Below are 117,996 nucleotides of genomic sequence, written 5' to 3'. Positions count from 1 at the left end.
CTAGGATTCCCGCCCCGTTCATGTCCCTCTAACCATGTAAGTCCCACGTCATGTCCAGGTGCACGTGGGTGGTACTGACTGCTCAGCGGGATAGGGGCTGACCACTGTACTGTCCCTGATTCCTGTCATTCTCAGGCAGATTTTATATTTTTTTAAAGTCTATTTTAATGATTGGATACGAGCACTGGGAAGGGGACACTAACGCCCCTTGATAAAGTCTCAGTTCCATGGAGGACTTGAGTGGCCCCAAAGGCTGCCACTGCGCCCTCACGCCAGCCCACGTGCTCCCATAAGGGCTGGTTCCCAGAAGCAGGGGTTGCGGGGCACTCCCCCCCACGGCACTGTTCCCTTGGTGGTGGTGGGACGTGGAACCCGACCCTGAGCTCCTGATAAAGCTGAAGTCCATCATTTGGCATCTTTTATGACTGTTCAGTAAATTGGAGAGAAAATTTGCTTCTGTTTTCATCCTAGAGGCATATTGAACTGATGGCTTCTGCCTCCACGAGCCGTTGGCATGATGTTATGTGTGCCTAAAAAAACAAAATTCAAAATACCAGCAACATTATGCACAAAGGGGTAAACAAGCTTAATTTATTAATTTTCCAGGCTCAGCAAGATCCCGTTTTCAGTTCAGCCCTTGTGGAAGACATCAGCCATCAGTTAAATGAGGTTAGGCCTCCCCTCCTAATGTACTGATTGTCAGTGCATGTTAGCCAGGTGGTGCACTTTAGCTACCTTGGACAATGCTATCAAGTGTGCTGGGAAGGGAGGAAGGCCTCCCGCATGTGGAAGAGCCCATGCTCTGGACTCCCCTCCTTCCGACATTGCAACAACGACAGTAACAACCAGACCACCTTGACATGTGGGCGGAGTCAGTCAGGTAATGCTGTGCGCGAAGTAAACTACCTCAAGGTATGAAGTTACCTCAGCAATTACTTTCCTTTTTGTTCCCCCCACCTCTTTTTTTTAATCTTTTTTTCTTTGCGGCTTGCTGATATTTTATATAAAAAAGAAAAGCAAAGCAAAAGAGAAGCTGATAGTCTTGAATATTTTATTTTTTTAATGAAAAGAAAAAAACGAGAAAGTTATGTTTCATAATTTCTTACAACATGAGCCAGTGTAACCCTTTAGGAACTCTCTATGGAGAACAGGCCCTGTGGGAAAGGCAGCTGGAGCTGCCCCTTGGATGGAGGCTGGGCCGAGTGGGAAGGCCCACGGGTGAGAGAGCCCAGGGCCAGGCTCTGATCTCTAAGCCACCAGCCTCTCCCAGGAAAATCCTGCCTGATGAGATTAACAGGCCCAGCAGAGCTGTGGCCCCAAGGGCGAAACAACAGCCTCCAACAGCCGGCCTGTGGTCTCCCCTCCCCGCTTTGGTTAAAGGGCACCCCAGTCGGTTTTTCCCACCAGTGGTGCTGTTGAGATATTTAAAAATATTGCCTCCGTTTTATCGAGGAGAGAAATAATAACTAAAAAGATACCCTTTAAAAAATCTATACTTCTCTGTCTAAAAATATGGGAGCCAAGATTCCATTAGTGGAAGAGACAAAGCCATCCTCTCACCCTCAGAGAGGTCCACCTGGTTTGTCGTTGCAGTGCTTTTCACTTTTTGTTCTTATTTCATTTCAATCCCGTCTTGCTATTCTTGGTCTTTATCAGTAGACCAAGGGGCAAACAGATAACTGCCCCCTCTGTCTCCCCGTCTTCTTTCAATTGATCTGATGGACTCTTAACTGTGGACCCAAACTTAACCAAATTCTTGATTTAGGGTGGTGGGGAGGGGATTCGGGAATGTGACTGGGGACAGGTTCCTGCCTCATTTGTGTCTTGTCACTTTCTCCCCATGACATTCCTTTATAGCCCCCAGAACTGTCTACCCCAAAGAGGAGGAAGCAGGAAAGCATTTAGGGATGATATCAGGCCAGTATAATTAAGCTTCCCACCTGTCCAAACCACAAAAAAGGGTCTCCCAACTTCTCTTTCTGGCTCTATATGCTTTATTCCAAAATGAAGCAGATAACGTTCAGACATCGGCCATTTAGTGATGTAAGGTGAATTTCCAGCAGCAAGCATGCTTTGATATCCGGTTCAAACTACCATCAGAATAAAATCCCCACAGTACCTGAAATGTGATTGTTGCAGTGTTCAGTTTCCTTGGGATCCTGCTCCCTTCACACCTTAAGCCCACTTCCTTTCCCTTTGGCTGATTCAGCTCCCAGAAGAGACCAGGAGTGTGGCAAGGGACTGTCAAACTTGACTTGGATTAGGCACGGCTGATACTCGCCCAGCAGGAAAATTGTGGAAGTTAACGCTACCAGAAAGCAAAGGAATATGGTTTGGTGGTTAAGGTTTAGCAGGATAAAAGGCCTGTCTTTGTGGGTCTGCTTTTGACCTATAGACGAGGGCTTTGGGCACCTCATGCCCCCCTGCACATCACCTCCATTTCCCCATCCTTGGTGAGATAACAACCTGAAACGCACTTGGGAGGTTTGGTTGATTTGAGAAAAACGACTTTTAAAAAACAGCTTCTGTGCTCTGATATGTGTGTGAGCTACATATATATTTTAAAGAAAGGACCATCACTTTGGGATATATTGTTTAATTCTGTGGAACACGTAAAAAACCAAAATGGTTTGATTCCCTGACTTTGAAGCTGCATCTGACAGTGACACCCAATGGCTTGAATCCCCTCGAGGGTCTGCTTGCCTTTTGCAGTTTGGGTTGTGGACGTGGCTCTTAGGAGGGGTCTGGGAAGGAGAGAGCTGTTTTTAGGGACAGGGAGTTTCATCACCTTCTCTTTCCTCCCCTTCTCCTGGTCCTTCTCAGTCTTTTTCCCTTTACCCTGAGCTCTCCACTTCTGGGGGCGGTTGGGGGCTGTTAAGTTATGCCTCGCGATTGGCAGAAAAGACCCTGTGTAAAACCCAGAGAACACTGGAGGGGAACACTCCGGTTGGTTCTGTGTGTCCGTTTTCCTCTGTGCCAAAGACAGACAGACAGAGGCTGAGAGACGCCATTTCTGAATCAAAGCAATAGCCATCTTTTGACATAGACCTGGGCTGTCTGAGAGGGGGAGGGCTCCCGGAAACAGCGTGGGCTTAAAGACCCGTCCCTTCCCTTCTGAGGCTCCTGGGGGACTGGGGGCAGTACGTGCCAAGGGGCGGGGAGCTGAGAAGGGGGTCCGATGGCTCCTGGTTGCACTTTGGAGAAGGAGGGGAAGTTTGGGGCTCCTCCGAGTGGGGCTGTGCTCTGTCCCCTGACCCCACTGCAGAGGCAGCACTGCGAGTTCTCTTCAGGCCTGGCAGACTGGCAACGAGGAGGGGCCTCAGTTAGCTCTCAAGGGTGCCTTCCCCTCCTCCCACCCCAGACATACCCTCTGCCAAACTGGGAACAGCAGTACTACATAACTACCTCACAGAGCCCCAGAGGGACTGCCCGAGCTTCTGCCTCAGTCCACGCTTCCCTCCTCCTCCTCGCTCAGGGGTGGGGAGTCCCCTTTCCCCCTGAAGTGTTGGTGGCGAGATCCTAGTGGCTTTGACGTTCAAACCTATTTGTTGAAAACTGGTAGGAGGAAAACAGCACAGCCTGCCACCGTAACTGCAGGAAGATAGAAGAATCCTCAATGCCAGGGGACATAAAGCCATTTCCTTTCCAAACTCTTGGTGATTTAGATGCAGGACTTTTCTCTTGTATTCAGACTTAGAGCAACACCAGCTAAAAACTTCAGTTTCTTTCCTTTGGATACATAAGGCTTCTCTATCGGGGTACAGGACAGGGAGGAGGCCTCATGACCGAAGGTGGATTTGGAGGGTGAGGGCCGGAGCCCCAACCCTGACCCTCGGCCCTGTGCAACTCCTTGGGGGCACAGTCTGATGGCACCATTACTGGTGCCTTAGTCTGGTTGAATCTGGATGGACAAGACAAAAGAAAGAATTTTTTTTCTGAAATGAAATAGCAGGAAGCTCCTCGGGGCATGTGTTTTGAGTAACCACAGGTGATGGATGCTAGGAGTATAAATGGATTAACTACCTCAATCCTCACAGTGAGATTAGAACCAAGGGCTGGGACTGGTGAGGAAGGGTTTGGATCCCAGTCAGTAGGAGTGAGCTGAGGCTTGTGCCACAAAAGGTTTGTCCTTGAGGAACAGGCATGCCTGCTAGATACTCATCGGTTGGGTTGGGAGGACTGGCCATTAGGCCCCCCTTTCTGCCTTCCTTGCCCCGGGGTCCTATGCTTCACCTTTTTCCCCTTCAGCCTGTCCCTCCCTCACCTGCTGTATCTTATTGGACCAGAGGGTGAGGAGAGGACTTGCCTCCTCTTTTCCTACAGAGGGGGCTCCCTGGAGGTGAGATGTGGGGCTCAGCCTGGAACCCGCTACTCAGCCCCAAAGCCAGGAAGCCTGGGGAAGCCGGAGCTAAGACCTCTTCAACAGGGTTTCTTTAGATGTTCCACCTCCTCTGTACCCCTTCCCAGTCTTCACGGGGACGGTTGGCTCTAGAAGAAGAGGTGGAGCAGGATCCCTTACCCTGAGAGTCCGAGGGCCTGGTCCTCTGGTCACTCAGGAGTCTTTGTAGTCGGGGAGTTCCACTGGGCGATCCCAGCCCCTCCCCACCCTCTAATGGACCTCCTCATAGAAGCCCCATTTCACTTTTGTTTTATCTACCTCTTAGCAAGACAATAGAGATAAATTAGGTAGTGGCAACTCCACTTGCTTAGATTAGGGGGGGAAAAAGATTTCTTTTTCCAAAGGAAAAAAAAAAAATATTACCTTAAAAATACTTTCCAAAAAATTAAAAAAAAAAAAAAACCAAAAAAAAAAAATTTTAAGAGGGAGACATTTTCCAGTGACTGCTGGATTGTTTTAATTCCCCAAACTTTTCTCTTTTTTTCCCCCGCAAATAAGTTTCACTCTTTGGCGATTTTCTCCACTTGTTTAAGATGATGTGCTCTTCTAACAGGTTCAGCTTTCACAATCTGCCCCCTGGCTTGCCCCACCCCAGACCCCATTCCTGCCAGTGAGTTCCTACCTGTGCTCTCCCTGTTGCTTCTCAGCCAGGTGACTTCACTCACCCCCACCAAGAACAAAGGCTTTGTGTATATTGGGGTGGTGAAGTCTGGTCTTGCCATTTCAACCTTTGGGGGTTGGGGGGGCACTTGTAACACTTCCATGTAAAATTTCTATAACCTACTGCAGTGTAAAGGTGTTCAAGATGAATTTCAGCCGATAATGAGTTAGCAGGAGGAATAAAAGTCCTCTTGCCACCGTTTGAGGTCTCCCCTTTCTCCAGCATCTTGATCCTGGTCCCAGAAACCAGAATAAAAGAGCCCCCTCCCCGGAGGCAAAGTGAATTGGTGTCTGGTCCTGAGACATCACTCACGTGGGAGAGTGAAAAATGTATTTTTATAAATGCAAAACATGGGTGGGGGCTGGAGGGGGGACTCATGCCTGTGATTGTGTAACCGTATCCTGTAACTGCGGCCACTTTGAAAATTGTACTTGGCTGGGAATCTGCCGGCCCGTCACCACCCGGTTTTGATTGTACCCTTCCTTCCACCCTTTAATCTGCTCTGTGCTTGGTCTGGGGAGGTGGGGCGGCTGGCTCAGACTTTTGGAGTTTGTTCTTTTGCTGGATGAGCGCTCCGGTTTTCTTTCCTGTGAAGGTTGTTTCAGCTACAAATCACTTCATTCCGCTGTTTCAATTTCAAAATAAAAGGAAACATATTGAAAGCTGTGAATTGTGTCTATGTCTCAGGGAGGGTTTTGGGGATCTGGTAGCTGAGATGCTCAGACTTCTGGGGGTCGAGCCCTGGTCTCCAGGGACCAGAGCCACTCAAATGCAAAGTAGGCGTTTTTGTTATATTTACAGGATAGCAAGAGAGGAGTGGCTTTTAAATGGCCTTGCTCCTAATTTACTTTGCATATTGGAATAAGGCCTCCACCGTTAAAGAAGATGTTGGATAACGTCTGCACTGGAGTTGCAGTTGCTTTTCCTGACACCTGCCCTAAGAAAAATGGTGCCGATGGCTTTTTTGGGGGGTTTCCTGGAAGGGAGCTTGGTCATCATCTACTGTGACCCTGCACTCCCTTATTTTTTTTTCCTTTTCTGAAGCCCAGATTGGTTGAGGGACAGCCTTGTGTGACACAACTTGGACCCGAACTTGGCTCTCCTGATTCTCGGTCCAGCCTTTTTCACTCTATCACCCATCCTTAAAAGATGACATGATGGTACTGGGCAACGCCATGCTTAAAAGAAACATTCCAGGTTATCTTTTGAGTGAATAGATGTGGCTACCCCCAGAAGTCTGGTGTAGAAGGAGCACACTAAGAACTGTCCCTCCCACTTAGGTTTTTGTTTTTTTTTTTTAAATTTATTTATTTATTTTTGGCTGTGTTGGGTCTTCGTTTCTGTGTGAGGACTTTCTGTAGTTGCGGCAAGCGGGGGCCACTCTTCATCGCGGTGCGCGGGCCTCTCACTGTCTCGGCCTCTCCCGTTGCGGAGCACAGGCTCCAGACGCGCAGGCTCAGTAGTTGTGGCTCACGGGCTTAGTTGCTCCGCGGCATGTGGGATCTTCCCAGACCAGGCCTCGAACCCGTGTCCCCTGCATTGTCAGGCAGATTCTTAACCACTGCGCCACCAAGGAAGCCCCCCCACTTAGGTTTTTTAGCAGCCCTGGATATTGAGCAGATCAGTGAAAACTTGACTTCCACAGGGGACAGTGAGGGATATTTGCTAAGTATGGTGATACCATACTTAACCCTCTTCCTATGCAGAGTGACTGGATGGGATAAGGTCATTGGGCTAGATTTAGTGTTGCTGTTATAGTGCCTTCCCAAATAATTGGATAAATGTTGGGACATGATTTTCAAGTCTTAGTGGAAGCTTTATATAAGAGATTAATATTTATTGGTTCCCTGACTTTTTTTGGGAATAATTAAGGTGGGGAAAAAAAGCAGCTTAGGGAATTCCCTGGTGGTCCAGTGCTTTCACTGCCGGGGCCCAGGTTCAATCCCTGGTTGGGGAACTAAGATCCTGCAAGCCACTTGAGGTGCAGCCAAAAAAAAAAAGAAAGAAAACAGGAATAATTAAGGTGGTTAAACATGGGAACGAAACCCTGTGGATACTTTCCTAATGGTGGCCAGTGTTTGTTGAGATAAATATTGTGCTTGTTACACATTTAAGGCATTAAGGACTTTACGTGACGGATTATTTATTTAACCCTCACAACAATTCTAAAGTGAATGTTATTCCCATTTTATAGATGAAGCAACTGAAGTTCAGAGTGGTTGTTACTAAAGTCACACAGACATTTGATTCTAGAAACTACCTTTCACAACAAGGCTAACCAGCATCTCTGCGAGAGAAATCGTCATTGGTGCATGTGAGACAAGATGAAAGGTTTACTGGAAAACCTGTTTCTTCTTTTCACCGTGCATGTAAGTAATAAACTGGAAATCTCTTTGTATCTTTGCTGGTCAAATCCGTTAGACCTTGACCTTGGCCCTGCCTTGTCACGTGTATATGAGTTTGACAAATTTGGTGCCCAGTGTGGAGCTCATAAAGTTAAAATGCCCTTAAAAGAAGACTGGAGGCTGCGTGGGCCAGGCTAGGGAATAATATACTTGCCCCCGGACCTGGTAACTCAGTGGTTGGCAAGAGGGCAGGGGTCCTATCTCTTCAGGGGCTGTGTGCCTTGTGGGTCGCATTAGGGGACAGGACTTCCAGGGATCTGATAGCTAATGCCACTTGATAAATGTTGGAGGTCAAGTGGCTAGAGGTAGGATTGGTGCTTTCAGGTGTTAGAAGTGAGTTTGAGGCTGAATTAATGACCACCTAAAACCCAAAGTAAGTGCAAAGCTGCTTATTGGTGCAAGTTGCTGCCTCAGCTTTCAGCTACTGCAGTGCCTGTGTTAAAACTCCTTGGTCTCTGTTTCTGTGAAAAAGCACCTAATAGAGTTTGGGCAAAAAACTTGCAGTGAAGAGAGGAAAAAAAACGGTTAAAGTAACTTTGCAAGCCAAGGGTCCAGCCCATTCATTGTATGAACTATTGTATAAACGTGCAATTGGTATTGAAATGTGTCACCTGTTTGAATTGTGACTGTGCATGAAGTATTAGAAAATTCCGGCAGCCCCTGCGAGCAGCGGCGGGACCTGCGGCCACGCTGACGCTTCGCAGCGCGGCCCCGGGGCCCGGAGCGGCCGGAGCAGCCCGCATCCTGACCCCGGCCCGGCTCCCGCTCCGGGCTCAGCCGGCGGGCGGGCGAGCGCGGCGCGGCCCGGGCCGGGGGGATGTCTCGGCGGACACGTGGGTGAGAGGAGCCGGGAGGCTAAGGGCCCCTCCCCCCTCCCCGACCTCCCCCCAACCCCGACCCCTGCCCCCACCCTCGCCGTGGCCCTTCTGGGCCGGGCGGGGGTGGGGTCCTCAGGAAACGCAGTGTCCTGTGTCGCCCGACGCGGGGAGACGCGGGGGGTGCGCGCGAAGCCGGGGGGCTCTCGGGGGCCCCTCGCTCGGCTCCCTGGGCCTTGGAACTGGGGCGGGCGGGTCTCCTGGGACCCGGGCCAAGCCCTGCATGATGTCATTTTGTCTCCCGCCTAATTGCGGCGGGGTGGGGGTGGGACGGCAGCGGTGTCAGCTAGAAGGGGCTTTACCGGGGAGGGAGGCGACCCCTGGAGAAGGAAAGTGATTTTCCAAGTCACGGCGAGCTGGCGGCCAAAGCCTGGGAGGCTCTTGTCGTTCAAGCCTTTTGGGGTTCAGATTTGCCGGTGGGCATTTCTTAACATTTGGGGAAACACAGAACCCCAAGCTCCCTCCCCCGACCTAGGAAGGATGCAGGGGCGGGGGGGGGTGTGTGACTTTTTGGTCCCCCACCACCTGGGTTGCGGACCCCAGCTCGTTTTCGTTTCGGAGACCTGTCTTCCTGTTCCACATGAGGGGTTTGGGGGCAGCTGAGGTTGAAGGCGAGGGGAAGAGAGACTGATGTGTATCGAGACCGCTCTGTGCCAGCAGCCCCTGGGGTGGAAGCAGGAACTGCGGTCTCCATCTTACTTAACTCGCCAGAGAATGAGTAGCAGAGTCAAGCCAGGAACCAGGTCTGTGGGCTCCAGGTCCCTGTCTTAGACCTGTGCACCCGGTGCCTGAGCTCTGGCCTTTTCAACCAGTCTGGGAGTCACGGAGGACAATGGGATTCTGCCCTGTTGCCTCCCTGGATTCATGCAGCCCAGATAACTTCAAACCCCACTTCAGATGGTGTTTGCCTTCTCAGGCCCAGCATATAGACCTGAGAAGCAATCGTTGCTGGCTTTCCCTAGGATTCCTTTCAGCAAGGAAGCATCTGATCCCTGGGCAGTGGTCAGGCTCAGGGTGTGTCTTCCTCAGGCCACAATTTCTCAGGGCAGCTCCAATTCCCAAGGGTTGTTCTGGGCAGGCACTTGTCAGGCCCTGAATTTCTGGTTCAGGAAGTGTTAACTCCAGGCAACAACCAAGGCCCCAGACAACTCCCAGGTCCTCTGCTACTTCTCCCCTGGGGCTCAGTGGAGGACCCCCGTCCCCCCAGGTGAGGGATGAGTTCTGTACCCTGGACCAGCATTCAGTTTGATTCTTGGCCACTCACTGTAACTCTCCTCTGCACCAGTGCCCTACTTCCTGCTCAGCTTCTGACTCACCCTACCTGGAGCAGAGCCCAGCACATGAAAGGGCATAGAAAGGGTGTGTTGGACCTCCATGTGGTTGCCACTACTGACTTAGCCTCTGCTTTTCCAGCTGGGATTACGAGATGAGGACTGGAAGGTGCCAGTCGGAGCCTGGCTTAGTGGAATTGGCAGGTGGCATAACCCCTGTGAGCCTCAATGTTCACATCTATTAAATGGGGATAATGATAATGCATGTGAAGTAGACAGTCATCATCGTGTTGGTGATAGAAGTATATTACCTCACAGAATTCTCCCAGCCGTCTGAGCTGCTCTCCCCATTAGAGTATTTTGGAGCACCAGAGAGTGTTCACACAGAAACAGTTTCTTCCTCGAAGGAACATTTGCTGAGCTTCTGTCAGAAGCTGGGTGCTGGAGAACCAAAGATAGTTTCTGTCAAAACAGAGTCTGGGGGCAGTTGATGTTAAAGCCAGCTTCCTTCTGTTATTAGCATCTTGTAGAGTTTTTTTGCCTCCTACTTTGCGATAGTGGAGGACCCCATGAATTGGGTTGGGAATGACAAGACAAGGCTGAATTCCAGCTCCTCCTGTGACTGGTGTATTGCTGGGTTTAGAAATCCGTCTGTCCCTTCCTTTCCTAATTCTAAAAAGTTTACTTATATTAGCATTTCTTATCGACTAAGAGGCAGCAGTTTTGCATGTTTATTCATTCCTATATCCAGCCATTCCCAGAGCAAACATTTCTTAAGGCATTTTGGTGCTACCCCCACAAAGGCCCTACAGATGTGAGGTGGAGCTGACCTCTGTCCAGGTTGTCAAGGAGACAGGCACTTGCAGCCTAAGGGCTTATGTTATGAGACGGGAGGATTTCCAATGTGCTCTGGGGAGTGTGAGTATGGTTAGGAAGATGCTGAGAAGGGGAAAGGAGCGTGGCCACAGAAGGAAGTCCTCTTCCTCTTTTAGAGAGGCCTGTGCTTGCCTTGCTTGTTTGGAGACGTGTAGGCTTTTCCCACTTAAAAATGCCTGACATCGGAATGTCCCTGACAGAGGTGACTAATGGAGTTGGGAGGGTGCTCTTGTAAGCCCCGGACATGCCTGGGGGTGGATAGCATGATCTCCATTTTTGTAACTATTAAACCTGATAAACAGGAAGATTTTGGAGTAACTTGGAAAATTACCTGTTAGAAAATAAAAGCATCCAGAATTCAAAAAAAAAAAAAACAAAAAAAACCCCAGAAAATTCCTCTGGTGTCCAAAATTTCCACTCTATGCTGGTATCTTGTTTGGCGAGTTTAGAGGTCTCGTTCTTAGTGGCCTTGGATGCCTGCCAGTGGCAGCGACCACAACCCATGGGCCTCAGCGAGACTCAGGCCTGCTTGCCAAGTCAAGTGTCTTGAAGTAATGATTTTCTCTGACAGTCAAGGAAAAGCTGCTTTTTTTTTTTTTTTTTTTTTAAACAAGAAACTCTATGTCCTAATTGAAAACTTGTAACTCTTGGCAAAAGTTGGTCAAAGTTGGCCTATTCATCTTGCTGTAAAAGAGGCCATATTAGTTTCCTTGGGCTGCTGTAACAAATTACCCCAAAACAACAAGTCAGATCAAGGTGTCAACAGATCTGTTCCTTCTGGAGGCCCTTAGGGACATCTATCTCATGCCTGTCCTCCACCTTTTGGTAGTTAATAGCAATCATTGGCCCTCCGTGGCTTGAAGACAGATCACTCCAATCTCTGCCAACACGGTCTTCTCTGTGGCTCTGTCTCTGTTTTTCTGTCTCCTATAAAGACAGTCCTCACTGGATTTAGGGTCCACCCTCATCCAGGATGATCTCATCTCGAGATCCTTGCACATATCTGCAAAGATCCTTATTTCTATTAAGGTCACATTCTAAGGTCTGGGGTGGGCATATCTTTTGGGGGGACACCATGCAACTTACTACAGAAGACATACTACTTGGGCCTACCTGACAGGCTGGCTACATGGGTTTTTTTTTTTTTTTTTTAATTTATTTTTGGCAGCGTTGGGTCTTCGTTGTTGCGCACCAGCTTTCTCTAGTTGTGGCGAGCGGGGGCTACTCTTCGTTGTGGTGCGCAGGGCTTCTCATTACGGTGGCTTCTCTTGTTGCAGAGCATGGGCTCTAGGCGCGAGGGCTTCAGTAGTTGTGGCTCGCGGGCTCTAGCATGCAGGCTCAGTAGTTGTGGCTCACGGGCTTAGTTGCTCCACGGCACGTGGGATCTTCCCGGACCAGGGCTTGAACCCGTGTCCCCTGCATTAGCCGGTGGATTCTTAACTACTACACCACCAGGGAAGTCCTGCATGGGATTTTTAATCCTCCTTCTCCTGGAGGTTGATAAGACCACAGTGCCCTTTTGGAAAAAGACAGGTGAGACCCTACCAGCTATGGATCAGGATACTTGGATGGTAGCACCCTGGTTAGTGAAACATTTGGTGATAAGGGGACAAGTGGCACTTGACTGTTGCCCCAAGAACCTTCATGGTTTGTGTTCCATGAGTTAGAGGACCCCATAACACTAAGAAAAACATAGCATGGTCATTGTTCACCCTTCTGCACCACTGGGAAAGCAAAACTGCTTCCCTCCCACCTGTGGGGGTAACCCGAGATAAAATACTCCCTGGTGGTCAAGTGCAGTCAGTTATGCAGGACTGTCCTGTGGTCTGCTCTTACAGTGAGTGGGAAAGGAGGAACATTAGGTTTGGACAAAAGCCCAGCGTCTTAGCTGGGGCTGCTATAACAGAGCACCATAGATTGCGTGCCTTATAAACCACGGACATTTTCTTCTTACTATTCTGGAGGCTGGGAAGTCCAAGATCAAGTTGCCCACAGATTTTGTGTCTGGTGAGGACCTGCTTTCTGGTTCATAGACAATTGTCTTCTAGCTGTGTCCTCTTGTGGCAGGAGGGATGAGGGCTGCGCTGGGTCTTCGTTGCTGCGCTCGGGCTTTCTCTAGTTGTGGAGAGCGGGGACTACTCTTAGTTGTGGTGCATGGCCTTCTTGTTGCCGTGGCTTCTCTTGTTGCAGAGCACGGGCTTCAGTAGTTGCAGCACGCAGGCTCAGTAGTTGTGGTTCATGGACTCTAGAGCGCAGGCTCAGTAGTTGTAGCACACAGGCTTATTTGCTCCACAGCATGTGGGATCTTCCTGGACCAGGGATTGAACCTGTTTCCCCTGCCTTGGCAAGCAGATTCTTAACCACTGCACCACCAGGGAAGCCCAGTTAGTGGGTCTTTACCTCCACAATGAAACAGTGGCCTACCCTACAGCAGCTTCCCTTGTCTGATAAGTATCCATGGATGATAGAAGGAGAACCTGTAAATTTCCTTAGGGTCACTGGAACCCCAGCCTGGAATTTCAGTGGAAACCATGAGTGCCGAGGTGATGAGATAGTTACTTAGGGTCAGACTGATTGGCTTGGTCAATTGGCACCAATCGTCAGGGACAATTAAGTCCAGAAAACTATTTAGCTACTGGGTAACCAACTCCCCAGGTCAGAGACCTGACACAGGTCGAGGTAAATGCCCTTCAGACTAAAGAGGAGAGAAACAGATTGAAGATCCAGGCTGTAGGACAATGTGGACCTAGCATTTACGTCAGGGAGTTCCCAAACAGGAGATTGATGACTTGCCCATGAAGGAAATTCTCACTCTTGGGCCATTAGAGGGCCACAGATTTTAAAGATCTGGGCTGTAGCAGGTGAAGATGCCTGGCCAGCTGTGACATTTACTGTGGACAAATAGGAGGACCAGGAGGGCTGAGAGGTCCTGCTGAGGTCTGCACTCTTTACACTTGTGTTGGTCCGATGCCTTCACTTCGCCTGTCTAACCAGATGTCACCCTTTCAAGAACAAACAGGACTATGGCAGAAGCCAAGGTCCCCTCTTCCCTAAGGAGGGCTGGAAGCTGTATGCACTAGTCAAGATGTGCTGGGGACCTGATGGCAACCAAGGTTGCCAAACCTTTTCAGTCCTTTTGGACAGTGAGGTACAAACAAGTCTGTGGTGCCAGGAAACACCCAGGGACATGGCTGGAAAACTACTGCCACTGGATTTGGGACTAACTCTCAGTTTGGACAGTGGACAACTGTAACTCAATGAGTGGGCCCTTTAGGCCAATACACACTCGAGTGGTTGTCACTGATACTGCTTTTGACTACAAAGAATGTTCCCAATGGGGAAATGCCACCATTAGAACAGTGGTAGTGGGACAAGTCCATAGTCAGGAACCCAACAGGCTTCCCTGGACTACTCTTATGACTGTGAACCAACACAGGATGCTATGGTTCACAGTCATATGCTAAGAAATGTTATCGCGGCTTCTCTGGTGGCGCAGTGGTTGAGAATCCGCCTGCCAATGCAGCGGACATGGGTTCGAGCCCTGGTCCGGGAAGATCCCACATGCCCCGGAGCAACTAAGCCCGTGCGCCACAACTACTGAGCCTGCGCTCTAGAGCCTGCGTGCCACAACTACTGAAGCCTGCGCGCCTAGAGCCCATGCTCCGCAGCAAGAGAAGCCACCGCAATGAGAAGCCCGCGCACCGCAACGAAGAGTAGCCCCCGCTCGCCACAACTAGAGAAAGCACGTGTGCAGCAACGAAGACCCAATGCAGCCAAAAATCAATCAATCAATTAATTAATTAAAAAACCCCGAAGTATTATCACCTTATAATAACCCTATGTGGTAAGTGAAAAAGCCATTGGCACCTGGCATCTTCCTGTGGACCCCTACAAGCTCAATGTGGCCTAGTGCCCTGTTGTGCAGACTGGAGCAGCCTCATACACTGTGGGGGAGCATTGCTAACGCCGACTCCAGATCCCACTGCATCCAGATGATCAGAGCCGATTTGCCTTCACGTGGCTTAGGTTACAATGTTGTCACTGGGCTGCTGCAAAGCAGGCTAATCTCTACCACAACTTGTCACCAGTGGATAGATCGAGACCTAAAAAGGCTAACAGCTCACCAGCAGGGTCCAGTACCATTACATGGAGACACTATTCTGACTGGAAGGGCTAAGGACAGCATACTGACTGCCTTAGATAAGATGGTTCAGTTTCTGAGTGAACAGGGCTGGAAGATTAACCCCATCATGAATCTGGGACCAGTAACCCAACCAAAGTTCTTGGAAACTGTTACGGTCTGAATTGTGTCCCCTTAAAATTCATGTGTCAAAGCCATAACCCCCAGAATTCCCAGGCAGGGGGGCAGGGGTTCGATCCCTGTTCGGGGAACTAAGATCCTGCAAGCCACGTGGCACAGCCAAACAAAACCCTTAACCCCCAGTACCTCAGAATTGGATTGCATTTGGAGAGAGGGGCTTTAAAAAGGTGATTAAGTTAAAATGAGGGTGTTAGAGCGGGTCCTAATCCAGTCTGCCTGGTGTCCTTATAAAACGAGGAAATTTGGACACACAGAGGCACCCGGGATGTGCAACCCAGAGGAAAGGCCATATGGAGACACGGTGAGAAGGTGGCCGTGTGCAAGCCAAGGACAGAGGCCTCAGAAGAAACCAAACTCGCTGACACCTTGATCTTGGACTTTTAGCCTCTAGAACTGTGGGAAAATAAATTTCTGTTGTTTAAGCCACCCAGTGTGTGGTATTTTGTTGTGGCAGCCCTAGAAAATGGTTTCAGACTGCATGGGCAAAGGAATTCTGCTCAGTAGGCAGAGTGCAGACTTCGGTGCTTATTTTGAAAACACCCCCCAAAATGTACCTTGTGATCTATTTATTAACTCATGGGACTGGCAGTGTGGTCTGGTGCCTGGCCGGAGTTGACCGGATCATCAAGTCTCAGGCCCTCTGGGGACGAACACCATGGCAGCAGATTGCACAAGACCCACACCCCCTGTTCATGACCTGTGGGGGAAAGAGACCCTTCAAGGATGAACATCGGTGGAATCGACAAGCTGGTCTGCACTGCCCAGGTGAGGACCAAGACTTTGTGGACACACTGTCACACAGGGTGTGGTCATCCATGTACAATTCAGAACTGGGCCCTAAAACAAGGCCTAGTGATTCCAGCCCAGGAGGCTAAGGAGGCCTGGAAAATGTGCCTGGACTGCCAGCTACATAGTTGAGTAGCAGAGGGGACTTCAGAGTGTACAGTTAGGGGTACCAGACAGGGCTGGCCCTGGCAAGTAGACTGCCTAGACCCCTGCTCTTTCTTGAGGGCACTGCTGGGCACTGGCTGCAGGAGACTTGTGTTCTTTCCCTATTGCTGCTGTAACAAATTGCCACATGTTTAGAGGCTTAAGTCAACATCCAGTTATTATCTTACAGTTCTGTAGTTCAGAAATACAAAATGGGTCTCACTGGGCTAACATCAAGATGTTGGCAGGACTGCACTCCTTCCTGGAAGCTCCGAGGGAGAACCCTTTTCCCTGTCTTTTCCAGTTTCTAGAGGCTGCTCACACCCTTGACTCCTGGCTTCTTCCATCTTCAAAGCTAGCAATGGCCGATCCAGTCTTTCTCACGTGCATCATTCTGACGCTGACCCTCCAGCCTCCCTCTTTCACTTATAAGGATCCTTGTGATTGCATTGGGCCCACTCAGAAAATCCAGGATAATCTCCTCACCTCAAACTCAGCAACCTTAATTCCGTCTGTAACTCTAATTCCCCTTCCCAGGTAACATGTTCACAGGTTCCAGGGATTAGGATGTGGATACCTTTGGGGGTCCATGGATATCTTCTTGGGGTGGCACAACCATCTCTGTCTGCACAAGAGATGGGTGCCATACTGTTCAAGGACTCTTAGATGGACTGAGTAATGTTTTTGGATTCCCTGAACACATACAATCAGACAATGGCATTGCCTTTGCAGCAAGAAGTACAGCAGCAGTGGGCAGCAGCTGGAATATTCGCTGGATCTTTCATGCCCCATATCATCCCCAGGCTGCAGGTGCCATTGATGCCTAGTATGGACTCTTTTTTTTTTTTTTTTTTAATAAATTTATTTATTTTATTTATTTATTTTTGGCTGCATTGGGTCTTCGTTGCTCTGTGCGGGCTTTTTCTCTAGTTGAGGTGAGCGGGGGCTAGTCTTCGTTGTAGTGTGCAGGCTTCTTATTGTGGTGGCTTCACGTTGTGGAGCACGGGCTCTAGGCACAGGATTCAGTAGTTGTGGCTCATGGGTTCTAGAGCGCAGGCTCAGTAGTTGTGGCGCACGGGCTTAGTTGCTCCGCGGCATGTGGGATCTTCCCGGACCAGGGCTCGAACCCATGTCTCCTGCATTGGCAGGCGGATTCTTAACCACTGCGCCACCAGGGAAGCCCCCCTAGTATGGACTCTTAAAGGAAAAACTGGAAAAGACAACTAACCAGACAACCGAGGTTCAGTTTCCAGCAAAGCACACTTAAGAAAGGCAGTTTGGTCTCTGAATGTGGCAATTTTCTAGAAAGTACCTCCCATTTAAATAAATTGCTTAATTACGAGGTTGGGGAGGAGGGGAAGAGACCCAAAATGGCTGTAAGAGACCCAAACCACATAATGAACCCTTCTCACTTCACATTTTTCCTTTGCACATCTACCCCTGGGGGACTGGACCGCTGGAATTTGAGAGTAACAGAGAAGATCAGGCATCGCCAACCCGGTGATTCTTCTGCCCCCACCCCCCACCCCCTGCCCATGCTTGCTGGATTTGGACAATTAAGGACACTGAAGATAATGATCAAGAATACAAGTGACAACTCCTAAGCTGGTCCTGGCATAGATCACAGAGTGGTGGAGCCCACACAGTGGGTAAGGTACAAGGTGAGATGGTCTAGGATGGTACAAGTTATATAAGAAAGAAATTGCTGAGCCACCTAGGGATGAGGCTGAGTGTGCGATGCAGGCAAGACATGGGGAGGACTGGGTAAAGGGTGGAATGGTCCCTGCAGAGACTGGTCATATAATCATGTGGCTGTGGAAAGAAGGGAAGAACTTGGGTCGGTGGGAGAGACAATCTTAGACCTCGAGAGGCTAGCCAGTGAGGCTCAGTCAGGCAGTGTGACAAGGCAGAGTGGGGCAGAGGTCTGTGGGGCTGTGCAGGCCTCCCTATTATTTCTAATCCCACCAAGTGGGTCTCGCCACTCTCTCGGCAAGGAGAGGGAAGGTACCTAAGTGTGCAGATTCTACCTCCCATCTTTCTACCTGATAGCCTGACCCGTGCAGATATGTGATTCCAGGTGCTGCATCATTCATTCCAATCAGCTGAACTGTTGTGTCTTTCCTTTCCTGACCGAAGCGGAGAGCCCTACCTCTGCCCCACTCCGGAGGGAGAATGCAGGGTGAGGAGAGCCCAGGGCAGAGTCCTGACGGTTCAGTAGGGGAAGGGGTAGATGAGGCAGGGAGCTTTGAGCAGACGCTCCTGCAGGAGGCTGGGAAGAACAAGGAAGTGGCAACATTCCCAGCAGCAGTGGTTTCCAGGGCAGAGACAAATCTACCCATGTCACTGAGTGCAAACTGAGCCTCAGGAAGGGAAAATAAGGTGATACAGCAGATCTGGGGGGAGTTGGGGTGGGCGACAAAACAGGCTAAGAAACTGATAAAGGCTGGAAACCTAATCCAGAGAAGGGAGGAAAAGAGGGAACTCAGGATGGGTTTACATATTATTTTCACTCTCCAGGATTAAGGGTCTTGCTCAGAGGGTCCTTGGTTTCTGGACATGATGTGGAGGCGAAACCGTACATTTAGATGCAAACACCTAACTCGTTTGCCTTCTCTCCTCCTTGCCGAGATGGCTTTTATAGGTTTACTAATTGTTTGAAGCCAAAATTCTAAGCCAGTCTCAAGGCATGGCTTGGAAGGCGGGTCCAGAAACTGTCCAAACAGCTGTCTACTAGGCCCCGCTCTCCTGTGAGAGCATTTGCAATCTTCTCCTGGGACAGAACCAGTCCTGCCGAAAGGGAAGAGCCCCTGCACCAGGAGGAGAGAAGAAGCCTTCTTTCTGGCTGTAGTGTTCCGACAGAAGAGTGAAACCTTCCCAGGGAGAGTCAGAGCTGGTATGCGACCCTGACCCCAACCCCAGGGGAAGAACTAAGATGCCCTGACACTGCGGGTTGGGGGCGGAGCCCATAGTGTTTACTCAGTGGAGGAGTCGGCACCTGGACTGGGGCCTGAGGAGACTACTGAGTTTAGGATGATTACCTCTGCCACCAGCCCCATTTTTTTCATGTCCCAAAGCTAGGAACTATCTTCTTGACCAGCCTAGAAGAAATCAGCACCTGTTTAATTCTCCTCCACCTGGACTCCCAGGGTCAAAATCAGCTCTACTTTCCCTATGGGCTCAGCCTTGACTTTGGCTCCTTCAGACCACAGCCTCCTTCCTGCCGTGCACTAACCCTGGGTTTGCAATCACTCAAACTCTTAGGCAGAGTGCGGGAGCCATGTAGACCTAACCTCAAATCCAGGACTGTTCACTCATCTGCAAGATAGGGCTATTAATACTTAAGTTCCAGGATTGCTTTGATAATTAAGAAAACAAACTACCATATTTAAGCAATGCCAAAATGACATCAGTTGTGAGATGCAGCATTAATCACCATGAAAGGAAAGTCCGCTCATTGCTTCTTTTTTTTTGTTTTTTGGTAACCATATAGTTCCATATACCCATATAATTCCATAACATAAAATTCACCCATTTAAGTATACAATTCCGTGGTGTTTGTATATTCATAGAGATTCATATTCATCTATTACCACAATCTAACTTTAGAACATTTTTGTCCCTCCCTCCAAAGAAACCCCATTAGAGGTCACATCCTCTAGCCCCTGTCAACCACTGACTTACTTCCTGTCTCTATAGATTTGCCTGTTCTGGATATTTCATATAAATGGAGTCATGCAATATGTGGTCTTTATGACTGGCTTCTTTCACTTAACATAATAATGTTTTCAAGGTTCATTCATGTTGTAGATAAGTTAGTTTTTCATTTCTTTTTATTACCAAGTAATATTGCACTGTATGGATATACCACATTTTGTTTATTCATAAGTTGATGGATGTTTGGGTTGTTTCTACTTTTTGGCTATTATGAATAATGCTGCTGTAAACATTCCTGTGCAAGTTTTTGTGTGGACATATATACTTTTTTCTCTGGGCATATACCTATGAATGGACTTGCTGGGTTATATGGTAATTCTATGTTTAACTTTTTGAGGAAGTGCCAAACTGTTTTCCAAAGTAGCTGCATCATTTTATTTTCCTACTAGCAACATATGAGGGTTCCAATTTTTTCACATCCTCACCAGTACTTGTTATTTTTGTCTGTCTTTTTGCTTATAGCCACCCTAGTGGATGTGAAGTGGTATCTCAGTGTGGTTTTGGTTTACATTTCTGAGATGGCTGATGATGTTGAGCATCTTGTCATTGCTTCCTTTCACTTAGAAATTTTATTTTATTAAAAGAGTCTTTTAAGACTTATTTAGACATTTAAAAAATCATATTACTATTATGCACACGTAAGAGTGAAAATATGCAGCTTTTCACCTAATGTTTTTAGCAGCTGCTTACAATCACTGCCTAGTTTCATTATTTCATTAGCCATTTTCTAATTCTATCATTCCTTCTTTATTTATTAACTGGAATGTTTCTATCATAAAAACTTTTCCCTCATCAACTATTTGGTTGCCCTGAGGAACAGTTCATACAGAAAAGACAGGATAAATGCTTAAAATTTCACCTTTATTTACCTGTTTTCTGAATAACAATTTGGTTTCTAAGCATTCTCCAAAGCCAAAGATTTTTTTTTTTAATTAATTAATTTATTTATTTTTGGCTGTGTTGGGTCTTCGTTTCTGTGGGAGGGCTTTCTCTAGTTGCGGCGAGCGGGGGCCACTCTTCGTCGCGGTGCGCGGGCCTCTCACTGTCGCGGCCTCTCTTGTTGTGGAGCACAGGCTCCAGACACGCGGGCTCAGTAGTTGTGGCTCACGGGCCTAGTTGCTCCGCGGCATGTGGGATCTTCCCAGACCAGGGCTTGAACCCGTGTCCACTGCATTGGCAGGCAGATTCTCAACCACTGCGCCACCAGGGAAGCCCCAAAGATTTTTTTTTAAAAGTATTATTATGAGTTCATGAATTTTGACATATTGATGTGTTTCAACTCACTGCTGTTGTTATTCTTTTTGCTGCTGGTCCAGTGAGGAGACAGAAATCTTATCAGTTATTTGAAAAGACAGAACTTAATATAATTGTTATTAAGAATTGTTATCATGCACCCCTATGTTCATTACAGCATTATATACAATAGCCAAGATATGGAAACAACCTAAGTGCCCATCAATGGATGAACGGATAAAGAAAATGTGAGATACACACACACACACACACACACGCACACAACGTAATATTATTCAGCCGTAAAAAAGAAAGAAATCTTGGGGACTTCCCTGGTGGCGCAGTGGTTAAGAATCCACCTGCCAATGCAGGGGACACGGGTTCGAGCCCTGGTCCAGGAGGCTTCCACATGCCACGGAGCAACTAAGCCCGTGCACCATAACTACTGAGCCTGCACTCTAGAGCCTGCGAGCCACAACTACTGAGCCCGCGTGCCACAACTACTGAAGCTCGCATGCCTAGAGCCCATGCTCTGCAACAAGAGAAGCCACTGCAATGAGAAGCCCGCACACTGCAACGAAGAGTAGCCCCCACTCACTGCAACTAGAGAAAGCCTGTGTGCAACAATGAAGACCCAACGCAGCCAAAAATAAATAAATAAATTAATTAAAAAAGAAAGAAAGAAATCTTGCCATTTGTGACAAGGATGGACCTTGAGGGCATTATGCTAAGTGAAATAAGTCAGACAGAGAAAGACAAATACCATATAATCTCACTTATATGTAGAATCTTTAAAAACCTGAAAAACAAAGAACCAAAAAAACATATTCATAGATTCAGAGAACAGATTGGTGATTGCCAGAGGTGGGGGATGGATGGTGGTCAAAATAGGTGAAGGGAGTCAAAAGGTACAAACTTCCAATTATAAGCAATGTATAGCATGGTGACTATAGCTAATAATATCATATTGCATACTTGAAAGTTGCTAAGAGGATAAATCTTAAAGGTTCTCATCACAAGAAAAAAAATGTTGTGACCGTGGATGGTGACAGCTGTTAACTAGACTTACTGTGGTGATCATTTTGCAATATATATAAATACTGAATCATTGTGTTGCACATCTGAAACTAATATGTCAATTATACCTCATCATGTTATATGTCAATTATACCTCAACAATGGGAAAAAGAATTGTTAACTAGGTGAAGCTAGGTATAAAGTGGTAAAAGAGGTAACTCAAAGTGTAAAAAGAGAACTCTAGGGTATCATGGAGTGAGGAATTGTCTGAAGTAGCTACAAATAAAATGAAGAAGCTGCTTCTATTGACTTTTAGCTACAGGTTATGAGTTATTTTTTCCTTCTCATGTCCAGTAATTCTTTTTTTTCTTTTTACAAAATTTTTTAAAAAATTTATTTCATTTATTTATTTTTTGGCTGTGTTGGGTCTTCGTTGCTGCGCAGGCTTTCTCTAGTTGCGCGGAGCAGGGGCTACTCTTCATTGCAGTGTGCGGGCGTCTCATCGTGGAGGCTTCTCCTGTTGCAGAGCACAGGCTCTAGGCGCACGGCTTTAGTAGTTGTGGTGCATGGGCTCAGTAGTTGTGGCTCACGGGCTCTGGAGCGCAGGCTCAGTATTTGTGGCACACGGGCTTAGTTGCTCCGCGACATGTGGGATCTTCCCGGACCAGGGCTGAAACCTGTGTCCACTGCATTGGCAGGTGGATTCTTAACCACTGCGCCACCAGGGAAGCCCCCATGTCCAGTAATTTTTATTGTGTATTGGACATTGTGATAATATGTTGTAGAGGTTCTGGATTATTTTATCTTCCCATAAAGAATATTACATTTGGTTTTGGCAGGCAGTTAAATTGCTAATAGGTAACCCTGTCTTAGGTTTTGTTAGAGTGAGTCTATTTAATTTTTTACTTTATTCCTAGAGTGTGTGTAGCCTTATTTCTAGGACATGGTCTGTCTGGGATCTCAGATTGTTCTCAGAACAGCTCAGATTGTTTGCCAAGCTCTTTTCATTCTGGATGGGGAAATTTGGGCTGACCACAAGAAACCATATCTAAGAAGCATGAGAATAAAATTAGATTTTATGGGAAATTTGCTGCCTTCAGCTGGCCCTTCTAGAGAGAAATTTTATTTTCCAATTATATATTTCACTTTTCATTTCTCAGGATTGGGTTTTCTTCCTCAAACTTTGAACAAGAGTAGAAACAGCAGACAGAACAGAACAGGCATAGTTTGGGAGTTGAGGGTGTTAAAAATTCTGGAAGAAACAGGGAACAGAATGTAGTCTTCAGTAGAAGTTTTGAACTGTTTATATTAGAAAAAGCAGAAGTTATGAGAGTAGAGGAAGAGATAAAACAAGTAGAATTTTTTTTTTTTAATCTTTATTTTTTTTACACACTCACACACTGTATTTTATTTTTACAGGAGATAAATAGACTGACACCAAGCATTGTACATGGATGACCACAACAAAAGCAACAATGATTGCAATTACCAAACATGAAACACACTCATACTATGTCATAATATTGACATTCAGTCCAGTAATCCTCCACTGTAACAGCTCCTTTAAACAAGTAGAATTTGATAGAAGAACGAAAGCTGTTTTCCCCTTTACTTCTTCTTTTTTAATAAAAAATTGGGTTAGTTAGTAAATTGCTTTAGGCTAGGCATTAGGAGTCCTGAGATCTATTCTCACTGTTTGCACTATCATTAGGGACATTTATTTCAGCCAAGTCTCTTAGTTATTTATGTTATTAGGGAAGACCTATGCATAATAAGAATTTTAAACGTTCACCCTAAGCAATATCTTTACGTGCCTTCTCTTTCTTTTAAACCCTTTATCAGAAGCACTCACATAGGGAAAACCATGATTTGCAAGATCATGATTTGGAAATCCTCTCTCTCGTCCTCTTCCTGTTTTGTGGTGGAGATGCTGTGAGAAAGCAGTGGACTGGTTAAGTCATAAGCAGAGAGCATCACACTCTTGAATCCCTGAGAACCAGCTGCATCTCTTACTCTCAGGGGCTCAGTTTTCCATCTGGCTTCTCTGGGGGCTTCAAGCAGGCCATCAAAGGACCTTGGAAGAGCACTAGTCAGTGGTGGGGGTCCTGGAACCCACAGGTCTCCTCCCCTAGGGAGGTGGTCAATCGAGTAGATACCTTCTGGTGCCCGTGGGCTGTTTTCTACCTGAGGGTGCCAGAATGAGGTATAGGAGCACTTTGGGCAGCCGAGGATTCTGGGGTGTGAACTCAGTTTGGGCACAGATGTGGAGGTGGAAGGGCGTTCTGGCCTCACATTGTCTCCAGCTGCTAGAGCCATTCGTGGCCTCTTCCTCCAGCAGCCGTGGGGGCCCTGCAGCAGCTCTGTCTAAGCCATTACTCTGCCTCATCTCGTGCTCACTCTCTCCCCTTAGACACATCTGACCTTTGGGAAGGAGTTCACAGAAGCGGTGGAAGCCAAACAGGTGGCTCAGTAGGAAGAGGATGCAGCAGTTACACACGACCAGATGATTGAAAGGACTCATGAGACTTAGCAAAGTGTACTTGTTACGACAAAGGGTACAATACAGTAGAAGAAAGAGAGCCCAAGCAAACATCAAAGAGGTCCAAGACATTCAGGTCCTATCTCAGTCACCTAGGACATGCTTTTGGGGGACATCACAAACCACCAAGATAATGTGTAAGAGATCTAGGTCTCGCAGAAAAATAAGATAACAAAAAACTGCAGTGCTGTGGAAGAATTGTGTCCTCTCCAAATTCATGCACTGAAGCCCTAACCCCCAGAGTAATGGTATTTGAAGATGGGGCCTTTGGGAGGTAATTAGTTTTAGATGAGTTCATGAGGATGGGACCCTAAAGAATGAATTAGTGCCTTTAAAAGAAGATACACAAGACTTCCCTGGCGGTCCAGTGGTTAAGAATCCGCACTTCACTGCAGGGGGCTCAGGTTTGATCCCTGGTAGGGGAACTAAGATTCCGCATGGTGTGCCCCCACCCCCCCCCCAAAAAAAAAAAAAAAGATATACAAGAGAACTTCTAGTCTCTCTCTCCACCATTTGAGCACACAGTGAGAAGGTGGCTGTCTGCAGGCCAGGAAGAGCGCTCTCACTAGAACCTGGCCATGCTGGCACCCTGCTCCCAGACTTCCAGCCTCCAGAACTGTGAGAAAAGAACTTTCTTTTGGTTAAGTCACCCAGTTTATGGTATTTTGTGATGGCAGCCCCAGCTGACTAACATATACAACCATGTTTTTCCAGAATGAGGGAATGCAGGACAAACTAGCTCAGCCTTAAGCTGAGTGAGAATAGCTCATCTAATTTTATTCCCAGACCTTTTGCTATGTGTCTCTTCATTTAGCAGGTCCTGATTTGTATCCTTTATAAGAAAACTGTAATAGTAAGTACAGAGTTTCCTGAGTTCTGTGAGTCATTCCAGCAAATTATTGATCTGAGGGGGTGTGGCGACCCCTGAATTTGTAGCCAGTTGGTCAGAAGTGCGGGTGGTCTGGACACCCCTGCACTTGGCATATGAAGTAAGAGCAGTTTGGGAAATTGTGCCCTTAAACCTGTGGTGTCTGTGCTAACTCTGGGTGGTTAGTGTCAGAACTAGAGATACAGATTTGATAGTCATTGGCATGGAGATGGTATTTAATGCCATGGTCTGGATGAAATTTCCTAGGGGTACTGTATAGTTGGAGAAAGGACTCTCAGGAATGACCTTGGATTACGTTTTGAGTTTGAGCAGAGAACAGAGCCAGTAAAGAAGACTGGAAAGCAGCTGCCAGGGTGTAGGAGGGAAACCTGAAAGATGTGGTGGAGTAGAAACCAAAAGAAGAATGGGTTCCTAGAAAGAGGGAGCAGTCAACTGTGCTAAAAGCTTCTAAGAAGACAAATAGCATGAGTGTAGAGAAGGGACTATTGCATTTGGCATCGTGACCTTCTCAGTGGAGTGTTTACCACCTGGGCGTCCTTCCTGTCAGACCTAGCTCGGTATTCACAAGATCCTTCCTTTCTCATTCTCCTTGGTCACTTTGGAAGAAGGCATTGAAAATATGCCCTTTGTGTTGGCGGAGAAGCTTTGTTAGCCTTCTTGTCTTCGGTGTCAATGAAAATAATAATAATAATAATGCAGGAGCTGCAAATAAGAAAAGAATTTACTTATTTATTTAATTGGGGTCTTGAGAATTGCGATTTGAGGGCTTCCCTGGTGGCACAGTGGTTAAGAATCCGCCTGCCAATGCAGGGGACACGGGTTCAAGCCCTGGTCCGGGAAGATCCCACATGCCGCAGAGCAACTAAGCCCGTGTGCCACAACTGCTGAGCCTGCGCTCTAGAGCCTGCGAGCCACAACTACTGAAGCCCGCGCACCTAGAGACTGTGCTCCGCAACAAGAGAGGCCACCGCAATGAGAAGCCCACGCACCGCAACGAAGAGTAGCCCCCGCTCGCCGCTATTAGAGAAAGCCCGTGCGTAGCAACAAAGACCCAATGCAGCCAAAAATAAATAAAGTAAATAAATTAAAAAAAAAAAAAAAGAATTGCAATTTGAGAGGCACAGATTTGGGTAATACTGAAAGAGTGTTCCAAGGAAGAGAGAGTCAGGGGTTTATAAATACAAAAAGCCACTAAGTTGTTAAACGTTGCCTGGTGAGAATTGTGATTGACTTTGACGAAAATCAGAAAATATTTGTCCTCAAGGAATCCCAAGTTGTTTTAGGGTAGGTGTCTGATAAGTAGATAGATTATCACAAGTTATTCTAGTGTAAGGGTCCAATACATATCTTGAGTTTCTGGCAGGTGTTCTGTGTGACTTCATCAGGTCAAAAGGTCGGATTCCATCCAGGCTGAGAAGTGCATACATCACACTTCCCTAGTGACCTGCTGGCTCCATTGTGGAGCGTGCTCTTAGCAATGCAGACTCTATTTTGATTTTCCTTTTACAGTAGAAACTTGGGGGCATCGAAGTTCTTTTACATCTCCTGTCTCTTTCAGTCCAAGTTGGGGCCACTTTGTCAACATAACTGCCAGAAATGAATATTTCTTATGTATTTGATTTCAGACAACTTCATGGGCCAGAAGCCATGCTCACAATTCTTTTATGCTCTCTAGACTTAATATTGGATATTTATGAACAGGCATATCAACTGCTTACAATAGCCAAGACATGGAAGCAACCTAAATGTCCATTGATAGAGGAATAGATAAAGAAGATGTGGTACATATATACAATGGAATATCACTCAGCCATGAAAAAGAACAAAATAATGCCATTTGCAGGACTTCCCTTGGGGTGCAGTTAAGACTCCGCACTCCCAGTGCAGGGGGCTCAGGTTCGATCCCTGGCCGGGGAACTAGATCCCACATGCATGCCGCAACTAACGGTTGGTGTGCCGCAACTAAGGAGCCTACCTGCCGCAACTAAGGAGCAGACAAGCTGCAACTAAGGAGCCCGCCTGCCACAACTAAGACCCGGAGCAACCAAATAAATAAAGAGTTTCATACTGTATAACATTAAAAGAATAATAATAATGCCATTTGCAGCAACATGGATGGACCTAGAGATTGTCATACCGAGTGAAGTAAGTCAGACAGAGAAAGAGAAATATCGTATGATATTGCCTACATGTGGAATCTTAAAAAAAAAAAAAAGATAAAAATGAACTTATTTACAAAACAGAAACAGACTCACAGACTTAGAGAACGAACTTATGGTTACCGGGGGGAAGGGTGGGGGGAAGGGGTAGATAGGGAGTTTGGGATTGACATGTACACACTGCTATATTTAAAATGGATGGGGATTTCTCTGGTGGTGCAGTGGTTGGGAGTCTGCCTGCCAATGCAGGGGATGCGGGTTCGATCCCTGGTCCAGGAGGGTCCCACATGCCACTGAGCGACTAGGCCCATGTGCCACAACTACTGAGCCAGCACGCCTGGAGCCCATGCTCTGCAACAAGAGAGCTCACCGCGGTGAGAGGATCCTGCTCGCTGCAACTAGAGAGGGCCCGCGTGTGTAGCGACGAGGACCCAATGCAGCCAAAAATAAATTAATTAACCAATTTAAAAAAGTAAAGAAAATTAAGGTTTAAAAAAAAAAGGATAACCAACAAAGACCTATTGTATAGCACAGGGAACCCAGCTCAATATTATGTAACAACCTAAATGGGAAAAGAATTTGAAAAAGAATACATACGTGTATATGTATAACTGACTACTTTGCTGTACACCTGAAACTAACACAACATTGTTAATCAACTATACTCCCATATAAAATAAAAAGTTAAAAAAAAAGGCGAAACAAACAAAAAGCACAAAACAAACAAAAAAAGAACTGGCATACCACTCTTCTGTGGGCTTACAGTTAATCATTCCAGGAACCCTTCTGTCTAGCTGAATGGATTTATTAGGCCCTGCCTTAATCTTTTCAGAGGTCTTTTTAAAAGGGTGTGATAGCCACACCCTTGACTTTTTCTTTGTCTTAAAGCCATGTAGTAGATTGCAATAATGGCCACAAATTCCTCCAGTGGCTGTATGCACACCCCTTTCATTGTGACTGCCAATCCTTCCATCAAGAGGTAGATCCTGTTTTTCACCCTTTCAGTCTGGGTTGGGCCAGGTGGCTTGCTCTGTAGGATGTTACATTAGCAAAAGTGATGAAAGCAGAGACTTGGGAAGGGTTTGCCCTCACTGAATTTAGGAACCTTTCTCCCTCAGAAGGGTTCCTAAATGTGAAGAATCCTCAATTCCAGCTGAGGCCTCCTTAGACCACTCAGCCTGCCAACAATCAGACATGCCATGAGGCTCTCAGATTATTCAGCCCCAGCTCCAGCTGAGTCCAGTCCAGAGCAGAGGAGCTGCCCAGTCTACCCACAGTATCATGAGAAAAAATAAGTGCTTGTTGTTTTTAAGCCATTCAGACTGGAGAAGTTTTTTACGTAGCAAAAGCTAACTGATACAGGCTGTATCTTAATGACAGCATCATAGTATATATGGTAAAGTGGTCAGAAGTTAAGAGATACACGAATGTCTGGATAATAAAGAATAGCTTGGCTGGATGCTCTGGGGTCTGGAAGAAGCAAGATTGAAAGACTAGAGAAAGGAGGTCTAGAGAAGATGTGTGTGGATGGACCTGTGGAGTGGGCATCAGTGTGCATATATTTATGTTTTCCATCAATAACCGTAAGAGGGCATCCACCTCAGAGGCACTCAACAACCAGGTGGATACACTAACTCATTCAGTGGATGCCAGCCAGCCTCTGTCCTTCCCCCCCTCCCCGAAGCCCCACCCCATGCTTGCCAATGGGCCCATGAGCAGAGTAGCCATAATGGCAGGGATGCAGCTAGGCATGGCCCTGTGCATGGGCTCCCATCATCAAGGCTGATCTACGTTCTGCCGCTACCTCTGAATGTCTGACCTGTCAGCAGCAGAAACAATGGCTAAACCCTCAACATGGTACCATCTTTAGGAAACCAACTTGCCAGTCAGAGGCAGGTTGATTATATCAGATCCTTTCTGCTCTGGAGGGTCCTAACTAGGATTGATGTAAATACCAGGCATGGGGTTGTTTTCCCTGCCCAGTCACCCTAGTGCTTGCTCAATGGGCCCAGGTACAAAGTGGCCATAGTGGAGACACGTTCTTCCCTTCCCAAGGTTGATTTGGCTTCTGCCACTGCTGAGTGCCGAACCTGCCAACAGCAGAGACTAATACTAAGCTCCCCAAATTCCCTGGGAACCAGCTGGCTACCTGGAGGCAAAGTGGGTAGGCTACATTGGGCCCTTCCCCGTCATGGAGGGCAGTGCTTTGTCCACATGGGGGTAAGACACATTCGGGTACAGATATGCCTGCCTACCCTCAGCACTTCTGCCCGAACCCCCTGTACAGAATGCTTCGTCCATCACCATGACGTTCCCCATAAAATGTGGAGTGCCAACCAGGGAACACATTTTGTGGTGAAGCAAGTATGATAGTGGGCTCATGCTCACAGAATTCCTGGTCTTAACAAGTGGCCCCATCACAGAAGCAGCGGCTTGACAACAGCAGAAAGGTCTGCTGAAGACTCAGTCACACACTAGCTGGGAGACAGCACTGTGCCTTTGGAGTTCTGTCCTACAGCGCACAGTACACAGGCCCACTGGCGAGGCTAAGGCAAGAATATAAGAGGCAGACATACCATGTGTCTAAATACTTTAAGTTACAAATGAGGCTAACAGTCAAATATAAAATGTTCTGCCCTCCTACCTTAACAAATACACTTTCATAATGAATTGGAAACTCAATTTTTTAGTGCATCTATTCTTTTTTTTTAAAATAAATTTATTTATTTTATTTTTGGCTACGCTGGGTCTTTGTTGCTGCACGTGGGCTTTTCTCTGGTTGCGGCAAGCAGGGGCTACTCTTCATTGTGGTGCACAGTCTTCTCATTGTGGTGGCTCCTCTTGTTGGGAGCACGGGCTCTAGGCGTGAGGACTTCAGTAGTTGTGGCACGTGGGCTTGGTAGTTGTGGCTCGCGGGCTCTAGAGCGCAGGCTCAGTAGTTGTGGTGCCCCGCCCGGACTTAGTTGCAACGTGGCTTGTGGGATCTTCCCAGACCAGGGCTCGAACCCATGTCTCCTGCATTGGCAGGCGGATTCTTAACCACTGCGCCACCAGGGAAGCCCCAGTGCATCTATTCTCTATTTCTGTATTACTATTTTTATTGAAATATAGTTCACTTACAATATTATATTAGTTTCAGGTGTACAAATGGCAATTCGATACAAAGTTATTACAAAATATTGACTATATTGCCTGTGCTGTACTTTACAACCCTAATACACTGTTGGTGGAAATGTAAATTGGTACAGCTTCCATGGAAAACAGTATGGAAGTTCCTCAAAAAATTAAAAATGGGACTACCATAGATCCAGCAGTTCCACTTCTGGGTATTTATCCGAAGAAAATGAAAAGATATGTGCATTCCTGTGTTAATTGCAGCACTATTTACAATAGCCAAGATATGAAAGCAACCTAAATGTCCATCAACAGGGACTTCTCTGGTGGACCAGTGGCTAAGACTCTGCGCTCCCAGTGCAGGGGGCCGGAGTTCGATCCCTGGTCAAGGAACTAGATCCCACGTGCCGCAACTAAAGATCCCGCGTGTCCCCAACTAAAAGATCTCACATGCCGCAGCAACTAAGACCTGGCGCAGCCAAATAAATAAATATTAATAAAAAATAAGTGCCCATCAACAGATGAATGGATAAAGAGGATGTGGTATATATATATACAATGGAATATTGACCATAAAAATGAATGTTGGCATTTGCAACAACATGAATGGACCTGGAGGGTATTATGAACTAAGTCAGACCGAGAAAGTGAAATACTGTGTTTTCACTTATATGTGGAATGTAAAAAATGAAACAAACAAACAAGTATAACAGAAACAGCCTCACAGATACAGAGAACAAACTAGAGGTTACCACAGGGGAGAGGGATAGGGGGAGGGGCAAAATAGGTGTAGGGGATTAAGAGGTACAGATTAGCAAGGGAAACTCAAATTTGAACTTAGAGTCTTCGGATCTCTGTAGTGCAAGGCAAACCAACCTCCAGCTTCAGCCCATGGTCTAGCCCCTTTTCCAACCACTTCCTTTGTCTTTCCATAAATTTGTATAGACCAAACATTCACATCTCAAGCGCCATCCACACGCCCTGCAAACAGCTAACGCTTGGCCACTCCATGAGTCTAGGGATGTATATGTCGATGGTGGTGACACAGGCCTAGGGAAGAGATCTGTGCAGATTCCCGAAGTGGGCAGGGAATTCCAGGGTCCTGGGCACCTGGAGAGTGGCCTGAGTGTGTGTGGGCTCTGGGTTGGTACATCCCCTTGGCCCAGACTCTTCCTCCCATGAGAGTGCCCCGACAGGAGAAACACAACAGGGCCTCTGAAGTTCATGGCCCAAGTCAGGGTTCCCTTTCGCTTGGGTCTAAAGGGCATATGCCTTAAACCTGTGGCCAGTATATGCCGTCTTCTTCCCCTTAGCCTGGAAGCACGGATTGGGGAACCATGGAGTGAAGGATGAAGCAGTCCTCTTACTATTACACATAAAAATTTGCTTGAATAATTTTTCTTCCCATCCCCCATGACCTTGTGTTTGGGGATGTGAAGGTCCTAGTGAACAAGGAGGAATGTTCTCACTGAAATGCACAGTCATGGTTTCACTGAATTAGGAGCTGAAACTGTCTCCTGGAGGTTTGGGGAGAGAAGTGAATATACAGGTTGGTTGGCCTCCTTGTTTTCCTTAGCCCCTCACTTGTTTGCGCTGCCCTGATTTTACTCTGAGGACACCTGGAACAGCTCTGAGTCACCACAGGTGTGGCCAGGCACTAGTTCCAAGGTAATGGCATAACTCCAGTAGCTTCTCCTTGAGTTTATATAACGACCTTCGGCTAGCCTTGAGCCAAAGCTGCTGTCCTATACCTTCCACCCACCCCTCCACCCCTAGGTTTTTTCACAATCTTCCCATTTCATGGTGTTTTCCCTCCATAGTTAGTTCAGCTTATTGGTAAAAACCAGAACCACAGCATAGTTCATTTCTGAATATTTAGCAATTTCCATTGAGATTTCCTCTTTAAGGCATGCATCATTTTAAAGTATGTGTCTCAGTTTACAAATTAATAAGGGTTCCTGGTGTGCGCGCACGCGCGCGTTTGTGTGTGTGTGTGATTCTAACTGCTCTGCATTGTGGTTAGAGAATGTGGCCTATAAGATGCTGACTTTTTGGAGATTTTGGGGGGCACAGTAAACAGTCCATTTCGTAAATGTTTGTGTGTGTGCTAAAAAGAATGTATATTCTCTGAGTACATGTATGTGTGTATGTGTATATATGTCAGTGTACATAAGCATGCATGCGCGCGTGCACACACACACACACACACACACACACACACTTGATCAAGGTTGTTAACTGGATTATTCGATTCTACTAAATCCTTACTAGAATTTTGTCTGCTTGAACTGTTTATGTTAAAATCTCCAACTATAATTGGACGCTTGTTAATTTCTCCTTATAATTAATTTTTGAAGTTCTATTATAAGGAGACAGATTTCCTGATGACTATCTATTCTTTTAAGAGCGTTCCTTTTATCTTTACAAAATATTACTCCTTGTCTCTGTTAATATTCATTGCCTAAGATTTTACTGTCTGATTTTAATATTGCTCTACCAGCTTTCTTTTAGTTAGCTACTTGCTGAGTAAATATTTTCCATCCTTTTACGTTTAACCTTCCTGTGCCCCTTTTGTTTTGCTTTATTTTGGTTTGGGGTGTGCCTTACGAGGATCGTATAGCTCATTTTAATATCCAAGTTGATAGGCTGTCTTTTTTTTTTTTTTTTTTTTGGCCACACCTTGCAGCTTGCAGGATTTTAGTTCCCCGACCAGGGATCGAACCCCCGGCCCCTGGACGGTGAAAGCGCGGAGTTCTAATCACTGGACTGCCAGGGAATTCCCAATAGGTTGTCTTTTATATATGAGTTTAGTCCTCATATCTGTCATGGTTTCTAATATAGCTGGACATATTTCTAACATCTTATTTGGAGTTTTCTGATACCCATGCTTTTTACCTCCCCCACTTCCTACTGCTCTTCTGCTTTTGTTGGCGTAAGAAAATTTTTCTTTTCCATCTCCTTCCTTCTCTATTTGTTTGGAAGATATGCATCTATTTCTATACTTTTAATTATTACTCTTACATTCCTAATGTATGTACTTACCTTGATATTTTTCCATCAATATCTCATATTGATCAAAATTTCTTCTTCTGAGCAAGACAAGAATCTTAGCATCTTTCTTTTTTAAACCAAATTCCAAACTTTTCCTCTCCACATTTTACGCTCTTGTTTTCTGATATTTAAATTTACAAATATTTGCATATTTTAGGTTTAGGTTTTTAGGCACACACAAATTGTCATTATTTATTATCAATAATTATTTAGACACAGTTTGTTTTATTGATTTCTAATCTTACTATTTCTCATTGCATCCCACTAATTTCCTTCTGGGTATGCTTTCCTTCACTCAATTACATCCTTTAGTAGATATTTTAGAGAGGGTCTGGGGGTTAAAAACCCCCATTTATACTTTGTAAGTCAGAAGATGTCTATTTCACCTCACCTTTGAAGTTAAGTATAAGATTCTAAATTGACAGTTATTTTCCCTCAGCACTACTTGGTCTCCATGGGTCTCCAAGGTATAACTGCAATGGCTTCTGACATCTATTGTTGCTAGTAAACAGGGTGCTGCCAGTTTGGATATCACTTCCTTGTTAGAAATCTATTAGTATTTGCCTCTTTTTCTGGTAGTTTAAAGTTTTCCATTTTAATCCTTGATCTACTGCAGTTTCACCACAATATGTTGATTTGTTTTCATTTATCCTATTCAGAACTTGGTGTGTGCTTTTCAAACTGAGGATGCATACTCCTTTCTTCAGTTCTAGAAAATTCTTAGGCATTAACTCTTTGAATATTGTGACTTTCCATTTTTGCTATTCTATTCCAATAGAACTCCCATTAGATGTCTTCTGAACATTCTAATTTAACCTTCATGTTTCTGAACCTATTTTTCATTTTTTTTTTCAAGTTCTTTAACTCTCTCTGTAGAATTCTGGGGAATTTCTTCAGATCTGTCTTCCAGTTCATGGAATCTCTTTTCAGTTAAGTCCAAATAGTTTTTATCTGTCCACTGATTTTCATTTTAATGCTTTCCCCCCATTTATAGACTTTCTATTTGAATTTTTTTCAAATCTGCATGGGTTTTTTTCCCCCCATAATATTCTGGCTTTGTTTTAACGGTTCAATTTCTTCTTTATTCTCTCTGAAAAATGTAAATACACTCATTTCAAAGTCTATTCCAAATTGTCTGGTTATTTCTAGTTCACAATTTGTTGCATTTTCTAACTATTTCTTAATGTGTTGGGTTTCCTTATACGCTTTATAATTTTTACTTTTAAGGTTATCTTTGGGGGGAGTATCTCTGTGGGCTTTCCTTCTTGTGGGAACCCCAATATTATCCTGGGTTATGAATATGTCATATTATGGTACTTTTCTATAGCTGCCTTTTTTGGAATCATACAGAACCCACTTGTTCTGACAGAGTCACAGATGTAGAAAACAAACTTATGGTTACCAGGGGGGAAAGGAGGGGAGGGATAAATTGGGAGATTGGTATTGACATGTACACGCTACTATATAAAGAATAGATAACTAATAATAACCTACTGTATAGCACAGGGAACTCTACTCAATACTCTGTAATGACCTATATGGGAAAAGAATCTAAAAAAGATTGGATATATGTATATGTATAACTGATTCACTTTGCCGTACAGCAGAAACTAACACAACATTGTAAATCAACTATACTCCAATAAAAAATTAAAAAAAAAAAAAGAACCCACTTGTTCTGAATCAGGTTTTATATTACTTTGTTAGCTGGGAGTTTCCACAGGTAAGCAGTACAAAGTCAGTCTGTGACAGTTGTTAATCAAAGAAATTTACATAGTTGGCTTTACAGGAAAAGGGTGAGGTTCAATAAATGGCTCAAATTCAAGCCCTGCCTTGAGCTAAAAATAGACATCTTCCATTAGGGGAATTAGGGTAGGCTCCTCTCCTTGGGTGTTGCATGCATATCCAAATCCAAGTGGCAGTCTTCCCTGGGTGTGATAGGAACTGCGGGGTGCTTTCCAATATCCATTCTCCCTTTCTTTCTTCATAACAGAATCTCAATTGTATTCAGGATGTCAGTAAGTTCAGCTGAAAAAAACACATTTTCCAGCCTATCTTAGAGCTAGGGATGGTCATGTGACACAATTCTGGTCAAGGAGATGTCAGTGGAAGTCACTGGCTTATTAAGGAGGGGTAAACTCCACTGGCAGTCTCAGCTTTGTGTACTTGGTCCTTCCTCCCCCACTCCCAGGAACGTGGAGTGGATGGCTCCAACCTTAGCCGCCCTTGTATGAGCAGGAGGCTGAAGCCTCACCCTAGGAATAGCAGAGTGAGGTACTGGAGGAACCTGGGTTCCTGGTGATATAAAGCTGCCATCCCAGTCCTAGATTACCTTCCTCTGGATTTCTTGTTATACAAGGTAAGTAAAACTTTTAGTCTGTTCAAACCACACTTTTGAGAGTCTCTGTTTCTTGTAGAAGATCTCAATTCCTAACAGATATTCAGTGTATTTCCTTCCTGCTCCCCGGTATGTGGACAGCTTGGCTGGGGCTCCAGCAGCTTTCTTGTAAGTGCCTGAATGCCAGAAGGAGCTTAAGATCTTGAGGATGTGTGTGTAAGCTAAGACAAAGTACATAAAACAGTGAATAATGGGACAGCTGGACCTTGGTTTGGTAATCTCTTATAGATAAAGAGGTGTGGTCAGAAGCACCCAGAGCTTTTCTGTGCTTAGATTGGAAGTCCAAGGCAAAGCTCCACTCCAGCTCACCACCTCTGTTTGGTGTTTCCGCTGCTCCCAGGGCTGGGACTGCCACCAGGTACCCAACTAAGCCCTGTGGTATTACAGGTACCCCAAGGCTTACACAGTGCCATCTGGTTGAATGAGGCACCTTTGTACAGTGCTCACAATAAACTGCAAACAAGCTCTACCCACTCATCACTTGGCCACTTGGGTCTCCTTGGGGCCTCTGAATTAACTACAGGATGGATGCAAATAGGTAGTTTTCCCAGGGGAGTCAGGTTCCAGGTAGACAATGCCATTAGGTGTCCTTTGGATTGGGAGGTCGTTCTGCTCCTCAGCACAGCAACTCTGGAGAAGTTGGGAGCCTGTGGGGGTATGCTGAGAAATGGGTGTCTGGTTCCAAGCATGGACAGAAGCCTCCTATGAAGCTTTGGTGGTAATTGTGACTGGTTCACCTAGTGCCATATTCCCTGTATTTGCATTAGAAAGAGAATGACGGCTCCAGGTGATTAAAAAAACAACAACGGTATACCTAGAACATCTTTGCCGGATTTCCCTGGTGGCGCAGTGGTTAAAAATCCGGCTGCCAATGCAGGGGACACGGGTTCGAGCCCTGGTCTGGGAAGATCCCACATGCCGTGGAGCAACTAAGCCCATGCAACTACTGAGCCTGCGCTCTAGAGCCCGTGAGCCACAACTACTGAGCCGCGTGCCACAACTACTGAAGCCCGCACGCCTAGAGCCCGTGCTCTGCAACAAGAGAAGCCACCACAACGAGAAGCCCACGCACCGCAACGAAGAGTAGCCCCCGCTCGCCGCAACTAGAGAAAGCCTGCGCGCAGCAACGAAGACCCAATGCAGCCAAAAATAAGTAAATAAATTTATAAAAAACCCCATCTTTGCCCTTGCTTTCTGTCTGGGCTTGTGCACAGGGCAGAACAGAGCACTTAAGTGAGTCTCAGCTCTGAGAAACCAAGACATTTCCTTAACATGTCTGGGAGATACGAGCAGAACCTGGAGTCACTGGTATGTGGAGAGTTGAGGATTTACAAATGATGTGGGTATTTAATAAACTTTCAAAATCTAGGCAATGGCCTGAAATTCACAGACACGATGGCATAAAGACCCTGTGGTCCCATAGAGGGGGGAGGGAGCTGTGGGCACTGGTTGAAGTGTTATGAATCAGTTACAGTGGGTAATAGTTAGAGCCAAATGGAAGAGGACACGAGGGTAACCCCATCATAAAATTTGGGCAGCTTCTCACTACAGCTGAGGCTGGGGTATATTATTGAGCTTTGTGTCAGGAAGAAGAGGGAAACACTGATGTTGATGAGCACTCATGGTCTTTGACACAGGGTTTGTAGCCCAAGGTGGTTTTTAATCTCCTCATCCAGCCACAGCAGTCCCCTTTATAGCCGGACAATTCAAGTTCCTACCTAGAAAGGGCACTTATTTATGGAGCTAGCTCAATTATCCCTCACATTTCTTTGTGCATGTGCCACACAGATTAGAGAAAGATCTCTAAGAAACTACACTAGGTTGGCATTACAAAGATGGAATAATTTAGAAATAAAAATTTTATAGATGACTTAGCTATGAAATATGGCTAAAACTACTGCTGCTGATGGAACTTTGGGGCCAGTGCCAGGGAGACATAACTCAGAAAATAATAGAAATTGATGGAAGGGGTTTCAGAATTTAATAATGAGCATTTTACTATTTTCAGAAGTATAAGAAACTCTGTTAATATTTATGGCCATAAGTCCTGAACATTAGGAATCTACGATCATAAATATCAACCAAGAAAAAAGTGGATACCCATTCTTACAAAACTGAAACAAAATTTTGTTACTTTAAAGTTCCAGATGGCAGTTCCTGGAACAAAAGGCTTTGACATATTTGAAGATACCTCCCACCAGGTCCAAACCCACAGATCCCAGATCCCAAATTCTGATATGGAAATGTGGGATCCTCACAAAAATTCCAAGAGCTGACATCTTCTTCCTACAACCTTCCATTCTTCTTCCACTGCTAAGTTATAGGAAGAGGAGAAATGGAAGAAGGGTCTTAAGACAGCCATTGGTGAACAGCTTTGGTTTCTAGACTGACCAATTTCGAAGCCCATGACTGATTTGTGGGGAAGGCACAGTGTTATCAGGCTGCAACAGCTACAACAGTGCTGTGTAACAAACAGCCCCCCAAACTCAGTGGCATATAGCAGTACATATTAATCATCACACTCATGCTCACAGGTCAGTGGGTCAGCTGGAGCAGCTCTACTCATATATCACTCATTCTTCTGGAACCAGGGCACTTTTTCCCCATAACAATGGCAGCAGCACAGAGGAAATGCAAAGTCATATTACAAAGGGCATAGATACAAGGAAGGGTGAATCCCCATTGTGGATTCCACTCCACAGTATCACAAAATTGGCTTTTGCTAAGATCACCAATGGCCTTCATGTTGCTAAGTCTAATGTGTGCTTTTCAGCCTTCATCTTTCTCAATCTCTCAACAGTGTCCTCAAAATCCTAAGTCTAGAGAGTTGGGTTATATACACCTCCTTTTGTTCAACTGCTGATGAACATACCATATATAGTAGGTTGCATTATTGTTCCATGCCTTGTATCACAAACAACACTTCAGAGAATCTGGCTGTGAAGGGGGGAAGGAGACTAGTAGCTGAAAAAAAACTGAGGAGGATTTTTCTTTTTTAATGAAAGAGGCACGAACATGTTTAAATATTGCCTGTAAGGGTCCAGTAGAGAGGGAGAAGTTGGACATATAGGAGGTAGGGGAGGTGACTGATAGGGTGAAACCCTGAGAAGGGGATATGGAGGGACCCAGGGAACAGGGGAGACTTGCATCACAGGTAGGAGGAGGGACGCCACCAGGTCCCACTCTTGACTCATAATGAACTTAGAGAAGATACCGACTCCGCCATCTTTTTCACAGCTGGCGTAGTTATGCTCTGAGTTCCTTTTCCTGCAACGGAGCATCAGTGTTTTGGATCTGGGTGCCCCTCTGGACATTTATTCCCATAAATTTCACCAGAACAGGCTCAGTCATTACTAGATTCCCTCAACATCTTTCCCTTGAAAGCAAGCACCACCAGTTCTAACCTTGGATCAGAATGTCAGGACCTGTTCAGAGTCTGTGCTGGTTGATTTTTTTGTGTCAACATGACTGGGCCAAGGGATTCCCAGATATTTGGTTAAACATTATTCTGCATGTGTCTGTGGGGGTATTTCTGTATAAGATTAACATTTGAATCAGTGGGTTGAGAAAAACAGATTGCCCTTCCCAATGTGGATGGGCCTCATCTGACCTGTTGAAGTCCAGAATAGAATAAAAAGGCTGAGTGAGAGAGAATTCTCTCTCTGACTGTCTCCATGCTGGGACATCATTTTTCTCAGTCTTTCAGACTCGGACTCTGACCAAAGCTATCCCATCAGTTCTCCTGGGTCTCCAGCTTGCTGGCTACAGATCTTGGGACTTCTCAGTCTCCATAATTACATGAGCCAATCCCTTATAATAAATCTATCTATTTGTAGATAGATATAGTAGATATCCTAGTGGTCTTTTGGTTCTGTTTCTCTGGAGAACTCTGACTAATATGGAATCCTAGCTTGGAACATGCACTCATAGGCAAGAGATTTGACACGTCAGGATTCCAACAGTGCTTCTCTCTCTGCACCAGACTTTAATACGTGGCTTGGCCTGGGGCTGGGGCTGGGAAGGAGCTTAGGGGGAGTGTGCTGGGGCCTCAGGTAAGAGAACCACATAAGGCGGGGAGCACTTGCCCCACTCTCCCCATTAGAGGAGCTGCTGCCTCAGTCTTTCCACCATGAAGACAGCACTTGCAAGGACAGTGGAGGAGCATGAGCTTGGGTCCTCGGTGACACTGGTGAGTCACTGGAACTTCTGAGGAGCAGGCTTCCCTGGCTTCTGGCAAAGAGGTGACCGGTGGACTTGCTGCTTAAGCCATTTTAGCCACGTGTTAATTGAGACTGAAAGAAATCACAATCTTAATCTCAATATGACCCTGGAGTTTGCCCAGCTCTTAGATTCACATCTATAGGTGACATACTAGACGTGGAATAACGGACAAACAGGCACTTATGAGACTCCACAGTTGTCAATTGGGGCTGTCAGCATCAGCAGAGTGGAGGTGACAGAACCCTAAGCCAAGATGCAAGAGATCCGATTCTGGCCGAAGTTCCAGCTGTGCCCTTCTCTGTGTGTCCTTGAGAAAGTCACCTCTCTGGGTCTCAATTTCTACTCTCTCCTTTTGCCCCACCCTGTCCCTGTGATATGTAGAGACTCTTAATTCTCCATCTTCTACCAAGACCCAGAATCAGGATAAGGAAGAATAAATATTAATTTACATATTTATGGGGCTTCCCTGGTGGTCCAGTTGTTAAGAATACGCCTTCCAGGGCAGGGGACGTGGGTTCGATCCCAGGTTCGGGAACTAAAATCTCACATGCCATGGGTCAACTAAGCTGGTGCGCTGCAACTACTGAGCCCGTGAGCTCTAGAGCCGTTGCGCCACAGCTAGAGAGCCCGCGTGCCACAACTAAGACCCAACGCAGCCAAATAAAATAAATGATTTTTAAAAATTTACATATTTATGACATTTTGCAGGTGATTCAAAGACAAGAGGTATAGCTATTATACCAGATGACAGACCCAGCTCACCACCTCTTTTTGGTGCTTCTGCTTCTCCCGAGCCTGGGTCTGCCACCAGGTACCCAACTAAACCCTGTGGTATTACAGGTAACCTGAGGCTTATGCAGTGCCATCCAGTTGAATGAGGCACCTTTATAAAGTGCTCATAAAAAACTGCAAACAAGCTGTACCCACTCATTCACCTGGCCATTTGGGTCTCCATGGGACCTCTGAATTAACTAAAGGACAGATGCAAATAGACAGTTTTCCCAGGGGTGTCAGATTACAGGTGGACAATGCCATTAGGTGTCCTTTGGAGTGGGAGGTCATTCGAATATCCCTCTTTCCACCTCTTGCCCCTCAGCCTAAGGTGGTAACAGCTTCTTGCTGCTGCTAATAACCCAAAGGTTTCACTATCTCATTTTGGTTTCCTTAACCCAACCCACATCTCTGTAAATAATTCTTATTCTAACTCCCTTCAGTCAAACCCTTTGGAGTGAGCCAACTGTGAACTTGACATTAAAGGAACTTTAAATATTAATCAAAGTTTCCCTTAAAACTTAGGATTAAAATGTACTGGATTTGTTGATAGAAATATGTCTTAGTTGACTTTTGTCACAATAGTGCTGTATAAAAACCATCCCAGAAATGCTTACAAGTATTCATTCTCAAGTTTGTGGGGTCCAAAGATCAACTACGTTTCAGCAGACCCAGACTGTGCTCAGCTAGGTGACTCTGCTATAGACTGCTCATCAGTTGGGCTTGGCTCCTGGTCATGGGTTTGGTTTGAATCCCCTTCCTGGGTCTTCTTCTAGAGTCAAAGCTGAAGGGACAACAGCTACCTGGGGCGTGTTCTTCTAAGGGCAGATCACTGGAACTCAGGAGAAAAAGCCGATCCACACAAACATGTTTCAGCCTCTGTTAATATCCACTTGGCTAAAGCAAATGTTACGACTGAACCCAAGATTGCTGGGCTTGGCCCACCCTGAGGCCATGGCAAGCATGTGATGTAGTAGTGATGTACTTCACTACAGGGGAGTGAAGTATTGGAACCCATAATTCATTCCACCACAAATAATAAGATTTGTTCATTGAATATGGAGCTTGTAGTTGTGATTTCACTAAATTCAATATTAATTTGTGAGTCAGAAAGAGAAAGACAAATACCATATGATATCATTTATATGCGTAATCTAAAATATGACACAAATGAACCTATCTATGAAACAGAAAGAGAATCAGGGACATAGAGAATAGAATGGTGGTTGCCAAGGGGGAGGGGGTGGGAGAGGGAAGGATTGGGAGTTTGGGATTAGCAGATGAAGACTGGTATATATAGAATGGATAAACAGCAAGGTCCTACTGTATAGCACAGGGAACTATATTCAATATCCTGCGATAAACCATAATGGAAAAGAATATGAAAAAGAATGTATATATATATATATATATATATATATATGTATAACTGAGTCACTTTGCTGTACAGCAGTAATTAACACAACATTGTAAATCAACTATACTTCAATAAAAAATAAAATTTTAAAAATATTAACTTAAACCCTAGTAGTTACAGAGACTTCAAAGCACAAAAGCTGCCCTTCAGGCAGAAATTGAGACACAGATGTAGCGAACAAACGTTTGGACACCAAAGGGGGAAAGCGGCGGGGGTGGTGGTGGTGGTGTGATGAATTGGGCGATTGGGATTGACATGTATACACTGATATGTATAAAATTGATGATTAATAAGGACCTGCTGTATAAAAAAATAAAATAAAATTCAAAAATTCAAAAAAAAAAAAAGCTGCCCTTCAAATAATAATTGCCAACACTTACTGTGAGAGTATCACTTGCAGGCACTGTCTGAAGCACTTTACATGTATTAACTCACTTAATTCTTAAAACAATCTTATGAGGTAAGTGCTATTATCATCTACGTTTTTACAACTGAGGGTACTGAAGCACAGAGATGTTAAGCAACTTGTCCAAGGCCACACAGCAGGTAGGGGGCAGGAGCAGAGCCAGGCTCTGGAGTTCACCTTTGAACCAGTACACTCTGCCTCTTGAAGGCATCCAGACAATTCAGAAGACAATTGAGAAGAAATCCATAGCCTTTCAAGTCTGCATACTTTTCACCTCGGTCCTCATCAGTGAGGCACTTCTTTTTTTTTTTTGGCCGCACCATGCAGCTTGTGGGATTTTAGTTCCCCAACCAGGGGTTGAACCTGAGCCCTCAGCAGTGAGAGCGCAGCGTCCTAACCCGTGGACCACCAGGGAATTCTCAGTGACGCACTTCTTGACTGTCAAGTTAAGGCTAAAGACAGCAAGGCAGTTTCCTCCACTTCAGTCCTCGCTTCACTGTTCCAGACTTGGCCCTGATCCTTCCTGACTTTCTTTCTGTCTCTTCCTGTCTTCCTGTCTCTTCTGTCTCTTTCTGTTTCTCCCATAATCACTAACCTGGACCCTCCCTTCTACACAGGCAGCAGGGGAGGTATAGGGCTCTAGATCCAGCAGACCCGGCTCCAGTCCCTCTGCCTCCCCTCACAAGTCTCTGAGCTCACTTTCCTCAAGTGAAAATGAGACAAACACAACACTGAAGGCCCGAGATTGTTCTGAGCATCAAATGGTAAAACAAAACGCGTTCATTCCTTTCTCCATGAGATAGTTTTGAACATTAACTATGAGCCAGCTCCTATGCTAGGGATAAACTGGAGAGCAAAACAGAAGTGGTAATGTTCCTTATTTCAGGGAATGTTGGAAACAGGCAGCAAACACACACACACACACGCACATGAACACATTAATATAACTTACAAACTCTGCCCGGGACGGTGACCAGAAAGTACTGGGTGCTACAAGGACACCAAAAGAAGAATTTGACCTGGTTCCTGTGTTACCGAGTCCAAGCTTGATCTGCTCACCGCACAACTGGCCAATGAATCGGAGGTGTTGAGGCAAGGAATACGACTTTATTCGGAAAGCCGGCAGACCAAGAAGATGGCAGACTAGAGTCTCTGAAAAACCATCTTTTCTGGGTCTGGATGCCAGGTTCTCTTATAGAATCAGAGAGGGAGAGGCAGTAAGGAAGTAAAAGTAAAAGGGCCATCAGTCTTGCAAAACATCTGCTGGAATGGCCAGGCTCAGGGAGGGGATGTGTTAGTTTCTTTTTTCTGGCAGCCATTCACAGGTGGGCAGGGTTCCCTGAGGCAGGTATGATTATAATAACAAAAGCAACGAAAAGCAAAGGTTAAAGTCAAAGAAACAGATTGAACAAGGAGTCCTTCCTTGTTACACCTGCTCTGGAAAAGGCCACTTTGAGGAAGTGACATGTAACCAGAGACTGAAAATAGAAGCCAGACAAAAGAAGCATGGAGGGTTGGAGGAGTCTTTCGGGGAGAAGGAATAGCATGTGAGACCTTGAACAACCTTTGAGCCTCACCAAGATCATAGCATAATTTATTTAGAACCTTCCCTCCTTGAGGGCCCAACCCTGTACATCTAGAGCTTAATTCTTATTCTCAAGCAAAAGACACCACTTGCCTTTTGAGATTATGGCAAGCCAGGTGTTGGAGGAGGTAATCAAGAGGACATGGCCGCTGGTTGAGCCTCGAGGTGGATGTAGGCAGCTCCTTGCCCCCTCCCCTGTCCTTGGAAGGTACACTCTGTACATTGTTCCCACAGCGGGAGCCATTCCAAGGACACAGCCTTGAGAGAGTAAGGTGTTGTTGGGACCATCAACCACGGTATACGTGATTGAACCCTGTTAAGGCCTCTATATAAACTTAAGATTCTGGCAGATGGATGCTGAGATCTACTTGTCTTGCTGCTGCTCAAGACAAGCCTTGTAAGTTCCCTTGCTTAGTAAAATTGCCAGCTACCAATCTGGAGTGGTCTGCTTCTTTCTTCAGTCTTTCCTTGCCCTCCGTGTACGTGGGCTACTTTGCAAACCAACACCAGGGTATTTTGTCCCTGCTCCTTCAGTCCTTTGAACAGCTGACCTGCATCTTCTTTTTTTTTTTTTTTTTTTTTTAAATGTCAACATAGGACTTCCCTGGTGGCTCAGTGATTAAGAATCCATCTGCCAATGCAGGGGACATGGGTTCGAGCCCTGGGCCGGGAAGATCCCGCATGCCACGGAGCAACTAAGCCTGAGAGCCACAACTACTGAAGCCCGTGCGCCTAGAGCCTGAAGCCCGCGCACTGCAGCAAAGAGTAGCCCCCGCTTGCCACAACTAGCGAAAGCCCGAGAACAGCAACGAAGACCCAACACAACCAAAAATAAATAAATAAATAAATTTACATAAAAATAATTTCAGCGTACATTTATTGAGCATCAGCAAGGACTAGATTTGGGGAGGAGGAAGGGCTAGTGACTATGTGGATGAGAAAACAATTCCACCACTCAAGGTAATCATCCACCAAGTCAATGAACAGTGCCTACTTTGTGCAATTTGCTGTATGGCAGTAATAAACACAGCACTGTAAATCAACTATACTTCAATTAAAAAAAAAAAAAAAGAGTTTGGCCTTTGACCTAGTGACACCAGTAATGGAGGTGGGTGTAATCGACACTGGAAGTGGCTGGAATAACCAAGCACAGACGAGGTTCAAATGACTTAAGAACTTGCCAATTTATCAAGTGACAGCCAGAAATGGGCCCACACATAGGGAGAAGTGGAGGTCTTGTTATGGTGGTAAAATATACAGTAACCAGCCACCATGAAAAAGGCTGAAGTCATCCTGGGAGAAGCTATCCTCAGGCTGGCCCAGACAGCACCTGGTGTAAGATGTGCACAGACCTGGCCACATGTTAGGGCTCCAGATAGACTGGAGGGGCCCTTTCTTCCCTATCTCTCAGGGCAGCAGCGAACACTGCTTGACTCTGGGTCTAGACACCCAGGGACCACAGCCAGGCTTTGCCATGGGGAACTGGTGTTTTTTTAAAAATTTTTATTTATTTATTTTTTATTTTTGGCTGTGTTGGGTCTTCATTTCTGTGCGAGGGCTTTCTCTAGTTGCAGCAAGCGGGGGCCACTCTTCATCGCGGTGCACGGGCCTCTCACTATCGCGGCCTCTCTTGTTGCGAAGCATGGGCTCCAGACACGCAGGCTCAGTAGTTGTGGCTCATGGGCCTAGTTGCTCCGCGGCATGTGGGATCTTCCCAGACCAGGGCTCGAACCCGTGTCCCCTGCATTGGCAGACAGATTCTCAACCACTGCGCCACCAGGGAAGCCCCTGGAACTGGTGTTTAAACCCCTGGCTAATCAAGCTGAAAAATAGCAAACATCCTCACTTAGCTAACTTTCCCTTCCTGCCAATTACAAAGAATGCACCCTGGAACCAAAATCACAGGTCACAATGTTGCTGAAGAAAAGTTCTGTGTCCAGTGCACAATGAGGCCAAGCTGAGGCTTCAGAGTTTGGAGCAGAGAAAGGTTTATTTCAGAGCCAAGCAAGGAGAACGGGTGGCTCATGCTCAAAAACCCCTAACTCCCCAGTGGTTTTTTGGGAGAAGATTTTATAGGCAAAATTTGGGGTGAGGGCTGCAGTGTGTGTGACTTTCTTCCAATTGGCTGGTAGTGAGGTAATGGTTGGTGTTCCAGGAATTGAGACAGGCTGGGATTTGGGACCTGGGACACTTTGCTGCAGTGCTTGCACCTGGACAAAAGTCTCCTCAAGCAACAAAATACAAAGAAACTATAAGAGACTAAAAACAACTGAGTCCATGCGCAGTTGGGGCAAATTATGGACAAGATACAAAAAGACGAAAAAAAACCCCAGCTGCCATTTCTGAAGAGCGGGAGCAAATACCAGGGTGTCAGGAGCAAAAGCAGGGTAATGCACATGTCCCCTGCACTCAACACAGCCAAAAGGGTGGATAAACCTCCTAAGCCGCCCCTTTGGCTTGACCCCTGGACACACATCCTACCCTCACCCCCCCCCCCCCCCCCCCCGCCCCGTAAGGAACCAGCTCATTCCCCCTCGTCTCTCCTCTGGAGCCAGCAAGGGAACCTGTTACTTGTTTTCGCTCCCCCTCCCTGCTGCAGCAGGGGCCCCAATAAAGCCTTGCCTGAATTTCTTGTTTGGCCTCTTAATCAATTTCTATTGATGGGGGAAGACCAAGAACCCTGGTCGGCAACAGAATCTTGTGCTCAGCCTGAAGTTACCACCTCCTCTTGGGTGGGGGCCTTACTTCCTGTAGAAGAACTCAAAGGTATTGTTATGTATATTCCCTGAGGAGGAACCAGGATCTTGCCCCACCGCTGTACTATAGTTTCTTGATAGTTCCTCCTTTGTTTCTGCATTACCTATTTCCTTATTTGAATCTGCCCATTGGTACTCAGGGAAGGTCTAGAAGGCTGAAGCCTTTATCCTGCAAATAAGAAATGAGGGACCTGATCAACTATACTTCAATGAAATTAAAAAAAATAAAAAATTTCAAAAATAGAAAGTAAAAAAAAGAAAAGAAATAGGGGACACCCAAAAGGCTTTTGTGCCCAGGAGGACCCCACAGGGTCCTTCTCGGTTCAACAATACTTCTGTGAGGCAAGAGTTGATCTGGCTGAATTAATCCAGTCCCACTTCCAAGTCACAAGAAGAGCTCCCCATATAGATAGAGCTGGGGTGGGGGGGGGGCGGTAGAGTGGAGTCTGCACTGGCCTTAGAGACGCAACTCCTGGGTGCAAGTCCTAGCTCGAGGCTGGCCACAAAAGTTTGAACAAGTCATGAAATCTCTCACAGGCTGGGTCTCCACATCTGCGAAGCGGTTCACAGCTTTATTATGCGTTGAATTAAGGAGGACGATGTATGTGAAAGCCCTTGGTAAACGATGGGTTGTTTTTATTACATGTACGTGGCAAATAGTACAACGTACAATGCTTTGCTGATTAGTCTTGCCCAGGAAAGCATAGTATCCTTTTCACAGCTATTCCTAGAAAATAGTTACCTATAATAGCTACTTCAGAACTCTCTCCAGCAGGGTTTCTCTTTTCTGCTGGCTACTGAGAAGCTCTGAGCCGAATTTGGGACTCACCTGCAGCAAGGTTGTAGATCCCTCTGGTAGCAGCAGATCTCTTTCCAGACTTATTTGGTTTGATTGATTGACTGTCATTTTTCTCTTTTATTTGCACGGCATTCTATTTTATGTCTCTGTCTTAAATTCCTTTTTGGGACACGGCAGGGTATAAGTAAGTGCGTACTATATACATATAGAAACACCGGTCATTTTGCAAGCATTTTAAATGCCTTTGTTTTATTTTTTTAAAATAAATTTATTTATTTAATTTATTTATTTTTGGCTGTGTTGGGTCTTTGTTGCTGCACTGGGGCTTTCTCTAGTTGTGGCGATCTGGGGCTACTCTTCGTTGGGGTGCTCGGGCTTATTGTGGTGGTTTCTCTTGTTGCGGAAAATGGGCTCTAGGCATGTGGGCTTCAGTAGTTGTGGCGTAAGGGCTTCGGTAGTTGTGGTGCGTGGGCTCAGTAGTTATGGCTCGCAGACTCTAGAGCGCAGGCTCAGTAGCTGTGGCTCACGGGCTCAGTTGCTCTGTGGCATGTGGGATCTTCCCGGACAAGGGCTCGAACCCGTGTCCCTTGCATTGGCAGGCAGATTCTTAACCACGGTGCCACCTGGGAAGCCCAATGCCATTGTTTTGTCTAGTTTAAAACAAGGTTATGTTTGTGACTTAAGCTGGGTCATAGTAAAATACAGTACAATCGCACTTGAGATGAACCACAGGAAGCCGCCCAGCACCGCACCTGGCTTATGAAAAGGGTCCGGCAAATGCTAATTTCATGTGGAATTCACCAGCCTCTTCCAGACACAGAGGCATTAAGTGGCTGTAAGGGGCTGTTAGAGGGATTCAACCCACTCCAGTTTTCCTCCCCGCGTCTTTTGCCGGAACTGTTCCGGTGGGGTGTGGGGTGGGGAGCGAGGTGGAGGCGGGGCAAAGACGGAACTCAAGTGCGAGCTGCGCGGGAGGCAGTGAGGCTCGCGGACAGGTGGATACCTGTCCTTCCCAGGTTCAATGGGAAGGAAAGCGAGAGGCCGTGATGGTAGGGAGGCTAGAGGTGGGCGCGGGGATTTTGTTGCTCCTTAAGGTGGAGCGGGAACTCCGTTTACTCACCGAGCGGGAGAAGTGGTCCCCGACCGAGGCTGGGAAGTTGGGAGAGAAGCGCGGGAGCGGGACTGCAGCCCTTGGGTAGGGTGCGCTACGCGTTCGAAGAGCGCTGCGAGGACGGGCTCCGAGAACCCAGGGCGGGTGACCCGGCCGGGAGAAGGGAAGCGCGGGTGCCGCGGGGTAAAACGCCGGGTCCACGCGGTTCTCCGCAGAAAGGCCCCTTCTTTCACCTCGGACCACCAACAAGGTGGCGTCTGGCCGGCGTGGGGGTTCCGCGTACAAGGGACAGAAACTGCTCCACTCGCCCGGGGCTTCCGAGTCACCCAGACTCACTTCGAATCCCAGCTCTTCCACCTACTAGCTGATCACCCCACTTCTTCTCAGCTTCCCCGTCCTAAAAGTGGGGCTAATAACAGCACTCGTCTCTTGGGGCTGTTGCGACGAATAAATGGTACAACGTAAATAAAGCGTTTAGCCCCCAAGCCCTTGCCTAGTATCTATCACAAGCAGGGGCTGTGGTCATTACTGTCACCTTTTCGGCAATTCCCTGGCGGTCCAGTGGTTAGGACTCAGGGCTTCCGCTGCAGGGGGCACTGGGTTCGATCCCTGGTCCGGGAACTAAGATCCTGCAAGGTGCGGTCGTCCCCAAAAGACCACAGAGATGCTGGGACGGACTGGCGCCAAGCTGGGCGGAAGGCAAGACCCAGGAGGTGGGCGGGGGTTGGTGGTGACGTGGACGGGTCCGACCCAAGCTTTAGCGGCTTCCTCTACCCCGGGTTGGTTCCAAGGGCTGGACAATCGGCGGGGTGGCTGCCCGGCTCCACCACCTCGGAACGTGCTAGGCGGCGGGTTTCGGGATGACTTCGAGCGGGTGAGTGTCCCCGAAGCAGAGAAAAGTGGGAGGTCAGACTTGGCCAGCCGGACGCGCCGTCGGGGAGCGGCCAGGTGCGGGGGCCGCGGAAGCCAGGGCCGAGGGAGGGGGCAGCCGGTCTCTAAATAAGTCCAACCGGTCCCCTACGTAGGTGGGGCAGCGAGGAGACAGTACCTGGGGACGGTATTGAGAGCCCCTGCTCGTTATCTAGCGCTGCGCTCCAGGGAACACTGGTTTTCGAGGTGGAAAATTCGACGTGGAGGTTGCCTCTCGTGCTTGGAGTGCGTAGCGCGGTGGTGCCGAGCGTGGGGGGCGGCCTGGAACCCGGACGCCCTGACCAGGGCTGGACATGTGGGTCCCTGGCGATGTGGGTCCCCGGCGAGGGGACCGCGGGCTCTGGGCAGTCGGGAAACCGAGGCTGCTCCTTCTTACGCAGCTTCAGAAAACAGCCCGGGGTTTTGGAGTCAGGGATTTCGAAAAGTAGGTTTTCAGGTTCAGGCGACAGCCTCGAGGCAGAGTGAGCGTCTGTTTTGGGGGCTCCGGGCGCTAAAGCCTCTAAGGAATAGCATAATAATTACCGGGGGAAAAGTAGACTTGGAGGGCTCATTTAGTTTTTATAAACCAGGAAGAAGGATCAGAAATACATTTTGTGCCTTTTTTTTTTTTTTAATTTTATTTATTTATTTATTTATTTTTGATTGTGTTGGGTCTTCGTTTCTGTGCGAGGGCTTTCTCTAGTTGCGGCAAGTGGGGGCCACTCTTCATCGCGGTGCGTGGGCCTCTCACTATGGCGGCCTCTCTTGTTGCGGAGCACAGGCTCCAGACGCGCAGGCTCAGCAACTGTGGCTCACGGGCCCAGTTGCTCCGCGGCATGTGGGATCTTCCCAGACCAGGGCTCGAACCCGTGTCCCCTGCATTGGCAGGCAGACTCTCAACCACTGTGCCACCAGGGAAGCCCCATTTTGTGCCTTTTTATCCCCAAAGTTTTCTTTTTATTTTTCAAAACTAGAACGATCATTTAACACTAACAAGAAAGGTGTCTCCCGACAATGCAAAAACGTGTTGCTCAGATGATGTTTTATGAGCGTTAAAATGAAGCACACGTTGTACAGAGGCTGCGGCGGAGCGAGGGGAAGGAGGCAGCCCTTGTGTCCCCGAAAGTCCCTGGCTAAGGCTTTCATTCCAGCACCTTCCTCATTCCCTCACCCCGCATTCCTTAATAAGTGATGAGGAGTCCTGGTGCCAGGCTCCAAACTGGTGCCAATGAATTTAAAGCTGGCAAGTCCTCGGCAAACTTGACTTTCCTTTCACATATGGACAGCTGGAATCGTGAACAAAAGGTCTGGCTTTTAACTGAGGTTGTTGCTGTTTAATTTACATCTCTATGATCTTAAGGCGGCTGGCCTGTGTGGCCTTGGGGAACTCACGTTTCTTCCTCCGAAGAAACTATTTATTCTAAACTTTTCTTTGCCTTTTTAGTTTTCTTTTTTATTAAAAAGTATCTGGCTTTGAAATAGGTATTTCTGATTTTTGTCCCTCTGAGATAGGCTAGTTGACTCCAGCACACCCTACCAACCCAGGAAATGATCACTACAGTAGCATGCAGTAAACTCAGTAAATGTTAGGTTTTTTTTTTGCATATTAGTAAGTTTTATTTAAAACTAAAATGCCAGTGACTTAGGAAAAATGGAATTATTATTCCATTATAATGTTATTCATATTATTATTCAATCATTCATATTATGAATATCATTCATATATTATTCATATAATATTATTCATATTATTCATCTGGCAGGAATAATCTAGGTTTTCATGTTTTTTATTCTTTGGTAATACCGCAGGACCTTCATCGGCAAATGCAGCATGTGGCATATGAGTCAGGGAAAATGAAGCAGCGTTATGTTGCGCAGGGTGTCTCCAAAAACAGTTTTCAGACTGATGGGAAATACAGACAAGAGGGCTGTTAGTTGGTAAATTCATTTCATTTCATTCAGTGTGGAGCACTTATTACGTATAGGTTACGTATACGTTACGTATAGGTCCTGTTCTAGATTGTGCCACTAGTGCTCACCGAAGCACTCTTTGAAGGATTATGTCCATGCTATAGTTGTGGAAATGGAGAATGAAATGAAGTTTGCCCAAGGACTACAATGGAAGGAGCAGGTTGGAATCCAACTCCGTTTGAGGATAAAGCCAATATTTTTTTGATTGTGTGGGACATTTTATTCATAATATTTCATTCCACAAAAGTTTGATAATCCTACCACGTGTGAGGCATCATACTAGGTACTGGGAATACAACTGACATGACCTCTTGGAGAAGTTATGACTCTAGCATATTTGACATCATCAGCTGATCATTTTTTAATACTCCCCTTCTCTATAGGACAGAATTATTTTCAGTAATAATATGTAATACCAATGACAATTACTGTTGTCTTGCTTTCTTTTCATTTGAAGACAGTTTTTAAAAACTACAATTAAAAAATTTTTTTATTTATTTATTTTTGGCTGTGTTGGGTCTTCGTTTCTGTGCGAGGGCTTTACTTCAGTTGCGGCAAGCGGGGGCCACTCCTCATCGCGGTGCGCGGGCCTCTCACTGTCTCGGCCTCTCCCGTTGCGGAGCACAGGCTCCAGACGCGCAGGCTCAGTAGTTGTGGCTCACGGGCTTAGTTGCTCCGTGGCGTGTGGGATCTTCCCAGACCAGGGCTCGAACCCGTGTCCCCTGCATTGGCAGGCAGATTCTTAACCACTGCGCCACCAGGGAAGCCCTACAATTTTTAAAGATATGTAAACTGGGTAAAATATCTTATGTATGAATTAATCCGTAAGTGGTAAATTCACACTTACCAAACAAAATATACTTGGCAGTTTACACTGTTTTAAATTTTAAACACTAATGAAAAACTCAAAGTGGTCACACTAATGGCCGAATTGAAGTAACTGATGCTTGGTTTCATCTTTAAAATCACTGTGCGATTAGTGTTTATTTCACATCTATTGCGTAGATGGAGGAATGAGTAGTACCCCCTAGGTTAGAGACACAAACTGCTCCCTAAGCCAGCTTGAACAATTCTGAATGTTATATATTTACTCTGATTGCAAGTTTACTCTTGAAAGGAACCTATGTTGCTGAGCCAGGTAGTATGTTAAAATCTCACACCATGATTGTGGATATGTCTATTTCTCCTTTTAATTCTTTCAGGATTTTGCTTTATGTATTTTGAGGCTATGTTATTAGAATAAAGAATTGTTATCTCTTCCTGTGAACTGAATATTTTATAACTTGAGGTATTTATCTGTGGTTTTGGCTTTTTGTCTTAAAAGTCTACTTCATTTGATATTAATATAGAGATATCAACTTTATCTTCGTTACACTTGGTATATTTATCTTTCCTTTTACTCTCAGTGTTTCTGTATCACTGTTTTAGATGTGTCTCTTGCAAACCGTGTATAATTGGGCTTCTTTTTTCCATCCAGCCTGATTACCTTATGTTTTAATTGGAGCATTTAATCAATTTACATTTATGTAATTATTGATACAATTGGTTTAAATCTAACATCTCAGTGAGTGCTTTCTATTTGTTTTACCTGATATATGTTCTTCTCTTTTCTTGCACTATTTTGTATTATTTTTTTTATTATCCCATTTTCCTATTGAATATTATTTCTTATTTGTACTATTTCTATAGTAGTTACTCTATAGATTATAACATATTCTTGACCTATCAAAGTCTAAAATTACTTGGTATTTTTAATCTTCTTCCTAGACAATGCAAAGACCTTGGAACACTTTTAGTCTGTTCGCTGCCTTTCCTGATTTACATGTCATTACTTTACCCTTTTTTGGTTATATTGTGCTTTATGATTTTTTTTACTGTTTTGTTTAGGAACAAAACAGTATTATTTTATACAGTCAGTAGTCATCTAGACTTACCCACTTATTTGTCATTTTTATTTCTCTTCCTTCTTTCCTTGTGATCTTCCTTCTGGAGTAATTTGCCTTTAGTAGTTACTTTAGTGCAAGTGTACTGGTGACAGATTCCCTTAAATGTTGATTGTCTGAAAATGCCTTTATGGGCACCTTCATTTTTGAATAATTCTGATGGTATAGAAGATATTTCAGTGTCTCTGGCTTCCCGTATAATCTGCTGGAAAGTTAACTAGTAATCTCTTTTTTTTTTTAATAGGGAGCATTTTCTTTTTTCTTTTTTTAAATTTTATTTATTTATTTTATTTATGGCTGTGTTGGGTCTTCGTTTCTGTGCAAGGGCTTTCTCTAGTTGTGGCAAGCAGGGGCCACTCTTCATCGCGGTGCGTGGGCCTCTCACTATCGCGGCCTCTCTTTTTGTGGAGCACAGGCTCCAGATGAGCAGGCTCAGTAATTGTGGCTCATGGGCCCAGTTGCTCCGTGGCATGTGGGATCTTCCCAGACCAGGACTCGAACCCGTGTCCCCTGCATTGGCAGGCAGACTCCCAACCACTGCGCCACCAGGGAAGCCCAGTAATCTCTTTTAAAGGTAATCTTTTCTCTTCTGGCTGTTCTCATTGTATTTTATTTATTTATTTATTGAAAAGCACTTGTTAACATTTAATTAATCTCCCACCATGTGGGTTCAAGCTACCAGGACACATGCCCCACCCACACCCTTAATTTCGGCTCTTCTGCTGAAGAATTTGGCCTTCACTTGACAGGCTGCTTTGGGAGCTTTCCCTTCCCCAGAACTTTGTAGTAACCTGATGGCACCACATCAGCTATAGGAGCCGCTCCAGTCTTGTTCTTGACAGCATTTACTCGTGTCTGCTCACTGACCGAGGTTCCACAATTTATCATGGTTGACAGCTGGGCAGAAGCTCTGGTTCTTCTTTAAGTGGTAATGCCTCATATCAACTTTCGCAAAGTATCCTCGGTGACTGGGGAGAGAAGGCAACCATTTTCATTACTCTCACTCCAATTAAAAAGCTATGTTTGGGGCTTCCCTGGTGGCACAGTGGTTGAGAATCTGCCTGCCAATGCAGGGGACACGGGTTCGAGCCCTGGTCTAGGAAGATCCCACATGCCGCAGAGCAACTGGGCCCGTGAGCCACAACTACTGAGCCTGCGCGTCTGGAGCCTGTGCTCCACAACAAGAGAGGCCGCGATAGTGAGAGGCCCGCACACCGCAATGAAGAGTGGTCCCTGCTCGCCGCAACTAGAGAAAGCCCTCACACAGAAACGAAGACCCTACACAGCCAAAAATAAATTAAAAAAAAAAAAAAAAGCTATGTTTATCATCTTCACAGTCCGTCTCCCCCCATTACAGTGTAAAAGTTGTTCACTCGTGCAGAAGAGTGACATAGCAGGTACTCCACTTGTTGAATAAAACAAATCTTTAAAAAGCCACCAGGGATTTCCCTGGTGGTCCAGTGGGTAAGACTCCGCGTTCCCAATGCAGGGGGCTTGGGTTTGATCCCAGGTCGGGGAACTAGATCCCACATGCATGCCACAACTAAGAAGTCCGCAAGCCACAACTAAAGATCCCATGTGCCGCGTCTAAGGCCCGGTGCAGCCAAAATAAATAAACAAAATAAAATAAATAAAAAATAAAAATAAAATGTAAAAAAAAAAAAGCCACCAAAGACTATCAGGTGGGAAAGACTAGCCTTTTCATGGAACCAGAATAAGTCACTGAGAAAGTCAGGCCAAGACTAGAATTTAGGTCACTTGACAGCTTCTACACACTCCTGTAACAGAGGTCTCCTAAACATTCCCCTAATTTGTGGGCATAAGTGGATCTAACATTTGTGTAAGTCAATCTGATACGTATCAGTAACCTGGTGACTGACTATGCCATGAGGGCCACAGCCAGTGAGTAAAGTCAGCAGTTACTCTTGGAGGACTCTAGCACATTAAGGCAATAGCTGATACCCAAGTGTGACTAGCCTCGATTCTCCTTGTATTTTAATTTTGACTACTGATGTAATGTTCTTTGGTGTGTGTTTATTTTAAAATTTTCTTCCTTGTGGCTTAAATAGAATTTCTTGAAATCTCCTTCATTAATTTGGAAAGTTTTCAATCATTTTTTTTCTTCAAGTATTACTCTGCCCCATTCTCTCTCCTCTAATACTCCAATACTCACTGTATCCTCTGTGTCCTTAATTCTTTTCAGTAATTTGAGATCTTTTGTTCCTCTGTCATTCATTTTGGCAGTTATCTTCTATTTTATTTTATTTTTTTATTGAAGTATAGTTGATTTACAATGTTTCAGGTGTACAGCAAAGTGATTCAGTTATACATATACATATATATATCTATTCTTTTTCAGTTTCTTTTCCATAATAGGTTATTACAAGACACTGAATATATTTCCTTGTGCTATACAGTAGGTCCTTGTTATTTATCTGCTTTATATATAGCAGTGTATATCTGTTAATCTCAAATTCCTAATTTATTCCTCCCGCCCCTCCACCCGCCTTGGCAGTTATAGTCTGACTTATCTTCCAGTCTTGTCTAATTGTCTGTTAAATTAACTTTTCAATAGTGTTATTTTATTTTGTATTTCTAAAATTTCTGTCTGTTTCTTTTTGTATTCTCCAATTTTGTGTTAAAATTCTCAGTAATTAATTTATAGTTCTTTAATACTAAGTCTATTTACTTTACAATATATGTCTGATAACTCCAGTATCTGAAGCCCTGTGTTTTTATTGCCTTATTTTCCTCTTTTTAAAAATGCTATCTCCACATGTGCCAAGCAATGTCTTTACAAAATAGTTTGTGAAAATAATCTGAGACCTAGGATAACTTCTGCCAGAGATGATTTATGTTTAGTTCTGCTAGGCACTGGGTTCACTAGCAATGTGGGATTGCCTCAATCCAACTTCAAGAGATGACGGGAAGCCTTGTGGCCATGCCTGGGAATTCCTATCTGATTCTGGTTCACTCCTCCGAGGTGTAAGCCATTGGAGTTCCAATGCAAAGCAAAGGAGATTCATCAGGAACCCCCCTGCCCATCTCCATTCACGGTGGATCTTGGACTCTAACGTTTATTCCCTTAACCCCAAGGGGCTGAGATAAACACGCTCAGCCTGTGAGCCGCTCACTTAGGAATCAGCAAACACATCCAGAGGAAAAAGTAGCCTCCATCCTTAGCCTCCATTATCTCTTGAATCCAGTCCCAGTAATTCTTCACTGTCTTGGTAGCCATCTGATCCTTTCAGGCAGATTTGTTGTTGCTGTTGTTCAGCTTTTCTAGTTGTCATCAGTGAGAAAGTTGGTCTGAATTGCCCAGTCCATTGTTATTGGAGGCAGAAGTCTCTTTTGCCTCTAAGGCTCTTAGTCTAGCCAGTAGAGGAGGCAGGAGCTCCGTCAGAATGTTTTTCTGACTTTCTACCAATCACAGTAGAGGATGGGGTATAGCCAATTCTAATTTAGTCCAAGGAAAAAAAGATGATGTTATTTGTGTTCTTAATATAGTGAAGCAATTCATAGGTATTATATAATTACATAATAACTCATAGTTATTATGTAAATAATTTGACTAAGTTTCTGTTACTTGCAACCAAAAATTCCTGACTAAAATATTTAAAAGTAGTGTGTATATATCACCTTTGCCCACAATTTCACCAAACCTTTTTGGTTATTTATTTATTTTTTAAATTAATTAATTAATATATTTATTTATTTGGCTACGTTGGGTCTTCGTTGCTGCGCGTGGGCTTTCTCTAGTTACAGCAAGCGGGGGCTACTCTTTGTTGTGGTGCGTGGGCTTCTCATTGCGGTGGCTTCTCTTGTTGCGGAGCACGGGCTCTAGACGCACGGGCTTCAGTAGTCGTGGCACGTGGGCTCAGTAGTTGTGGCTCACGGGCTCTAGAGCGCAGGCTCAATAGTTGTGGCGCTCCGGCTTAGTTGCTCTGCAGCATGTGGGATCTTCCCTGACCAGGGCTCGAACCAGTGTCCCCTGCATTGGCAGGCGGATTCTTAACCACTGTGCCACCAGGGAAGTTCCACCTTTTTTGGTTATTAACTTAATAGGCATAAAATGCTACTTCAGTGTTATTTTCAATATCAATCTTTTTAACTTACAGGTGAGAACAAATATTTTCCTGTGTGTTCACCTACTAAATGTACTTATTCTTTGGCCAGTCATTTCTTCATATTCTGTGCCCATTTATTACTTGGTGTCTTGGTGGTTTTCTCATAGGTGAATTAAGATTAAACCTTTGCTCTCATATTTGTTAGGAACCATTTCAGTAGTCCAATACTACCATATTGATTTCAGGTGTTTTTTCACTGCGCAGACATTTTTAAAAGTTCTGATGCATCTTTAAATATTTAAATCTTTCTCTTTGTAGATGTTTCTATGCTGTCAAAGTGTCATGGTTCACAAAGGGATTCTTGTAATAAAGCACACAGAATCATGAGACTACTTTTTTAGGCAAAAGGAAAATCTTGACTAATCCGTTTCCACTGTCTGCAGAGACAGCTTAACATCAGACCCTACTTGCTAGGGTACAAGAGTGCTTTGGGGCAATGAGGATCACCACCTTTGACTCAGGACTCAGGCTGCCTCTCTAGTTTCTGCCTGGCCCCAAAGCTCTCTGTACTTGGACTAGGAGAACCACTTGGCAGGGTTAACAGCTTCACCTGGCTTGAAGTGACAAGTTGCTATCAGCTGATACACATGACAAGCTCATTTCCTTATTTCTCACTGACTTTATAAATTGGATTTTGGCCCTTTTTCGAATGTTTCTCAAATATGGTCCAACCAGAATAGCAGACCCATACAATTATAACTTTAATATCCCCACGTAAGCACATAAACAGTGTGACTTTAACAGTGTAGAACATTTGTAGTCGTCTGTTAAAAATTAGGCTGTTGAACATTTTGTTAGGAATCTCCTACCAAACAATTCCTATTAATGACTGCATCACAAAATGCTGTCCCTAGCTGGAGCCAGCTTTGGTAAATCAAAACTCCAAGCTGAGATGGGTCTGATCAGATGGTTGAACTTAACTAAGAGGAAGTAAAGGCCTTTTTTCTGCAGGCATGTCTATAACTTGAATAGTTTAAATATGTCTATCTTGTTCTGAATGCCGTTTTAGAAAATTCAGATGTTACAGAAATATATAACAAAATAGTGAAAATTCCACATAAAATTCCACTCAAGTATTTCTGGACTTTGTTTGTTTTTAATATTTATTTGGCTGCGTCGGGTCTTAGCTGCGGCACACGATATCTTTTGTTGTGGCACGTGGGCTTCTCTCTAGTTGTGGTGCTTGGGCTCTAGAGTGCTCGGGCTCAGTAGATGCGGCACGGCGAGCTCTCTAGTTGCTGCGCAGAGGCTTAGTCGCGGTGTGTGGGCTTAGTTGCCCCTTGGCATCTTAGTTCCCCGACCAGGAATCAAACCTGCGTCCCCTGCATTGGAAGGCGGATTCTTAACCACTGGACCACCAGGGAAGTCCCATGTATTTCTTTGGTTTATTCCATTTACCTATTTGCTTATTCTTGAATCAATAACATGCTTTTAGTTACCTCTAGCTTTACAATAATTTTATTCTCTAGTAGTATGGCTCTCCTTATGTATAATATTTTCCTTGCTATTCTCATGTGTTACTTGCAGTTAGAGTCATTTTGACAAATGAAAAAGAATTTTGTTGTGGGTTCATTTATGTAGTTACTGTATTGAATTTATACATTAATATAGGGTGAAGTTCCATTTTCACAAGGTGGAATTATTCTAGTCAAGAATAAGAAATTTATCTCTATTTATTTGTACTTCCCTAATATACTGGTTTTTCTTAATTCTTTTATTTATTTATTTATTTTTGGCTGCGTTGGGTCTTCGTTGCTGTGCGCGGGCTTTCTCTAGTTGCACAGAGTAGGAGCCACTCTTCATTGCAGTGCCTGGGCTTGTCATTGCAGTGACTTCTCTTGTTGCAGAGCATGGGCTCTAGGCGTGGGCTTCAGTAGTTGCAGCACGCGGGCTCGGTAGTTGCAGCGTGTGGGCTCAGTAGTTGTGGCTCATAGGCTTAGTTGCTCCCTGGAGTGTGGGATCTTCCTGGACCAGGGATCGAACCCGTGTCCCCTGCATTGGCAGGCGGATTCTTAACCACTGCACCACCAGGAAAACCTCTTTCATTACGTTTTGACTCATGGTTGTTGGCTTATAGAAAACTGGGTAATGTAGTGTTTAAAAGTGTGGTCTGGTTTTGAATCCTGTATCTAACACCAACCAACTGTGCAAGTTGCTTTTGCCCTCAGCTAATTCATCTGTTAATTGGGTGGAGTAATGGAACGTCTTTATTATGTTGTTGTGAGAATTAAATGAGATGATACACACAAAGCTCTTGGCAGAGGGGTAAAACAGTGCGCGTTCATTAGATTATAACCATAATTATTATTATTTTTAAAATATTTATTTTGTAACTAGCTACCCTACTAAAATCTCAGTTTCTAATAGTTTCCCATTTAAAACATTTTAGTTTTTCCAAATATGCAATTATTACGTCTTGTAAATAATTATATTTTTAATTACCCTTTTAGTTACATATCTTTTTTAGTCCATAAGCTAATTTTATTGCATTTATTAATACTTTCATGATAATATTAAATAATAGCAGTGGGCATTCTTATCTTGTTCCTGGATATAATGGAGTTTTGCATAATGCTGGCTTTGGCTTGAAAGGTAAATCTTTTGCCATGTTAAGAAAGCATCCACCTATTCTTATTTTACCTGAGGAATTTTTACTTAATTGTTTATAAATCCCAAAGTTTTATTTTTAAAATTGTCAAAGAAAGCTTGAAACAATGTTACTGAATACACTCATACACCCTGCACCTAGATCCACCTAGATTAATATTTTACCACATTTGCTTTATCTATCTCTCACCCCTTCTTTTAAATGGCTGAACCATTGAAAAGAAGTTTCAGACATCTTAACACTTCACCCTTAAATACTTGAGCATACTTCTAAGAATAACAGCATTCTCCTATATAATCACAATATAATGATCTCACCTAAAAAAAAAGAACAATTCCTTAACATGATCTAACATTCAGCCCATGCTCAAATATTCACAATTGTCCCCTAAATGGCTTTTTAAATTTATTTTATTGAAGTATAGTTGATTTACAATGATGTGTTAATTTCTATTGTATAGCAAAATGATTCAGTTATGCACATATGTACATTCTTTTTCGTATTCTTTCCCATTATGGTTTATCACAGGATATTGAATGTAGTTCCCTGTGCTATACAGTAGGACCTTGTTGCTTATCCATTCTATGTATAATAGTTTGCATCTTCTAATCCCAAACTCCCAATCCTTCCCTCCCCCCTTGGCAACCACAAGTCTGTTCTCTATGTCTGTGAGTGTTTTTTTCTTTTGGCTGCTCTGCGCAGCCTTGTGGGATCTCAGTTCCATGACTAGGGATTGAACTGAGGCCACGGCAGTGAAAGCACAGAATCCTAACCACTAGGCCACCAGGGAACTCCCCTGTGAGTCTGTTTCTGTTTTGTAGATAAGTTCATGTGTGTCATATTTTAGATTCTACATATAAGTGATTATCATATGATATTTTTCTCTGTCTGACTTACTTCACTTAGTGTGATAACCTCTAGGTCCAATCAACATGCTGCAAATGGCATTATTTCATTCTTTTTTATGGCCAAGTAGTATTCCATTGTGTGTGTGTGTGTGTGTGTGTGTGTGTTGTATACATATATACCACATCTTCTTTTATCCATTCATCTATCCATAGACATTTAGGTTGCATCCATGTCTTGGCTATTGTAAATAGCGCTATTGTAAATAGTGCTGCAGTGAACATTGGGGTGCATGTATCTTCTCGAATTATGGTTTTCTCCGGATATTTGCCCAGGAGTGGGATTGCAGGATCATATGGCAACTCTATTTTTAATTTGAGGAACCTCCATACTGTTTTCTGTAGCGGCTGCACCAATTTACATCTCAACCAACAGTGTAGGAGGGTTCCGTTTTCTTCACACCCTCTGCAGCATTTGTTATTTGTAGACTTTTTAATGATGGCCATTCTGACTAATGTGAGATGGTACCTCATTGTAGTTTTGATATGCATTTCTCTAATAATTAGCGCTAAATGTCTTTCATAACTGTTTTTTGGAACAGTGATCCAGTCAAAGTTCACACATTGCATTTTGTTGTTTGATCTTTTTAGTCTCCTTAAACTATCAAAAGCTATCCTATCCCTCCACTTTTTTCTTTTTTCTCTTTTCATACCATTGTCTTTTTGAAGAGTCCAGGCCAATTGTCTTACAGAACGTTCCACATCCTGATGTGTCTGATAGTTGTTGATGGTGTTATTCAGTTTGCTTCTTTATCTGCTGTTATTTCCTATAAACTGGTAGTGAGGTCTCTGAGTCTTGACTACATTTTGATTCAACATTTTTGGCATTAATACTCCATAAGTGATTTGTGTGCTTCATATCACATCATATCAGGGGGACATTTTGTTAGGCTGTCTCACTATTAGTGATGCTCATTTGGATCACGTGGTTAAGGTAGTGACTACCTGATCATTCCATTGTAAAGGTGAGTTTTTTTTCTCTTTGTAAATAGTAAGCAATGTGGACGTTGGCACCATTCAGTATCCTGCTCCCCAACAACCTTCCACCCAATGGTTTTAACATTCATTGATGGTCCTGGCCAGAATCATTTATTACATTGGTGGTAGCAAAGTGGTGATTTATTTCTCTCATTCTATCATTTCTCCTACATACATTAATTTTCATTTTTTTGAAAAGAGGGGCTTTTTTTCTTCAATGGGTAAAAGATTAAGATTTCAATTACAGAAAAATTGATAAAATATATTTGCATGCAAAAATATAAGCAAAGAAAAAGGGAAAAGTTCTGGAGATCCATTGTATAACAATGTGAACAATATACTTAACGTTACTGAGCTGTACACTTAGAAATGGTTAAGGTGGTAAACTTTATGTTTATTCCCACAATTAAACATTTTTTTAAAAAGAAAAAAGACAAGTGACAAATTGGGAAAGACAACCTTAGCTATTTACACCACAGACAAAAGGTGAATATTTCTATACATCAAGAGCTTCTAAAATTAGGGAAGAAAAAGCCTGTGGAAGAATGGGCTAGAGCAGGGCTTCTCCAATTGTGGGCCGTAGACTCCTGAGGGTCCCAGTGACCCCTCAGGGAGTCTGCAAGGTGAAAACTATTGCATGATAATAGTAAGATGCTATTTGCTTTTTTCACTGTGCTGGCATTTGCACTGATGATGCAAAGGCAATGATGGGCAAAACTGCTGCTGGTACCTTAGCTTGAACTGGTGGGAGTTGTACTTTCCCACCACACTCAGGGAAAAAAGCCAGATTACTTCAGAATATCCTTGATGAAACAGTAAAATTGATTGATTTTTTTTTTAAAAAATGTCAATTTTAAGTAGATCTTTTGATGAGAGGTACACGTAAAACATTCCTGCCAGAGACTGAAATGCAGTGATTGTTGTCTCAAGAAAAAGTGCTTGTGCAATTTGAGTAGCGAGCTGAAGTAGCTGCTTTTCTTTTCTTTTTTTTTTCTTTTTTTTTTAAACTTATTTATTTTTGGCTGTGTTGGGTCTTCATTGCTGCAGGCGGGCTTTCTTTAGTTGTGGCGAGCGGGGGGCTACTCTTCATGGTGGTGTGTGAGCTTCTCATTGCGGTGGCTTCTCTTGTTGCGGAGCACAGGCTCTAGGTGCGTGGGCTTCAGTAGTTGTGGCACGTGGGCTTCAGTAGTTGTGGCTCGTGGGCTCTAGACCGCAGGCTCAGTAGTTGTGACACACAGACTTGGCTGCTCCATGGCATGTGGGATCTTCCTGGATCAGGGCTCCAACTCGTGTCCCCCGCACTGGCAGGTGGATTCTTAACCACTGCACCACCAGGGAAGACCCTGAAGTAGCTGCTTTTTAATGGAAATCTTTTTTTTTCTTTTTTTGTTTTGTTTTTCTTTTTATAAATTTATTTATTTATTTATTTTTGGCTGCGTTGGGTCTTGTTGCTGCACGCGGGCTTTCTCTAGTTGCAGCGAGCGGGGACTACTCTTTGTTGCAGTGCGCGGGCTTCTTATTGCCGTGGCTTCTCTTGCTGCAGAGCACGGGCTGTAGAGCGCGGGCTTCAGTAGTTGTGGCTCGCGGGCTCTAGAGCGCAGGCTCAGTAGATGTGGTGCACGGGCTTAGGTGCTCCGCGACATGTGGGATATTCCTGGACCAGGGCTCGAACCCACGTGCCCCGCACGTGCAGGCGGATTCCTAACCACTGCGCCACCAGGGCAGCCCCTGAAGTAGCTGCTTTTTAAAGGAAATCTTTTTTGCTTGAAAGAATAAGAATGAATAAGAATAAGCTGGTTATTCAGACTTCTGTATTGGGTAGATGTCTTCTCAAAAAAATGAACCAAGTGATCTGCCAGTTGCCAGTATTTGTTGCCAATCATAAAGTTCAAGCTTTCCAAAAAATTAGAACTTTGTAAAACTTATTTCCACTGCAATGAGTTTGACAGTCTTAATATTTAGAGACTTTTCTGATGAGATTGGTGTTGATGTTAATGAATGTGAATTCTCGATATTGCATTAAAAATGCATCAGCAAGGCTTCCCTGGTGGCTCAGTGGTTAAGAATCTGCCTGCCAATGCAGGGGACACGGGTTCGAGCCCTGGTCCAGGAAGATCTCACATGCCACGGAGCAACTAAGCCCGTGCGCCACAGCTACTGAGCTCACGTGCTGCAACTACTGAAGCCCTCACGCCTAGAGCTCGTGCTCTGCAACAAGAGAAGCCGCAACAATGAGAAGCCCGAGCACTACAAGGAAAAGTAGCCCCTGCTCGTCGCAACTAGAGAAAGCCAGTGCGCAGCAACGAAGACCCAACACAGCGAATAAATACATAATTAAATAAACAAATAAATAAATGCATCAGCATTTGGGGGATCAGCATAACTCAGTTAACCAATATTTTCCATATGACTAATGCATAATGTAATAAAATCATGAGTAGGTAAAAGATCCATTCAAAGTCCAAGTCATACCAGTGGATTTTAATCTAACAGTGTACAAAAAATTCATTGATATGGTTTCAGATTCCACACTGCTGCTAACCTTTTAAGAAACTACCACTTCTTGATTTTTGGTGTGGTATCAAAGATGAATATCCACAATTATCTGAAAACGCAATTAAAATGTTTCTCCCTTTTCCAGTTATACATCTGTGTGGGGCCGTATTTTCTTCATATACTTCAACCAAACAACATATCATAACAGATTGAATGCAGAAACAATATGATTCATTTTATCTATTAAGCTAAACATTAGATAGGCAAAAATGTAAACGATGCCACTTTTCTCACTACTTTTTGTTTGGAAAAATGTAGTTTTTTTCCATAAAATATGTTATTTGTGTTAACATGTAATGGGTTTATTTTTTTACTTCCAAATTAATAAATACTTCTAAAAACTCCTCAAATTTAATTTCCAAAATGGTAAACACTGACAAATATAACCCAAAAAAACAAAAGCTCTTTGGAGGTCCTCCATAATTTTTAAGATTATAAAGAGGTCCTGAGACCAAAAATACTCAGAACCAGTGATTTGGGCAATCATCAAATGGCTGCTAATACCCTCAGAAAGAGAGACAATGAGCTATTCTGTGCCTCGCCTCCCGGATGGAGGGGCACACACCATCACCTATGAAGTAGTCTTCTCAGAAACCAAACCTGAATTTGATTGAGCCTCTTGATCTAACTACAAATTTATAGAAAATACAGGGGACAAAGGAACATGACCCAGGGGGCTGAAATCAGCACTGTCCAGATGTGGAAAATCCAAATCATGTAGGATAAACAACATGGTTCCTTCAACAAATAAGTTGCAGGAAAAAAATAAAGAGAGATATAGGGGAATCTGTATATTAAAAGGAACTGATGAGGCATATCAACCAGTGTATGGACCTTATTTGGATTCTGCTTTGATCCTTAAAAAAAAAAAAAGAAAAGACAAAAGGGAAATTTAAACTCTGTGGACATTTGATGGTATTAGAGAATGATTGTTAGATTTTTAGCTGATAATGGTATTGTGTGCCTGTGTAAGAACCCTTATCTGAAGCCTTAAGCAAAGAAGGAGAACTTCTATGAGTATTGCAGAATAAGAAATATTTTTTATAGGAATTAACACAACTGTGGGACAGGCTGGGGAAAAAAAGTTCCAAAAAAAAAAAGAATTAGAGAAAAGTCACCAGCCACCTTGTCACAGGTGAATGAGCTGGAACTTGCCAGAATTCAGAAGCAGGGCTTCCCTGGTGGTGCAGTGGTTTAGAATCTGCCTGCCAGTGCAGGGGACATGGGTTTGAGCCCTGGTCTGGGAAGATCCCACATGCCGTGGAGAAACTTAAGCTCGTGCGCCACAACTACTGAGCCTGCATGTCTGGAGCCTGTGCTCCGCGACAAGAGAGGCCGCGATAGTGAGAGGCCCGCGCACCGCGATGAAGGGTGGCCCCAGCTTGCCGCAACTAGAGGAAGCCCTCGCACAGAAACGAAGACCCAACACAACCAAAAATAAATAAATAAATAAAATTTAAAAAAAAAAAAAAGGCACAAAATGTATTTCTGATCCTTCTTCCTGGTTTATAAAAACTAAATGAGCCCTCCAAGTCTACTTTTTTGTTTATTTGTGTTCTTATTTCCATTTCTCTGGGAGCTGGGTCAACAAGAATCTTGCTGTGATGTATGTCATAGAGTGTTCTGCCTATGTTTTCCTCTAAGAGTTTGATAGTGTCTGGTCTTACACTTAGGTCTTTAATCCATTTTGAGTTTATTTTTGTGCATGGTGTCAGGGAGTGTTCTAATTTCATACTTTTACATGTATCTGTCCAATTTTCCCAGCACCACTTATTGAAGAGGCTGTCTTTTCTCCACTGTATTTGCTTGCCTCCTTTATCAAAGATAAGGTGACCATATGTGCGTGGGTTTATCTCTGGGCTTTCTATCCTGTTCCATTGATCAATATTTCTGTTTTTGTGCCAGTACCAAGCTGTCTTGATTATTGTAGCTTTGTAATATAGTCTGAAGTCAGGGAGCCTGATTCCCCCAGCTCCATTTTTCGTTCTCAAGATTGCTTTGGCTATTCGGGGTCTTTTGTGTTTCCATACAAATTGTGAAATTTTTTGTTCTAGTTCTGTGAAAAATGCCAGTGGTAGTTTGATAGGGATTGCATTGAATCTGTAGATTGCTTTGGGTAGTAGAGTCATTTTCACAATGTTGATTCTTCCAATCCAGGAACATGGTATATCTTTCCATCTATTTGTATCATCTTTAATTTCTTTCATCAGTGTCTTATAATTTTCTGCATACAGGTCTTTTGTCTCCTTAGGTAGGTTTATTCCTAGATATTTTATTCTTTTTGTTGCAATGGTAAACGGGAGTGTTTTCTTAATTTCACTTTCAGATTTTTCGTCATTAGTGTATAGAAATGCAAGAGATTTCTGTGCATTAATTTTGTATCCTGCTACTTTACCAAATTCATTGATTAGCTCTAGGAGTTTTCTGGTAGCATCTTTAGGATTCTCTATGTATAGTATCATGTCATCTGCAAACAGTGACAGCTTTACTTCTTCTTTTCCGATTTGGATTCCTTTTATTTCTTTGTCTTCTCTGATTGCTGTGGCTAACACTTCCAAAACTATGTTGAATAATAGTGGTGAGAGTGGGCAACCTTGTCTTGTTCCTGATCTTAGTGGAAATGGTTTCAGTTTTTCACCATTGAGGACAATGTTGGCTGTGGGTTTGTCATATATGGCCTTTATTATGTTGAGGAAAGTTCCCTCTATGCCTACTTTCTGCAGGGCTTTTATCATAAATGGGTGTTGAATTTTGTCGAAAGCTTTCTCTGCATCTATTGAGATGATCATATGGTTTTTATTCTTCAATTTGTTAATATGGTGTATCACATTGATTGATTTACGTATATTGAAGAATCCTTGCATTCCTGGGATAAACCCCACTTGATCATGGTGTATGATCCTTTTAATGTGCTGTTGGATTCTGTTTGCTAGTATTTTGTTGAGGATTTTTGCATCTATGTTCATCAGTGATATTGGCCTGTAGTTTTCTTTCTTTGTGACATCTTTGTCTGGTTTTGGTATCAGGGTGATGGTGGCCTCGTAGAATGAGTTTGGGAGTGTTCCTCCCTCTGCAATATTTTGGAAGAGTTTGAGAAGGATAGGTGTTAGCTCTTCTCTAAATGTTTGATAGAATTCACCTGTGAAGCCATCTGGTCCTGGGCTTTTGTTTGTTGGAAGGTTTTTAATCACAGTTTCAATTTCAGTGCTTGTGATTGGTCTGTTCATATTTTCTATTTCTTCCTGGTTCAGTCTCGGCAGTTTGTGCATTTCTAAGAATCTGTCCATTTCTTCCAGGTTTTCCATTTTATTGGCGTAGAGTTGCTTGTAGTAATCTCTCATGATCTTTTGTATTTCTGCAGTGTTACTTCTCCTTTTTCATTTCTAATTCTATTGATTTGAGTCTTCTCCCTTTTTCTCTTGATGAGTCTGGCTAATGGTTTATCAATTTTGTTTATCTTCTCAGAGAACCAGCTTTTAGTTTTATTGATTTTTGCTATTGTTTCCTTCATTTCTTTTTCATTTATTTCTGACCTGATCTTTATGATTTCTTTCCTTCTGCTAGCCTTGGGGTTTTTTTGTTCTTCTTTCTCTAATTGCTTTAGGTGCAAGGTTAGGTTGTTTATTCGAGATGTTTCCTGTTTCTTGAGGTAGGCTTGTATTGCTATAAACTTCCCTCTTAGCACTGCTTTTGCTGCGTCCCATAGGTTTTGGGTCGTCGTATCTCCATTGTCATTTGTTTCTAGGTATTTTTTGATTTCGCCTTTGATTTCTTCAGTGATCACTTCGTTATTAAGTAGTGTATTGTGTAGCCTCCATGTGTTTGTATTTTTTACACATCTTTTCCTGTAATTGATATCTAGTCTCATAGCGTTGTGGTCGGAAAAGATACTTGATACGATTTCAATTTTCTTAAATTTACCAAGGCTTGATTTGTGACCCAAGATATGATCTATCCTGGAGAATGTTCCATGCGCACTTGAGAAAAATGTGTATTCTGTTGTTTTTGGGTGGAATGTCCTATAAATATCAATTAAGTCCATCTTGTTTAATGTATCATTTAAAGCTTGTGTTTCCTTATTTATTTTCATTTTGGATGATCTGTCCATTGGTGAAAGTGGGGTGTTAAAGTCCCCTACTATGATTGTGTTGCTGTCAATTTCCCCTTTTATGGCTGTTAGTATTTGCTTTATGTATTGAGGTGCTCCTATGTTGGGTGCATAAATATTTACAATTGTTATACCTTCCTCTTGGATCGATCCCTTGATCATTATATAGTGTCCTTCTTTGTCTCTTATAATATTCTTTATTTTAAAGTCTATTTTGTCTGATATGAGAATTGCTACTCCAGCTTTCTTTTGATTTCCGTTTGCATGGAATATCTTTTTCCATCCCCTCACTTTCAGTCTGTATGTGTCTCTAGGTCTGAAGTGGGTCTCTTGTAGACAGCATATATATGGGTCTTGTTTTTGTATCCATTCAGCCAGCCTGTGTCTTTTGGTGGGAGCATTTAATCCATTTACATTCAAGGTAATTATTGATATGTATGTTCCTATTCCCATTTTCTTAAATGTTTTGGGTTTGTTATTGTAGGTGTTTTCCTTCTCTTGTGTTTCTTGCCTAGAGAAGTTCCTTTAGCATTTGTTGTAAAGCTGGTTTGGTGGTGCTGAACTCTCTCAGCTTTTGCTTGTCTGTAAAGGTTTTAATTTCTCCATCACATCTGAATGAGATCCTTGCTGGGTAGAGTAATCTTGGTTGTAGGTTTTTCTCCTTCATCACTTTAAGTATATCCTGCCACTCCCTTCTGGCTTGCAGAGTTTCTGCTGAAAGATCAGATGTTAACCTTATGGGGATTCCCTTGTGTGTTATTTGTTGTTTTTCCCTTGCTGCTTTTAATATGTTTTCTTTATATTTAATTTTTGACAGTTTGATTAATATGTGTCTTGGCGTGTTTCTCCTTGGGTTTATCCTGTATGGGACTCTCTGTGCTTCCTGGACTTGACTAACTATTTCCTTTCCCATATTAGGGAAGTTTTCAACTATAATCTCTTCAAATATTTTCTCAGTCCCTTTCTTTTTCTCTTCTTCTTCTGGGACCCCTATAATTCGAATGTTGGTGCGTTTAATGTTGTCCCAGAGGTCTCTGAGACTGTCCTCAGTTCTTTTCATTCTTTTTTCTTTATCCTGCTCTGCAGTAGTTATTTCCACCATTTTATCTTCCAGGTCACTTATCCTTTCTTCTGCCTCAGTTATTCTGCTATTGATCCCATCTAGAGTATTTTTAATTTCATTTATTGTGTTTTTCATCATTGCTTGGTTCCTCTTTAGTTCTTCTACGTCCTTGTTAAATGTTTCTTGCATTTTGTCTATTCTATTTCCAAGATTTTGGATCATCCTTACTATCATTATTCTGAATTCTTTTTCAGGTAGACTACCTATTTCCTCTTCATTTGTTAGGTCTGGTGTGTTTTGACCCTGCTCCTTCATCTGCTGTGTGTTTTTCTGTCGTCTCATTTTGCTTATCTCACTGTGTTTGGGGTCTCCTTTTCACAGGCTGCAGGTTCGTAGTTCCCATTGTTTTTGGTATCTGTCCCCAGTGGGTAAGGTTGGTTCAGTGGGTTGTGTAGGCTTCCTGGTGGAGGGGACTATTGCCTGTGTTCTGGTGGATGAGGTTGAATCTTGTCTTTCTGGTGGGCACGTCCACGTCTGGTGGTGTGTTTTGGGGTGTCTGTGGCCTTATGATTTTAGGCAGCCTCCCTGCTAATGGATGGGGCTGTGTTCCTGTCTTGCTAGTTGTTTGGCATAGGGTGTCCAGCCCTGTAGCTTGCTGGTCGTTGAGTGAAGCTGGGTCTTGATATTGAGATGGAGATCTCTGAGAGATTTTTGCCGTTCGGTATTACGTGGAGCTGGTAGGTCTCTTGTGGACCAGTGTCCTGAAGTTGGCTCTCCCACCTCAGAGGCACAGCCCTGATGCCTGGCTGGAGCACCAAGAGCCTTTCATCCACACAGCTCAGAATATAAGGGAGAAAAAAATAGAAAGAAAAAAAGAGGATAAAATAAAATAAAATAAAGCTATTATAATAAAAAATAAGAAAAAAATTATTAAGAGTAAATGTATTCAAAAAAAATTTTTTTTTAATTTTTAAAAATAGATTTATTAATTTTTTATAGTAAAAAATAAGAAAAAAATTTTTAAGAAAAAAAATTTTAATTTTTTAAAATAAAAAATATGAAAAAACTTATTAAAAATTTTTTTAATTTCTAAAAATAGAAAATACAGAAAAAATTATTAAGAAAACATATATTAGGAAAAAAAAATTTTTTTAAGTAAAAAAAAAAAAAAAAAAAAAAAATGGACGGACCTAACCCTAGGACTGATGGTGAAAGCAAAGCTATACAGACAAAATCTCACCCAGAAGCATACACATATACACTCACAAAAAAAGGAAAAGGGGAAATTAATATATCCTGCTCCTAAAGTCCACCTTTTGAATTTGGGATGATTCGTCGTCTATTCAGGTATTCAACAGATGCAGGCACATCAAGTTGTTTGTGGAGCTTTAATCCGCTGCTTCTGAGGCTGCTGGTAGAGATTTTCCTTACTCTTCTTTGTTCGTACAGCTCCCAGCGTTCAGCTTTGGATTTGGACCCGCCTCTGCATGTACGTCACCTTTTGGGAGGTCTGACGTCTTCTGCCAGCGTTCAGTGGGTGTTCTGTAGGAGCAGTTCCACGTGTAGATGTATTTCTACTGTATCTGCCTCCTCCACCGAGTCAGGGGAAGCCGAGGAGCCTCCCCACAATACCACGAACTGGTCCACACAGGCTGCTAGCGCCGGGAACCTCCTCATTGTAGTTTTGATTTGCATTTCTCTAATAATTAACGATGATGAGCATCTTTTCATATGCCTCTTGGCCATCTGTATGCCTTCTCTGGAGAAATGTCTATTTAGGTCTTCTGCCCATTTTTGATTGAGTTGTTTGTTTTTTTGTTATTGAATTGTATGTTTGTATGTTTTGGAAATTAAGCCGTTGTCAGTCACATCATTCGCAAATATTTTCTCCCAGTCAGTAGGTTGTCTTTTTGTTTTGTTTATGGTTTCCTTTGTTGTGCAAACGCTTGTAAGTTTGATTAGGTTCCATTTGTTTATTTTTGCTTTTCTATTGCCTTGGGAGACTGTTTAGGTCCTTTCTTAAATGAGGGATGTTTAACAAATTAAGAATGGATGTTGGATTTTATTAAATGCTTTTTAAATCATCTGTCAAGGGCTTCCCTGGTGGCGCAGTGGTTAAGAATCTGCCTGCCGGTGCAGGGGACACAGGTTCTATCTCTGGTCCGGGAAGATTCCACATGCCTCGGAGCAACTAAGCCTGTGCGCCACAACTACTGAGCCTGCACTCTAAAGCCCGCGAGCCACAATTACTGAAGCCTGCGTGCCTAGAGCCCGTGCTCTGCAACAAGAGAAGCCACCGCAGTGAGAAGCCCGTGTGCAGCAACGAAGACCCAAAGCAACCAAAAATAAATAAATAAATTTATTTTTAAAAAAAATCATCTGTCAATATAATCATATTGTGTTTTCTCCTGACCTGAATTTTCTCTTGGTGAAATTTATTAATACATTGTGTGTTGCAAGGCAGAGACATCGAATAATATCCTTCTAACTGGGAAGGAACTTTGATACCGGAAAACGAAGCAGGCAACTCCATGAAGTGCAGTTATGAAGTTTATTGTGGGTAACTTACATATGGGCTGGATCTGGCAGAGAATCCAGAGGCATTTGATCCATAGGCATTCAAAGCTGCACTCTGTGCTGCAGAAAAGGGTACAGGGGGATTTTAAGGGCCAAAGCTAAAAATAGAATCTGACTACTAGGGAGAATCATGTCCATATTGATGGGAACCGGGTTTTTTTCCCCTCCCTTTGGGGCTTTCATGACCATTAACCATCTGCATCAGCAAAAGGCATCCTTCCAGGACTGAAAAGACCAGGGGAAAAGTTGATAGGAAACTTACCTTGCTTGGGCACATCCTTGTGAGTAGGCTAAAGCTCAGTGACATGGAAAAGGGAGCAGGTAACAGTTTAAGGAGAAAACAACTATAGAATACCAGAAAAGCCATTTACCTGGAGAATTTTTTTCTCCCCACTTTCGTTTTTACTCAGTGACATAATTCTTAGTTTTATTTCCTGACGGTGAAAGGAAAAAAATCCAATCCTCAAAAAGGTCAAGACCGAGAGCCTCCCATCAAGCCTCTTAGATAGCCTCAACCACCAGAGGGCAGACAGCAGAAGCAAGAAAAACGACAATCCTGCAGCCTGTGGAACAAAAACCACATTTACAGAAAGATAGACAAGATGAAAAGGCAGAGAGCTATATACCAGATGAAGGAACAAGAAAAAAACCCCAGAAAAACAACTAAATGAAGTGGTGGAGATAGGCAACCTTCCAGAAAAAGAATTCAGAATAATGATAGTGAAGATGATCCAGGACCTCAGAATAAGAATGGAGGCAAAGATCGAGAAGATGCAAGAAATGATTAAAAAAGACCTAGAAGAATTAAAGAACAAACAAACAGAGATGACCAATACAATAACTGAAATGAAAACTACACTAGAAGGAATCAATAGCAGAATAACTGAGGCAGAAGAACGGATAAGTGACCTGGAAGACAGAATGGTGGAATTCACTGCTGCGGAACAGAATAAAGAAAAAAGAATGAAAAGAAATGAAGACAGCCTAAGAGACCTCTGGGACAACATTAAGCACAACAACATTCGCATTATAGGGGTCCCAGAAGGAGAAGAGCGAGAGAAAGGACCCGTGAAAATATCTGAAGAGATTATAGTCGAAAACTTCCCTAACATGGGAAAGGAAATAGCCACCCAAGTCCAGGAAGCGCAGAGAGTCCCATACAGGATAAACCCAAGGAGAAACACACCGAGACACATAGTAATCAAATTGACAAATATTAAAGACAAAGAAAAATTATTGAAAGCAGCAAGGGAAAAACGACAAATAACATACAAGGGAACTCCCATAAGGTTAACAGCTGATTTCTCAGCAGAAACTCTACAAGCCAGAAGGGAGTGGCATGATATACTTAAAGTGATGAAAGGGAAGAACCTACAACCAAGATTACTCTACCCAGCAAGGATCTCATTTAGATTTGATGGAGAAATCAAAAGCTTTACAGACAAGCAAAAGCTAAGAGAATTCAGCACCACCAAACCAGCTCTACAACAAATGCTAAAGGAACTTCTCTGAATGGGGAAAACAAGAGAAGAAAAGGACCTACAAAAACAAACCCAAAACAATTAAGAAAATGGTCATAGGAACATACATATCGATAATTACCTTAAACGTGAATGGATTAAATGCCCCAACCAAAAGACATAGACTGGCTGAATGGATACAAAAACAAGACGCATATATATGCTGTCTACAAGAGACCCACTTTAGACCTAGGGACACATACAGACTGAAAGTGAGGGGGTGGAAAAAGATATTCCATGCAAATGGAAATCAAAAGAAAGCTGGAGTAGCTATACTCATATCAGATAAAATAGACTTTAAAATAAAGAATGTTACAAGAGACAAGGAAGGACACTACATAATGATCAAGGGATCAATCCAAGAAGAAGATATAAGAATTATAAATATATATGCACCCAACATAGGAGCACCTCAATACATAAGGCAACTGCTAACAGCCATAAAAGAGGAAATTGACAGTAAGACAATAATAGTGGGGGACTTTAACACCTCACTTACACCAATGGACAGATCATCCAAAATGAAGATAAGTAAGGATACAGAAGCTTTAAATGACACAATAGACCAGATAGATTTAATTGATATTTATAGGACATTCCATCCAAAAACAGCAGATTACACGTTCTTCTCAAGTGCACACGGAACATTCTCCAGGATAGATCACATCTTGGGTCACAAATCAAGCCTCAGTAAATTTAAGAAAATTGAAATCATATCAAGCATCTTTTCTGACCACAACGCTATGAGATTAGAAATGAATTACAGGGAAAAAAACGTGAAAAACACAAACACATGGAGGCTAAATAATACGTTACTAAATAACCAAGAAATCACTGAAGAAATCAAAGAGGAAATCAAAAAATACCTAGAGACAAATGACAATGAAAACACGACGACCCAAAACCTATGGGATGCAGCAAAAGCAGTTCTAAGAGGGAAGTTTATAGCTATACAAGCCTACCTAAAGAAACAAGAAAAATCTCAAGTAAACAATCTAACCGTACACCTAAAGAAACTAGAGAAAGAAGAACAAACAAAATCCAAAGTTAGCAGAAGGAAAGAAATCATAAAGATCAGAGCGGAAATAAATGAAATAGAAACAAAGAAAACAATAGCAAAGATCAATAAAACTAAAAGTTGGTTCTTTGAGAAGGTAAACAAAATTGATAAGCCATTAGCCAGACTCATCAAGAAAAAGAGGGAGAGGACTCAAATCAATAAAATCAGAAATGAAAAAGGAGAAGTTACAACAGACGCCGCAGAAATACAAAGCATCCTAAGAGACTACTACAAGCAACTTTATGCCAATAAAATGGACAACCTGGAAGAAATGGACAAATTCTTAGAAAGGTATAACCTTCCAAGACTGAACCAGGAAGAAACAGAAAATATGAACAGACCAATCACAAGTAATGAAATTGAAACTGTGATTAAAAATCTTCCAACAAACAAAAGTCCAGGACCAGATGGCTTCACAGGTGAATTCTATCAAACATTTAGAGAAGAGCTAACACCCATCCTTCTCAAACTCTTCCAAAAAATTGCAGAGGAAGGAAAACTCCCAAACTCATTCTATGAGGCCACCATCACCCTGATACCAAAACCAGACAAAGACAGTACAAAAAAAGAAAATTACAGATCAATATCGCTGATGAATATAGATGCAAAAATCCTCAACAAAATACTAGCAAACAGAATCCAACAACACATTAAAAGGATCATACACCATGATCAAGTGGGATTTATCCCAGGGATGCAAGGATTCTTCAATATACGCAAATCAATCAATGTGATACACCATATTAACAAATTGAAGAATAAAAATCATATGATCATCTCAATAGATGCAGAAAAAGCTTTTGACAAAATTCAACACCCAGTTATGATAAAAACTTTCCAGAAAGTGGGCATAGAGGGAACCTACCTCAACATAATAAAGGCCATATATGACAAACCCACAGCAAACATCATTCTCAACGGTGAAAAACTGAAAGCATTTCCTCTAAGATCAGGAACGAGACAAGGATGTCCACTCTCACCACTATTATTCAACATAGTTCTGGAAGTCCTAGCCATGGCAATCAGAGAAGAAAAAGAAATAAAAGGAATCCAAATTTGAAAAGAAGAAGTAAAACTGTCACTGTTTGCAGATGACATGATACTATACATAGAGAATCCTAAAACTGCCACCAGAAAACTGCTAGAGCTTATTAATGAATTTGGTAAAGTTGCAGGATACAAAATTAATGCACAGAAATCTCTTGCATTCCTATACACTAATGATGAAAAATCTGAAAGAGAAATTATGGAAACACTCCCATTTACCATTGCAACAAAAAGAATAAAATACCTAGGAATAAACCTACCTAGGGAGACAAAAGACCTGTATGCAGAAAACTATAAGACACTGATGAGAGAATTTAAAGATGATACCAACAGATGGAGAGATATACCATGTTCTTGGATTGGAAGAATCAACATTGTGAAAATGACTATACTATCCAAAGCAATCTACAGATTCAATGCAATCCCTATCAAATTACCAATGGCATTTTTTACGGAGCTAGAACAAATCATCTTAAAATTTGTATGTAGACACAAAAGACCCTGAATAGCCAAAGCAGTCTTGAGGGGAAAAAACGGAGCTGGAGGAATCAGACTCCCTGACTTCAGACTATACTGCAAAGCTACAGTAATCAAGACAATATGGTACTGGCACAAAAACAGAAACATAGATCAATGGAACAAGATAGAAAGCCCAGAGATAAACCCATGCACCTATGGTCAACTAATTTATGACAAAGGAGGCAAAGATATACAATGGAGAAAAGAAAGTCTCTTCAATAAGTGGTGCTGGGAAAACTGGACAGCTATATGTAAAAGAATGAAATTAGAATACTCCCTAACACCATACACAAAAATAAACTCAAAATGGATTAGAGACCTAAATCTAAGACTGGACACTATAAAACTCTTAGAGGAAAACATAAGAAGAACACTCTTTGACATAAATCACAGCAAGATCTTTTTTGATCCACCTCCTAGAGTAATGGAAATAAAAAGAAAAATAAACAAATGGGACCTAATGAAACTTCAAAGCTTTTGCACAGCAAAGGAAACCATAAACAAGACGAAAAGACAACCCTCAGAATGGGAGAAGATATTTGCAAACGAATCAACAGACAAAGGATTAATCTCCAAAATATATAAACAGCTCATTCAGCTCAATATTAAAGAAACAAACACCCCCATCCAAAAATGGGCAGAAGACCTAAATAGACATTTCTCCAAAGAAGACATACAGACAGCCACGAAGCACATGAAAAGCTGCTCAACATCACTAATTTTTAGAGAAATGCAAATCAAAACTACAATGAGGTATCACCTCACACCAGTTAGAATGGGCATCATCAGAAAATCTACAAACAACAAATGTTGGAGAGGGTGTGGAGAAAAGGGAACCCTCTTGCACTGTTGGTGGGAATGTAAATTGATACAGCCACTATGGAGAACAATATGGAGGTTCCTTAAAAAACTAAAAATAGAATTACCATATGACCCAGCAATCCCACTACTGGGCATATACCTAGAGAAAACCGTAATTCAAAAAGACACATGCACCCGAATGTTCATTGCAACACTATTTACAATAGCCAGGTCATGGAAGCAACCTAAATGCCCATCAACAGACGAATGGATAAAGAAGAGGTGGTACATATATACAATGGAATATTACTCAGCCATAAAAAGGAACGAAATTGAGTCATTTGTTGAGACGTGGATGGATCTAGAGACTGTCATACAGAGTGAAGTAAGTCAGAAAGAGAAAAACAAATATCGTATATTAACGCATGTATGTGGAACCTAGAAAAATGGTACAGATGAGCCGGTTTGCAGGGCAGAAGTTGAGACACAGATGTAGAGAACAGACATATGGACACCAAGGGGGGAAAACTGCGGTGGGGTGGGGATGGTGGTGTGCTGAATTGGGCGATTGGGATTGACATGTATACATTGATGTGTATAAAATTGATGACTAATAAGAACCTGCAGTATAAAAAAACAAAGAAACAAAACAACTAATACTAAACTTTCATTGGGTTATTTGTATGGAAATATGTTAATATAAATGTTTCAGACATTAAAAAAAAAAAAGAATCAAGGAACCAAAAAAAAAAAAAAAAAAAGTCAAGACCATGTCCCTCTGTTGTCGGTGATTTGTTTCTTTTTGCTAGGTTGAGAATTGTGTAATGAATTTGATTACCCTGTCATTCTTTAAAAAAAGAAAAGAAAAGAAAGGGGAGCGAGTAGGACTGTGGGCCTAAGATAAGCCAACAAAAGGGAGTCAGAGTGGTTCAGCCACACTATAGCACTGAGTCATCCTTGCTCTCCTAGAGAAAACTCCATTTGTTAGTGGTGAATCTTTCATTTAGGATACTACTGTACTCTATTTGCTAATATTTGTTTAGCATATTTACATCATTATTCATCCGTACTTACATTTGCATCGCTGTAAAACTGTTGTGTTGTTTTTTTTTAATATTTATTTAATTTATTTATTTGGTTGTGCCGGGTCTTAGTTGTGGCTTGCCAGCTCCTTAGTTGCGGCACATGTGCTCCTTAGTTGCGGCTTGCCGGCTCCTTAGTTGTGGCATGCGAATTCTTGGTTGCGGCATGCATGTGGGATCTAGTTCCCTGACCAGGGATTGAACCCGGGCCCCCTGCATTGGGAGCGTGAGTCCTAACCACTGTGCCAACAGGGAAGTCCCTAAAACTGGTTTTTATAAATCGGCATTGAGTTGTTTACTTATGAAACATGGATTTGGGACTTTGTTGAGTACATAGGCCTTTGACAACTTCCTCAATTTCTTTCACTTTTACAGATCTGTTTAGGTTATTTGTGGTTTTCTAGAAAGTCATCTCTTTCATCTAGCTATTCAAGATCTAGGCTTCTTGTGTCGCTCATCTTCTATCTTCTCTCCCTTCTCTCCTCCCCTCTATTCTCAGTTCAGGGGACCAGGTTTAGCTGATCAGTATCTCTGCTTGCCGATTCCTGGGAAGAAGTTCTGGCTGATCAGCCCAGCTCAGAGGTGTCCACCCTTGGTCCAATCAGCCATGGCCAGGGGAGCATCGTGTGGTACAACTAGGCTCATAGGTGTCACCTCTGTGGGTCAGGAGAAGAGTCTTAGAGCAGGGAGGTTATAAAGTAGGCAGATATCTCAAAAATTTTCTCCTCAGTGCTTAGATTTAGCAATTATTTCATTTCAGGTTTTTTTCTAATTTGCCACTTTCCATTTGCATTGTTATTAAGTTATTGTTTCTGCTTTTCTTAGATTCATTTTGTTATCCATTTTCAAACTTCTTATTTGATTGTTTAATTTATTAATTTTATGTCTTGTGATCAGAAATTTGTATTTAAAGCTTCAAATTTTCCACTCAGTATAGTTTTAGTGTGTTCCACAGTTTTGTATGTAGTACTTTCATTAGCTTTATATTTCTGTTCTGATGTTGTCCTTGATTCAAACACTTGCTTTGGAAAGCTTTAAAATTGTTTTTCCACATTGTTGGGAGAGGGGGCTTATTATTATAGGTTTCATTTTGATTGTACTTGTGAGAGTGTGGAGTGTTTAATCTGAACGATTTCTACTTTATTATGGTTTTCTTTGTGTTCAAATAAGTGGCCCATTTTTGTAAATGTTCTAAAAGCTCTTTACCAGAATATGAGTTCTATAATTTAGCTGCTCTATTGCTTTATATATTTTTGAGACTTGATCCGTTAAGGACTGAGATTTTAGAGTGTTAGATGTGAGAATGTTAGAATCTATGACTATCTTTGTATTTGTAATCCTCCTTCCATATCCTGCCATTCTTTGCTTTGTGTGCTTTAATGGTATTATTTAATGGATAAAGTTCATGACCTCTACATCTGTTTTGTGGATCATGCACGTGATCATGATAAGTGATCCTTTTGGTCCCACTTAATAATCTTTTTGCCTCGAATTCAACTGTGCTGACATTGATATTGCAAACCTTACTCTTTATTTCCCCTTGGGATCTTTTTGCCTATTCTTTTATTTGTGGTTTTTATTGAGTCTCTCTGTTTCAAACTGATTCTTTACTCTTCTATTTAACAGAAATCGATCTTGCTAAGTAGTGTAAGCTACAGGTTTAACTGACATTTTTCCTCCAGTTACTGTTCCCGTCTATATTACACAATCAAGTCTTTTTTGTTTACATGATAAAGAAAAATGACTTTAACGGCCTTTGCTCTTTTGTGTCCCAACAGCTCTAGACGTCTGTGGATCCTCAAGATGTCGGTCTTACTCTTGGCCCTGGGCATTGTGTTATTTATGTTCAGAAGTGTGTACCTTTATACAGCGTCCAGTAACCACAAACCACAGCTCCCTCACCCTACTCTGGCTGCCAGGATGCTGAAGCTTCTGCCTGAGGAACATGTCAGGAGCCTCTTTACCTATGATGGAATCTGGTGAGATAGCAAGTTACTCCACCTTGGTCTGACCTCTCCTTCCTGTGGCTCAGAGTGTCCTGTTGTGCCCACTTTACAGCCAGTTGCCTACCTTCCTGCACCTGTGTTGATTGCGAACGTGATTCCAAACCACGGAACCAGGAAAGGGCTTGGTCTGCAGGGCACGGACTCTGTTCCCAGCGAAGTCCCTTACGATTTTGGAGGGCCTGTTTAACCCAAACTACAGGAAAGATGTTGCCTTTCTGTCCCTCTGGCCTCCTCTTCTGGTTGGGGGTGCTGAGATGCCACTGACATTCCTGCGACTCTCAAGTTTAAAGAAGCTTGGGGAATTCCCTGGTGGTCCAGTGGTTAGGACTCTGAGCTTTCACTGCCGGGCCTGGGTTCGATCCCTGGTCGGGGAACTAAGATCACACAAGCCGCGCAGTGTGGCAGAAGTTTGGTGCAGGAGATGACTCAAGAGAGGGGGCCTTTTTTTTTTTTTTGGATTATAAAATTTATTTTTTATTATTTTATTGGAGTCTAGTTGATTTACAATGTTGTGTTAGTTTCAGGTGTACAGCAAAGTGATTCAGTTATATACAGAATATTGTGTAGAGTTCCCTGTGCTATACAATAGGTCTTTGTTGGTTATCTATTTTATCTATAGTAGTGTGTCTATGTTAATCCCAAGCTCCTAATTTATCCCTTCCCCCCACGTTTGTTTCCCCTTTGGTAACCATAAGCTGGTTTTGAGAGGGGGCACCTTCTTGCCCTTTCCCCTTCCTTCCCCTCCCTGTGTCTTTGGGAACAGCCACTGCTGGCATTCTAGAGTCTCAACTCAACCCGGACGGTGGCTATGGGAAAGGAGAACCTGAGGGGAACCACACGCTGGGTTAGGCTTCAGGCCCCGCCTTACGCACCAGCCCACCCACCCAATCCGTGATCTTAGTCCTCATCTTGTTTTAGGCTCTTCCCGAAAAACCAGTGCAAATGTGAAGCTTCGGAACATCAGGGAAGCTATAACTTTGAGGATGCCTATGGCCAGAGAGACCTCCCTGCGGTGAAAATGAGGAGACAGGCTGAATTTGAACACTTTCAGAGGAGGTAATGCAGACTCTGAGGGCTCTTGGGCCCTGAGGTGCAACAGAAGCTCTCCCTACTGTCTCCTGAGGGTGTGGGTCCAGGGAGAGAAGGAAGGCACTCTCGCTCTTGCAGGGTCCCTGGAAGGAACTATTAGGAATAAACCAAGTAAAGAGAACTGAGGAAATAGTCCTTCAATAAAGATTTATAAAACTTGGGAATTGGGCTTCCCTGGTGGCGCGGTGGTTGAGAATCTGCCTGCCGGTGCGGGGGACACGGGTTCGGGCCCTGGTCTGGGAGGGTCCCGCGTGCCGCGGAGCGGCTGGGCCCGTGAGCCACAATTGCTGAGCCTGCGCGTCTGGAGCCTGTGCTCCGCAACAAGGGAGGCCGCGATGGTGGGGGGCCTGCGCACCGCGATGAAGAGTGGTCCCCGCTTGCCGCGACTGGAGAAAGCCCTTGCACAGAAACGAAGACTCAACACAGTCATAAATAAATAAATAAATAAATAACTCTAGGCTAAAAGATTCCTTAAAAAATTGAGATAACCATTGTTTAAAAAAAAAAAAAAAAAAAAACTTGGGAATTCCCTGGCGGTCTAGTGTTAGTACTTGGCGCTCTCATTGCCAGGGGCCTGGGTTTGATCCCTGGCTGGGGAACTAAGAGCCTGCAAGCCATGCTGTGTGGCAAAAACAAAACAAAACAAAACAAAAAACCCACCACACTTGACATGTCTCAAGCATTGCATAATAAAGAAAGAGCAAAGGAATGAAGAGACTTTGAAACGTCAGTGCGGTGTTGGTGGCACAGTCTCCACACACCCAGGCCATGAGAGCACGTATCTTTAGAGTCTCACCATGTTGCACTTTCTTATTCGTTTATGTGTTAAGAATATACTGTCCCTCTGCTATGTGCAAAGCCCGGAGTTAAACCTTCAGGGTGTATCGGCCAGGATTGTCCGTTGAAAAGAGCAGAGATGGATTGTGTCTGGCTCATATCAAGAGGGAATTTGTAGGAAAGATGTTGGCACTTCTCCCAAATCCATAGGTGGTAGGATGACCAGGCTGGGAAATCAAGAACCAGGGGAGCACGGAATGGCTGAGCAGGTCTTTTCCCTTTTTTTTCCCTCCCAGCAATCATTTATGAGTTTCAGTGGAAAGCGTGCTGTAATAAATAGTAGCACGGTGATTAAGGACTTGAACTCTTGAACTCGGAACAGGCTGGATGGCAAGTTACTTAGCCTCATGGTACTTCAGTATCTTCATATGAAAAACTGTAACAGAGATACCTCCTTCATAGGTTTATTGTAAGCAACATTGTGTTAACATACAAAAGGCTAGTAACTCATAAAGGGCCTGACATATAGAAGCACTGCAAAAATACTACCTACGGTCATTGTTGTGGTTTATTAACATTATCATTCTTATAGTTCTTCACAGGCAATACATAATACATTAAGAGGGACTTCCCTGGTGGTCCAGTGGTTAAGACTCCGCGCTTCCACTGCAGGGGGTGCAAGTTCGATCCCTGATTGGGGAACTAAGATCCGCATGCTGCGCAGTGCGGCCAAAAAAAAAAAAAGAAATACATAAATCACCTAAATAGTAGATCGTTATAAGTGCTATGTGGAGAGGTAAATTAAAATATTGCGGTTGATGGCATAAAATTTAATGGAACAATGAAAAAAGATGACCTTGAACTCTGATTTGTATATCAAGCAGGAGTCTCCCACAATCCCCCAGCCCAGAAAAGCATCCCAGAAGGAAGAGTTAACACAGGGCCCAAAGCCAGAGTGGGCCTTTCCTGATGGCTGCATGACACGAAAGCAGGCCATAGCCGTTGCCGCCTAGTGCATCAGCTGGAGGCTGGAGGTATGAGTCCAGAGGGGCCAGTGGTGACGGCCCTGGTAAGCCAGCAGGAGGAATGTGCATTTTGCTTTCTGGGTGACGCAAAGAATTGAACAGTTTTAAAAAGTGGCAAGTTATTCTATGAGATACTTTCATATATAAAATATCACTCTGGCTTTTCTACGGAGGATAACCCGGAGGGAAGGCAAAGGGAAGGCAGGGAGACCTGTTGAGTAGCTGGGGGGAAGGTAAACGTTCCTTCTGCTGCCGCGACAGATGTTGTCTGTGCCTCTTTGATGAACGGTCCCTAGGCCACTGCCTTACTGCTCAGTTGACTGAGCCTAAGTCTTGAATTAAGGAAGGGAAAGGGGCAGGCAGGCCCCTCCAGGTTTGATTGTGGGAATCAGTCACTACCCCAGACTCTACACAAATGCAAGACTCCCCAGAAGAGGGAACAGCAGCAGGAGGGAGTGTTGGAGATCAGGAAGCCAGTGCAGTGCGCAGGTGATCCTGGTGGGGGTGCGAGCCCGGGCCCCACGTGGCTGTGCAAGGAGCGTGGGGCTCAGCGGCTAACAGCGCTGCCAAGGAACAGACTGGCTGCGTCCTCCACGTCTCAGCTGGGCGACCCTGGGCAAGCAGCTTAACCTCCTCTGTGCTGTGGGGATGATAATAGTCCCTCGGGTTGGCGTTTAGTAAGCTGATCCATGGAAGGCCTTTATAGCCTCAGTGAAGTTATAGGATAGTAGAGGAGGTAAGAAAAATATATACATAGACAGATGATATGATAAGCTCTTACACCAAGCAGAACCTGTGCCCTGGCCCTGTGCCCCTGTAACACCGTCTGCCTGCTTCCTGCCAGGATGGTTCCCACCGTTTGCCTCCTGGTCTCCCTTTGCCACTGTCTGTGAGGTCCCTGTGCTCGGGGACTTGAGGTGCTTGGCACAGAGTAGGGCTAACAGGCATCTGTAGAATAAGTGGATGGTGGGAGGGGAAACACGGGGGCGTGTTTATGTTGGAAGATGGCTCTGTCTGTGTCCTGGGTGGCACAGGGCTGCAGAGGGAGAGAAGTCACGGCCGTCCCCAGCAGGGAGTGCCTCAGGTGTGCACCTGGCAGGAGGTGCGTGGTGGGGGAAGGGAGAGCAGGGAGGGAGCTTTGAAGAGATTGGAGCAGGTGGGCTGGGGGGCAGGGAGGGATAAGAAGAGGTACTAGCTGGGAGTGGGGACTAGTCTGGAGGGAGCTGGGCAGAAGGAATTACAAGAAGGAACAGATTCCAAACTGGGAAGGCCAAGGACTGGCCATGTTCTCACGTGCCCCCTCCTTCACCTGTTGGAAATGCCCAGCTCTCTTGGGATTATACCTGGCAATCCGGGTATGAACAAAACCAGAGTCCGGTAATGATAACTGACATGAATTGGGTCTCAGGCCATTAAGGAAGTAGCTGGGCGGGCAGACTCGTAGCGCGGAGCAAGGCGCTGAGTTAGGTACAAAGATCAATCTGATCGAGAGAACATCTCTCAATGAGCTTACAGTATAATAGAGGGATACAGCGTGTGCCCTCCCCCCGGGGTCAAGTGGCCACTCTCCCCGTCACAGCCTCCCTGCGCCACCATCATCACAGAGCACATGGGCAGTCTGTGGCCCAGGGAGTGTTTTCAGCAAATTGTGTGGAACTCAAGAGTTCAATCCCAAGCTCAATGTTGTAATAGCAGTCAGAGGGTGGGATGTGGTAGGTTTTAAGAGGGAGAGCAGCATCTAGCTCCGAGAATTGAAAAAGGAACATTCAAGAAAAAGGTGACATTCAGAGCTGGCCTGACCTCTGTTACTGAACAGACGACTTTGTTTTTTTTTTTTTTTTAAAGAGGAACTTAATTAATTAATTAATTAATTAATTAATTTTTGGCTGTGTTGGGTCTTCGTTTCTGCACGAGGGCTTTCTCTAGTTGCGGCAAGCGGGGGCCACTCTTCATCGCGGTGCGCGGGCCTCTCACTATCGCGGCCTCTCTTGTTGCGGAGCACAGGCTCCAGACGCACAGGCTCAGTAGTTGTGGCGCACGGGCTTAGTTGCTCCGCGGCATGTGGGATCTTCCCAGACCAGGGCTCGAACCTGTGTCCCCTGCATTGGCAGGCAGATTCTCAACCACTGCGCCACCAGGGAAGCCCCCTGAACAGACGACTTTGTATTCTAGCTTTTGGAGTCTGGCTCTGGGTTCTCACCTTTCCAGGAGAGGGACTTTATTGATCTCTTTGTCCTCAGTTTAGCACGGGGCCAGGCAAGTCAAGAAATGAATGAATAAGAGGCATGGGGTGATGTGTGACTCTGGACAGAGCTCTGGGTGTGATTCACTTCCTGAGGGAAGAGAAGCAGTTTGGAGGATGAAGCTTCAGGCATTAAAAAAGAATGAAGTAGATCCCGCTGCACCTTTAGAAGGTGAAGTAGATCTGCACCTTTCTGCATCAAGGTGCAGAAAGGTTGTACAGTGTATTAGTTTGTGTTTTTAGAAGAGGGGTGGACATTTGTGTGGTTGCGTGCGTGTGTGGAGGTGCGTTTATGTATGTTGGGAGGAGAAGTATGAACAGTGGTGGTAAATGTTTAACAATGGGCTTTTGATAGTGGCTTGTAGTGTTTGCCAATTTCTGTGGTTTAATAATCACACTGTGGCTGATATCAAGCTACAGACAAGATATCACTGAATTCCAGTTATAAAATATCTCCACCATACAGATACAATAGATGAAAATAACCTCAAGAGCAGAATAATAGGAAAATGTAGTAAAATAATTTGGAAGTAGAGAGTTTTGAGTATTTATTACCTGTGTTCCCATTGTATTTAATTTTAAATGTATATAATTTAATTTTTATTACTGGCTGTGTTTAAAAGCTGGCTTTCAAAGTTCCTGAAAATTCAACAATTGACTCTCCTGTGTCAGTACAACCAGCTCTCACACACCACTATTATACATGAATATCAATGGCTATGTGTCCCTTGGTGGCAGGCAAGTGAGTAAGCAAGATTTTGCCTTACAAGCCCCTTTCACACAAAGTGTCCAAGCTTTCCAGGGGACAGCGGGCTGGGCCAAGTCATTGAGGCACCTGCTTTCAATGGCTGATACGCTGGCTACCAATTTAGGGGTATCCACAAGGCCCGGCTCTGGGAAATTTTTCTGCTAGTCAGTCCCCCATGCTCAGGAAGGAAGATCCTGCTTGGGGCTAATGGTGTCTTTCTCCTCACCTCAATCCTTCAAGGGCTCAAGATCTTCACATTTTCCCCTGCAGTCTGAGGGACGTGCCCCCCGCCCCCAGGTGTAATTACACTCTGGATAAACTACACTCAGATGCACAAACTCCATCTGCCGGCTCACTCTGTTCTTTTGCACACCGCTGACAGTCCAGTGGTTTCTTGCTGGTATGGGGCAGGTCTGGAAATTGTGGGATGGGTAGGACTCAGACCTGGGTTTTTATCTGGCAATACAGGTTTAAGCCAAGCTATCAGAGCTTGGGTACCGCATCCCAGTTGATATCAGCTGAGCGGGACCGGACAGCTCTCAGGCCAGGAGGCTGGACACCGACACTCTCGGAGCCTAACGATATCCCTGCCCAGATCCTCCTAGCACTGTTCTTAGCAAAACACATCAGTCAACAAGGATTGTTTCCACATTCTCTGTTTCACACACTCTCTTCCTCTGAGTTTCATTTGGCATCTTCAGGCTAGAAACCTGCCTGTCTCAGCTCAGCAAGTACAAACTTGATTGGCCTAGATCAGTGGCTCCCAAAAGTTTTTCTGTCCCAGCATACCTGGGGGAATAGGACACTCTACAACTTCTTGGTAATAGCAAGTAGAGATTCTTCTGGGGGTGATGGGGGGCCTGGGTAGTAAAAGGGATGTTATTCCATACTAATTTTTATACTGTTACACACACAGATGAACACACATAATCACACACATATTTATGTGTTTATATATATATCCATATAAACATATACTGCTGGTGTTTTGTGTGTATATATATATTTTTATATATAAATTTATTTAGTTAGTTTTTGGCTGCGTTGGGTCTTTGTTGCTGCGCGCGGGCTTTCTCTGCGGCGAGCGGGGGCTACTCTTCGCTGCAGTGCGCGGGTGTCTCACTGCAGTGGCTTTTCTTGTAACAGAGCACGGGCTCTAGGCTCACGAGCTTCAGTAGTTGCAGCACGCAGGCTCAGTAGTTGTGGCATGCGGGATTTGTTGCTCTGCGGCATGAGGGATCTTCCCGGACCAGGGCTCGAACCCGTGTCCCCTGCATTGGCAGGCGGATTCTTAACCCCTGTGCCACCAGGGAATTACCTTGTGTGTGTATTTTTAATGTAATTGGTACCATAAGAACAAATGACTCTGAAATTTGCTTTCATTCAATGGTTTTTTTCGTTTTATTTTATTTTTTTAATATTTATTTATTTATTTATTGGGTTGCACTGGGTCTTAGTTGCGGCAGGCGGTCTCCTTAGTTGTAGCATGTGAACTCTTAGTTGTGGCATGCATGTGGGATCTAGTTCCCTGACCAGGGATCAAACCCAGGCCCCCCGCATTGGGAGCGCGGAGTCTTAACCACGGCGCCACCAGGGAAGTCCCTTTTCTTTTTCCATTTTAAACAAGAAGTTTATTTAAACAACAAGATGTTTGACTTGAAGAGAAAAACTATCCAGGATGCATTTCTTTTCTAAGAATTTATACCTCCTTAAATACCGATTGCTTTACCTGTAACAGTTACGTGCAAGAGGGTTATAAAATTATCCTTGGTTTTACAAAGATGAATGAAAGACATTAAAATTCTCCAATAGAACAAGGTATGCAAGGATTTTTGTATCTTGTTATTCTTGTGTTAAACAGTGAGAGCAAAATAACTTGCTGAACATGAAGACAAGAGCTGAGTGAGCCTGTTGCTAATGGAGAAGGCGGTATTTTCTCGTAACCAGAATTCCCCCATCCCATCTCCATTTGATGCCAGTCAAAACATACCACTGGCTATTTAGTTTTAAAAAAATGCAACAAGTGGGAATTCCCTGGCAGTGCAGTGGTTAAGACCCCAAGTTTCCACTGCCGTGGCCCGGGTTCCATCTCTGGTAGGAGCATTGTGCGGCCAGAAAGCAAGCAAGCAATATGTTTGTGCACATACACTTGTCACACACACCAGGAATGGGGAAGCGGAAAATGAAAGAACAGAGAAAACGATACTGTAGTGGTCAGGATGTGGTGGAACCAAACTGTGGTCTTCTGAGAATGTCTCCTTGGTCTGGAGGAACAAAGTAGCAGGTTCCCTTTTTAGTGGACACCTCCTGTCTGCTGCTGGGACACATCAGTGGTATCTCCAGCCTCCATTTCCAACTGTGTGGGTGTGTCTTTCTCATTGATTGGCTGCCCATCAAATCGGAATGGGATCTGCCTCATGGACACACCCTGCTGGTCACATAGGCTTCCGTCCGCTTGCTAAGTGGTGTGTGCCTCTTCATCTTAAACTGCGCGGCGGAACCATCCTACCCCGCCTCCTTCAAATCACGTGATAACCATTCTCAGTCTTGACTCCTTCCTTGGGCTTTCTGTCCGTCATCCGAGCGCCAGAGTCTCCTCAGCTGCCATTTCACAAAAGAGATACCAGGTCTGCACCAAATGAGCACACAAGCAACACCAGGAGCCTCAATGATATATTTTTAAGAGCGGTCTATACATCTAGCTCATTCCTTTTAATTGCTATACAGCTATGAATATGAATGCAATGAATTTTATTAAGCCATTCCCCTATTGAAAGATATTCAGATTTTTGCAAAATTTTCATTATTACATTTACATAATTTATAATAATATTACATTATACTTACATTCTTTCCTTCATTTATTAAGATGTGTATAAGGATGTTCACTTCAGGCAATGCTGAAACAAACCTCCTTATGCATGTCCTACTGTTGACAACCACAAGTTTCTCCCCTTACCTAGCATCTGAATTGCTCAGTCATAGGATATGCTTATTTCTGCTTTTAATAAATATGGCCAGATTGCCTTCAAGAGGACCAACATTTATTCACACTTTCATGAAGAGTCGGTAAGTGTAGTACCGTATTTACATATTCTCTACCTAATCAACACTCGCTATCATAAAATTTTAAAACTTCAAGGAAAAGGTATCATTGTTTTTTTCATTGCTTTTAAAGTTGCGTTTCCCTGATCAATATTGCAGTTGAGCGTGTTTCATATATTTATTAGCCATTTGTATTTCCTCTGCTGTTAATTGCCTATTTCTGTACCTTTCCATTTTAAAATTTTGTCTTTTTCATGTTCCCGTAAATACTTCAGTAGTCTAATCTTTCTTCCAGGTAATCTAAATGATTTCCATGGTTAAGCGGATCCCTGAAGCCTACCTATCAACTGTATTACCTTAGTCCCTCAAACAGTCAATATCACTGGATTGTGTTATGTCTTTGACTGAAGGTTGTTACAACAACAAAGCCATCTGGAAATGACCACTGTGTTTGCTCTAAAAATATTGAGACAACATCCACTCCTAGATAAAGTTTTATATATTTTATTTGTTCAGTGACAAGAAAAGTTTTACCACCGTTCAGGAGTTGGTCTGCTTTGTCCTTTGTCCAGCGTATTGTCAATTACTTTGTACCTTGGCTACCAGGAAGTTCAGATGTGTATTTGGTGTTTAGCAACTGCTGCTGGGTTGGCCGATATGGTCTGATTATCTTGTTTCTTCTTTTTTGCTGGCTGTGATTTTGATTTTGAATGTGCTTTGTTGTAATCTGCTTCAATTCCTTTGTGGAATTAGAGGCTGGAGGGAGGGGCAGGAATAAAGGAGGAGAGAAAATGGAGGGCAGATCGGGCCAACCTACTTTCAATTTCTCACCATTGGCAGCACAAAGCTCTGGGTACAAACATCACTTTAAGAACTAACTAGGGACAGGCATCAAAGCAGCTGCCAATGGTTTTGTTTCTCTGCAGAGAAGGGCTGCCTCGCCCACCGCCCCTGCTGGCTCAGCCCAACCTGCCCTTTGGGTACCCTGTCCACGGGGTTGAAGTGATGCCCCTGCACACGGTTCCCATCCCAGGTAGGTACATCTGTGTTCAGAAAAGACCCGAGCAACCTTCTTATTCCTTCTTAAGCAAAAGGAGGAAGCATAAGGGAACAGTCATTCATTGGGTACCTGCTGTGTACCCAGCACAATGAAGCGTGACATGGTTTCATTTAATGAAATGAAACCATTTCATTAGCCTCACTCTTTCCACCACTGGGAATCGCCCTCAGTAGCTGTAACCTCCCTGGGTATCCGAGATAACATAGAAGAGGACAGAAATCTATGTGCATCGAGGAATCTTGGAACATAATTGGCTTTTTGGTGGCCTCCAGCATCATGGGAGCAGGCAAAGCATGAGCCCATCTCCAGGGAGTGCATATGGCAAAGGATATTTATGCCAGTTAAAACTCCCCTCTACAAGGGAATTTTACACACTCTTTTAGTTCAGCATCACATCCTTGTGAGGTAAATATTATTTTGCCAACTTCACAGAGTTATCTAAGGCCACATAAGAAGAATATGTCTGAATTAGAGCTTGAATTGATCATATTATAAGAACAGAGATAGATTCTAAAATAAAATAATTTGGAATGAATTGCTAGTTTTTTTTTTTTTTAATAAATGTTTATTGCTGAATGTTACTGAGGTTTTTTCTTTTTTTTTTAAAGTTTAATTTTTATTTATTTATTTATTTATGGCTGTGTTGGGTCTTCGTTTCTGTGCAAGGGCTTTCTCTAGTTGTGGCAAGTGGGGTCCACTCTTCATTGAGGTGCGCAGGCCTCTCATTATCGCGGCCTCTCTTGTTGCGGAGCACAGGCTCCAGACGCGCAGGCTCAGTAATTGTGGCTCACGGGCCTAGTTGCTCCGCGGCATGAGGGATCTTCCCAGACCAGGGCTCGAACCCGTGTCCCCTGCATTGGCAGGCAGATTCTCGACCACTGCGCCACCAGGGAAGCCCCAGTTGCTAGTGTTTTTGAATAGTCATTTAAAAAATGATTTGCCACTTTGGGTAGTTCTTTTTTTATTGTGGTAAAACATACATAACATAAAATTTACCATTTTAACCATTTTGAAGTGTCTAGTTCTGTGGCATTAAGTACATTCACATTGTTCTGCAACCATCACCAGCAACCATCTCTAGAACTTTTTCATCTTTCCAACTGAAACTCTGCACCCATTTAACAGTAACTCCCTTTTCCCCCCAGTCCCTGGCAACCACCATTCTATTTTCTGTCTCTATGAATTTGACTATTCCAGGAAACTCATAAGGATGATTCATTATTTATCTATTGCTTCCTTCCCTTCAGTAACAGAGATACCTGGAAGGGACTGGATTAATTCACAGCACCCATCCAAAACTGAGGGTGGGCATCGGAGGCTTTAGAACTGCTGGAATTTGAGAAGGACCATGGGACACCATCTAATAGAGCCCTGGGGAGAGGGGAGTGGTCAGCAAACTCTCTGGATAGGTGACACTTAAAGGGACTCTGGAGGGATGTGTAGGAGTCGGCCAGGAAGGTGAGAGCATCAGGGAGTCCTTGGCATCCTCTCAAATGGTGTTTTTTGTCCTTTTTCCTGTGTTCTCCAGGTCTCCAGTTTGAAGGACCAGATGCTCCCATCTATGAGGCAAGAGTCCCCTTCCCAGCTCCCTTTTGCACTTGGCATCCTGTCCTTGGCTCACTGCCTGTGCCCTCTTCCCCCCATGGTAGCTGGTTTCAGATTTTGACAGAGTCTCTATCTTGATTAAATATTAGACGTGAGTCCATGGTGGGGAGAGGGGGAAGGGTGCCTATAGAAGTCATGAATTTTCCAGCCGTGGGGTAGCTGGAGTTCCAGGGAGGACTTCCAGAACACTGGGCCACCAAGGGTGCTGCTGCCTTCAGCTACAAGAGGAAGCTGCCGCCACAGCCGGGCTGTGTTGCCTCTGTTCGGGTCAGCGCCAGCAAGGTGGATGCTCTGTGGCCTGCCCTTCTTTCCCGTTTAAGATAGCTCCAAATCAAGGTCTATGCAAGTATGTCTAAGGGGTGGGATGTAAATCACATCCAGAACCCTAACTGAAAAGGAGTGTGGGAAATATAGTTTTAGTTTTCCCCCTTCTGCATGCCACACAAGGCTGTAATGGGTGGTGATTGAGCAAAGCTGCTCTGTCCTCCAGAGGGCGCCTCTGGCCACCTCCCCCGCAGCTACCCTCACCGCCGCTGCCCCCTACACCTTTGTCACTTTGTCTCTACTCTGTGTTACCTTCTTTTGTGTGTGTGTGTGTGTTACCTTCTTCATGGCACTTATCATACCTGAATTACTTTATATATGTCATGATATGCTTATTGCCACTCTTCCTCACTAGACTATAAGCTTCTTGAAGGAAGGGAGTCTGTCTTATTCACTACTCTTTTCCCAGTGCCTGTAGTTTGGATTTCAGAAAGTATCTCTCGAATGACTAAAGTGTTTTCAGCAGGAATGACATAATCTAGGTTACTTTTCCTAAAGATAACTGGCTGTTGCAGAAGACAAGAAGGCAAGGGAAGAGAGTAGCAGTGGGGATGGAGAGAAGCAGACAGATTCTAGCTACATGTTGAAGGTGGACCAGGCAGGACTCACTCATGGATTGGCTGTAGGCGTGGGGGAAAGAGCAGGACAAGAATGACTTCATTTGGGGACTGGAACAGCTGAGTGGGTGGAGGTGCCATTCACAAGGCCAGGAGAGCCAGGGACGGGGTGGAAAACAGGTTTATCGAGAAAAAAACATAGTTCAGTTTTGAAGATATCAGTTTGAGCTGCTTGTGAAACTTCCTAGCAGAGCAACCAACCAGGCAGCTGGATTTCAGAAAGATAGGAGCTGAAGATGTACTTTAAAAAAAAAAAAATTATTTACTTTATTTATTTATTTTATTTATTTACTTTTGCCTGCGTTGGGTCTTCGTTGCTGCACGCGGGCTTTCTCTAGTTGCTGCGAGCGGGGGCTACTCTTCATTGCGGTGCGCAGGCATCTCATTGCGGTGGCTTCCCTTGTTGCAGAGCACAGGCTCTAGGCGCACGGGCTTCAGTAGTTGTGGCATGTGGGCTCAGTGGTTGTGGCTCACAGGCTCTAGAGCACAGGCTCAGCAGTTGTGGCGCACGGGCTTAGTTGCTCCACAGCATGTGGGATCTTCCAGACCAGGGATCGAATCTTTGTCCCCTGCATTGGCAGGCTGATTCTTAACCACTGCACCAGCAGGGAAGTCCCTGAAGATGTACATTTTTAAACCATCAGCATATGAATAGTATTTAAGCTGCCGCCTCCTCTAGTGAGAAGGTGTAGATTAAGAAGGGAAGAGGACGCAGAACCAAACCCTGAAAAACTCTCTTTGGAGGTCAGATAGATAAGGAGGAGTCGGCAAACAGAATTCAAAAGGAGCAGCCATGGGATTTCCCTGGTGGTGCAGTGGTTAAGAATCTGCCTGTCAGTGCAGGGGACACAGGTTCAATCCCTGGTCTGGGAAGATCCCACATGCCGCGGAGCAACTAAGCCCGTGCAGCACAACTACTGAGCCCATGTGCCACAACTACTGAAGCCCGCGTGCCTAGAGCCCGTGCTCAGCAACAAGAGAAGCCACTGAAATGAGAAGCCTGCACACTGCAACGAAGAGTAGCCCCCGCTCGCCACAACTAGAGAAAGCCCGCGCGCAGCAATGAAGACCCAATGCAGCCATAAACAAACAAACAAACAAATAAGTAAATAAGCAAGCAAGCAAGCAAGCAAGCAAGCAGCCGGGGTAGGAAGAAAATGGTATCCTGCAAGGCAAGAGATAAGAATGCTTCAGAAATGGCCCTTGAACACACCAGGTCCTAGGACTTGATTCTTCTTTACTGGGGCTGGGGCAGCAACCGCAGAGCCAGACCCTAGGTTTCAGGGGCACCCGTGATCCTTCTCCTCTCGTGTTTATGCGCTCTGCTCCCTGCTGGCCATTCTGGGTATGTGCTGTTCTTTGCATTTCGTCTTTCTATCTCATCCACCCTAGGTCAGCCTGACAGCTTCTCTGGGGACACTGAACACCCTCGCTGACATCCCAGACAGTGTGGTGCAGGGCAGAGGCCAGAAGCAGCTGAACATTTCGACCAGTAACCAGAAGCTTTTGAATTTCATACTCCAGCACGTGACATACACAAGCACAGAGTATCAGCGCTACAGGGTGGATGTAGGTGAGAGGCTGTCCTTTGATGCTTAGGGACCTGTCCAAAATGCTTAGGGACCCAGAAAAACACCATCAGGCCCTCAAAGTCTTCCTCCTCCAGGAAGCCTGCCTCTCTGGCTCCTGTTTCTAACTCTAAACACCTAACTTCCCAATTACTGTACCCAGTGCTATTCCCCACGTTGCCATTGACCACATAGAGTGACTTGAAGGAAAGGACAGGCAAAATGCCTGCTCCGCTCTCCATGAAGACAGATCATTCATGCTGTGCCCCTAGAAACCATCCAGTTCTGTTCCTCATTCTCAGTAGCAAGCAAAGCTGAAGATTTTGGCTGCAGTAGATGGGGGGCAGTCTATGCATCAGTATCTTGTCCTGGGCACTAACAGGAAAGAGGGATGTGGGGAGCTAGCAGCCCCCAGGTCAGTGGCTTTGTCTTCCTCCTCCCATCCCAGTCCCCATTCCCGTCCCCAGAATTCCTGGGAGAACAACTCCTGCCACCGTCAGGGCAGCCCCAGTTTCTTTCTGGATGAATTAAAGGCACCCGTTCCCATTTTGAGTGGCTACACAGGGTGCATTCCCAGGACACCAACAGAAAAAATGAAGTGTGGGACAGATTTCCCATGAGCACAAACTAGAGGCAGAGTTCTCTTCACCTTCAGATTTTCAAACATTTCTTATCACAAAATGACCCTGTGAGGTATAAAATGGGGCAGGTAGTATTATCCTGGTTTTGTAGATAGAGAAGGAGGTGAAGTGATTTACCCAAGGAATTTCAGATAACAAGGCAAAGTCAAACTTAATCCATCCCTCTGATTCCAAGCCCACTTTACCCGACAGATTCTCACGGGGAGGAAATGTGAGTTTCGGAGGTGATCAGCTGGTTGCCCCAGGGATGCACAGCAGGTTATGAGGCGGGATGCCATAGACCATGCGGTCTTCAGTCTCGTTCCACCGGTCCACTCCCGCATCCCGTCAGCTTCCCGGGCAGCGTGGGGGGTGACCCAGACACAGTGCACCCGCCCTGACCTTATTTCTCTCTCCAGTGAGTCTGCAGTCCAAGTCCTCAGTGGCCAAGTTTCCAGTGACCATCCGCCTTCCTGTTATGCCCAAGTTATATGACCCTGGACCAGGTAAGGCCCTTGTCCCTGGAGCTTCATGGTGGGTCCTATAGAATATTGGTGAGATTCAGAAGGGATCCCGTCTGAGATGGAGGAGGAGGAGAATTATAAAAATAGAGTGGTACTGGAGCAGGAATAGATACATCAATGGAATCAAATTAGAAATCGAGAAATAGACATGTTGGAATTTTACCATGTGATAAAGGAAGCTTTTCAAATTAAAGGGAGAAAAGATGGATTATTCAAGAAATCATGCAGGATAACTGTGTAACTATGTGGAAAAGAACAAGTTGAATCTATCTCACAGCTCATACCAAGATAAATTCCAAATAGGCAAATATCTATTTTTTTTTAAGTACTAGAAAAAAACGTGGAGTTAAAAAATAACTTTGGAGTGACTTCTCTGGCAGTCCAGTGGTTAGGACTCTGTGTTTCCACTGCAGGGGGCATGGGTTTGATCCCTGGTCCAGGAACTAAGATCCCACATGCTGTGCGGCGCAGACAAATAAATAAATAAATAAAAACTTTGGAGTATAAGACTTTTCTAAATATGACACAAAACCCAGAGGCCATAAGGAAAAGACTAAAAACATAAAATACATAACAATTTTTAATGTTTTTATGACAAACTTACCATATGCAAAGTCAAATGACAAAGGACAAATTGGGAAAAAAATATCTTCAACACACATTAAAGTCGAAAGTCTAATTTTACTTAAGAGCCCTTGTGAATCAATAAGAAAAGAATATCAATAAGAAAAGAACAATAAGAAAAGAATAAGCCAATTCACAAAAAGTTAAATTCAAGAATACTTTTAGCCATTAAAATATATGCTCAATTTCATGCTAAGAAAATTGCAAATGAAAACTACGTTCATATTGTATTGGAGGAGTGGGGAAACATAAACTGTGAGTGGTATCTTAGTTCCCTGACCAGGGATGGAACCCGCGCCCCCTGCAGTGGAAGTGCAGATTCTTAACCACTGCACCGCCAGGGAAGTCCTGTCTATCAGCATTTTAAATGTATATGTGCTTTGGTCCAGCCACTTATCATGTGGCTTCTAGAAATTATCCTACAGATGCTTACATCTGTGTGAAATGACATTTGTTTGAAGGTATTTATTGCAGCATTGTTTGCAATGACAAAAACCTTAAAAGTGGGAGGCACTGGTTAAATCAAGTGTGGTCCATCGGTATAATGAAATGCCACGCAGTGCCATTCAGAAGGACGGAGGAGGAAAACAGGAGCAGGAAGGTTTTTATTCTGATACAAAATGCTTTTGAAGATGTACAGAAAAGAGTAAAGAGTAAGCTACCATTTCTGTAAAAAGGAAGGGGGAAAGAAGACATAACTGCTTGATTACAGAAAAATAAACAAGAAATTAGTAATACTGGTAAACTCCTGGGAAGAAACCAAGTAGTTGGGAACAGGGATGGGAAGAAGTATTTTCATGGTGTAACTTTCAATACATTTAGAATTTTGAACAGTTGACATTTTTTTACTGTATTACCTATATAGTCAAAATGTAATCTATTCAAATAGATTCTTTTCAAAATATAAATTGTTATTTTAAAGTAATAGTATTAAGTATCCATGGAGAGGGATTTAAAGTATGGGCTTAACATCATAACTTTCTCAAAAATAAAAGAAATAAGTACAAGGAGTTCACAAAAAAGCTTTTTTGGCTTCAGATTTGTTTTAAAGATAAAGTGTTACCGATAAAATGGAAATCACCACAATCTTATTCCCCTCCCTTCTTCCAGCAGTCATGATCTTTCTTTTCCCTGTTTTTGTACATTTTAATATGTAGATTTCTATTCTTACACACGTGTACACACACACACAGAGCATATACAGTGTGGTACAATGCATTTTTGAACTTCTCATAAAAGTTACATTGTATGGCATGAACTTCTAGTTTCTGACCTTTTGTCAGTCCATGGCTTGTCTTTTAATTTTGCTTCGGGGTCTTTTGTTATTATAAAGCTTTATCCTTTAATAAAATTGATTCCTTGGTTTTTTTCTAGCTTTTGCTTTTTGTGCCTTATTCAAGAAATTCTTCCCTACGTTGGAGCCATAAAGATACTCTCCTGTATTTTTTTCAAAAGTTGCACATGTTTGGTTCTTACATTTAGATACTTACGTGTGGCATGTGAAGAGGACCTAATTTTTTGTGTATGGAGAGCCTATTGTCCCACCACCACAGACCTAGTGGTCCAGCCTCCTCCTGCTTGTACAGCCGGCCCCTCACACACCCACTTTCATGCATGCAGGGGTCTGAACCTTTCTTAGGTCACATTGATCTATTTATCCTTGCGCTCATTCCACAATGTTTCCATACACTTTATAACAGGTTTTATATCTAGTGGGGATAAATTCTATACTTCAGGATGACTGTACTTCATTTAGCAAAATTTTCTCAGCTCTTCTTGGTCTTTTACTTTTTCATTAGAGTTTTGGCATCAGCTCATCAAGATCCTCCAAAATCCCTTGAGATTTTGATGAGAATTTCATAGAATTTGTAGATTAATTAGAGATGAATTGACAGTTTTATGAAGTTGAATATTCCCAACCATGAATCTGGTATACCTCTCCATATTATAATCTCCATGTCGTAGTCTCTTCATAGGTTCTTCAATAATTTATTTTGTAGTTTTATTTGTAAAGGAATTGCACACTTTATTGGATTTAGTCTTAGGTACTTTATATTTCTAATTGCTTTTATAAATTGGATCTTTTTCTTCTACATTTTAATTGGTTGCTGTTGGTATATAGGACATTAGTGATTTTTGAATGTTGAACTTACAAGCAGCATCGTTCTTGCTCTCATATTAGTGATTGTTTTTAACGAAGAGTCTCTTGAACAAATAATGATTTTTGTCTCTTCTTTTCCAGTTCTTATCATTTGTTTAGTTTTCTTGTCTTACTGCATTTTACTAAAATCTCCGGTACAGTGTTGAATAATAGCAGTGGTAGCAGGCACTTTTGCTTGTTCCTGACTTTAAGAACATTCGAATGCTCTACCATTCATGTTTGCTGGGTATGAGGGTGGTAGATGTGTCAGGGTAAGAAAGTTTCCTTCTTTCCTTCTATTTCTGATGTGGACCATTTTTTAAAAGTCTTTATTGAATTTGTTAAAATATTGCTTCTGTTTTATGTTTTGGTTTTTTGGCTGCGAGGCATGTGGGGTCTTAGCTCCTCGACTAGGGATTGAACCCGCACCTCTTGCATTGGAAGGCGAAGTCTTAACCTCTGGACCACCAGGGATGTCCCTTTCCTTCTATTACTGCTACTAAGAATTTTTCTATTTCTACTTTCTATTTCCTTGCAGAGAGTTTTTATATGAATGAGTATTGAATTTTATCAGATAAATTGTCTGTACCCATTGAAATAATTTTTCTCCTTTAATTGGGTTTATGTAGTGACTTACATTGATTGATTTTCTGCTGTTGAAATTGTTCTTGTATTTCTGGAATAAACCCATCTTGATTGCAATGTATTAGTTGATTAAATGCTGAATTAAATTTTTTGCAATTTTATGTAGGATTCTTGCATCTGTATTCAAAACTGAGACTATTTTCTCCTGTAATGTCCTTGCCCAATTTTGTTGTCAATATTATTATACAAGTCTTGTAAGACGACTTGAATAGCTTTCCTTTTTTCACTGTTTGCTGAAGTGAATTGTAATAAAATAGGAATAATACATCTCTTGGAGTTTTATTAAAACTTATCTGATCCTTATGTCTTTTTTTTTTTTTTTTGTCCAAGTTTTGGGGAAGGTGGTTAAGGATGGGAATGTGGATGAGAAGGAGTGAGAGAAAGGGAAGAAATTTAAAATTATCAGTTCTGTGTCTTTAATGGTTATTGATCTGTATGTACATTGAGTCAATTTTTTAAATGTTTCTGTAAAGTTGTCTTAAATTTGATGTAAATTGCCTATTTTTTTTTTTTTTTTGTCATAGAGTTGTTCATAGCGTTCTCTTATGTTTGTTAAAAAAATTTTAAATATCTGAAGTCACGTCTCCCTTTTGGTTCTTTACATTTATCTTCAGTAATTTTAAGTTGGTTTCATATCTAAATATTCTCATTTCATTTATGCCTGTTTTTGTTCCATATTTTCTTTTTCATATATGTGATTCTGTGATTTGTCACTTTAAAGATTTTAAACATTCTCATTTTAAATCCTTTTCAAATTCCTCTATTATTTTGTAGATAGACACTGCGCAGGGTAGATTTGCTGGCTGTAGTTTTCTTTGAGTGTCTTGGAATTTTTGCTGGTGGCTCATCTTGAGTAGGAGGCTTTTGCTTGTTTGTTTCGTTTTCTCCTCTCTCCCTCTTTCTCCCTCTTTCCTCTCTCTCTCTCTCTCCTGATGTGTTCCCATCTCACAGCTTTACAGTTGCTTCTACTCCCAGTAGCCAAGATTCCTAGTCCATCATTTTATACTGGAGTGTTGGGGGTCCCTGTCCCCTAGTGATATTGGCGTCACTGAAGAGCCAGTTGCTGGGCCTGAGGGTGGCTTGGCATAGGGCTTGGCTGTGATGTGGTGTCATCTCTGCACCCAGAGGTGTGTACAGGGATGATGGCTGATTGGGGTTCCTTGCCCAGCAGGTAGTATGTGGTGAGAGATGGAGGGAGTGCAGCCTGGCTTCAGTCCACGGCTTCTAACAAAACGCCTGGCTGTGGACCCACATACTTTATGAGACACTTTTATTCCATTAACACTTAGACTCGGCCTCCCAGCCTCCTCTCCTGTTCTGACCTCAGATTGCAGCAAGCCCAGCTCCAGCTCTGCTCACGGCTGTTGATTTCTGTTCTTGGAAAAAATGTTGTCTATTTTTGAGCATGGCTATGTCTACATTTTTCTTTATCATTGCTATGTGTTTGGAACAATACGGAATTTCAAAGCAAAATGCTATACCACCAACTTGGCCGGGAGTGCCCTACCTTGACCACCTCCTATGGTAATTCAGGCCCCTGATTCTCTCTTTACTATAACAAAAGAACCAAACTTATCATGTGGCCTGAGAAGAGAAAAGGTAGGAGAGGATTCATTTGCCATGCTCTTGAACATGATTTACATGACTCTTTCTGTTACTGAGCCCTTTCCAGATTCTTGGGCAGCAGCAGTACCATAGAAATGAATATCGCTTCCGCAAGACTCTTAGGCACGCAGAGCTTTTTATTAAAAGAGATAGTTTGTGCACAAGAGAGAAGGCAGGAGACAAGCCTCTTAGATAGCCTCATCCACCAGAGGGCAGACAGCAGAAGCAAGAAGAACTACAATCCTGTAGCCTGTGGAATGAAAACCACATTCACAGAAAGATAGACAAGATGAAAAGGCAGAGGGCTATGTACCAGATGAAGGAACAAGATAAAACCCCAGAAAAAAAACTAAATGAAGTGGAAATAGGCAACCTTGCAGAAAAACAATTCAGAATAATGATAGTGAAGACGATCCAGGACCTCGGAAAAAGAATGGACGCAAAGATCGAGAAGATGCAAGAAATGTTTAACAAAGACCTAGAAGAATTAAAGAACAAACACCTAGAAGAATTAAAGAGCAAACAGACATGAACAATACAATAACTGAAATGAAAAATACACTAGAAGGAATCAATAGCAGAATAACTGAGGCAGAAGAACGGATAAGTGGCCTGGAAGACAGAATGGTGGAATTCACTGCTGTGGAACAGAATAAAGAAAAAAGAATGAAAAGAAATGAAGACGGCCTAAGAGACTTCTGGGACAACACTAAATGCAACAACATTTGCATTATAGGGGTCCCAGAAGGAGAAGAGAGAGAGAAAGGACCTGTGAAAATATTTGAAGAGATTATAGTCAAAAACTTCCCTAACATGGGAAAGGAAATAGCCACCCAAGTCCAGGAAGTGCAGAGAGTCCTAGGCAGGATAAACCCAAGGAGAAACATGCTGAGACACATAGTAATCAAATTGACAAATATTGAAGACAAAGAAAAATTATTGAAAGCAGCAAGGGAAAAATGACAAATAACATACAAGGGAACTCCCATAGGTTAACAGCTGATTTCTCAGCAGAAACTCTACCAGCCAGAAGGGAGTGACATGATATACTTAAAGTGATGAAAGGGAAGAACCTACAACCAAGATTACTCTACCTGGCAAGGATCTCATTCAGATTCGATGGAGAAATCAAAAGCTTTACAGACACGCAAAAGCTAACAGAATTCAGCACCACCAAACCAGCTCTACAACAAATGCTAAAGGAACTTCTCTAAGTGCGAAACACAAGAGAAGAAAAGGACCTACAGAAACAAACCCATAACAATTAAGAAAATGGTCATAGGAACATACATATCGATAATTACCTTAGACGTGAATGGATTAAATGCTCCAAGCAAAAGACACAGGCTCGCTGAATGGATACAAAAACAAGATCCATATATATGCTGTCTACAAGAGACCCACTTCAGACCTAGGGACACATACAGACTGAAAGTGAGGGGATGGAAAAAGATATTCCATGCAAATGGAAATCAAAAGAAAGCTAGAGTAGCAATACTCATATCAGATAAAATAGACTTTAAAATAAAGAATGTTACAAGAGACAAGGAAGGACACTACATAATGATCAACGGATCAATCCAAGGAGAAGATATAAGAATTATAAATATATATGCACCCAACATAGGAGCACCTCAATACATAAGGCAACTGCTAACAGCTATAAAAGAGGAAATTGACAGTAACACAGTAATAGTGGGGGACATTAACACCTCACTTACATCAATGGACAGATCATCCAAAATGAAAATAAGGAAACAGAAGCTTTAAATGACACAATAGACCAGATAGATTTAACTGATATTTATAGGACATTCCATCCCAAAACAGCAGATTACACTTTCTTCTCAAGTGTGCACGGAACATTCTCCAGGATAGATCACATCTTGGGTCACAAATCAAGCCTCAGTAAATTTAAGAAAATTGAAATCATATCAAGCATCTTTTCTGACCACAACGCTATGAGATTAGAAATCAATTACAGGGAAAAAACGTAAAAAACACAAACACATGGAGGCTAAGCAATATGTTAATAAATAACCAAGGGATCATTGAAGAAATCAAAGAGGAAATCAGAAAATACCTAGAGACCAATTACAACAAAAATATGACAATTCAAAACCTATGGGATGCAGCAAAAGCAGTTCTAAGAGGGAAGTTTATAGCTATACAAGCCTACCACAAGAAACAAGAAAAATCTCAAATAAACAATCTAACCTTACACCTAAAGGAACTAGAGAAAGAAGAACAAACAAAACCCAAGTTAGGAGACAGAAAGAAATCATAAAGATCAGAGCAGAAATAAATGAAATACAAAGAAAGAAAACAATAGCAAAGATCAATAAAAGTAAAAGCTGGTTTTCTCAGAAGATAAACAAAATTGACAAGCCATTAGCCAGACTCATCAAGAAAAAGAGGGAGAGGATTCAAATCAATAAAATTAGAAATGAAAAAGGAGAAGTTACAACAGACACCACAGAAATACAAAGCATCCTAAGAGACTACTACAAGCAACTCTATGCCAATAAAATGGACAACCTGGAAGAAATGGACAAATTCTTAGAAAGGTATAACCTTCCAAGAACGAACCAGGAAGAAATGGAAAATATGAACAGACCAATCACAAGTAATGAAACTGAAACTGTGATTAAAAATCTTCCAACAAACAAAAGACCAGGAGCAGATGGCTTCACAGGTGAATTCTATCAAACATTTAGAGAAGAGCTAACACCCATCCTTCTCAAACTCTTCCAAAAAATTGCAGAGGAAGGAACACTCCCAAACTCATTCTATGAGGCCACCATCACCCAGATACAAAAACCAGACAAAGATACTACAAAAAAAGAAAATTACAGACCAATATCACTGATAAATATAGATGCAAAAATCCTCAACAAAATACTAGCAATCAGAATTCAACAACACATTAATAGGATCATAAACCATGATCAAGTGGCATTTATGCCAGGGATGCAAGGATTCCTCAATATATGCAAATCAATCAATGTGATACACCATATTAACAAATTGAAGAATAAAAACCATATGATCATCTCAATAGATGCAGAAAAAGCTTTTGACAAAATTCAACACCCAGTTATGATAAAAACTCTCCAGAAAGTGGGCATAGAGGGAACCTACCTCAACATAATAAAGGCCATATATGACAAACCCACAGCAAACATCATTCTCAACGGTGAAAAACTGAAAGAATTTCCTCTAAGATCAGGAACAAGACAAAGATGTCCACTCTCACCACTGTTATTCAGCATAGTTTTTGAAGTCCTAGCCATGGCAATCAGAGAAGAAAAAGAAATAAAAGGAATCCAAATTGGAAAAGAAGAAGTAAAACTGTCACTGTTTGCAGATGACATGATACTATACATAGAGAATCCTAAAGATGCCACCAGAAAACTACTAGAGCTAATCAATGAATTTGGTAAAGTTGCAGGATACACAATTAATGCACAGAAATCTCTTGCATTCCTATACACTAATGATGAAAAATCTGAAAGAGAAATTAAGGAAACACTCCCATTTACCATTGCAACAAAAAGAATAAAATACCTAGGAATAAACCTACCTAGGGAGACAAAAGACCTGTATGCAGAAAACTATAAGACACTGATGAAAGAAATTAAAGATAATACCAACAGATGGAGAGATATACCATGTTCTTGGATTGGAAGAATCAGTATTGTGAAAATGACTATACTACCCAAAGCAATCTGCAGATTCAACGCAATCCCTATCAAATTACCAGTGGCATTTTTTATGGAACTAGAACAAAAAATCTTAAAATTTGTATGGAGACACAAAAGACCCTGAATAGCCAAAGCAATCTTGAGGGAAAAAAACGGAGCTGGAGGAATCAGACTCCCTGACTTCAGACTATACTACAAAGCTACAGTAATCAAGACAATATGGCACTGGCACAAAAACAGAAACATAGATCAATGGAACAGGATAGAAAGCCCAGAGATAAACCCACACACCTGTGGTCAACTAATCTATGACAAAGGAGGCAAGGATATACAATGGAGAAAAGACAGTCTCTTCAATAAGTGGTGCTGGGAAAACTGGACAGCTACATGTAAAAGAATGAAATTAGAACACTCCCTAACACCACACACAAAAATAAACTCAAAATGCATTAGAGACCTAAACGTAAGACCGGACACTATAAAACTCTTAGAGGACAACATAAGAAGAACACTCTTTGACATAAATCACAGCAAGATCTTTTTTGACTCACCTCCTGGAGTAATGGAAATAAAAACAAAAATAAACAAATGGGACCTAATGAAACTTCAAAGCTTTTGCAAAGCAAAGGAAACCATAAACAAGATGAAAAGACAACCCTCAGAATGGGAGAAAATATTTGCAAAACGAATCAACAGACAAAGGATTAATCTCCAAAACATATAAATAGCTCATGCGGCTCAATATTAAAAAAACAAATAACCCAATCCAAAAATGGGCAGAAGACCTAAATAGACATTTCTCCAAAGAAGACATACAGATGGCCAAGAAGCACATGCAAAGCTGCTCAACATCACTAATTATTAGAGAAATGTAAATCAGAACTACAATGAGGTATCACCTCACACTGGTCAGAATGGCCATCATCAAAAAATCTACAAACAATGCTGGAGAGGGTGTGGAGAAAAGGGAACCCTCTTGCACTGTTTGTGGGAACGTAAATTGATACAGCCACTATGGAGAACAGTATGGAGGTTCCTTAAAAAACTAAAAATAGAACTACCATATGACCCAGCAATCCCACTCTTGGGCATATACCCTGAGTAAACCATAATTCAAAAAGAGTCATGTACCACAATGTTCATTGCAGCACTATCTACAATAGCCAGGACATGGAAGCAACCTAAGTGTCCATCGACAGATGAATGGATAAAGAAGATGTGGCACATATACACAGTGGAATATTACTCAGCCATAAAAAGAAATGAAATTGAGTTATTTGTAGCAAGGTGGATGGACCTAGAGTCTGTCATACAGAGTGAAATGGGTCAGAAAGAGAAAAACAAATATCGTATGCTAACACATATATATGGAATCTTAAAAAAAAAAAAAAGGTTATGAAGAACCTAGGGGCAGGACAGAAATAAAGACACAGACGTAGAGAATGGACTTGAGGACACGGGGAGGGGGAAGGGTAAGCTGGGACGAAGTGAGAGAGTGGCATGGACTTATATATGCTACCAAATGTAAAATAGATAGCTAGTGGGAAGCAGCCACATAGCACAGGGATATCAGCTCGGTGCTTTGTGACCACCTAGAGGGGTGGGATAGGGAGGGTGGGAGGGAGATGCAAGAGGGAGGAGATACGGGGATATATATATAATCAGCTATATGTATAGCTGATTCACTTTGTTATAAAGCAGAAACTAACACACCATTGTAAAGCAGTTATACCGTGATAAAGATGTTTAAAAAAAATAAAACAACTAAAAATAGAATTACCATATGACCCAGCAATCCCACTACTGGGCATATACCCAGAGAAAAGCATAATTCAAAAAGACACATGCACCCCAATGTTCATTGCAGCACTATTTACAATAGCCAGGTCATGGAAGCAACCTAAATGCCCATTGACAGACGAATGGATAAAGAAGAAGTGGTACATGTATACAATGGAATATTACTCAGTCATAAAAAGGAACGAAATTGGGTCATTTGTAGAGACATGGATGGATCTAGAGACTGTCATACAGAGTGAAGTAAGTCAGAAAGAGAAAAACAAATATCGTGTATTAACGCATATATGTGGAATCTAGAAAAATGGTACAGATAAACCGGTTTGCAGGGCAGTAATAGAGACACAGATGTAGAGAACAAACATATGGATACCAAGTGGCGGGGGCTGGTGGTGGTGGGATGAATTGGTAGATTGGGATTGACGTGTATACACTAATATGTATAAAATGGATAACTAATAAGAACCTGCTGTATAAAAAATAAAATAAAATTAAATTAAAAAATTTAAAAAAAAAAGAAAGAGAGAGAAGGCAGGGAAAAAGTGCCAGCTCCCCGAGTAGAAGGGGAGAGTTGCTTTTATAACAGAAGGGACGGTTTGTCTCGTGATCATGGATAATTTCCAGAAATCATCCAACTTCTTTGATCAGCAGCAGGTGACTCCATGGTGGCTGTCAGGAGTAGGGAGTGCTTCTGTGAGGGGGAAGAAATGCAGGAGAATTTTCTGTAAGAAAGCCCAGGAACAGATTAGGTTAAAATTTACAGTTGAGCTTCTTGTCTTGTGGCAACTAGGTATACTGTTAGTGGCACAGAGATAAAGTTAATCTTTTATTCCTGTGAGTCTGGTTTTTTTCCTCTGGGACTCGGGCCCCCAGGGCCTTTGTTCTTTAGTTTGCAAGGCTTGTTTACCCAAGACCGGTCTTTTTCCAAAATGGCTGTACTCTTGTCTCCCTGTCTCATTTCCACTCACTCCCACAGACCCAGGAGAAGCTGGGTAATGGTGCAGCATGTACTGAAAAGGGTTTATGGAATGATTTCTGATTTCTGTCATTCTGAGAAGTGGCTCTGCAGTCGGATTCTGTTGCATTCACCCACAAACAATAGGTGAGGGTGTAGCTTTCAGCATGCGTTAACTTCAGCCGACCCCACCGCACCAGATGACCCACGTGCCCCCAGAATGATGCAGGTCAGGACAGTGAGGTTTCCCGAAGACAGAGCTCTGACATCTACCCTTTCTTGCTCAGAGAGGAAGCTCAGAGACCTGGTGACCATTGCCACCAAAACTTTCCTCCGTCCCCACAAGCTCATGACCATGCTCCAGAGCGTTTTGAGTATTACCCAGACTTGACCATGATCGTGGCTGATGACAGCAAGGAGCCCCTGAAAGTTAATGACAGCCATGTGGAGTATTACACCATGCCTTATGGGAAGGTATGTCCTTCCCAGATGGGGAGACACCTGGATCCCGGGACAAGGGGGCCCACAATCTGGTTCTGCCCTGAATGGGGCTGCTTCAGTGGCCTTCCCAAGGCAGCAGCGTCCTGGCATGGGAGGGGAGTCCCCTTGCTGATTCCAAATTCACAGAGAAATCAGGTCAGTCTCCCTTTTCTGCATTAGCAGGGTGGTTAATCAGCCTCTCCTCACACTTGGTGTGGAAATTGATTGAGGTCCTTCTAAGTGACTTGAGGTGTCTGACAGTCTAAGGTTTCCTGACGTGCAGGTCCAACAGCGGAGAAACCTCTCATCCCTACAATTCCCCCCTCGCTGGAGCGGCTCTCTCCCCCATGCACCATCTTGCAAGCACACGCAGGAGGAAGTGGATAGTGGATATTACACGTACCGGAGAGTGCCCCCCTCCAACAGCTTCCAGGCTGCATGAGGGGAAAGGGCGGGAGAGCCACAGAGACTCTCTCGGGTGAAAGGGGACTTCCATCGGTCCATATTAACCACGGGGCCAAGGAAGGACTTTCTGCCTTTGTCTCAGTCTTTGATCCACAGAGTCCGTCCTTCTCCCAGTGTCTCTGAGACATGGACTCCCTTTAACCCAGAGGTTCTCGGCCACTGTTTGGGGTGCAGCCTGGTTGCTGGGAACTGAGAAAGCTCCCAGGTGACGCTGATATGTAGCAGGGCAGGCAACCACCATCTAACCTCACTCCACTCACAGGGCTGGTTTGCTGGTAGGAACCTGGCCATATCTCAGGTCACCACCAAATACGTTCTCTGGGTGGACGATGACTTTCTCTTCAACGACAAGACCAAGATTGAGGTGCTGGTGGATGTCCTAGAGAAGACGGAACTGGACGTGGTAAGGGAGAGTTGCTGGTTCTACCCCATTGCAATCTGACAAGCGAGAGGGGAAGGAGAGGAGAAAGGAAGAGAGGAAAGTATGCGAAAGAAGAGGAGAGGGAAAGAGAGAAGGGAGGGCGGAAGGGGCGGGGGAGGGCCCGGTGCAGGAGGTGATGCAGCACAGCTCTGGGGTTGAGGCCATCACGCGGGAATCAGATATGCGAGTTCTGCTTCTGCCTCTATTCTTACTTTTCTTTGAGTAAATTACACCAACACCCGCGCCCAAAACTCACCGTTGTTCTGTTTTTAAAATGGTGTGTTTATTACTTCTACCTTCCTCCCTGGAGTGGCCGGAGAAAGCGAGCGGGGCTCTGGCCCTGGCACACACCATTACAAAAATGAAAATGGCACAAGGCTGTAAAAGACTATGTGGCCTTAAGGACATTAAAAAAAATAACAAAAACATCAAAAGTCAACTCACACATAGAAAAGAGAAGAAGAAGGTGACAATAATTAATAATGCTGCGTTGTATTCTTGAAATTTGCAGAGATTACTATGTAGAGGTGATGGATTTGTTAATTAGCTTGAGTGTGGTGATCTTTTCACAATGTATACATATATCAAGACATCAAGCTGTACACCTTAAATATATACAATTTTAATATGTCAAAGATAGCTCAATAAAACTGTTAAAAAGAAAGAAAATGTATAAGAAGTAGCACAGTGACCACAGTTACTTCGTACTCCAGGTGGACAGTCCCCAAAGCATCTGGCTTGACTAAGATGTCTCTAGAGACCCAATCACAATAGCGTAAATGACATAGAAGGTGCAGTTCCCGCCCGTGTAAGAATGCAAGCTGGCACTCAACTCTCCTTCCAGGGTCATCCTGGACCAGCTTCCTTCCCCGTTGTTTGTCCATCTTTGTGGCCCTCAGCTGCATGGTCGGAAGAAATGGGGAGAGGGGAAGTGAAGGACAAGAAGTTCTCTTATAAAAGTTGCAGACATCTGTTCTAGATCACATCCTTTCAGCCAGGACTTAAGACACATGGTCAGACCTTGCAAGGGAAGTGGGAAAATTTCATCTTTTGTGGGTAATTGGCTAGACTTTAATTTGGTCCAGTTAAAACTCAAGAGGGTTCATTTACTAAGGGGGGAGGTAAAGGACAGGTGATGGCAGACAATCAGACTGCTGTGCCACCCTGGGTGATTATGATGGTTCAGGAATAGATATAATTGCTTGTCCTGTTTTGCTCGGGCTCCAACAGCTAGATGCATGCATCTGCCACGAGTGCAGGGACAGGCAGCACAGAGAGGTGAGCCAGGAGCAGAGAATGGGAGGAAGGCAGCTTGAGGCAAACTACTGGCTGCAGGAAGTCCACGTAGGGACCCCTGCACGAGCAGGCTGCCTCTCACTTGCACCTAAACACCACTCCGTGTACTGGAAGGGAGTGAGTCACCTTCTGGAAAGAGTGAGCTTGCTGGAGGGTAAACGGAGCAGAGTTGTCTGCCCTTTGGACTTGGTGTAAGTGTAGTATGAAGGGTAGATAAAGGGTGTGATTCTTGTCATAACTGAGGTTCAGTCCAGTAAGGCTTCCTGACATCCTGACATGGATATTGAGTCTATTCTCTAATGTGGATTTCTCTGCCCACCGGCTAGGTAGGCGGCAGCGTGCTTGGAAACATGTTCCGGTTTAAGCTGTTCCTGGAGCACAGTGAGAATGGGGACTGTCTCCACCGGCGGTCAGGATCTTTCCGGCCCCTGCACGGCTTCCCCAGCTGCGTGGTGACCAGTGGTGTTGTCAACTTCTTCCTGGCCCACACAGAGCGGCTCCAAAGAGTTGGCTTCGACGCCCGCCTGCAGCGAGTGGCTCACTCAGGTGGGGAGGCTGGAAGAGTGAGGAAGGGAGCTGCGCTGTGGACTGATCTCAGAAGCCTGGTTTTTCCCAAGGAGGGAGGGCCGTGTGCCACTGCTCAGGGGAGCTCGCCCTTTCTCCCCAAAATGGGGAGCTCACCCTTTCTCCCCAAAATGGGGAGCTCACCCTTTCTCCCCAAAATGGGGAGCTCACCCTTTCTCCCCAAAATGGGGAGCTCACCCTTTCTCCCTAAAATGGAGAGCTCGTGGTCTCTCTTGCCTCCCTCCACACTCTCTGCCTTCTTGTCTCCCCCAGGCTGTTCTGCTTCTCCGAGACACCCTTCCCCTTCCTTTCCCTACAGCTCTGGCCCCTCCCTCTTTACCCACCTTGCTGGTGCTCCTCCTTTCCCAGACATCCTCTCCTATTTAACTGCAGCTGGTGAACTTCCCCTCTCATTCCCCTCAGTCCTGGAGTCCACAGTTCCGTCCAGTTGGAAGCCAATCTGTGTCTCTCTACCCATATCACTGTCTGTCCTTCCAACTCAGTAGCCTGGGCAGGTGGCTTCACGGGGGCGGAAGCTCCCCAGGGGTATAAACTGTGTCCCCTCCCCCTGACTCTCCTCCCAGACCTGCAGTATGGCCCTGGGTCTCTGGCGGAAGCTCACATTTCCTTCTTGCACTTTCCCTCTCTTGGCAGAGTTCTTTATTGATGGGCTCGGGAGCCTGCTTGTGGGGTCCTGCTCAAATGTGATTGTAGGTCACCAGCCCCGTTCTCCAGTGGCGGACCCAGAGCTCGCAGCCCTGGAGAAGAGCTACAACGTATACCGGACCAACACCAAAGCTCAGGTCCAGTTCAAGCTGGCTCTCCACTACTTCAAGAACCATCTCCAATGTGCCACATAAAGGTTGTCCGGGCACTGGAAAAGCGCTAGGCTGACCTGTTGCAGGTATCTAAAACACAGGAACTGGTGGATGGGCTATCAAAATTTGAACTCCAGATAAGATGGACAGGGCAGATGGGTCTGGCTCAGGTACTGGAAATATCAATCAAAAGCTAAGGGTCATTAGAAATGGACGAATCACTGATCAGGGCAATGGAGACCGTATTCATTATTGTTTGTATGATGTCTTACCATTTATGAAACATTTGTACATATAGTATCTCACATTATCTCATTTCATCTCACACGAAAGAGTATATGATGGGTTGGTATCCTCAGTCAAAAAGATGGCTGCTGGGTCCTTGAGGGTTATTTGGTGGAAATTATATCACAGGTCATCTCCAGCATCACTACCATCCACAGAGTTTTTTGGTCCTACCTTGTGGACTCAAATAATGCGAATAACCCAGGGTCCTTGCCTGGAGGAGGTGGCAGCCTGGTTCAGTTCGGTCCACTAGTGGAATCGGATCAGAGGATGAGAGGCGGACCAGGCAGGCGAGGAGAGCTCTGGGAAGTCAGCTCACCTGGAGCCCGGCGCATGGATGGGATGCAGGCGGCTGGAGGGATGAGATCACTGGGGTAGTCCACTCACTGCCGGAATAAAGGTTTCCCTGGCATCAGAATCCCTATCATAAAGACAGGTTCCAGAATGCTTGGGATTGAACTTGGACCCTGTGCTGAGGTGCCATGATAAACAGTGTAAGTGCAGCGGCCAAGCCACTAAGTACCAGGGCCTTGAGTTCAGTTGCTGACCACTCAAGACCCATGTCATCTACAGAGCGGAGCCATCATGATGAGGCAGGTTATCTTGGGAGTCAGCAGATTCTCCCAGTGCTGCACTGGCTCTGCCTTTTGGTTTCTACTCTTTCCTCCTGAAGACGGCCTAGGGTAGTTCAGGATCTCTGAAAATGTGTCTGTGAGATATTAATAAAACTTCATGAAAAATGTTTTGGTGGTCAAATAATTTTGAAAAATACTGCACGCCCTATCTCCCTCTTGGACAGTTGCAATTCACATTAGTATATTCAAGGTTCTGAGAAGTCCTGCTGTAAAGAGATTGGCTTAACTTCAATTTAGCATTTCTCAGATACGAATACAGACTGGCAATCATTTTTTATTCTCCCAAACAGGAATAAAGCACATACCTCATTCCATTGTGTATGTCATAAACATACTATTGCTAAAGTTTTTATAACTTTAACACGCATAATCATTTAGTGCAATAGTATGTATTTTATGTACAACACCATAGCTATATAGGGGGACGATGTTGGATTGCTCCATTCAGTACTGTCCTTAGACCCAGGCATAGACGAGCTCCTACCTGGATCCTGTGCTTTAGAGAACCCTGCATATCACACACACATGTATTTACTTCAAAAACAAACAAACAGGGGTGGGAGGGAGGGAGAAGCAAGAGGGAAGAGATATGGGGACACATGTATATGTATAACTGATTCACTTTGTTATAAAACAGAAACTAACACACCATTGTAAAGCAATTATACTCTAATAAAGATGTTAAAAACAAACAGGGACTTCCTTGGTGGCGCAGTGGTTAAGACTCCGCGCTCCCAGTGCAGGGGGCCCAGGTTCGATCCCTGGTCAGGGAACTAGATCCCACATGCATGCCGCAACTAAGAGTTCACATGACACAACTAAGGAGCCCGCCTGCCACAACTAAGGAGCCCGCCCGCCGCAACTAAGACCCAGCGCAACCAAATAAATAAAACAAACAAACTGACAGAAGAGATCAGATTTGTGGTTACCAGAGGCAGGGGGTGGGGGAAGGCAAAGTTGGATGAAGGTGGTCAGAAGGTACAAACTTCCAGTTATAAGATAAATAAGTACTAGGGACATAAAGTACAACATGATAAATATAACGAACACTGCCGTGTGTAATATATGAAAGTGGTTAAGAGAGTAAATCCTAAGAGTTCTCATCTCAGGAAAAAATATTATTTTTCTATTTCTTTAATTTTGTACCTATGCGAGATGATAGATTTTCACTAAACTTATGTTGATAATCATTTCATGATGTATGTAAGTCAAATCATTATGCTCTACTTAAACTATACAGTGCTGTCGGTCAATTATATCTCAATAAAACTGGAGGAAAAGAACAAACACATGTATTTACTGATGAACATTTGAGCATCTCTGTCACTCAGGATCTAGTGCTTAGCACTGGCACAGCATAACCTGTTTCCCTAAATATCCCCTCTTGGGACTAAACACTGTTCAGGCTCCAGAGAAAGGTTTCTCCGTTCCTTTTTTTAAGAAAATAAATTTATTTTATTTATCTTTGGCTGCATTGGGTGTTCGTTGCTGCACGCGGGCTTTCTCTAGTTGCGGCGAGCAAGGGCTACTCCTCATTGCAGTGCGTGGGCTTCTAATTGCAGTGGCTTCTCTTGTTGCAGAGCATGGGCTCTAGGCGTGTGGGTTTCAGTAGTTGTGGCGCACGGGCTTAGTTGCTCCGCAGCATGTGGGATCTTCCCGGGCCAGGGCTCGAACTCATGTACCCCTCGTTGGCAGGCTGATTCTTAACCACTGCGCCTCCAGGGAAGCCCTCTCCATTCCTTTTGCCCTATGTTCTCAAAACAAAAGGCGACTGCAGGTAAACGCACTGCAAGTCTGTGGACAGTGCTTTGGAATGCTGGTAAGATTTGAGCAGCAAAGTGCTTAGGTAAAAGAAAAAGACACATTTTTAAATTTGTCAGATTCTTCCTCTCAGATAACATAAAGAGCAATAGAGTCTTGCCCACTACCTAGTATCTATTTTCTTGCCTTTCAATTCATGGTTCCAAAAGTACTAGAAAATTAGTGTGCTGTTCACAACAATTGCACGTGTGGCTTAAGAACATTTAAAAATAGTAAGCAAAGATCTTTGAACAAGCTACTATGAGACATTTTGTTTTGGTTTTTTTTTAAATAGATCTTTATTGGTGTAAGATCTTACCTTAATTTTTAATGTAAAAGAGTCCTCAATGCCTCGTGCCAAAAATAAACATTCCAAATTGAATAGTTTTAAAAAATAAATAAAAATAGTAAGCAATTTTTATTACTCTAATTGTTATACATGTAGTTCTAGATGTATCATGCTTGAAGTGTGATACCAATTCTTTTTCATTTATTTATTTATTTATTTTTGGCCGCATTGGGTCTTAGTTGCTGCGCGTGGGCTTTCTCTAGTTGCGGTAGGGTGGGGGGTGCCGGGGGCTGCTCTTCATTGCGGTGTGTGCGCTTCTCGTTGCGGTGGTTTCTCTTGTGGAGCACAGGCTCTAGGTGCGCGGGCTGAGAGCGCAGGCTCAGTAGTTGTGGCGCTTGGCCTTAGTTGCTCTGCAGCACGTGGGATCTTCCCGGACCAGGACACGAACCCATGTCCCTTGCATTGGCAGGTGGATTCTTAACCACTGTGCCACCAGGGAAGTCCCAATACCAATTCTTTACACTGGGAATTAAGTGGTTATTGAATGCAAAAATTGTAATTATTTTTATAAAAATATTTAATGGCTTAAATTTTTAAAAATTAAAGTAACTACAAAAGGGACTTCCGTGGTGGTCCAGGGGTTAAGACTCCACGCTCCCAGTGAAGGGGGCCCAGGTTCAATCCCTGGTTAGGGCACTAAGATACCACATGCCGCAGGGCATGGCCAAAAAAAAAAAATTTTTTTTTAAAAAGGGGGGAAAATAAAGTAACTGCAAAAATCACAGCTTTACAATATTTTGGATTTTGCCTTTTTAAAGATATATTTGTCAAGGTAAGAGGATAGAACATTTATTTTAACAATTTGCTAGCTTCAGTTTTTATAGCTTTTAAATATTTAAATATATAAACATAGTTAAAATGTAAATTAAATATTTAGACAAATATTTAATTTGTCCCAGGCCTGGTTCCAAAAAAAAAAATGTCTGCCTTCCTGATGAATTTCTTGCATTCTTGAGACAGGGAGATAAAGGTGTGTGCTTTCATGGCAATTGTAGCATCCTAAAACATCCCCCAGCAGGGACTGTTGTGATGTGCTGTGGTTACCATCGGTAGGTTCCAGGAAAATCCTCTTCCCTGTCCCAAGAACTGGAACCTTCTACTCCAGCAGGGAGGAGTTCTTAAAATGGAGGGTGTTTGCCTAAACTGTGAGCCAGTTCTCCAAGAATTCTTCTCCAGGAATAGATCAACTACCCAGAGAGTGTGTGCCTCCATTCCCTAGTCAAAATATATTGGATTAAGAGAAGCTGTACCAATAGCCAAGCAGATTGTCTCTCTTGGAATTTGAATTGGGCCTGAGAACATCCAGTGGGGCTCTATATGGGTGGCTAGATGGCAGGCATCACACTCGGGAGGAGCGGGGCAGCCCCTTACTGTGCAGATCGGGGAGCAGAGAAAGCCAGTCTGCAGTGAGAAAAGAATTCAACATAAGCACAAAAAGGAGCTGAAATGAGAGACTCCTGGCGGCCTTCTGGTTCTTTCCTGAGGTCTGGCTATACTCCTTCCCTGGGGTTTTGTGAAACACTATACCCTTATAATTCTCTTTTTTTGCTTAATCGAATTTCAGTTGGCTCCTGTGACTTATAAGCAAAGTGTCGTAAATAATACAACCATTCTGTGTGTCTGTGTGTTTTCAAAACAGAAAGGCATAAATAAAAGGTTTTCTCTTTGGGTGGTTTGGAAGCAAAAATCAGATCACAGAAAATAACCGCCGCACAGGCCTCCCTCCAACCTTCAATTTCAGACACAACTGAGCAGCCTGGACCAAACCAATGACAAAGGTATCCTTCCAGGACAGTGAAGGGCCTCTGATACTTGCGGCTAAACTCCTAATTCCTGGACAACTTGGTGCAAATAATTGTGTGGGCCTCCAGGGGGAGCTCAAGTCCACTCTCTCTGTTTCCCCTCTACTTACTCCCGCCCTCCTGCTCAGGAAAGGAAAATTCCTAAGACTTTCAGAAAGGAGGGATCCTATTGGCTATTGGGCTAGTGGCCTTTTTTTGCGTGCATGGGCGTGTCCATTTCTTGTTGCTGAAGTGGAAATGGGACTGGGGTCCGCCTCATTCTGGATACTGTCTCTCCCTGACTCAGGAAGGTACCTCCCCAACTGTTTTTTGATTGTTGATAGACCAACAACATATACAAGCCACTACCAAGTGTATCTATGAGAATGCATTTGTCTGCAAGTACCAGAAACTTGACCCAAACTGTCTTAAACTGTCATATATTGGTTGAAGCCCAGAGGTGGGGCAGACCACAGGTGTCCTATGACTGACAGGAATATGTATTAGGGATTCCAAGCCCACAGGTCTCTGCACCTGGCCTCTGCCTTGATGCTCTTCAAAACAGTCATCTAAGGTACAGAAAGACCATCTATAATTTGCTCTTTGCCCCCAGGTTTTTCCTCTTCATGGGCAGAAAATGTTTAAAGCATTGCAGTGTAGTAGGCTGGTCTTTTACTCAAATTGGTCTCCTGCGAAGTCTTCTGTCTCTGCCGGTGCTTTCTCTTGGGTTGGAGATTTTAGCTTTTCTAGTCCTGCAAGGCTCCAAATTATAGGACATCCAGTAAACTTGGATTGCAAGACACTCTCAGCAAAACCATACTACACCTGCTTTAAAACAGGCTGCCTCAGCCTAAAACTTATCTCTCTCATAGGACCAACATGAAGACTAACACATGCCAACATCCTGATTTTTTCCTACCATTTCCCATTCTTGATATTCTACAGTCTTGATAGGCCCATAGTTTGTGTTTCAGACACCAGTAACAACTTCAGGATCACCAGCTTCCCAGGAAGTCACTGCTCTCTACCCCATTTCTTCTGCTCAAACCTACATCTAATGACCTTCACAGTATTCATGTCTATATACAGCTCTTTTTCTTCATCCTTTGCCTGGATGTTCCAGCTACCTTTCTGCCCTTCAGCCTCCCTGCTCCAGTTTCAGACAACTCTCCCATATAAAACCTGCATCCCTCATGAGAGCCTGCTGTATAAAAAAATAAATAAAATAAAATTCAAAAATTAAAAAAATAAATAAGTAAAACAGAAAAAATAATAATAAAACCTACATCCCTCTTTAAATTTTACCAAGAGATTATCAAAGTTTTCATTGTATAATTGAGTAATCTGTATTAACTGCACAAGCCCCTTCTATCCTGTGTGCTTGGAAATATCCCAGATCTCTGCATGCAAGAACATAGATGCATTAATCATAAAAGGAAAAGAAAAAGATAAATTTGACTTGATTGAAATTAAAACCTGCTAATCAAAAGACACTATTAAGAAAGTGAAGAAACTTCCTTGGTGGCACAGTGATTAAGACTCTGTGCTCCCAAAGTAGGGGTCCCGGGTTCGATCCCTGGTCGGGGAACTAGATCCCGCATGTATGCTGCAACGAAGGAGCCCGCCTACCACAACTAAGACCCAGTACAACCAGATAAATAAATATACTTTTTTAAATTAGCAAAATTAA

At 43.6% G+C, this 117,996-nt stretch overlaps 1 protein-coding gene, 1 non-coding gene and 1 pseudogene across 2 annotated transcripts; 1 reads left to right on the top strand and 2 right to left on the bottom strand.

Annotated features, from left to right (window-relative positions):
• The first annotated feature begins 48,769 nt into the window (after positions 1-48,769).
• Positions 48,770-112,452, top strand: B4GALNT2 (beta-1,4-N-acetyl-galactosaminyltransferase 2). The gene is given in 13 exon segments (XM_059907701.1): positions 48,770-48,856; positions 49,710-49,792; positions 80,471-80,671; positions 81,617-81,754; positions 90,551-90,657; positions 92,213-92,250; positions 94,623-94,803; positions 95,838-95,924; positions 107,700-107,780; positions 107,783-107,886; positions 108,620-108,760; positions 110,401-110,620; positions 111,293-112,452. Coding segments are annotated over 12 exon segments (1,518 nt in total). The 5' UTR covers positions 48,770-48,856; positions 49,710-49,778; the 3' UTR covers positions 111,499-112,452.
• LOC132356258 (small nucleolar RNA SNORA3/SNORA45 family) lies at positions 55,597-55,724 on the bottom strand. Its single transcript, XR_009499783.1, has one exon. It is a non-coding gene; the product is annotated as a small nucleolar RNA SNORA3/SNORA45 family (small nucleolar RNA).
• Positions 88,873-89,208, bottom strand: LOC132355133 (small ubiquitin-related modifier 2-like; annotated as a pseudogene).
• Positions 112,453-117,996: the final 5,544 nt, after the last annotated feature.

This window comes from Balaenoptera ricei, chromosome 20 (genome assembly GCF_028023285.1).
Source record: "Balaenoptera ricei isolate mBalRic1 chromosome 20, mBalRic1.hap2, whole genome shotgun sequence".
Classification (NCBI taxonomy): domain Eukaryota; kingdom Metazoa; phylum Chordata; class Mammalia; order Artiodactyla; family Balaenopteridae; genus Balaenoptera; species Balaenoptera ricei.
Note: the sequence above shows the minus strand (reverse complement) of the source record. Positions and strands in the feature narration are given on the sequence as shown.